Source organism: Bufo gargarizans, chromosome 1, assembly GCF_014858855.1.
Source record: "Bufo gargarizans isolate SCDJY-AF-19 chromosome 1, ASM1485885v1, whole genome shotgun sequence".
In the NCBI taxonomy this organism is placed as follows: Eukaryota; Metazoa; Chordata; class Amphibia; order Anura; family Bufonidae; genus Bufo; species Bufo gargarizans.
In genome coordinates this window covers 79746825-79891003 of record NC_058080.1, presented here as the reverse complement: position 1 = coordinate 79891003, position 144179 = coordinate 79746825, and the positions used below count along the sequence as shown (strand labels likewise).

Sequence of the window (144179 nt, the reverse complement as noted above, 5' to 3'; positions counted from 1 at the left end):
CACATATCAGGTTCATTTGCATATGGATCAAAACGGTTTTTTAACACAATAAAAGCACAGAGAGCTATGGGGACTGGGTATTGGAGATGTGCTAGCGGCCATCTAGCAGCCCATGTCCCCAGCTCTATGCACAAAATCCTGGTGACAGGTTCCCTTTAAGGGATAACTTAATTTAAGCTTTTTTGTATTTCTGTATTTTTGAATTTGAGATGTTAGAATATAAGGGGGAAAACTGTTTTCTATGTATAGCACATGGAAGCCATCAGAGCAGCTAACCTCTCCAAACAGAGAGAACATGCACTGGACCATTGATTTATGCAGAGTTTATTGAAAGTTTAGATATACTAAAGGCCTCTTGCCCACGACCGTATGCCCTCCGAGATATACAGTCCATGAGCGGGCCATATGTCCCGGAGCAGCATTGATCGTGCGCACAGCATCATAGATTACAACGATGCTGTGCACGTCAGGCCGCCCGGGGGACTATTAGCCCGCGCTCGTATGATCTTATGAGTGCAGGACAATAGCCCCGCAGGTGGCCCAACGTCCACAGCATCATTGTAACTTATGATGCTGTGCGCTCTCATGCTGCTCAGGGACATATGGCCCGCACATGGACTGTATATCTCTAAGTACATACGGTCGTGGGCAAGAGGCCTAAGAAGTACTTGTCTTAAAGAGGTTTTCTCAGCACATTGATGCACTGGCTGACAGGCAGCTTGCACTCACTCTGTCTTCTCAGGCTGTGGAAGGAGGGGGGGGGGGTCTCCAGCAGTTATTAGAATATATTAACTTACTCCGACAGAGCAGAAGATTGTGATCTCTAACACAATTACAGGTAAAGCCCTGCTTCTCGGTCCCCACGACACTTGGACCTTTTGCTTACTGCAGGTAATCTTGCTAAACCTTATAAGTTCCCTCAGAGCTCCGTCCCATCATTCCGTGGGGGTGAGGTCACCCCTGCTCTCAGCTAATCAGGTCTGCAGGTGACCATAGAAACCTGTGTGCAGTGAGACCTGCTGAACTGTCTAGACCAGGGGTGCACAACCTTTTCTGGTTGGGGGCCACATTGTCAACCTGAAACAATTCCAAGGGCCGAAAATAATCTTTAAAGGGGTATCACCAAGTGAAATCCTATATTTATGGCATATTGAACATACAGTATATATTCTAAATGTCTAGTTACACTTCCAGTACTCCCATCTAATGGGACAATACATGAAAGATTCATGTGAGCAGCCACAAGATATAGACATAGATGGCTGGGGGCCGCATAGAATGGTATTGAGGGCCGCAGGTTGTGCACCCCTGGTCTAGACTGTAGTTCATGACTAAAGAAAAAATACTGATTAATGTATTTAGAAAATGCTGTTGAAAGCCAATCTTTGTAACTAGTGAGAAAACCTCTTTAAGGCCTCCGTCCCCCGTCGCCATATTGGGTCCGCAATACACAGGACACCAGGCGTGTGCATTCCGCACCACGGATACGGACCCATTCACCTGAATGAGTCCGCAAATCCAGAGAAGCAGTGCGGAACAGAACGGAACCACGGAACAGAAGCACTACAGAGTGCTTTCGTGGTGTTCCGTTCCGCAAAAAGATAGAACTTGTCCTATCTTTTTGAGGTACGGACGGATCGCAGACCCCATTCAATTTGCGGTTCTCAGCATGGGCACGGCCATCACACGTTCGTGTGCAAGAGGCCAAATCCCGTTTTCTGTAGCAGATCTGAGATGAGTGCAGCCATTCCTTCCCAGTGCCTTTATCCTCTGATCTGTAGTGGAGGAGCTTCACTACTGAGCATCTACATAAAGGGCAGCGCACATTCATCTCAACTAAAAGCCTAGATCCTTAGATCAGGAATAGAACAGACATTTATAGGACATTTCCCCAAATTCTTATAAAAATATATTCAGCACATACTGCATTGAACTGTAGCAATTTATTATATATTTTTGGAGTCGGTCCATTTTATAACGACTCCGATTCCACAGCCCTGTTGGCAATTCGATTTAAACCCCCTAAACAATGATGGAAGTAACATTCATCCATGACACCCGAGGTTCCTTTTACATAGATATTTAATATGATAACAGATTTATTCCAGAGTCTAAAAAGTCTAAATTTTATTACATATGTACAAAACCTCGCCAAAAAACATCTCCTCAGCTGAAGCCTTGGACACGTTTCGATGCTTTTTTTTTTCCTAGCACACAGTTTCACTTCCTCGAGAACGGGTCACTCCATACTTTCAAACCTAGAGTGGGAAAAGCACAAAAGGGTTCATTATTATTTATTAAGAGTAAGCGGCTCACCTACCTCAGGCTATTGGGTATAGGTGCTCTATCCTAGGCATACCCGTCGCCTACGTATTATTAAAAAAGCAAACGGAGATAGGAAATGGATGGCACACTAATATCTGCTGTCGCATGGATTCAAGGTTAAAACATAATTTATTTGCCCACGTAATTACGTTAAAAAAAATGTTCACAGGTATATGTTAAAACCAGACAATAGGGTGAGTGCTAGTGTCAATAACAACAGGATATCTGTCCCACAATAGGGACTGTGGATCTCAGTTATAAATCCCCGTGATGGAACCACAGAATTTGGTAATGGTATTGACAATAGTAGTCTCAGTGCCCCCTGTATTAGTTCAACAGGGAGTAGTGATGTTCATAGGTGGTAATCATCACAACCGTCTCTAGGTGGCAGCAATGGAACAGTAACAATAGTGGTTTAATATATTCAGAATTTATTAAGATATATATGATATAGACCCAAAAAAACTATAGAATGCAGGATAGAAGATAAAAAATAAAATAGAAGATGGTAAATAAGATAGTAAAAGTTGTTATAAAATTGAAAAATAGTAGGTCAGAAGTCTCTCTTTATATATTTAATCCTCAAAGCTTAATCCATGTGTAAAAAGAGTCTAATGTGCAAAAATATTTGGGTATATATATGTGTGTATCCCATCCCATTAAAAAGGAGTTTGTTCAATGCTTCATGGAGTGGTGCCTTGTAATCAGGTCTTAATTCAGACCGCTCCTTTCAATGGTAGTAGCTTAATGGGTTACTTTGTTTTGGGTATCAATTTTGCATATTAGAGTGTCCCTTATAATATGACATTTGATTATGACGGTTAGTTGTTGTCATTGTCATATATATTTTACATTACAGATCGCCGATCTATGGATACTTCCTCCTTTGTGGACTTCTTCCCTCAGTCGGCGGCGCGGCTGTATCAGAAGTAGCCGACGTGGCGTCCCACGTGGTAGCTGATTCGGGGGAAAGGGGGGGGTTTCGGGCTTGTGAAGAGATGCCACGACACACACACCCCCCCCCCCCCCCCCCCGAATCAGCTACTACCACGTGGGATGCCTGCGGACAAGAATAGACATTTCTCCTGGGGTGCAGGCCCAGTGTTCTGCGGATTCGCAAACTACTACGGACGCGTAAATAGACCCTTACAACGACACCAAAAAAAAAAAAAAACTTTGAAAATAATAAAATAAAAAAATCTTTTCATCGCCATATTCAGACTTCATAAAAAAAATTTAAGTTATGTCGACGAAGCTGTGTAGTGGATTCATTTTTGCGGGATGATCTTTAGTTTTTATTGATTACATTTTAGAGTATGTGTGTCTTTTTGATCATTTTTTTTCTATTTTTTGGGTAAGTGAAACAATGAAAAAATGGCTAATCTGCCATGTCTGTCGTCATTTGGGATAAATACTTTCATATTTTAATAGTTCAGGCATTTTGGGACATGGCGATGCCTATGATCTTTATGCTTTTTTTTATTGTTTATTTTTATTATAAATATATTCCAAAATACTGGTTTAGTTTACCGGTAAATCCTTTTCCAGGAGTCCGACATGACAGCACCCATGGAGGTTGTCCTATTGGTCTCTGTAGGGACAGGAAGCGAGAGAGATTAAAAGGCCCCCACCCCTCCCACTCTCCAGTGTTTTACCAAATTACTACACCGGATAGGATCCAACACCTTTATTAATACAATGTTATATTCACACTGCATACAAGGCTGGAACCAGCATAACGGGGAGGGTAGTACAGGGTGCTGTCATGTCGGACTCCTGGAAAAGGATTTACCGGTAAACTAAACCAGTATTTCCAGGACGTCCCTCCATGACAGCACCCATGGAGAACTAACAACTGAATCTCCTAGGGGGGGACTACTGCCTGAAGGACTTTCCGCCCAAAGGCCAAGTCCTGTCCGGCCAAAACGTCTAGCCTGTAATGTTTGGCAAAAGTCAGGAAGCTAGACCAGGTTGCCGCTTTGCAAATCTGGTCAATTGTAGCGTCGGCCCTTTCGGCCCAGGAAGTTGCCATTGCTCTCGTGGAATGTGCCTTCAGATTTAAGGGGCAGGCTATTTCTTGCAGCCTGTATGTTTCTCTGATGGTGTCCTTAATCCACCGAGCCAGCGTCTGTTTTGAGGCCTTCAAGCCTCTATTCTTCCCACCGAACTGGATGAACAGATTACTTGATCTTCTCCAGGAACTGGTTCTGTCCAGATAGGCCAGGATTGCTCTTCTAACGTCCAGCCTCTGGAATCTTTCCTCCTGTATATTTTTGGGGAGGGAACAAAATGAAGGGAGTGTTAGCTCTTGTTCTCTATGGAAAGCAGAGACCACCTTAGGTAGAAAGGCTGGGTCTGGCTTCAAGATTATGCGGTCATCCAAAATCCTTAAATAAGGTTGTTTAATTGACAAGGCTTGGATTTCCCCTATCCTGCGGGCTGTGGTTATAGCCAGAAGAAACACTGCTTTGAGAGACAGAAATTTTTCGGATATCTGCCCAATCGGCTCAAACGGAGGATCGCATAATCCTTCTAGAACTACGTTCAGACTCCAGGGGGGAACCGACTGTCTTAAAGTGGGCCTCAATCTGGAAGCTGCTTTTAGAAAGCTTTTAATCCACCTATGATCTGCAAGGGGAGTATCGAGACAACAGCTGAGTGCCGAGACCTGTACTTTGAGTGTGCTGGGTTTCAGACCTGCATCAAACCCCTCCTGAAGGAACTCTAAAATGCAACCCACCGTGGGGGATCTGGCATCTGCCTGGTTCTGTGACAACCAGGATGAGAACTTTTTCCAAATCTTGTTGTATATTGCTCTTGTAATAGGTTTGCGGCAGCTCTGTAAAGTTGAAATTACCTTGTCCGAGAGTCCCTTGTTCCTTAAGGTTTGCCTCTCAGGATCCATGCTGTAAGGTTCAGTTTGTCCAGGTTGGGGTGAAACAGAGGACCTTGTGATAGTAGGTCTTGTCTTCTTGGAAGGGTTATTGGTTCCCTGATGGACATGGTCTTTAGAACCGAAAACCAGGCTCTCTTGGGCCAAGCTGGAGCTACCAAGATCAGCGTGGATGAGCACCCTCTCAATTTCTTCAGGATTAGCGGTATGAGGAGAAGTGGGGGAAAAGCGTAGGCTAGGCTCATATCCCAAGGTTGGGAAAGAGCATCCACCGCCAGTGGTCCTCCTCTTGGGTCTAGCGAGAAGAAATAGTCCAGCTGAGTATTTCTGCTGGACGCAAATAAATCCACCTGAGGTCTCCCCCACTGTTGGCAAATCATTTGGAATACCTCCTGGTTCAACTTCCATTCCCCTGGCCTGACTAATTGTCGGCTGAGAAAGTCCGCTGTGTAATTGAGAGATCCCTTCAGGTGTGTGGCTGAAATGGACAAGATCTTCTCCTCTGACCAGCTGAAGATGAGATTCGCTAGGTCCTGGAGATGAGGATTCTTCGTCCCTCCTTGTCTTTTTATGTAGCAAACTGTTGTTACGTTGTCCGATAGCACTCGGACATGATGACCTATGAGGAGATGTTCTGCCGCTCTTAGGGACTCCCAGACCGCTTTCAATTCCCTGTAGTTTGAGGATCTTAGGGCGTCTGCGTCGGACCAACTGCCCTGAAAGAACTGGTCCCCTAGGTGGGCTCCCCAACCATGGCTGCTTGCGTCCGTGGTTAATGTTTTGAGCGGTATCGTGTTCCAGGCAACTCCTCGGGACAGGTTTTCTGTTACCAACCACCAGGAGAGGGAGTTTACCGCCCCGTCTGAAAGAGATACCTTGGTGTTTAGTGATCTGTGGTCCTTGTCCCAAGAAGCGAGGACCTCCGCCTGGAGGGTTCTTGTATGGAACTGGGCCCAAGGAACAGTTGTGATGCATGAGGTCATCAGTCCTAGGACCTGCATGGCTTCCCGCAGAGTCCGTTTTTTCTTTAGTTTGAAGGCTCTTATTCTTTCCCTTATGCTGACCTGCTTGTCTTGGGGAAGAAGAGAGTACTGGGTCACGGAATTTAGGAGGGTTCCTAGGAACTTCTTTTGCGTTGCTGGTTGTAGGTCCGATTTCTCCAGGTTTATTTTCCATCCTAGACGAGTGAGTAAAGATAGAGTCCTTCCTTTGTGAAGCTCTAACTCCTCCTCTGAGTCTGCCACAAGCAGAAAGTCGTCTAGGTAGGGAACTATAGTTACCTGTCTCTGTCTTAGATAGGCAACTATCTCCGCCACTACCTTTGTGAAGATGCGTGGGGCTGATGAAATTCCAAACGGGAGACATTGGAACTGGAAATGCATAATCCTTCCGTCCTTCTTGATTGCGAACCTCAAATATTGCTGACAATGAGGGTGAATGGGGACGTGATAATATGCGTCCTTTAGATCCAGGGTGCATAGGAACGCCCCTGGGCTTATCAACGGAATTGCCGATTTTATTGATTCCATCTTGAAATGATGATGTGTTATCCATTTGTTGAGAAATTTCAGATTGATGATGGTTCTCTTGGAGCCATCTGGTTTTGTGATGAGGAAGAGTTTTGAGTAGTGACCTTTGAACTCCTCTGAAGGAGGGACTTGTACGATTGCGCCTAAAGTCAGAAGTTTTTGGATGTCCGTCAGGAGCTGGTCCTGCAGAGAGGTCGATTGAAAGACTGTGGTCTGGAATAGATGAGGAGGAGGAAGGCGAAACTCTATCTTGAACCCCGTTCGGATGGATTCCAGGATGTATTGGTTTTTGGTTATCCTGGTCCATTCTTCCCAAAAGAACTGGAGTCTGCCCCCTACTGGCCTGGCGTCATTGTTTCTCAGGCTTGGAATTGGGGTTAAAAAGGAAACCTCGACCTTTTCCCCCTTTGGGGTAGCTCCACCTTCCAGTCTTCCCTTTACCTCTGGGAGTGCCCTGGAAGCTGCCGGTTGTCTTACGAAAGGGCAAAGGTTTCTTTCCTTTTTCCTCCGGAAACCCCTTCTTTCTGTCCGCTGTCTTCTCCAGGATCTCATCCAGTACCGGACCAAAGAGGTGAGAACCTTTAAGGGGTAAGGCGCATAGTTTATTCTTGGAGGCTATATCCCCCGACCAGGGTTTTAGCCACAGGGCTCTCCTTGCCGTATTGGTTAGGGAGTCTGTTTTTGCTGCAAATCTTATGGACTCTGCTGAGGCGTCTGCTACAAAGGATGCAGCCATCTTAAATAGGGGTAATGACGCCAGGATCTCTTCCTTAGGGGTGTCTTGCCTAAGATGTTCTTCCAGCTGGTTCACCCAAAGACACAGAGATCTGGCCACGGACGTAGCAGCAATATTGGTGTTAATGCTATTGGCCGAAACTTCCCATGCTCTTTTGAGCAAACCGTCGATCTTCCGATCCATTGGCTCCTTTAACTGGGCTGAGTCCTCAAAGGGGAGGGTGGTTCTTTTTACCACCTTCGCCACCTGGATATCGACTTTAGGGACTACATCCCACAGTTTTGTGTCCTCCGGGTTGAACAAAAGCCTGTTCTTAAATTCCCGCGGTATATACATTCTCTTATCGGCGTCAGCCCATTCGTCTATGACTAGGTCCTTCAAATTCTCGTTCACCGGGAACAATTTTTTCTTCCTAGCTTTTAAGCCGCCGAACATCTCGTCCTGTATCGAGCGAGTCTGCTCCTCTTCCTCTATATCCATAGTCTGTCTTACAGCCGACAGGAGGGGATCTAGATCTTCTTGTGAGAAGAGATATCTTCTCTGATCGTCGGCCATATGGGAGGAACCCTGAGCGTCGTCGTCCCCCTTTAAGGTTTCCCCTTCTGAAAGGTATAAGCCTTCTTCTTCAGAATCCGACTCCCTGAGCACACGGGGTCTTTTGGGGGGAGGGGAGACGGCACAGGGTTTCTGCGCTACACTAGAGCTGGCCGCCTGGATCTCCTCTTTCACAATCACTCTCAGGTCTGCCAGAAGGGAGGATTGTTCGTCTCTGAGGATCTTTGCTAGGCAGTCACTACACAGGGCTTTTATATATGCCTCCCCCAGTCTCTTTGAGCATAGCGCACATCTTCTGGGTTTCTTTTTAGGTTCTCCCAGCGACTTAACCGTGGTGTCTTTCTCCCCCTGATAGGAAGAGAGAGAGACCATTAGCCCAGCGTAAGGAATAAAGGAGAGGGACCTGGATACATCTCACTTTACTTACATGACTCGGGGTAGGGATGTCTGCGCTAGTGTCCTGCATAGCTGACATCTGGACCTCCATACCACACCTGGACAGCAAACTGACATTCAATTTAAGTCCTACCTGGTCCACCCGTTGCCGCGCGGCTCCGTCTCCTTATTTCCAGGTGGGGGGGGACTCAATGCCATGCAGAGTCGACCCCCCCTGCGTGCATCCGCCGGGCTCGGCGTTCCCTGGGCGCCGCCATCTTTCTTTCGCCCATGTGACCCGCACTTCCGGTCACATGGGCTGCACGCCGAACGGGAGGAGCGCCGAGCGCAGGAGCCGCAGCCGATCCCAGAGCTCCCGAACCCGGAAGAAGCGGCCTCGGCTCCCTGATACCGCGGCCACCAAACAGCGCTCCCGACCGCTTTCAGCTCCTCGCCGATGCGGCCAGAAAAGAAGGTATCTGGGGAAGCCAGGGGACCTCTACCCAGAGAGGTGCTAGCTTTTAGGGCCCCCGAAGCCTGAAGAGGAGAGGGAGACCCCCCCGACCAGGCTCGGCCACATATAGATTCCCAGGGCAGGGAAAAGATTCTCTCGGCTCCCATCCCTGTAGGGACAGGAAGAACACTGGAGAGTGGGAGGGGTGGGGGCCTTTTAATCTCTCTCGCTTCCTGTCCCTACAGAGACCAATAGGACAACCTCCATGGGTGCTGTCATGGAGGGACGTCCTGGAAATACCTTTCTTTAGTTATAATGGCTTGTTTTGTCTATGGAGCAATCATCCCGGGAAATAAAATGGCCCCTGTCTAATAGGTCCACAAAAAACTTGTCCTAACCACACAGGACAAGTCACTTCTGAACTCTGAGCCAAAGAGCTGCCTCATCCTCCTCTCCCACTTGTCAGGGATAATGATCCTGAATATAGATAATAAGATCTTTAGCTGAATCTCTTTAGGAATGGAGTTCATGAGGAGACATGAAGAGAGGCTGGACAGGACAGACTGTGGTAATGGAGACTGCATACAAGTGCTGCTGCTCATTATCCCCACCCTCCTCTCTTCATGTCTCCTCAAACTCCATTCCCACAGAGATTCATCTGAAGATCTTATCAGCTGTATTCAGGATCATAATTAGTGTTGAGCGAACTTGTGTTTTAAGCTCGACGTCTAAAGTTCGGGTTATCGAAGAATCGCATTATGGATTCCATAATGGAATTTAGAATCCATAACTCGATTCTTCGATAACCCGACGCCAAACTTAAAAAACAAGTTCGCTCAACAGTAATCATAATCCCTGACAAGCAGAGCAGAGAGGAGGATGAGGCAGCTCTTTAGCTCAGTGTTGTGAAGTAACTTGTCCTCCTGTGTGATTAGGACAGGTTTTGTGTGTACTGATAGCACGGCGGCCTTTTTATTTCCCCTGATGATCGCCCCCTTGACAAAATGAGCCATTATACCTAATGAAAGGTAATTGGGAATATATTTACATATTTTAATTTTCTTGATTCCTGGCCCGCACACGGACCGTATGTTTCGGAGGGCATACAGTCATGTGCATGAGCCCTAAGGCCGGGTTTCGGTGCAGCACCTCACAAATCTAAAGATATTACCTCTACAAGGTTTTCTCATTTCAAAATGGCATTTATCATGTAGAGAAAGTTAATACAAAGGCACTTACTAATGTATTGTGATTGCCCATATTGCTTCCTTTGCTGACTGGATTAATTTTTCCATCACATTATACACAGCTCATATCCAGAGGTTACAACCACCCTGCAATCCAGAAGTGGTGGTCGTGGTGCACACTCCAGGAAAAAGCGCCAGCCTCTCTGGTGGCCAGGAATGTGACAGTGCACACAGGCCGGCTCTTTTTCCTATAGTGTGCAAGCACGACCACCAGATTGCATGGTGGTCGTAACCATGGAAATGAGAAGTGTATAATGTGATGGAAAAATGAATCCAGGCAGTAAAAGAAGCAATATGGACAATGAGAATACATTAGTAAGTGCTTTATATTTACTTTCTCTACATGATAAATGCCATTTGCTGAAGTGAGACAACCCCTTTAAGCTCCAAATTCACGTGGCTAATTAATCACCGTGGTTTGACGGGGTTGTGCCCACTGCATGCAAACCCAGCCTATATATTATATAAAGGGTTATTCCCATCTTGGACATTGGGGGCATATCGCTAGGATATGCCCCCAATGTCTGATAGGTACGGAGCCCGCAAAGTGCCCTCCATTCATGTATTTGGGACCGCTGAAAATAGCGCTTGGTTATTTTCGTAAGCCCCATAGAAGTGAATGAAGCAGTGGCCGCACTTGCGCGGTGCGCTTCCCATTCAGTCCAATGGGATTGGTGCACATTCCCATAGAAATGAATGGAGGACAGCTGCGCATATGCGTTGCGCCCTCCGACACTTTGTGGGCTCCGTTCTAAGTATAGGTGCTGGTCCCAGAGTCGGGTCCCACACCTATGAGACATTGGGAGCCTATCCAAACAATATGCCCCCAATGTCCAAGATGGGACTACCCCCAAGTCTCAATTAGGGTTGAGTTTTCAGTTCAGGAAAAAATTGAGACTCCACTGTGGGTGAATCTTATGGGCAACATGGTGCCATGTAAATGAGGCCCAATATTGTCCTCTACCAGTGACTACTGAGGTCTGTCCTGCATAGTAGCCATGGATGTGGATGGCAGGACGGCTTCCTCCTCTGATAGATATGTGTATACCTGGTGGCTGCACATCGTCCTGGATGACTCCTGCCCGGTTTACTACTTGTTCTTTCTCTAAAAAAAAAAAAATATAGAAACAAAATCTTAGCACATAGGGTGACATGGCGCCACCGGCATATACATTTACCACAGGCATGATCTCCCATAGACACAGAGTAGCGACCATCCAGGGCCCCAATACATTTCTATGGGACATGGCATCACATTAACGGAATTGTGTCACTTATCGTTTTTTTTACTAATTAAACCAGATAATAAAACATATAAAGGGTCACTGAATTTCAGTAAACATTTTATATGTCATAGAGACATGTCAAAAGTTTTGGTTGGTGGGGGTCTGAGTGCCGAGACCCCCATGATCCCTAGAATGAGAAAGAAGCGCTCACGTATCGCGCTGTCTCGCCTGGCTGCAGGAGAAGAAGCGAGCCTGACTCAATAGAAAGAAGTCTATGGGCCTGGCTTGACTCCATCCCCTGCATTCCACATCCAAGGGCTTTTCCCTCCTCGTTCTAAGGATTTGTGGGGGTCTCAGCACTCAGACCCCCAACAATCAAAGCTTTTGAAACGTCTCTATGACATTAAAAGTTCTATGAAAACTCAGTGACCCTTTATAATGCATTTACTGTGTTATGTTTACTGTGCAGCTTCTCTCATTAGGCCGTTTTCCCACATAGGTGTTTGGCGGCATTTTTGTGCAATGTCAGGTGTTTTTTGCAGCATTTTTTTCCCCCATAAAAACACTAGCTCCATATGTTAGCTCAAGGTCTATGGGAAATATGAAATGCAGGACACACAAGCCTTTTTGCTCATTATGTGGAATTATTTTGTCTTTCTGGCATCTTTTTTTTTTTTTTTAAACGCAGCGTACTGTAGCTGTGGTGCTTTTCAGGTGTATTAACAGTTCATCCAATAAAGCCAAAGGAAAATGCAGTTCTCACAACCATTTAGATTTTACTGGTAAAAAAAAACAAGTAAAGTTTGTATATGAAAGCACCGTAACAGCAGTTCAGAGATATCCCTTACACAAGCCGCAGACCATAGGAACCTGTAGCCTGGAGAGTACTCATGGTAGAGGATTGCTGGCATGCTGGGTGACCTTCGCAGAGGTCATTGTGCAGGGAGGAGAGTATATAAGTTGTTACTATCACCTACTATGTATGGTAGATCCAGTGTTATCTATATATTGGTGCTTTCTGTCACTGAGCGTGTGCAGATTAGGTCCGGATGCGTTCAGTGAAAACTGCGCAATTTCGCAAACAAACAAAGTCATTCAGTTTTGCCTGCAATCGCGTTCAGTTGTTATCGCGCGGGTGCAATGCAATTTATTGTGTTTTGCACGCGCGTGATAAAAAACTGAAGGTTTACAAACATCCCTTAGCAACCATCCGCGAAAAACGCATCGCATCCGCACTTGCTTGCGGATGTGATGCGATTTTCACGCAGCCCCATTCACTTCTATGGGGCCATCGTTGCGTAAAAAACAATGCACATGTACACAGCCCCATTGAAATGAATGGGTCCGGATTCCATTCGCATCACGCATTGCACACTCGCGGAATACTCGCTCGTGTGAAAGGGGCCTAATCCTGCCTGTGATGATACTACCATACCGACGCATCATGAAATATCTGATTAGCCAATCTTCGTATTTTTCAAGGTTTAGTCACTTTTTTATGGCAAAAAAATATATAATAATAAATAAAAAAAACACAAGTTATGCTACATGCCGTATCTGCCCTATAATTTTCTACTTTTCACAGTTTAGGCTACTTTGACACTTGCGTTTTGGGAGGATCCGTCATGGATCTGCAAAAACGGATCCGTTACAATAATACAACTGTCTGCATCCGTTCAGAACGGATCTGTTTGTATTATCTGTAACATAGCCAAAACGGGTCTGTCCCCATTGACTTACATTGTTTGTCAGGACGGACCTGTTTGGCTCAGTTTCATCAGACGGACACCAAAACACTGCAAGTAGTGTTTCGGTGTCAGTCTTCAGAGCGGAACGGAGGCAAACTGATGCATTCTGAACGGATACTTTTCCATTCAGAATGTATTAAGGCAAAACTGATCCGTTTTGGACCGCTTGTGACAGCCCTGAATGGATCTCACAAACGGAAAGCCAAAACGCCAGTGTGAAATACGCCAGTGCCTAACCAGGCACAGGATATCCCACAAATGTGTTATAGATGCGGACCCCACCTCAGAATAGAGAGGTTCTGGGGAAAAAAACGGCTTGTACCATGTTTAATAATATCTGATAAACTTCTAGCCCACATCGGGTAAAAATGATGCAAAAGCTCAGCAAAAATTATTGTAAAAATAAGATAGAGCTAAAAAGACTTTAAAGGTCATTTATTAAAGGGATTGTTCAGTTTCCGGAGCAAACTGGTCAACCCTTGGGATTGCTCTGCAATGAAGAACTGGCGAGTACTTACCCAACAGATCACACACCACCCCTCCGGCTCTATTTACTTGGCTGCAGCGGCAACGTCAGAAGCTTAAAGGGGTATTCCCATCTCAGACAATGGGGGCATATCGCTAGGACTAAGCGCGGAGCGCTGTGGCTGGAGGACTCCGGATTTCCCGGGGTCCGTCCACCACCAAGCGCTGCTCCCATAGAAGTAAATGGGAGTAGAGTTGTTGCGATACCAAATTTTTTATTCGGTTTCGATACCATAAAAAATATTGATATTGCGATACTCGATACCACGCGAAAAAATAAACCAAAAAAGCCACGTGCATTCCGCGATTCGCACAGTTTTTATTTATTTTTTCTGTTCCGGCGTTCACCGTATAGATTTTTTTAAATATTTTAATAGTTTGGACTTTTCTGACGTGGTGATATGTGATATGTTTATACATTTTATATGTGAAATTGGGAAAGGGGGTGATTCATACTTAATATTTTGGTGCAGTTTTTTTTTTACACTTTTTATTTAATAACTATTTTCCCCCTTAGGGGCCAGAACCTGGGATTTTTTTCATCCCTTGTCCTATTCTCCCTGATAGAGCTCTATCAGGATGAATAGGAATTCACACTCTCCCTGCTGCACTGTGCTTTGTGCACACAGCAGCAGGGATGTTACCATGGCAGCCAGGGCTTCAGTAGCGTCCTGGCTGCCATGGTAACTGATCGGAGCCCCAGGCTTACACAGCTTTACAGAAGCTGCCACTGCCACCAATGAGGGGGAGGGGAGAGGACCCTGTGACCACTGCCACCAATGATTTTAATACTGGGGGGTGGGGGCACTGTGCCAATGATTTTAATGGGGTGGGGGGTTGAGGGGGCGCACTGCGCCACCAATGATAATTACCCCTTAATACATGAGACGGGTACTGGCAGATCAGCGGCAGTTAACCCCTCAGATGCGGCACCTGAGGGGTTAACTGCCGCTGATTGCAGATCCCTGTTAGGGGCAGGGTGCCAGCAATGTGATTCCGCTCCCGTAACCCGCCTCCTGTAGGGATCGACCGATATTGATTTTTTAGGGGCGATACCGATAATTTGTGAGCTTTCAGGCCGATAGCCGATAATTTATACCGATATTCTGGGAATTTTCATTTTTGAAAAAAAAATTAAAATTCCCACAAATCTGCTGAAAATTAATGTTTATTGTTAATGTGTATTTTAATTTTTTTTGTAAACCTTTCTTTTTCATTTATATTTAATATTTTGGTGTTTTTATTTTTGTAACTTTATTTTTTTAACTAACTTTTAGCCCCCTTAGGGACTAGAACCCTTGTCCTATTCACCCTGATAGAGATCTATCAGGGTGAATAGGAGCTCACACTGTCCCTGCTGCTGTGTGCTTTGTGCACACAGCAGCATGGAGCTTACCATGGCAGCCCAGGGCTTCAATAGCATCCTGGCTGCCATGGTAACCGATCGGAGCCCCAGCATTACACTGCTGGGGCTCCGATCGGAGGAGCAGGGGATCCGGTGGGGGGCGCACTGCGACTTGGGTGGGGGGCCCTATGCGCCACCACTGCCTAATACTGGGGGGGAGGGGGGGGGGGCGCACTGCGCCACCAATGCTTAATACTGGGGGGGGGCGCACTGCGCCACCAATGTCTAATACTGGGGGGGGGGCGCACTGCGCCACCTATGAAGCTTAATCTCTAATTTATTCATATACAGGAGGCGGGAGCTGCAGGATCACATAGCCGGCTCCCGGCCTCTATGACAAGTAGCTGCGATCCGCAGCACCTGAGGAGTTAACTACCGCAGATCGCAGCTACAGCTCATAGAGGCCGGGAGCCGGCTATGTGATTGTGCAGCTCCCGCCTCCTGTATATGAATAAATGAGAGATTAAGCTTCATTGGTGGTGCAGTGGCCATAGCTCCTCCCCTCCTCTTGTCCCCTGTCCTCTCATTGGCGGCAGCACAGGGGGAGGAGACACTGCTTCCTTCTCCCCTGTGCTGCTGCTGAGGGAACACGGAGAGCGCTGTCAGCAGCGCGATCTGTGTTCCCATACACTATCGGAATATCGGCAAAATAAATGCCGATACCGATAGCGTTCAAAATCCTGAATCTCGGCCGATAATATCGGTAAATCCGATAATCGGTCGATCCCTAGCCTCCTGTATTATGTGTTAAAGACGTGAGTCCAGGCTTTAAGTATTAGGCTACACAGAGCGGCGCCCAGCGATGTTCCGCTCCGTTTGCCCGCTGTGCCCCATTACCGTCTCTTCTCCTGCTCCGTATGCTAATTACTATCGGAGCAATGCGGAGGAGACATCAGCTTCACTAGTGGGCGTTCCTTCTCTCTGGCTGTAGCGCTGTCCAATCGCAGAGCAGGGAGTAGGAACGCCCAGGAGAGAAGCTGCTGTCTCCACCCCATTGCTCTGATAGTAATTAGCATGTGGAGCAGGAGAGGAGACTGTAATGGGGCACTGCGGGCGAACGGAGCAGCGCCCAGGAATAATGGTAAGTGCTGGGATATCTCTGGGTGCCGCTCTGTGTAGGAAAAGTCCTATCATTGGTGGCACAGGGTGGCACAGGGGGGAGGGGGAGACTGCTTCCTTCTCCCCTGTGCTGCTGAGGGAACATGAGCGCGCTGAGAGCAGCGCGCTCATGTTCAGAGATACTAGACAGCGCAGCTCAGTATCGAAAAAAATGGAAATCCCGGGATCGTATCGATACCGGGACAAAAGTATCGATTGGATATTGAAATTTCGATACCCGCAACAACCCTAAATGGGAGCGCACCGCGCATGCGCGGCCCATGCTCCCATTTATTTCTATGGGGCAGACGGCAATAGCTGAGCCAGAGCTCGGCTATTTTCGGCGGCCCCATAGAAATAAATGGAGGGCGGCTGTGCATGCGCAGTGCCCGTCCGTTTGTTTTCCGGCTCCGTTCTCATTGTAGGTGATGGGGAAAACCCCTTTAAGTAGAATTCTGGAGTAACGTGCACCAGTCTTATGGCACACATGTTGTTAACCACGTCAGAACGGGCGCTGCACATATAGGGTACAAGTGCAGGGTTTAAAGATAGCATCCACTTAGAAGAAGAGCCGCCAGGTGCCTACAGTATTACACAGCAGACACGTGGTGAATGACCCCTCATACGCTGTCGTCACCACGGCATCTGAGAGGGCTTTCCCCAGTAGCGCTGCGCAGCTTTGGCGCGGTTTTAGGCACAGAATCTGCGCTGAAACTCTAGCCATAATTATCCATCAGTATTTCTTGCAAGTCACAGCCAGACTGCAGGTTTAACAGACTATAACTCCCAACATCCCTATAAACCAGGGATCAGCAACCTCCAGATATTCTGAAACTACAACTCCCAAAATCCTCCCATCACTGCTATGGGAGTTAGAAGAATAGCTGAGTAACGTATGTATTTTGCGGCCCACAAAAAAAAAAAACGATCCGCAAAAAAATACTGATGACGTCCGTGTACATACCGTATTTTGCATAACAGAACAGCCGGTCCCTAATAGAACAGTCCTATCCTTGTCCGTAATGCCGACAATAACAGGACATGTAACTGAAACAGAATGCACACGGAGTTACTAAGTGTGCATGTTGGGAGTTGTAGTTTCACAGCAGATGGAGCGCTTCTATAAACCAAGAAAAAGGAAAACCCGGACAAAATAACATTTACTAGTCTGTGAAGGATGAAAACAATGGCCCGCAGAGCTCGCACTTCACAGGCTGCAGCCATGACCCTTCTCATGCACTCGAGTCACGTGACGCCGCTCATTACACTCCGCCCCTTGAGCCAGAAAGCTGCCACTCACTGTACTGCTCTATGTGCGCCATCGGGTGGTAGTATATGGGGTACAGAGCGGCCGCCACGGCAGCCATGAAACCCCCGAATATCAGCACCACGCTGCCGCTCCTGACCATGACTGCTGCTGCTCTCCTGCAAGGACTTATACCACGTGGTCCCAGACCCGGAAGCCGAACGGAATCTAACGCCGATTTTGACTGGATGTTGCTTGAACCCTTTTTTTTTTTTTTTTTTTTTTTTTTTAAACGCGCCTTCTGATTGGCTAGTTGACGTGCGCTGTCATCCCATAATAGAAGGTCGGAGAGAGCGGCGCGCTCCGACACCTCTTGGAAGACTGGGGCAGCTGTCCATAGCAACCAATCAGATTGCTGCTGTCAGAGGCCAGCATTTTGGAAAGTGTAAGCTGGGTCCTGATTGGTTGGTATGGGCAACCGCTCCCCCTTTTCCTTGACCCTAGTTTAGCTATAGCTCCCATTGTGTTCTGTGTAGGTGGTGGATGCAGAGGGGCTCTCCTTTAAAGGGACACTCCAGTTGTCCACAGGATAGGGATAAGATCAGATCGGTGAGCCCAAGCCTTAGGCTGGGTTCACACCTGAGCGTTTTACAGCGCGTTCCTACGCGCTGTAAAACGCTCAACAAGGAGAAACCAATGATTCCCTATGGGAATGGTTCACACTTGGGCGTTTTACAGCGCGTACGATCGCGCTGTAAAACGCCCGACGCTCCAAAAAGTACATGAGCGACTTTTGGGGCGTTTGTGGCCATAGGACACTGTAGTGAATCACACAAACGCGCGTCAAACGCGCGTTTACTATTACAAAAACGCGCATAAAAATGCGCGTAAAACGCGCGTTTGCGCAACGCTCAAGTGTGAACCCAGCCTTAGAGATACCACATTTGTTGTTTTTCTGGTGTTTCGACAGTGGGAAAAAAATAAAAGCTTTGGAAAAAAATATTTACCGGTATATATTTATTTATGATTACGGTATATTCTGTTCCTCATAACTTTTTATAATTATTTCCACAGAGCTGTGTGGGGGCTAATATTTTGCGGAACAAATGTAGTTTTTATTGATACCATTTTACATCACATTTTATAAAAATTTTCCTGGGAAGTTAAGCAACGAAAAAATGGCGAATCTGCCATTTTCATATTTATTTATTTTCGTTCCAACAATCGCCGTATGGAATAAATATTTTCATATTTTAATAGTACAGATATCTTCGGACTAGCGATGCCCATGAGGTTTATTTGTTGATTGTTTATTTTTATTATGGGTAAAGGAGGGATTATTTAAATGTAAATATTTTTTTTTTTACTTTTTTTAAGACTTCAATTGCCTTACAACATGAAATCCTCAGGCCTGCATTGGAATATAGCAGTAATAGACCTGGAAGCCTTGTACAGGCTTAGGCCTATTAGGCTAGGGCTACACTGCGACTTTTTGTAGCGCGGCTGATTGATTTTAACTATTGAATGACAGCTGCAGGCCACAAGATTGCATTCAGCTGAATCCATTCATTTGGATTGCAGCTGTAGTTGAATAGTTAAAATCAATCAGTTGCGCTACAAAAAGTTGCAGTGTAGCCCTAGCCTTACTGCTAAGGAACGCCTTTCCCAATCTCGGCAAAAGGACGGCGTTTCAGCCCTGGGGGCACGCACTACTGGTGTTTTTTAGTTCTCAGATGCAGTGGCATACGCCGTTTGACCATGGCATTTGAGGGGTTAAATGTCTCCAGCGAGCATTATCACTGTTTGCAGACATTAGTCCCGGGTCTCCGATGTTTAAAACAGCAGAAACCCAGCAGCTATGGTGCCTATTGCACTTGCAAGAAGACACCATCTTTAAAGACCCAACCTCTGCCGTACTAGCATGATAGTGGTTGGGAAGAGGTTAAAACTGAATGCTATAAGGAGGTCTTCAGTCAATAATTCTGCCACTTTTGACAACAAAATCTATTCTTACTGTCAAAGCAATGCAGTATCTCCCATTCACAGAGAAACATTTGTAGTGCCACCATTTGGACTCTGTAAGTCAAAGTCTGTTTTTTTTTTTAAGAGGTACAGTAATGATAACCTTCTGGATAGGTCTTCAATATCTGATTAGTGGGGGTCTGACCCCGGGCACCCCAGAGATGCCCTTCATGGGTGATAGTCACACACCAGGTGGTGGAAATAATAGGAGTGGGCTTTCTGAGCGGCGTGGATTATTTAATAGGGCAATTTGGCGTAAACAGAATGAGAACATGTATCCATCATGCCTTGTTACCACTGTGCAGGCTGGTGGTGGTGGTGTAATGGTGTGGGGGATGTTTTCTGGGCACACTTTAGGCCCCTTAGTGCCAATTGGCCATCGTTTAAATGCCACGGGCTACCTGAGCATTGTTTCTGACCATGTCCACCCCTTCATGACCACCATGTACCCATCCTCTGATGGCTACTTCCAGCAGGATAATGCACCATGTCACAAAGCTCGAATCATTTCAAATTGGTTTCTTGAACATGACAATGATGTCACTGTACTAAAATGGCCCCACAGTCACCAGATCTCAACCCAATAGAGCATCTTTGGGATGTGGTGGAACGGGAGCTTCGTGCCCTGGATGTGCTTCCCTCAAATCTCCATCAACTGCAAGATGCTATCCTATCAATATGGGCCAACATTTCTAAAGAATGCTATCAGCACCTTGTTGAATCAATGCCACGTAGAATTAAGGCAGTTCTGAAGGCAAAAGGGGGTCCAACACCGTATTACTATGGTGTTCCTAATAATTCTTTAGGTGAGTGTATATACACTACGGAACAGAAGACCGGCACTTCACTCAGAATCTTCAAACTTTTATTTCGGCATAAAAGGAAATAGCGCAGAAGCTTTTTTTTTTTTTTTCAGAATCTTCAAACTTTTATTTCGGCATAAAAGGAAATAGCGCAGAAGCGACACGTGTTTCGGCTCAGGTATGAGCCTTTGTCAAGCATAATGAACTATTGCATGGAACACATTTAAATAGCCCGCCTACATGGGCGTCGAACGTGATGAAGTCACATCACCATGGAAACGGAGATACAAATCATAAGGTGCAACAATTCTCTACATTGTTGCAACAAAGTACTATGCTATATATGATACAATTACATTTTTAAGAGTATTACAGAAAAGAGAAATCAATAGTGGACATGGGATACAACAAATCTAGAAATTACAATAAACATATTCAATGTAATAATAATAATAATAATCATCATCTATTTGAAAACTAAATAACCCACTGGCTATCTCAAAGTAACAACATATTGTATCTTGCTGCTCTTTTATTCTTTTTGCTTCATTATTTTCATTTTTTCTGTGACTGAATGAATAAAGAATGCATATAATACATTAAAAATGTAGTTACAATAGAAATTTCTTTGGATCTTACAGGAATGCACTCAAATCATACTCTCGATTTAAACCTTTCGGTTCAATGGTCTGCAGGGTATGAATCCAATGGGCTTTTTATACCCTGGACGCGAGCACCACGACTCTGCCAGAGGAGTGCCGACTGTTTTTCCTTTTTAGTGTATATACACTGTTAGACCTCTTGCACACAAGCATTTTTTTCTTCCGTTTCCGTTCCATTTTTTGCGTTCCATATATGGAACCATTCATTTCAATGGATCCGCAAATAAAATGGAAGGTACTCCATATGCCTTCTGTTTCAGTATTTCAGTTTTTCTGTTATGTTCAAAGATAGAACATGTCCAATTATTGTCCGTATAACGGACAAGGATAGTACTGTTCTGTTAGGGACCAGGTGCCGTTCAGCAAAAAACATAATGCACACGGACATCATCCGTATTTTTTAGGGATCTGTTTTTTGCTGACTGCAAAATACTGAAAAAGCCATACGGTCGTGTGCAAGAGGCCTAAATGTCACTATCCAACCGTAAAGCGGAAGAAAGGATCTATTTGATTAATTTCTTGGATTCATATGGAATATGTTTTTATTAATTTATGTTAATCCCACTAAAAATCTAATAATTCTCATTATTCCGAGCCAAGGAGTTGGGATGGAATAGCCACCTAGTTTTGGCGCTAGGTAATTCTACAGGTCCTTCTCAAAAAATTTGCATATTGTGATAAAGGTCATTATTTTCTGTAATGTACTGATAAACATTAGACTTTCATATATTTTAGATTCATTACACACCAACTGAAGTAGTTCAAGCCTTTTATTGTTTTAATATTGATGATTTTGGCATACAGCTCATGAAAACCCAAAATTCCTATCTAAAAAAATTAGCATATCATGAAAAGGTTCTCAAAACGAGCTATTGACCTAAACATCTGAATCAACTAATTAACTCTGAACACCTGCAAAAGATTCCTGGGGCTTTTAAAAACTCCCAACCTGGTTCATTACTCAAAACCGCAATCATGGGTAAGACTGCCGACCTGACTGCTGTCCAGAAGGCCATCATTGACACCCTCAAGCAAGAGGGTAAGACACAGAAAGAAATTTCTGAACGAATAGGCTGTTCCCAGAGTGCTGTATCAAGGCACCTCAGTGGGAAGTCTGTGGGAAGGAAAAAGTGTGGCAGAAAACGCTGCACAACGAGAAGAGGTGACCGGACCCTGAGGAAGATTGTGGAGAAGGACCGATTCCAGACCTTGGGGGACCTGCGGAAGCAGTGGACTGAGTCTGGAGTAGAAACATCCAGAGCCACCGTGTACAGGCGTGTGCAGAAAATGGGCTACAGGTGCCGCATTCCCCAGGTCAAGCCACTTTTGAACCAGAAACAGCGGCAGAAGCGCCTGACCTGGGCTACAGAGAAGCAGCACTGGACTGTTGCATGTCATTCGGAAATCAAGGTGCCAGAGTCTGGAGGAAGACTGGGGAGAGGGAAATGCCAAAATGCCTGAAGTCCAGTGTCAAGTACCCACAGTTAGTGATGGTCAGTGATGGTCATGTCAGCTGCTGGTGTTGGTCCACTGTGTTTTATCAAGGGCAGGGTCAATGCAGCTAGCTATCAGGAGATTTTGGAGCACTTCATGCTTTCATCTGCTGAAAAGCTTTATGGAGATGAAGATTTCATTTTTCAGCACGACCTGGCACCTGCTCACAGTGCCAAAACCACTGGTAAATGGTTTAATGACCATGGTATTACTGTGCTCAATTGGCCTGCCAACTCTCCTGACCTGAACCCCATAGAGAATCTGTGGGATATTGGGAAGAGAAAATTGAGAGACGCAAGACCCAACACTCTGGATGAGCTTAAGGCCGCTATCGAAGCATCCTGGGCCTCCATAACACCTCAGCAGTGCCACAGGCTGATTGCCTCCATGCCACGCCGCATTGACGCAGTCATTTCTGCAAAAGGATTCCCGACCAAGTATTGAGTGCATAACTGAACATCATTATTTGAAGGTTGACTTTTTTTGTATTAAAAACACTTTTCTTTTATTGGTCGGATGAAATATGCTAATTTTTTGAGATAGGAAATTTGGGTTTTCATGAGCTGTATGCCAAAATCATCAATATTAAGACAATAAAAGGCTTGAACTACTTCAGTTGGTGTGTAATGAATCTAAAATATATGAAAGTCTAATGTTTATCAGTACATTACAGAAAATAATGAACTTTATCACAATATGCTAATTTTTTGAGAAGGACCTGTATAATAAAATCCCTGCCCTCCACCTGGACTTTACTTTCTCTTTGCCATAAATCCTGGTACCTGTATTTATTTTATTATAAAATTATAAAGCATAACAATAACACAATGTAACAATATCAATAATAAACATAATCATCATAAAAAAGTTAAACACAACCAAACAGTAATTAATAAAACTAACACTGGTCCAGCCAGTCACTCCAATATTAATACTATTATCATACATACACACATATATACCAACATGCACAATATTGTATTATGCATACACACCAATTGTACATATACACCCCATCATATGTTTATTATTATATACATACACCATCCCCACCCAGGACCCCATGATATTATATATAGACCCATCCTACACCAAATATATACAACTCTTTATATACTATACCCACCCCATCATATATACATACCCCTGCTCTACACCAAATATATAGAAATAATCACAGAAAACTAACTGGTCCAGTTGCCAAATAAACCACCTATGTATTGTTGTTCTCATCCCTCACAATAAGGCCTCCTGCACACGACAGTATTTTTTAACGTCCCGCAAAACGTGGTTCCGTTGTACCGTGATCCGTGCCCGTTTTTTCTTCTGTGGGTCTGCCGTGATTTTTGGAGGATCCACGGACATGAAAAATGAAAAAAAAATCTAAGTCAAGTTTGCCATTGAAATAATAGGAAAAAACGGACACGGATCACGGACACGGATGCCAATCTTGTGTGCATCCGTGATTTTCACGGACCCATTGACTTGAATGGGTCCGTGAACCGTTGGCCGTGAAAAAAATAGGACAGGTCATATTTTTTTTACGGCCAGGAAACACGGATCACGAACCCATTGAAAGTCAATGGGACCGCAGAAAAACACGTTAAACGGGACAACGGCCACGGGTGCACACAACGGTCGTGTGCAGGAGGCCTAAGGGCACTTTCACACTAGCGTTTTTCTTTTCCGGCGCTGAGTTCCGTCCTAGGGGCTCAAATCCGGAAAAGAACTGATCAGTTTTATCCTAATGCATTCTGAATGGAGAGCAATCCGTACAGGATGCATCAGGATGTCTTCAGTTCAGTCTTTTTGACTGATCAGGCTTTTCAGAAAACCGTAGCATGCTATATTTTTACCTCCGGCCAAAAATCCTGAACACTTTGACTGAACGCCTGATCAGGCCTTTTTCCCATTGACTTGCATTAACGCCGGATCCGGCGCCGTGTGTTCAGTCAAACCGGATCAGTTTTTTGCATGTTAAACCCCAAAAATGTGAAAAAAAAAGTTAAAGTCCATAAATGGCGGATCCGTTTTTTCCAATGCATTTTTTCATTGTGATCAAAATCCAGATCAGGATTCAAATGTAATCCATTTTCACACGTTTTTCTGGATCCGGTGGGCAGTTCCGGTGTCGGAATTGAACGCCGGATTTAAACAACGCTAGTGTGAAAGTAGCCTTACCACAACAATAATAACAATAACAACAAGCAAAACCTGGTACCTGTAATACTGGCTAGGTTTCTCTATATAATGACGTGGTAGAGGGTGACCATCAGTATTATAGATGGGTTCCTCCCATCTTTTGTGTACTGTCTTTTTGTACTTTTTCCTACACACAACTTCTTCCATGGACACTGAACCAGGGAGATAGCTCCTATTGTGTAACAGCCTAGATGGTCCTTAATCCTCAATTTAGACTTAGCCTGTAGTAGTTATATTGTTCTTCATTCCGGTTTCTCAACATGCTTTACCCTTCCTGCAGGGAAGGAAAACCTGTCGGGTAAGAGAGTGGATGATTAGGATCCGGCCTCTCCATATTAGGCTACTTTCACACTGATAAAATTATTTTTTATTAATGTAATTCACAAAACTCCCACAAAGTAGTCTCTAGCACAGGGATCAGCAACCGTCGGTACTCCCGGTGTGGTAAAACTACAACTCCCAGTATGCACACTTGCTTGAAGTGAAGTGAATGGAGCATGCTGGGAGTTGTAGTTTTACAACAGCTGGAGTGCCGTAGGTTGTTCACCCCGGCTCTAGCAGATAGGGGAAAACAAAAGGGTATCCCCCTAAAAAAAAAAGAAGCTCCATACATTGATAATTAAAATCCTAGAACTAGCTGTTTTTTATCCACATACCCAAACTATTATATTTCTGCAATTAGCGATGTACATATTCAGAAAGATTAGATGTAAGACAATTTATGCCAGAAATTATAGGCCTTCTGGGAGGTTTTTAGGTAAAAGGGGGGCACTGGGTGGATTTACCATGTCCCTAATTTGCAGTTAAAAAGTTGCAAACCCATATTTTTATATATCTTATCAATGGGAGGTCCGACACCCGGCACCCTCACCGATCAGCTGTTTAAAGAGGTCATGACGCTCTGGTAAGTGTTGAGGTCTCCTCACAGATTGCCAGGCCCAGCGCCGTATATAGTATTGGATGGGACTGGGCTGTAGCTAGGCCATATGACCACTGAACGTGATATCACCTGAGTTCAAACAACTGAGAGTGCCAGGAGTCAATCTGATATTGATGGTCTATCGTGAGGAAATCCCATGCGCACGGCACCACCCGCCAGTACAGCAATATTTGTAAGTCTATGAAATTTCCCCTGTCGAGATGGATTGCCGCCTTCTCTTCAAACAGCTGATGGATATAGGTGCCGAGAGTTGGACCCACCTCGATCTAATATTCATGGGCTATTCCAGATGTTGGTGATGGCCACCATTACTACACCATTGTCCAGTTATCCCGATATGCCCTATTATATAGCAGAGAAGCTTCTAGTGCCCCTCAGACATCAGGGCCTGGACACAACCGCAACCTTTGCACCCCCTATAGCTATACCAGTCCAGCGGTGTGATTTTCCGTACAGCCATATTGTAGGGAAAAGCTATACATAGTGGAAGTCTGTATCTAATGGTTATAGCTAATAGCCTCTCTCTTACTGCATTTCAGTGCTCTAAAAATAAATCCCCAACACAGACGTGGATGTAAGAGATTACCTGTGAGGGAGGGGGCCTGCCGGGAGGGCAGGATCAGTGCAGCACCTGCCCATGTACACAAGTCTCTTGTGCTTCCACCTGGCAGCCCCACCCCGCAGCACAGCGACAAGAAGAGGACAGGGAGGAAGAATGCTGCCAGGTGTCCCCGCTCTCCTGCTGCTCTGCATGGTGAGCATTACCAGGTTCTCCTGTTCCTCTAACCCTCTGGTCTTGTAGCTTACCAAGTGAGGCTGGCATATAATGCCCCTATACCTGCCCCTATCTCTACCAGACATACACGGTACATATTGTAAGTGCCATAGAGCTGGTAGCGATCTGCACTGTTTTATCTCTTTGACTTCAGTGTTGTTTTCTGTAGCTGTGTCTATGGGTGACTCACTTTTCCTATACATTTAACACCCTGTCCTGTGGTTGGGGGCATAGGTCACTGGGTATTCTACCAGTATGAAAACCCTTGGCCTTGATCCCTACACCTATGGAGCAAGGATATTTGTATTATACTATATTACTTTATATTTTGTTATATATGTTGTATGAATAGTTGCTGATGATCACTTTGGTGAGAATGCTAAAAGAAACATATTATGCATTATACTTCTATATTGTCTATTATTTGATTTTATTGGGCACAATTAGACTAGATGCCCATTTATAATATCACTGTTACATGAAACCCATGGCTTGTAAGCCATGATTTATAGATCACTGGTTTTCCAACTTGGGTTCTCCAGCTGCCACAAAACTACAACTCTCAGCATGTAGTTTCACAACAGCTGGAGACATACAAGTTGGAGATCTGTGCGATAGATCATGTAAGGCTTCATGCACAATACCGTCTCTGTGCATTTTGCATTTTTTTCACTCCACCAATAAAATGGACTATTATTGTCCACAATATGGACTACAATAGGATGTGTTCTATAATTTGCGGAACGGCCACACGGATCTGCAAAAAGTACGGATGTGTGCATGGCCACATAGAAAGGAATGGGTTAGTGTGCTATCCGCGAAAAGTGCAGATTTCAAAACACGCCACAGAAAACCATGTATCATTTTCTTTTCCCTTCACACATCCTTGCTACTTTGTGTTCGTCTATCTATTTGGAAAAGTTCAAGGGGTATGAATACTTTTTTTAAGGATCTGTAAGTCATGGATTATGCAGGACATGTTTTTGTTTCCCAGATCTCTGTTGCTAATCCTTCAAGCAGGGAATTCAAATCCCTGTTATTACAAGTCTTCAATTAGATCCAGCATGAGATCTCTCAAAGACATGTGTGTTTACTAGGTTCTAGAAAATTGCCCTCTGATGCACTCAGAGTATTCATTTAATTGGCAAGACATAAAAATTCCATGCAGGATATTTTGTTTAGTAACATGGTTTATAAGGCTGAAAAAAGACATCTGTCCATCCAGTTCGGCCTGTTATCCTGCAAGTTGATCCAGAGGAAGGCAAAAAATAATAATTATGCATTCAACGAACGTAAATGGTGAAGTTATTATGTGGCCGGAGATATATTAGACGGTCAATGGATATCAATTTTACAGCGGGCCAGTGGACTACAGGTATAGTTAATAGTTGAAATTAGATAGCACGTGGTCGTCACAGATGTTGAATTCCTCCGATGTCCCAAACATTAGGCAATCACCGGACAGAAAAGGCCTTTTATGCCTCTGTATTTACTGAAGACAGGGACCATTATTTGTTCTGGGTTGTGGCGGATATTTGTGCGCTATCATGAGGAAATTGAATTAAATGTGGTCATCACAGGTGTTGAATTCCTCAGAGATCCATGCCTCATTCATTTTTAGTAATGTGAGGTAGTCCACACTGCCGTGAGCTAGGTGAGTGCGCTTATCGGTCACGATCCCCCCTGCTGCGCTGAACGTTCTTTCGGACAGCACACTCGACGAGGGGCAAGCCAAGAGTTCCATGGCAAATTGTGCCAGCTCTGGCCACAGGTCAAGTCTGCACACCCAGTAGTCCAGGGGTTCCTCGCTTCTCAGATCGTCCACATCGGCCGTTAACCGGATGTAGTCGGACACCTGTTGGTCTAGGCGTTCCATGAGGCTGGATCCGGAGGGCAGCTGTCGATGGGTTGGCTGCAAGAATCATCTCAAATCCAAAGTGACCAAAACATCTTCAAACCGCCCTCTTCTTGCATGCGCTGTAGGATTGAGGCTGGTAACATACGGGGGTCCCTCTTCAAACACTGGAGCATGAAGGCCCCCATTTGCACTAAATTGGAAGCGGTGGAGCGGCCTGGCTCCTGCTCATCGCCCAGGAGAATGTCGTCCTTGGTCTCCTCCCCCTATCCACGGACAACACCAGGGATCCCAGAAAAGTTTAAAGCCTGCTCTTCTTGCTCCTCCTCCTCCTCCCCTCAGGCAACATCCTCTTCAGACTCCTGCTGACTTGTCTCAGATGGAGTAGCCCCCCCGGGAATTCATTCAGTATTAGGACTTCCTCATCTTCCTGCTCCTGCTCCTCGACAGCTTGATCAATGACAAGACGCAATGCATGCTCCAGAAAGAAGGCGTAAGGTATGATGTCACTGATGGCACCCTGGCTGCGACTGACCAGTTTGGTGATCTCATCAAATGGCCGCAAAAGTCTGCATGCGCCGCTCATGAGCAGCCACTGGCACGGTGAAAAGATACAAGCTCCCCAGAACTTGTCCTGCCGCAGAGTTCGTACAGGTAGTAGGTAACGGCACGTTTTTGCGGGAGAAGCCTATCAAGCATATACAAGGTGGAGTTCCAGCGTGTCGGGCTGTCACAAATCAGACGTCTGACCGGCAAGTGGTGTCGCCGCTGAACGCCAGCAAGGCGAGCCATGGCCGTGTAAGATTTTCTAAAATGGCCAGAGATTTTCCTGGCCTGCCAAAAGACGTCCTGGACCCCGGGGTATTTGGCAACAAATCACTGCACGACTAAGTTCAGGACGTGTGCCATGCATGGCACGTGTGTCATTTTGCCCTGTTTCAGTGCCCTCAGCAGATTGGCACCATTGTCGCACACCACTTTACCAACAGTCAAATTGAGCGGGGTTAACCACTGATTGCCCTTTTACTGCAGAGCTGAAAGGAGTGCAGGACCCGTGTGGCTCTTGGCTTCCAGGCACAACAGCCGCAGCATGGCAACGTCTCACCTGGCACGACGAATAGGTTCTGGGGAGCTGAGGGGGTGCAGTGGAAAAGAAGGAGTCAGCCGAGGAGGAGACGGAGGATGGAGTAGGAGGAGGAGAAGAAGAGGCCGGCCTGCATGCAATCCGTGGTGATAACACCAAATGCACACGGTTGCCACGGGTTACATGCTTGACGGCTGTCAGACGGTTCACCCAATGGGCAGTAAAAATTATGTACCTTCCCTGCCCATGTTTACTAGACCACGTGTCTGTGGTCAGATGTATCTTGGCACCGACATTGTGTGCCAGAGATACATTCACTTGCCGCTGAACGTGGCCATATAGCTCTGGGATGCCCTTCTGGGAGAAATATTTCCTTCCGGGGACCTTCCATTGCGGTGTGCCAATTGCCACAAATTTTCTAAAGGCCTCCGAGTCCACCAATTTATATGGCAGTAGTTGGCGGGCTAGCAGTTCCGACAAGCCAGCGGTCAGCCGTTGGGCAAGAGGATTATCTGGCGTCATCATTTTTTTTTTACTCTCGAACATTTGGGCAACGGAAGCCTGCCTTGTGCCAGATGAAATCAACGACGGCACGATGGAAGGTGGAGTGGAGGACAAATGGGAGGAGAGAGGAGAAGGAGAAGAGGCAGGACATGAAGCACCAGGAGTGTGGCTTTGTGGGTTCTGACGGCGTTGCTCCCATTGGGCTCAGTGATGGGAGGCCAGGTGCCTTCGTAAGGCGGTCGTCCCCTAGGTGAGTGTTGGGCTTACCGCAACTTATGCATTGACAGCACAGACTGCAGATGGCAACACTATTATCAGTAGCTGACAAGTTAAAAAAAGCTCACACTGCGGGGCCATATGCCGGCGTCCTGTGAGCTTAAGATGTGACCGTGCATGGTGGATGGCTTGCTCCAGATACATTTGCAGTCTCTCCCTCTGAACTCTCCTCCTCTTTCTCCCACTGACATTAGAAATCTTGGAGTAGGCAGCAACAGCGGGGACCACCCTCCTTGGGCTGATCTGGGTAATGTCGTCAAACCGCTGGGTGGCGGCCATTGCTACCTCCTCTTCCTCATCCGATGCCAATAATGGCTGCTGATTGGTAAGGTGTGGGAATGGATGGGAAAATAATTCCTCTGACTCGAGTGAAGGGGCTATGGTGGTGGTGGTGGTGTCTTTGGGGGTGCACACAGCAGAGAGTGAGGAGGGTGCAGATACAGAGGATGAGGAGGGTGCAGAAGCGGAAGGCTGAGAGAGCCACTAAACCAACTCTGGTGCATCCTTTGACGTAATCGCACGCACCTTCTCCAACTTCCCACTTAGACTCCGGCCTGGTGCACCTGCCTGACCCCTACCACCCCTGTGGAATGGCCTGCCTCTTCCTCTGCCTGTCATTTTCAAAATGACCTTGTGACAAAGTCTCTATAGAAGAGCAGTATTTTGTGGAAGCAGGTATATAGCACCCCTTAATCAGTTTGGGGGGGGGGGGGGGAACTGGTATATCACACCAGTTAATATGCTAGGTATATCACACCCCTGCCACAATCAGTTTTTTTTGGGGGGGGGGGGCAAATGGTATAGCACACCAGTTGCAATTATTTTTACCAATAGCATTTGTCCCTCTATATACCTGCAGTATCGCAGCAGAACCGCACACAACTGCTGCACAATACAAATTCACTATAATATACTTTCTATGTTAGAAAGTATATTATAAGTATATCGCACCCCTCCGTAAGTCACACCTATCGATAGCACACCTATACCAGTCCTTAAAAGGACTTTTGTGGCCCTATTAGCTAGCGTTTGGTGTCCCAAACAGTCTGTCCCTGCTCCACAAAGCAACCTCTCCCTACACTGGCAAAAGACTGAATGTAAAATGGCACCTAGATCGGGTTTATTTATAGGGTGGGGGGTGTGTCCATGTGCTGAAACATCTCAATTGGCTGTCCTGTCCCACCTGATGGATGTGTCATGGGTCAAAGTTCGGCGCTATGCAAAAAAATATGGCTCGTGCGAATATCGCCATATGTTCGCATGTTCGGCAAATCGCAAACGAGCAAATTTCACCGCGAAACAACCACCGGGCAAACCGCAAGGCCATCTCTACTCCTGTATTTACTAGATGAAGTACCGCACTCCGTGTTGGCTTGTGCCCGCAAGGACTTTGTAGTCGTAACACAATAGTAGAGAATTGCGGCACACAGCTTCTTAGATTTGCAATTAATCAAGTTTTAATGGTATCATTTTACATCATCAACATGATCCAGTTACAATCCCATATCACAATGGTAGTCACAATCGGTGAGTACAATGATCTCTACTCCTGAACTCTTTTATTGTACTCACTATCACCACCTCCTCAGGCAGAGAGTTCCATAGTCTCACTGCTCTTACCGTAAATAATCCTCTTCTATGTGTACAAACCTTCTTTCCTCCAGACGCAGAGGATGTCCCCTCGTCACAGTCACCGTCACAGTCCTGGGGATAAATAGATGATGGGATAGATCTCTGTACTGACCCCTGATATATTTATACATAGTAATTAGATCTCCTCTCAGTCGTCTTTTTTCTAAAGTGAATAAACCTAATTTTGATCATCTTTCAGGGTGCTGTAGTTGCCCCATTCCGGTTATTACTGTAGCTCTGCTATGTCTGCCTTGTTCACAGGAGCCCTGAACTGTACACAGTACTCCATGTGTGGTCTGACTAGTGATTTGTAAAGTGTCAGGGCTATGCCCCTTTTGATGCAAACCATTATCTTACTGGCCTTGGCAGCAGTTGCCTGACACTGGTTTCTGCAGTTTAGTTTGCTGTTCACAAAAATTCCTGGGTCCTTTTCCATGTCAGTGTTAGGCCTCTTTCACACGACCGTATGGCTTTTTCAGTGTTTTGTGGTCCGTTTTTTCACGGATCCATTGTTCCGTTTTTTGTTTCTATTGTGTTTCCGCTTCTGTTCCATTTTTCCGTTCCGTTTTTCCATATGGCATATACAGTATACAGTAATTACACAGAAAAAATTAGGCTGGACATAACATTTTCAATAGATGGTTCCGCAAAAACAGACCGTATATGGAAAGCAAAAAACAAAAACAAAAAACGGTCATGTGAAAGAAGCCTTACTCAGTGTTTTACAAATTAGTATGTACTGGTGACTTGCATAATTCCTTCCCATATGCATAACCTTACATTTGTTAGGCCCCTTTCACACGGGCGAGATTTCCGCGCGGGTGCAATGCGTGAGGTGAACGCATTACACCCGCACTAAATCCAGACCCATTCATTTCTATGGGGCTGTGCACATAAGCGGTGATTTTCACGCATCACTTGTGCGTTGCGTGAAAATTGCAGCATGTTCTATATTGTGCATTTTTCATGCAACGCAGGCCCCATAGAAGTGAATAGGGTTGCGTGAAAATAGCAAGCATCCGCAAGCAAGTGCGGATGCGGTGCTATTTTCACGCACGGTTGCTAGGAGACTATCGGGATGGGGACCCGATCACTATTATTTTCCCTTATAACATTGTTATAAGGGAAAATAATAGCATTCTTAATACAGAATGCATAGTACAATGGGGCTGGAGGGGTTAAAAAATATATATATTTTTTTAACTCAACTTAATCCACTTGCTCGCGCAGCTCGGCTTCTCTTCTGTCTTCATCTTTGCTGTGCACAGGAAACGGACCTGTGGTGACGTCACTACGTTCATCACATGGTCCATCACATGATCCATCACCATGGTAAAAGATCATGTGATGGCCCATGTGATGAGCGCAGTGACGTCATCAAAGGTCCTATTCCTCAAAGAAGAAGACAGAAGAGAAGTCGGGCTGCGTGAGCAAGAGGATTAAGGTGAGTTAAATTATTTTAATTTTTTTTTAAACTCCTCCAGCCCTATTGTACTATGCATTCTGTATAACCATGTTATAAGGGAAAATAATACAATCTACACAACCTTGAACCCAAACCTGAACTTCTGTGAAGAAGTTCGGGTCTGGGTACCACATTCAGTTTTTTATCACGCGTGTGCAAAACGCATTGCCCCCGCGCGATAAAAACTTAACAACGGAATGCAATCGCAGTCAAAACTGACTGCAATCGGGTACCTACTCGCGCGGGTTTGCCGCAACACATCCGGACCTTATCCGGACATGCTCGTCTGCAAGGGGCCTTAGAGTTAACCCTCATCTGCCACGTCTCTGCCCAAGCCTCTAATTTACCCAGATCCATCTGTAGCAGTATACTGTCCTCCTCCGTGTTAATTACTTTACACAGTTTAATATCTTCAACAAAAAATTGTTTACTGTGCAAGCTCTCTACAGGATCATTAAAGGGTAACTAAACCTTTATATAAACTTTTAATATGTTGACCCTAATGCCCTAATAAAACTATCTCTAATATACTTTATTAATCAATTTTCTATTTTTACTACACTTTTACCTCCCTAAAGCACACCATTCACTGTGCGCTTAAAACCCTGTTCTCTGTACATTTTATGAATGGGGCCACAGCAGAGCTGTGAGTACAGGCAGGAGCGCATATTGCTGCCCCTGCCGTGCACCCAGGAGGTTTACTAACTCTTGGCATAGCACATGGGTACCCTGTACCCATGTACTATGCCAGGATTAGTTGAGCGGAGCGGGCTCCTGTTTCTGCCTGCTCTGCTAAGCTAAGTGCTGACATGCAGTTCTCTTACCCTAGTGCAGTGCTTCTCAAATAGTGGGGCGCGCGAAATTCGGATATACGGTACTATTAGGAGTGAGGGGGGCATGTTTAATAACTTTAAACGGCGGCGGCGGGCACACGGAATCTGTGGATGGCACAGTTAAGGGGTGGGGGTCTGTGGATGGCACTGTTATGGGCTGGGGGGGGCACTGTGGATGGCACTGTTATGGGGTGGGGGGTCTGTGGATGGCACATATATAACAGTGCCAGCCACAGATCCCCCTGTAACAGTGCCAGCCACAGATCCCCCCCCATAAGTGTCCGTCATCCACAGATCCCCCCATAAGTGTCCGTCATCCACAGATCCCCCCCATAAGTGTCCGTCATCCACAGATCCCCCCCATAAGTGTCCGTCATCCACAGATCCCCCCATAAGTGTCCGTCATCCACAGATCCCCCCCATAAGTGTCCGTCATCCACAGATCCCCCCATAAGTGTCCGTCATCCACAGATGCCCCCCATATGTGTGTGTCCGTCATCCACAGATCCCCCCATATGTGTGTGTCCGTCATCCACAGATCCCCCCATAACAGTGTCCGTCATCCACAGATCCCCCCCATAACAGTGTCCGTCATCCACAGATCCCCCCATAACATTACTGGCAAAGGGGGGGCTGTTATTACTGGCGGGGGCTGTTATTACTGGCACAGAGGGGCTGTTATTACTGACACAGAGGGGCTCTTATTACTGGGGGCTGTACTTATAACAATTTTATAGACAAATTATACTATTTACAGTCGCGCGGGGGGCGCAAAATGTTTTCTTCTTCCTAGGGGGGGCATGACAGAAAATAATTGAGAAGCACTGCCATAGTGGAACAGGCAGGAGCAGGAGCCCACTCCTCTCAGCTAATCCTGGTATAGTACATGGGTAAAGGATACCCATGTGCTATGCCAAGAGTTAGTAAACCTCCGGGGCGCACAGGCAGGAGCAGCAATATGCGCTTCTGCCCGTACTCACAGCGCTGCTGTGGCCCCATTGATAAAATCTACTCCGTACATCGTACACCGTTGAGCTGTCGTAGAACAGCGTTTTAAGCCCATCAGAGAATGGTGCACTTTAGGTAAGAGAAAGTGTAGTAAAAATAGAAAATTGATTAATAAAGTATATTAGAGATAGTTTTATTAGAGCATTAGGGACAACATATTAAAAGTTTATATATTGAAGAGAATAGGGCCCAATACTGACCCCTGAGGTACTCCACTAGTGACAGTGACCCAATCTGAGTGTGTACCGTTAATAACCACCCTCTGTTTTCTATCATTGAGCCAGTTACTTACCCACTTACAGACGTTTTCTCCCAGTCCAAGCATTCTCATTTTATATACTACAGTATCAAAATATATGACATCCATTGAGTTCCCCCGGTTAAGTCTAGAACTTACCCCCTCATAGAACCTGATTAAATGAGTTTGACATGACCAATCCCTCATAAAGCTGTACTAATATGGCATTATACACTTATTTACATTGAGATACTCCAAGATAGCATAGAAAATCTCCAAATAGTTTACCCACAACAGATATTAGAGTTTCCAGGCTCTGTTTTTGACCCCTTTTTGAATATTGCCACCTTATTTGCTAAGTACCAATCCTGTGGAACAGACCCTGTCATTGTAAAGTCCTTAAATATCAGAAATACAGGTGAAACTCAAAAAATTTGAATATCGTGCAAAGTTCATTTATTTCAGTAATGCAACTTAAAAGGTGAAACTAAAGATATGAGACTCATTACATGCAAAGCGAGATATTTCAAGCCTTTATTTGTTATAATTTGGATGATTACGACTTACAGCTGATGAAACCCCAAAGTCACAATCTAAGGTACCCTTTGCTCAGGGGTATGGATTATTAGCTGACTAGAGTGCGACACTTTGAGCCTAGAATATTGAACCTTTTCACAACATTCTAACTTTAAGCTGCTTTAATGCAATTCCTTTTAATTTGCATTACTGAAATAAATTGACTTTTGCACGCTATTCTAATTTTTCAAATTTCTCCTGTAAGGGGATGTCTATTAAGTTACTTAATGCTCCGAGAATCTGGGGATGTATGCCATCTGGACCTGGTGATTTGTCTATTGCCATCTTTGCAAGACACCGCTGCACTTCTTCCTGGGTCAGACAGAGCACTTTTAATGGGGAGTTTACTCTGTCACTGGGCATTTCACCTGACATTTCATCATTGATTACAGTGGAGAAAAAATATTTTATAGATTTGGTTTCTCCTCATCGCTCTCTGCAACTCCTTCCTCATCACTCCTTAGGCTGCTTTCACACTAGCGTTCGGGTGTCCGCTCGTGAGCTCCGTTTGAAGGGGCTCACGAGCGGACCCGAACGCAGCCGTCCAGCCCTGATGCAGTCTGAATGGAGGCGGATCCGCTCAGACTGCATCAGTCTGGCGGCGTTCAGCCTCCGCTCCGCTCGCCTCCGCACGGACAGGCGGACAGCTGAACGCTGCTTGCAGCGTTCGGGTGTCCTCCTGGCCGTGCGGAGGCGTGCGGATCCGTGCGGATCCGTCCAGACTTACAATGTAAGTCAATGGGGACGGATCCGTTTGAAGATGCCACAATGTGGCTCAATCTTCAAGCGGATCCGTCCCCCATTGACTTTACATTGAAAGTCTGGACGGATCCGTCCGAGGCTATTTTCACACTTAGCTTTTTTTTGCTAATATAATGCAGACGGATCCGTTCTGAACGGAGCCTCCGTCTGCATTATTATGAGCGGATCCGTTCAGAACGGATCCGCCCGAACGCTAGTGTGAAAGTAGCCTTAAAGGGCCATCACTTTCTGGTTTAAACTTTTTAAAATTTAAATAATTGAAAAATATTTTTTTGGGTTAGTTTTACTCTTTTTGGCAATGAACCTCTCTGTCTCTCCAGCTTGAGCTTGGCTTCCTTTATCCGTTTTTACATATTCTATTTTTCCTTATAGTTTTTACTGCTTGTTCACTACCTTCCTGCTTTAGTAATTTAAATGCTTTCTTTTTATACTCAGAGACTCTGAGTATAAATAATGCAGTATATGTCACCTGCAGTCCTATGTAACACCCCAGATAACACAGTGATAACTCTCTGAGTATAGATAATCTAGTAGATGGTACCTGCAGTCCTATGTAACATCCCGGATAGCACAGTAATAACTCTGAGTACAGATTATGTAGTAGGTGGTACCTGCAGTCCTATGTAACATCCCGGATAGCACAGTAATAACTCTCTGAGTACAGATTATGTAGTAGGTGGTACCTGCAGTTCTAGGTAACACTACAGGTAAAATAAGTTTAAGGGGTTCTCTCGGATTTACATATTGATAAAATATTCTTAGGATAGGTCATCAATATGAGACTGGTTGGAGTCTGACTCCTGGCACCTCTGCCAACCAGTTGTACTATAATCACTATAATAACTATAATCCGCTCCTGGTTACATTCACAGGGGATGGGTCAGTAAAAACCTGCAACAAAAAATGAAACTCTGCAGATTTAAAATTCATACCGCAGGTCAAGTTGCATGCCTATTCCGATGTGGAAACTTTATGCAGCATATAATGAGATATTTTTTTTGTATAAACAGTTTTTATTGATTTTTAGTTTATAAATCAACGGATAAAGGATACAATAGAGTTCTGCGAGTATCTACTTTTCCCTGATGCAGCAGGGGGTATGGTGTGAAATATAGGCATTATAGTATATATAAAGAGAACAGGCGTCAAATGCAAATGGCTTATAGTAAGACAATAAGTCATTAACCGAGATTTTGGAACATGGATTCCAGCTTGCTGCTACTGTAAAATGCTGTGGATTTTCTGCCTGAAATTCTGCTGCTGAAAATCTGCCCCATATCCTTCCCACATGGACAAAGCCTAATGTGAGATATTGTGCACAGTGGATGAATGGAGTAGTAGTGCTTATTTACACGTGCACGTCCATAGGGCAGCACACAGACTTCACATGACACATAGCTTTGCTGCGGTACACTTCACTACGACAATCTGTTAGAGTCTGTGTCATTTTTTGGGCTATGGACTTCTATAAACAGTAACCCATAGACTGGTTTTGGAGAAACAGGGCAAATGTTAAAGGGGTTGTCCAACCTCAGGCTAGGCCATCACTATCTGATTGGTGGGGGTTCAATACCTCACAGCCCAGCTGATCACCTGTTTTGGATCAGCTCTGGTGCTGGAAGTTGGCACCGGGACTACACAGGTCGGCCAACCTTGTAGTGGAGAAAGCTCATTACTACAGCGCTGTTCCCATTGAAGCCAGCTGGCCACAGTGGTCATGGGCTCCACCAATTTGTGACCCAGAGGGGACCAGGAGCAGTTGGGAATGTGGCAGCGATGAATGGCAGGGCTGTGGACAGGTTAGGTTTTTTAACTAGGCTCTTGTATGATACGTTGAGGTTGTCAGCTCCCAGTCCGGAACAAGTCCTTTAAGGAGTTTGAAGGGCGTCATACTGAATAATTCCATTAAGAAACTGATGTGGTAGCTGGCGGCTCATTACAAAATGTATACGTTCTGGTTGAATAAAGGGATTTGTTAAGAATTAGAAAAACACGTTCTTCCAGAATCAGCACCACACATATCCATGGGTTGTATCTGGTATTACAGCTCATCTGTATTAAAGGCTGGCACTGTTTTTGGAAGAAAGCAACCATGTGTTTCTATTCATGTACAACCCCTGCACACATTGTGGATTACACGTGGTTTTTCAGCATGGCTTTACGTGCAGAAAAAACGCAGCGTAATACAGTACCAGCAAAATGTATGAGATCAGACAAATACCGCGTATACTTTGCCTTTATCCTCCGTTAGGAAATTGACCTGTTTAAGAAATCTGCAGCATGTCATTTGCTTGTGCGATTTTTGGTTTAGACTTCACACTTATCAATGGAAGGGTGAGATCGGCTGAAAATCCTCACCAAAAAACGCAAGTAACACATGTGGTCTTTGGTGCGGATATAGTGTGGAAATGTGCAAATATCTGCACGAAAAACCTCACAGATTTTCGGTTTTAAAATCTGCACTCATGTACATGTATCCTTAAAGGCTATGTACACCTTCGGGGGCAATTTTTTTTTAATGATTGCCTTTTACTCATTTTGGGCAAAAATTTATTTTTTCATTAATGGTTGACTGTCTCGCTGTGTGAATTTTACTGTTACTTTCACTTTGTGCCGTCATCTAATAATCCTTATCTCTAAATTGCTAAAAGGTCATGTGGCGAAACCAACCTTGCCACAGTGTTTTGGAGGGGGCTGGTTGCAAGCCTCCTGCCCCAGGATTACGGCCCTTTGAGATACTTTTGCTAACTTTTAAACCCCTGAACCTATTCAAGTGAATTTTGGATAGGTTTGTCCCCAAGTTATACTGTTTAAATTGATGTAAGTTATATGTATGGACAATGTAACCTCACAAAGTTGTAACAATTTATAATAAGTGTAACTTGTCAGCTTGGGAGGAATATGCTGGGTGTGGTTCTATTGTCCCATTGTGTGTTTAAATGGTGATGTCTGTCCTGTTGTCTCCACATGTGTATTGGCAATCTCCCCTTTGTCCTGAGAGATAATTGGATTGCCCTCGGTTGTCTCTGGGACAGAGAGGAGGAAACCATGATGCATTGTGGGGACGTGTTGTATCTGTTCTGTGTCGCAGTCTCCCTTCTGGTCCTCTAGGGGGCGTGAACGATTGGTTGCTGTACTTGCATTGTGTGTGTTGTAAGATATTGATTGGTTGGATTTTAAAACCCTGTGGGCAGTACTATGTTTGTTTTTTATGAATAAAAGAGGCTGTATCTGAAGTACAGTCAGGCCACTGCTGACCCTCAACACGGAGCCTTGTCTCGTTATTGGGGGGATTCCCTGTATGCTGTTAGAGACTGATTGCCAGGAGTGTAAGCTGATCGTATGCTTTTCCTGTTCGTCTGCTAGCAGCTATTTGCGAGGTTCCAGTTTGGAGTGCTATTTTGTATCCAGTTTGGGAGTTTGGTGTTCTGCAGTAGCTGTGCCTGTCTCTCAGAAAGGGGCATATCGCCTAAACGGATTTTAACCCCTTGTCTGCTGAAACGGTCCGTTACAGGTCAAAAAAACCCTTAAGGGCCCTTTACACGGGCCGGCAATTCAACAGATCATCACTAACCAGCGTTACTAGTAGCGCTGGTTAGAGATGATCTGGCAGTGTAAATCTACTGCCGAATACCTGATGAACGTGCAAAACGCTCGTTCATTGGGTAATTGTATGTTTTGTGCAGCACAAAAGATCATCGTTTCCCAGTGGCAGATCCTGCTGTGTAAACACGATCTGCTGCCGGGAAACAACAAGACAGTATGGGGAAGAGCGACGGAATTAGCGATCACTTCTCCCCATACTCTGCAGCAGATGCATGTGAATGCACCGGTCTCCTCCGCTAGGGATCAGCAGATTGTCGGGAAGAAATGCCTCCTTCCTGACAATGTGCTAGATCTTCGTCCTGTGTAAAGGGACTATATAGTCACATTCTAAAATAAGAATTGAGCTGTAATTAGTGTTTACGAGGTCAGAGATAAGAGATACGGAGCCCTCAGCAGAGCTGCTTGATGGAACAGAGTGAAAACAGATAGAATGCTACTAGAGAATCTCAAGGCTGCACAGAGAAAAGGGCTCAACATGTTATTAAAGACCAATTGAAAAAATTATCCTTAGCTCAAAATGAGTACAATGCAATCATTTTATTTAAATTTAATTAAGTTTTGACTGAACATTTTCCAATTGACTATGTATAATTTGCTTCCAAAGTATCACATACATATATCCTGTTTCCTAATACTGTAAATTACATGAAAATTCATCAATGGAATGTCACATAGATGGATGGTTTCTTTTTCTACAGGTTCCATTATTATGCTTCACAAAGGAGACGACATCTGTAACCAAACAATCCGAACAATACTTGAATAACAAAGACTATGTAGCTATTGAGGATTTGCCAAAAACCCTTGCCAATGCAAATATTTCGGTAGAATATCTATGCAGCGGTCCTTGCACAGTGCATCTGGATGTTGTGGCTTCCTCTGAATTTAGAACGGGGATTGTGGTCTTTAAAAAACTTTGGAAAAATGAAAAAAATCTCGATCAACTACGGAGACGGTCAGTCGAATTGAAGTTTCCAAGCAGCATGGTCTACAGGGATGACGTCTTAATGAAGAACTCTATAGATATCTACTTTGCAGTAGTTAGAGCTTGGGTTGTACACAATCTGGAGGTAGGAACAGAAGTAAGACACAATGAATCCATGTTCTATGCAGCAGCTAAAACATATGCAGTGCTGGACATTAATCCTCCGCACCAACGACCATACAAGGACCATCATATCTGCATGTCTTGGTTATATGAGCATTTGCGGAGGTTGGAAGATAAAGCAATATTTGTGTGTCCCGTGGAATCAGGTAGATCTACTGAAACTTTGAATATTATTATGTTATGTTTCCAGAACTGGAATGTCTATATTTGAAAAAAAAAAGTTCTTTCATACCTTCAATGACCTAAAAAAATGTTGCTGTTCTAGCACAGGTAGGTCTGCAGTGTCAGGCTACATGTTCACACATCATGGATGTGAGGAGAACTTCAAATCTGCTAACATTTTTCATCCATTGCATGTGAATGTGGTTTTTGAAACCCTGTTCACAGGCTCTGGCTTCATTAGGATATGTCTACACAAACAGGTTTCTGGATGCAGTTTTGGAGGCCAAAGAGAAGTAGTGTCTGTCCTTTTATACTTTCTCTCCTGTTATGATCCACCCCTGATTTTGGCTTCCAAAACTGCATTCAGAAAACTGACCGTGTGGCCACACCCTTATGGAAAAGAATAATTCACAGAAATAATGAGCATGGTCATTGCTTCTGCAGATTCCGCATGGATAAGGGAATCTTCAGAAGTAGATCCTCGGGTGGATCTGCTGTACATCTATGGCACATCTGCAGCAGAAATCCAAGTGTCATTTCTGTCAGTATCATTTCTGATACCTGTCCTTTTGTTAAATACATGTCAGATTTGTCATAGGCAAAAGTATATACAAAATAGTAAAAGATATACAAAAATAAAAAATAATGCAACTAGAAGGAGCTGAGGGAATTGAAACTTTCTATGTGTGAATGTAATGATGATATATGTAAGTGATTACAATATTAGAGCGAAAGGATAATTTATTAGGGAATAGTGATGAGCGTCAGGGGTCATATTCGAATTCGTGATAGTTCACGAATATTTTGTAGAATATTCGTTGAATATTTGCGAATTCGAATATTCGTTACATTCTACATTCTTTTTTTTGACAAAAAAATCGTCAAGGTAATGTTCGTATAATATGAGAATATTACGCGATCAATAAAGGCGTGTGTTAAAAAGTAATATATAGTGCTATACCGTATATTCGTTTTTAGAATAGTCATCATTTTTTCTATCTGAAGTGAACACTGAACACTGTTCACTTCAGATGGAAAAAAATTACGAATATTCCAAAAAACGAATATATAGCCCAATATTGAATACAGTGCTATATATTCGTATTTTTGAATATTCGTAATTTTTTTCCATCTGAAGTCATGATTCCTTCCTGCTTAAGTTTTTCGTGGGCCAATGACTCATTGGCCCACAAGCAAGAAGCAAGGAGAAATCATGTGTTCAGATGGAAAAAATTATGAATATTCAATATAATGAATATATAGCACTATATTCGTAATATTCTTGAATTCTTGAAGTGGCGATATTCAAGATAAAAATTTGCTTTTCGAATATTCATGCTCAACACTTTGGGGGAAAACTGTACAATAGAAAGGAGGCTCTGGGACCCTGTTGGGCTGTCTCTATACAAGATGAGATACGGTTGGACGTGGAGGCATACAGGTTCTGTATGGTATCCTGCGGCACATTTGCCCATAGATGTTACAGCTGGGCCTGTAGATCCTGCACACTCATAGGTTGCTGAAGCTGGCGTCCCAGCTGGTTCCATAAATGCTCCATTGGCAATAAGTCTGGTGACCGGGCATCCAAAGAAGTCCTGAAATCCGGTGGAGACATTCTTAAGAAACCTGGGTTTTATAGATGCTCACCCGTTTATTGTCATGCGAGGTGCTCTAAGTCTGACTCACCCAGCCAGTCGGAATAATGTGAGGATAGATGTGGTTGATAGACTGGCACACTGTATCTGGAAAGAAGTTAAAATCAGATTGGAATGATCAAGGTACAATTAACCCTTAATTGAAGGAGGTGGATAAAAAGAGCGCATAGTGTAACAGCGGGTTACCTTCTACCTGCCTGCTATAGGATTTAACCCATTGAAGGTGCTAAAGAAGCCGGTCCACTCACTTGTGTAAAGCTGGAGTTTTACAGGTGTAAACAGCTAATACACAGTAGCACAAGCCCATCAGAGATATTCTAAGTATTATTGCACTGTGGACAAATAAAAAGTACACCACCATAATTATACATTCAGTGGATTATCCTTGTCTGCACAGCCAAACAACAATTATATATATCCAGTGGATTATCCTTGTCTGCACAGCCAAACAACAATTATATATATCCAGAGGATTATCCTTGTCTGCACAGCCAAACAATAATTATTCCACTGATCAGCTCACAATTTCAACATCTATAGACTATAGTGGCTGACAACTAACCCAAGGACAACCATACTACTGGTGAACTGAGATTTTCAACTTTTAACTCCTGTAAATTACTGAGAAATAGTGACATTACCCTAGGAGGGACAATTTTGAACACCGCATTACCGTCAGTGATATGGCTTTTTGCCTATATTTCCATTTTACATATCCTGGCGGATCACCCACAGTTTTTTCATTTTTTCATTATTTTATTGTATATAATTTTTGATTATCCTTTTTCATTTTTTATCTATACGTCTTTTGCACATTTTATTTGTATATTTTAACCATAAGAGGAAAAATAAATTTGTCTATAGTAAATACATCCCGTCTGCTCCCTACTTGTTTGCAGATACAGTGTGCCAGTCTATCAACCACATCATTCCTAAGAAACCCTTGCTGTGTGTTGGTGAGCATTATCCTGCTGTTGGAAGCCCTGCTATGAGAGGAAGCACATGGTGCCGCAAGATGTCCTGCACATATCGCTGACCTGTTAGTGTCCCTCGTATCACTGCTAGGGGTGACCGATTTGTCATATGTGATGGCTCCTCAGATCATCACACCAGCAGCCGGGGCAGTGTGTCCTTCCACAGCAAGGTGAAGTGCTCACCATGAGGTCTCCATACTCGAAGCTGGCGTTTGTTAGATCTTAAACAGAACCTGGATTCATCACTAAAGACGATACAGAGAAACAGAATAAGAGTCTTGCTATGTAACATCATTGCTTCTATATTAGTTAGCCATTAAAAGGTATCAGACCTGCAAAACTCTTATTTTGTTTCTCTTAATGAGAGCACTAAACTAGTTTTCTATCGGCCAACACGGTACTAGAGTTTATTTTATTTTAAAGATTATATAGTTCCAGTCCATATTTCTCGTTCATGACACCAGTGCAAACAAAGGTGACGGTTGCTGGCTGTCAATGGCAGGACATATAATGGGTACTATGACACCTTATTTCTTTCTGCTAAGGGATGGTGTCACGGGGCGCCAAAGGCACACTCGGTCTCCCATCAGCCGTAGACCTGCTGCTTAGCTTCGGGAGCGAGGATCTGTTTGACCTCGTTCCCAGGGCGGCTTTGCTAGCTGGGAGGCTCCCTGCTCCTAGGTCTGCCTTGAGCGCCGAGCTGATCACTCTGTGCTCGACTTGTCTGTCTGTCGGTCATGTGACACTGGCCACGTCACATGACCCTCAGACCCCACTATAAATACAGGCAGCCTACTGGCCATAGGTTGCCTGTTAATTCAAGGTTCCTGGCTATTTGTTGGACTACTGAATACTCACCTGATCCTGTTCCCTGACGATCCTTTGCCTGCTCCTCCTATACTGCGCAACCGTCCTGGTATTGTGACCTGACCATTCTTTGCTTAACCCTTTGTACTGCGTAGCTCTCTTGGTTCTGACCTGGTCTGTTCACGTTCCGTATTTTGTCTTGTCTGTTTTCCCTGGACATATCCTAAGTAAGGGACTGTCGTCCAGTTGTCCCCTGTCATCAGGACTCGTGAGGCAAGAAGGCAGGGCCAGGGGTGAGGGTGGAGCGCAGTGGTCACTATCCTTCCCCCTGTGTGTGTGTGGACGTGACCGTTACAGATGGACAACAACACTGTGAGAGCTGCTTGTGTTTTTCGGCAGATCAAGCGATCTTCTCAACTGGTGGCCTGTCTGGGCTATCTGGAGTCTGTTCGTCATTTGTGCGTGCCCTTATGTAACCACTGCTCCCAATACCTCCTAGCAGCTAAGTCAGAACGGCCTAGAAGGCGGGCAATTCATCGAACCAACCATCCTGCTTCTCCCACTGAGATCTGCCCCCTCTTAAAGTGTGTCAGCTGGACAAAATGTCTTCAAGTGCGTCATAGAGGCATGGCTAATAGTCAACGATCTCTCACCACTACCCAAAAGTAGTCTCTGAGAGCCTTTTTACGGGGCAGCAGGGGAAGCACTTTTTCTCCCTCTTGTGGCAAGGACAAGTGTCTAATCAGACCATACCTGTAATCATTTACATAACTGCATGCTGAAATTAGCAGCAATTTGACATTTCTGTCTGGGTGCGTTATTTTGTTTGTCGATGAGTGGGCTATTGTATAAAATATAACATTAAAAGTAATGAACTAATGAAGTTTTCATGGTCAACAAAAGAAGCCAAGGGGCATAGGTTAAAAGATACGACATCTATAAAACTCTTGGAGATGATATATGAAGCTGCTAAAAAGACTGTGTTCATTCAGTGCAGCCTGGACAAGATTTGCTAATATATAGTCTTAAGGAGGTCATAAACCTTACATAGCTTGTCCAGTCAACAGATTTTTCTCTTAATACCCCCCATACACATGCATGCTTGTCTCGGCTGTGCATACTTGTGTTCTCAATAGGGAGGAAGGCGTACGCTGCTGCCCAAGCCCTCTGATGTTAGCTTATCAAAAATATCAGGCTTGTTGATATCTCAGCATCTGCCATCAGAAGAGAGGAGATACCCATACAGATTACAGGGATTTCTGCTGCCGCTGAAATTGCTGGGTTTGGCTGATTATTTATTTACGGCCACATTTATTGGGGGTTTTCAGCCCTTGACAATGCTGGCATGTCCTTGAGGTGGACCATCAGGGTTGGTGAGGATCCAAACCTAAGGACTGCGTTTTTCACGCGCGTGATAAAAAACTAAAGTTTTACAAACATCTCTTAACAACCATTAGTGAAAAATGCATTGCACCACACTTGCTTCCGAATGCAATGCGTTTTTCAGTGAAGCCTCATTTACTTCTATGGGGCCAGGGCTGCGTGAAAAACGCAGAATATAGAACATGCACTCATGTACACAGACCCATTGAAATGAAGCAGTCAGGGTTCGGTGCGGGTGTTATGCGTTCACGTCACACATTGCACCCGCGCGGAAAACTCGCTCGTGTAAAAGGGGGCTAACTGTGCTCCGTCTGAGTCTAGTGGTTATGTGATATAGTGATTGACAGCTATGGGGTGAGAGATTGTGGTTCTGAGATCTGGTTGTACAAGGATGTGTATATAGAGGTTTATCAGTTTATCAGAAATGAATTGACCTCTTACCTAGAGAGAGACATGTTCAATAATCTGGGGTAAGGCAGGAGCTTCCAGTCTGCACATTGCCGGGATCTGAGTCTTACTAGGAAGTATGTCCTAAATAGGTCTATTTTCTGAAAGTGTCACTTCAGCTAAGGCTGAGTTCACATCAGCGTTCAGCCTTTCCGTTCTCCTGCTCCGTTATAGGAGCAGGAGAACGGAAAGGACGGATTCGGCACATAACTGAGCCGAACAGAGCCTACGGACCCCATAAAGTATAATGGGGTCCGTTAGGTTTCCGATCAGAGGAAGATTTTTGAAGCGGAGACAAAAGTCCTGCGCGCACAACTTTTGTCTCCGCTCCAAAATCATCTTCTAAGCGGAAACCTAACTGATCCCATTATACTCTATGGGGTCCGTAGGCTCCGTTCGGCTCAGTTATGTGCCGAATCCGTCCTTTCCATTCTCCTGCTCCTATAACGGAGCAGGAGAACGGAAAGGCTGAACGCTGATGTGAACTCAGCCTTAGATGTTTACTTGATTTGACTTTTAAAGAGGTTGTCCCAAGTTAAAATATTACATTCTTCTAGATCAAGCACAAACTAACATCATATTAACTGTAAACTAAGTCTTAATAGCGATATACAGATAGCTGTCCTGGTTTCATGCAGGCACTTCCAAATATCATCAGACTGGTGGTAATTCAGTAGTCCACAAGATAAACGTATTCTGAGGGCCACAATTAACTGCACAGACCAACGGCGTGTTCTTTGAATTGCCTCATAAACACTGCTCTAAAATAAACCAAAGAAGGTGATAAATTCCACCAGCAAGTGATCTGCAGGTTAAGGCCCCATGCACACGGCCGTTGTTCACAGCCGTGTGCGGGCCGTGGAACCGTGGCCTGGATCCCTCCTGAGAGCAGGAGCGCACGGCGTCACTGGTTGCTATGACGCCGTGCGCTCCCTGCTGCCGGCACAGTACAGTAATACACTGGTACGATCTATACCAGTGTATTACTGTACTGTGCCGGCGGCACGAAGCGCACGGCGTCATAGCAACCAGTGACGCCGTGCGCTCCTGCTCTCAGGAGGGATCCAGGCCGCGGTTCCACGGCCCGCACACGGCTGTGAACAACGGCCGTGTGCATTGGGCCTAAGGGTGCATTCACTCGACTGTATAAATGGATCCACATCCGTTCCGAAATTTTGCAGACTGGGTGTGGACCCATTCATTTCAATGGGTCCGCAAATAATGCGGACAGCACACCGTGTGCTGTCCGCATCCGTTGTTCCATTCCGCGGCCCCACAAAAAATATGGAGCATGTCCTATTCTTGTCCGCGGTTGCAGACAAGAATAGGCATTCTCTATATAGCGCCGGCCATGTACGGTCCACAAAATGCAGAACGCACATGGCCGGTATCGTGTGAATGCACCCTTAGGCTGCTCTCATACAATCAGTGTTTGGTCAGAGTCTACTCAGTGATTTCCATCAGTCATTCTGAGCGAAAACCAGGAGTGGAACCTACACAGAGATAGGGTACAATGGAAAGATCTGCACCTCTTCTGGGTTTTTGACCCACTCCTGGTTTTGGCTCACAATAACTGTTGGAAATCACTGATCAAACACTGACTGTGTGAAAGCGGCCTAAGGATACAGCCACACGGTCAGAATTCTGCATTCTGTTTTTGAAGCCAAAATCAGGAGTAGATCATAAAAGGATAGAAAGCATAAAGGAAAGATACAACTTCTACTCTTTTATTATTTGACTTCTGGTTTTGGTTTTCAAAACTGCGTCAGTAAACCTGACTGTATAGCTGTACCCAAAGGGTCTACTCTGCAAATAGGTTTTTCATGGAGCTGAACCTTCTGCACCATATCATGGTTGGACCTTGGTGTTGTGTCAAGAAGACCTTCTGTAGGCTAGTGTGACACCACCTCCAAGGCCCGCCTGGAACTTGTATCTTTGTATACTAGTTTCGTTCACTAGAGATGAGCGAATCGAAGTTGATAAAGTGGGATTCGATCCGAATTTCAGGAAAAATTAGATTCACACAGAATCCGAATTTCCTCACGCTTCGTGGTAACGAATCGCATTTTCTTCCTTAAATGGCTACTGCACATGTTAGGACATGGAGCCAATCAGCAACCAGCCAGCCCTGTGATGTCACAGCCCTATAAATAGCCTCAGCCATTTTGGATTCAGCCATTTTCCAGTGTACTTAGTGCAGGGAGAGACATCAGCAGGCGCTAGGGACAGTGGTAGAAAAGACTTTAAAACTTTTATTTTGCTGTATAGAAGTTCAGGGAAAAGATAGGGAGGAATTATTCCACAGTATTGAAGCAGAACAGTGTTCAGTAGGGGAGGTTATAGCCTGGGTAATAGGAACAATCCTATTACACCTTGCTACACTGACTGCGGATCCAAATTGCCATTATACAGCTCTGTAATTCCAGCAAACCGTCCTTGTGATTAGGGTGCAAGTGCTGATTGATACAGCCATTAACGGGGTTCATTACAAGGAAATATTTCTATGTCTTATTTACCTTTGTGTGGTGCAGTTATATGTTCTAAAGCATTTTTTAGCTTGTATTAGTGGGAAAAAGAAGGACTTATTAGCCGTTGTGTGGTGAAGTGAGAAAATGACAGCCCTTTTTGGTGTGTATTAGTGGCACAAAAATATATATTATTTGCTGTTCAGCAGTGCAGTTATATGTTCTAAAGCCTTTTGTGGCGTGTATAAGTAGAAAAAAATAAGGGCCTATTTGCCGTTCAGTGGTGCAGTTATATGTTCTAAAGCCCTTTTTGGCATGTATTAGTAGCAAAAAAAATATGTATTATTTGCTGTTCAGCAGTGCAGTTATATGTTCTAAAGCCCTTATTGGCGTGTATAAGTGGAAAAAAATAAGGGACTATTTGCCGTTAAGTAGTGCAGTTATATGTTCTTAAGTCCTTTTTGGCATGTATAAGTGGCAAAAAATATATATTATTTGCCATTCAGCGGTGTAGTTATATATTCTAAAGTCCTTTTTGGCATATATTAGTGGCGGAAAAAAAGTATTTGCCGTTGTGTGGTCAAGTGAGAAAATTACAGCCTTTTTTGGCGTGTATTAGTGGCAAAAAAATATATATTTGCCGTTCAGCGGAGCAGTTATATGTTCTAAAGCACTTTTTTGCGTGTATTAGTGGCAAAAAATATATATTTGCCGTTCAGTGGTGCAGTTAAATGTTGTAAAGCCTGTTGTGGCATGTATAAGTGGAAAAAAATAAGGGACTATTTGCCGTTCAGTGGTGCAGTTATATGTTCTAAAGCTTTTTTGGGCGTCTATTAGTGGAAAAAAAAGGGCTTATTAGCCGTTCTATGGTGAAGTGAAAAAATTACTGACATTTTTGGGGTGTTTTAATTTCCTTTTTATTTATTTGTTTGATCTAACAGTATGTCAGACAGAGAAGTGCCAGGCTCTGCACAGGGGAGTGCCAGAGGCCTAAATGTTTCTGGCGCAGGCACAGGTCGCAGCAGAGTAATGGGGTGTGGCAGCAGAAGACGCAGCGAGAGGCCTGAGCTCTCGTTGTCATCTAGTGGTCGTGTCTTGACCAGCAACCCAGTGATTCTTGATTGGTGGACTCAGTCATCCACTTTGTCCCAAGTGACATCAGACACCCCAGCCAAGAGTCGGTGGATTCATCAAACACAAACCTTAGTTGGCATGGCCTGGAAGCAGGCCCTGTGCCCTCACCTGTCTTCAACCTGCCTCTGTCCTTTTATGTTCCCTCAGCCAGAGAAGTATTATATGCTGTGGGCTCAGCTCCACTATACAGCGAGGACGAGCTACTAGACACAGTCAGCAGCTACTGGCCAGCCAAGATGTGGAGGACACATCCGCCGCTTCTTCTGGTAGGCGGGCAAGTAGTGATGAGGAGAGTGGCGTGGGAGCTGGTGTTGCGAGCGGTCAGGCTCCTGACCCAGAGACCATTGAAAAGGACATCAGTGACGTGCAGACAGTACTCGATGATGATGATGTAGCTGATCGCACCTGGGAGACGGAATTAGGGGCTTCATCATCATCGGGAGAAGAAGATGGCAGCTTGCCCATGAGGCAGCGGTGGAGCCAGCAAGTTGCTAGAGTGGCCGGGAGTCAGCAGGGTGGCAGCAGTGGGAGGTCGGGAGCCAAACATGCCTGGGGTAGACCACCCGCTTCTCAGTAGCCTACCTCCCTGAAAAGTAGTGGTGCAGGGGTTCACCTGATGCTGCTGCCACACTGTCATTGTGCCACCCTGTGGCCTCCTCCTGATGCTGCTGCCACCTCCACACTCTGTCATTGTGCCACTCTGTCACCTCCTCAGGCGTGGATCAGCCAGGATTTACACCAACCAGTGCCTGATGCATCAGACTAGGTCATCCATGGTGCCACACCAACACTTTGACAAAAGAGACCAGTTTCTTCTGGCTACCTGCCTCAGCTACTATTCTGATGCTGCCACCCTCCTGATACCACACATCTGATGCCAAGTGCTCCTTCTTTCACCTACCATCTTCATCTGGTACTGGTATTGCCAACCACCTCCCCACTCTGTCACCAGGTCACTCTGTGGTCTCCTGATGCTGCTGCCACCTCCACACTATGTCATCTTGCCACTCTGTGGTCTCCTGATGCTGCTGCCACCTCCACACTATGTCACCTTGCCACTCTGTGGTCTCCTGATGCTGCTGCCACCTCCACACTATGTCACCTTGCCATTCTGTAGTCTCCTGATGCTGCTGCCACCTCCACACTGTCACCTTGCCACTGTGGTCTCCTGATGCTGCTGCCACCTCCACACTATGCAACCTTGCCACTGTGGTCTCCTTATGCTGCTGCCACCTCCACACTATGTCATCTTGCCACTCTGTGGTCTCCTGATGCTGCTGCCACCTCCACACTATGTCACCTTGCCACTCTTTTGGTCTCCTGATGCTGCTGCCACCTCCACACTATGTCAGCTTGCCACTCTGTGGTCTCCTGATGCTGCTGCCTCCTCCACACTATGTCACCTTGCCACTCTGTGGTGTCCTGATGCTGCTGCCACCTCCACATTATGTAACCTTGACACTCTGTGGTCTCCTGATGCTGCTGCCACCTCCACACTATGTCACCTTGACACTCTGTGGTCTCCTGATGCTGCTGCCACCTCCACACTATGTCACCTTGCCACTCTGTGGTCTCCTAATGCTGCTGCCACCTCCACACTATGTCAGCTTGCCACTCTGTGGTCTCCTGATGCTGCTGCCACCTCCACACTATGTCACCTTGACACTCTGTGGTCTCCTAATGCTGCCGCCTCCTTCACACTATGCCACCTTGCCACTCTGTGGTCTCCTGATGCTGCTGCTACATCAACACTATGTCACCTTGCAATTCTGTGGTCTTCTGATGCTGCTGCTACCCCAACACTATGTCACCTTGCAATTCTGTGGTCTTCTGATGCTGCTGCCACCTCTACACTATGTCACCTTGCCAATGTGGTCTCCTGATGCTGCTGCCACCTCCACACTCTTTCATTATGCCATTCTGTGGCCTCCTGATGATGATGCTGCCACCTCCACACTCTGTCATTGTGCCACCCTTTGGCTTCCTCCTGATGCTGCTGCTACCTCCACACTCTGTCATTGTGCCACTCTCTGGTCTCCCTGTGCTGCTGCCACCTCCACGCTCTGATTGTGCCACCCTGTGGCCTCCTCCTGATGCTGCTGCCACATCCACATTGTGAATGTGACACTGTGATGGCTGACATCATCATTTATTTGACCCTTCTTCTAATCTGTCAGAAAGAAGGAAAAATGAGACGCACAGCGGATCCTATCTATGTAACAGCTGTAAGGCCTGCATGACATAATATAGTAACAAACGCCAGCTTCTGCTCGGACCTCCGGGGCATGGATGGTGCAGGACTGCACTCCCACAGCAATAAATGTAAGCGATTTCCAGCCACCGGTATTGGTAAAATCCATTCAACTTTATTTTTTCTCCATTAAAAGCAGTTACAAAAGATAAATAAAAAACAGGCCTCACATCTCTCTGACGCGTTTTGGGTACACGCTTGTAGCACCCTTAATCATAGAGTCACTAGATGACTATACCAGTCAGGTTTTATGGTGGAAAGGGGGAAGAAGACACACCCACTGGGTGTGATTGGCATAAATGAATACTAGCCACTTCCAAATTAACTCCTTGACCACCATAGGAAACTAGACTGTGTGTGAACAGGACCCTAAAGCAATATTACCAAATGAACACAAAATACACCAAAGCATTACCTTACATAAAATGTAAACTTTGTGCGCTGTCACAACAATACACATGACAATCCTCAAACATAAATTGATAATGTAAGATTAGATCTTGTCTTCTATTCAATCCATGGGGGGGACATGATTTTTACCAATACCGGTGGCTGTAAATCGCTTACATTTATGCCTGCATGACATGGTCCTTATTTTGCATCAGAATTAGCTCATGATTTGGTAGCCAAAAGCAGGAGTGGGTACAAAACACAGAAGACATGCAAATATTCTATTCACGTGTCATCTTTGTTTTGGATCCACTCCTGTTTTTTGTGGCTTTAGCAATACTGATGGATTACTGACCAAATGCTGACCGAGTGAAGGCGGATGCTCCACAGACAGAATCAATTTTTGGGGGGTTATTGTTCTGACGGATCAGAGGAAGGGCAAAATATTCAGTGACGTCAACACAAACTTACTGCTGACACCCTCTCCACTCTATCGGGGGCTCTACTTGTATAAGCGTTTAATAGAACAGGTTCTGTAGACATCTCTGTGGACTTAGCTGACGACGGTGTAAAAGGAGTGCGCTTCTTCTTTATACTAACATCAACCTGCAAGGCTGAGTTCACGCTTATTTGTTCACAGTTATTTGGTCAGTTCACAGTTAATTGGTCAGTTTTGGCCCTGTGACTGCCCAAATAAGTGAAGTGTGCAGTGATTCTAAGAGCGACTCCTGTCATCTGCATGTCATACTGACTCACAGAAGACTCCCTATGCGTGTTACTGCAAGGCACAGTGTTCTACACCACTAGAAAGGCTCTCTACACCACTAGAAAGGCTATTCGCCACAAATAAATTTGGATCAAACCAAATTTTTCCGGAAAATTTGCCAAACCGGCCAAATCAAATTTTTGAGAAATTCACTCATCTCCAATGTTCACCCTGGTGTCTTTGTTGAAAAATATTGCAATGCTCATCTATACTCTGTATTAATATATTGTATATATAGCAACAGGTTTTTTTTATATGTGAAATATTTCTTGTTAATTCACTAATTGATATTCCTGATGTTTTCCATTTAGATGCAGTCAAGATCCTTTCATTTCCACTTGCATCTGGCAATGAACACAGTGGCCTTACCAAAATTTTCGAGCCATATACAAATGGAGATCTAGAGCTGAGGAGACGCCAGTTGGTCAAGTACTATCCGATGTGAGACCATACCGTCATCTCTAAATCCTCTTTTACATTACATATGTATGTCTCCACCGATGTACCATTGCTGGTCATACTTCATGTCTACACTTTTTTACCCATATTATAGCTACTCCAATCAGCATTAGGCTAACATACCATAGACATGGAGAGCAATCGCCAAAGATCAGCCAAAAGCTTTCGGCTGAAAACTAGCTATTAATGTGGCCTTTTGGCTTGATAGTTGGCTGATTCTGCCAAACTTGAGAGGCAGATGACCATAATGTGATCGTATGTTAGCATTTATTATTTAAGTGTTATGTGGGTCCTTTTTTAAACAGAAATATGCCTAAATTAGGCGTATTTCTGGCGCAGTTTACCTCACAAAGAGAAGTAGCCACAATCTGAAACTTCTCCCTGCTCACGCCAGGTCTAAAAAAAAGGGCGTGGTGTGGGCAGGAAAGGGGACGGGCCGGCGGGCTTGTCTCATTTACCATTTTCTACACCTGCTAGACAGCTAGGAAGCATTTAGAAGCAGTGGTGGATCTGCCAAAGTTATGAAGAGGCCGGCGCCTCTTCATAACTCCGGAGGATCCACCGCCAGGTATAGGGCTTATTAAGACTGGCGTCTAAAGTGCCCCAAAGTATTTATCCCATATTACCTACAGTATATTTCTTTTTTGGTGTCTGATTATAGTGATAATGACTAGCGAAGGTTGATAGCTTGGCATTAGTTTTCAGTCCTGATTACTCTTCTCATCAGCTCCCTATATTTCCCTCTATCTTTTGTCTCTCATCATTCTTGACACATGCCCTCCACCTTTATCATTACCTGCCATGTTCTTTCTCTTTCAGGTTTACTCTTTCTATCTGGATATATTTGTTAGATTATTGTACCGGTAAGGAATGTGGAATATTCCACCATGTGGATACTAATAAGATGTATGCATCACCACTTCTATTTCTGACTAGTAAAGGTAAGTAATCTCGAAAGAAGACTGAATAAATGACACTTATAGGGCAGATATAGTGCGGGCTGGGCTTATAAAGCATCTTCCAGGATGGTGTGAATCCAAAGCATTTGGAGATGTATCCACCATAGTATTCAATAACTTGTGGAGAGTTGGGCAGTTATATTAAGAATGCAGTACCTGCACCATTTCTAGTTTGCATCAAATTAATGATTTGGATTGTTAAATGTATCTAATTCTATGATGTTGAAGAAAGTGGTGAAAGGAAGATGCAACACAGTGCACCACAAAAATCCCTTTTTGTGTCGCAATGTAACATGGGGCTTTATACTATTAGAATTGTACACTTCTTTTAACACCTCCTTTGAGCTGGTATAGGTTTTGTCCAAAACGTGACAAAAACTCAGACTGTGTAGAGTAGGTACATACAAAAATCTGGAGCAAAATGTATTAATATATATATTGTGTTTAGCATGTTGTAACTGAAAAACTGTGGTACATTCACTTCATATACAAAAATCTAAAAAGAATGCCTTGAAAACTTAATGCGATTTGATCTTAGATTGAACAAAGTATATACTGCTAGAGGTGCTTGGTCAATGATCACACAGCCAAGGTGGTGCAACCTTTATTTTGGGTCCTGCAGCACAGTACAGGTCCTTCTCAAAAAATTAGCATATTGTGATAAAGTTCATTATTTTCTGTAATGTACTGATAAACATTAGACTTTCATATATTTTAGATTCATTACACACCAACTGAAGTAGTTCAAGCCTTTTATTGTTTTAATATTGATGATTTTGGCATACAGCTCATGAAAACCCAAATTTCCTATCTAAAAAAATTAGCATATTTCATCCGACCAATAAAAGAAAAGTGTTTTTAATACAAAAAAAGTCAACCTTCAAATAATTATGTTCAGTTATGCACTCAATACTTGGTCGGGAATCCTTTTGCAGAAATGACTGCTTCAATGCGGCGTGGCATGGAGGCAATCAGCCTGTGGCACTGCTGAGGTGTTATGGAGGCCCAGGATGCTTCGATAGCGGCCTTAAGCTCATCCAGAGTGTTGGGTCTTGCGTCTCTCAACTTTCTCTTCCCAATATCCCACAGATTCTCTATGCGGTTCAGGTCAGGAGAGTTGGCAGGCCAATTGAGCACAGTAATACCATGGTCAGTAAACCATTTACCAGTGGTTTTGGCACTGTGAGCAGGTGCCAGGTTGTGCTGAAAAATGAAATCTTCATCTCCATAAAGCTTTTCATCAGATGGAGGCATGAAGTGCTCCAAAATCTCCTGATAGATAGCTGCATTGACCCTGCCCTTGATAAAACACAGTGGACCAACACCAGCAGCTGACATGGCACCCCAGACCATCACTGACTGTGGGTACTTGACACTGGACTTCAGGCATTTTGGCATTTCCCTCTCCCCAGTCTTCCTCCAGACTCTGGCACCTTGATTTCCGAATGACATGCAACAGTCCAGTGCTGCTTCTCTGTAGCCCAGGTCAGGCGCTTCTGCCGCTGTTTCTGGTTCAAAAGTGGCTTGACCTGGGGAATGCGGCACCTGTAGCCCATTTCCTGCACACGCCTGTACACGGTGGCTCTGGATGTTTCTACTCCAGACTCAGTCCACTGCTTCCGCAGGTCCCCCAAGGTCTGGAATCGGTCCTTCTCCACAATCTTCCTCAGGGTCCGGTCACCTCTTCTCGTTGTGCAGCGTTTTCAGCCACACTTTTTCCTTCCCACAGACTTCCCACTGAGGTGCCTTGATACAGCACTCTGGGAACAGCCTATTCATTCAGAAATTTATTTCTGTGTCTTACCCTCTTGCTTGAGGGTGTCAATGATGGCCTTCTGGACAGCAGTCAGGTCGGCAGTCTTACCCATGATTGCGGTTTTGAGTAATGAACCAGGCTGGGAGTTTTTAAAAGCCTCAGGAATCTTTTGCAGGTGTTTAGAGTTATTTAGTTGATTCAGATGATTAGGTTAATAGCTCGTTTAGAGAACCTTTTCATGATATGCTAATTTTTTGAGATAGGAAATTTGGGTTTTCATGAGCTGTATACCAACATCATCAATATTAAAACAATAAAAAGCTTGAACTACTTCAGTTGGTGTGTAATGAATCTAAAATATATGAAAGTCTAATGTTTATCAGTACATTACAGAAAATAATGAACTTTATCACAATATGCTAATTTTTTTAGAAGGACCTGTATATGTTGAAGCAGCGTCACATTTATGTTGGGTGGCATCTCCCCTTGCTGCTATATAGACTGCCAAGTTCTTTCAACTTGTGCCCATAGTTCAGCCAAGGTGGTTGTTGGCTGCTGTGCATGGAAAATCTGTCACGCCATCCAATCTCATTCTAGATGGAGAGGGTTCTAGCGATCGAACTGTCCTGGGGAACTTCTGGATACCCTGAACAGCACATTGTGTAGCATGGGCAGTATGTGTAGAAGCGTTATCTTGTTGGGACACCACATCTCCTAACTAAATAAAAAAAGGCAATAGGAATGGTTCCGCATTGTCCTGGACATCTTGAAGGCTGGTCAATGTTCTCTCCACAAAAACACTGGTGTTGGTTCTGTGTGTCTCCACATTTTCCGGTAGTGTATTTAGTGCAGCAAGTGTCCGTCACAAATTCTGGCAAATCAAGACACAATCCAGATGCAGTTAATCTATAAATCTCCCCCAGTATCTTTCCTGTTACTCTCTTAGGCTACTTTCACACTGGCGTTTTGGCTTTCCGTTTGTGAGATCCGTTCAGGGCTCTCACAATCGGCCCAAAACGGATCAGTTTTGCCCTAATGCATTCTAAATGGGTAAGGATCCGCTCAGAATGCATCAGTTTGGCTCCGTTCCTCCTCCATTCTGCTCTGGAGGTGGACAGCAAAACACTGCTTGCAGTGTTTTGGTGTCCGCCTGACGATGCGGAGGCAAACGGATCCGTTTTCACTGGCACAATATGGCACAATAGAAAACGGATCCATCCCCCATTGACTTTCAATGGTGTTCAAGACAGATCCGTTTTGGCTATGTTACAGATAATACAATATCTGAACGTAAGCGTTTGTGCAGATCCATGACGGATCCGCACCAAACGCGAGTGAGAAAGTAGCCTTAGGCCTCATGCACACAACCGTTTTTTTTTTAACGTCCGCAAAAACGGGGTCCGTAGGTCCGTGATCCGTGATCGTTTTTTCGTCCGTGGGTCTTCCTTGTTTTTTGGAGGATTCACGGACATGAAAAATGAAAAAAAAATCTAAGTCAAGTTTGCCATTGAAATGATAGGAAAAAACGGACACGGATCACGGACATGGATCACGGACGCGGATGACAATCTTGTGTGCATCCGTGATTTTCACGGACCCATTGACTTGAATGGGTCCGTGAACCGTTGGCCGTGAAAAAAATAGGACAGGTCATATTTTTTTCACGGCCAGGAAACACGGATCACGGATGCGGCTGCCAAACGGTGCATTTTCCGATTTTTCCACGGACACATTGAAAGGCCTCCTGCACACGACCGTTGTGTGCACCCGTGGCCGTTGTGCCGTTTTCCGTTTTTTTTTGCGTACCCATTGACTTTCAATGGGTCCGTGGAAAAATCGGAAACTGCACCGTTTGGCAGCCGCATCCGTGATCCGTTTTTCCTGGCCGTGAAAAAAATATGACCTGTCCTATTTTTTTCACGGCCAACGGTTCACGGACCCATTCAAGTCAATGGGTCCGTGAAAATCACGGATGCACACAAGATTGTCATCCGTGTCCGTGATCAGTGTCCGTGATCCGTGTCCGTTTTTTCCTATCATTTCAATGGCAAACTTGACTTAGATTTTTTTTTCATTTTTCATGTCCGTGGATCCTCCAAAAAACAAGGAAGACCCACGGACGAAAAAACGGTCACGGATCACGGACCTACGGACCCCGTTTTTGCGGACCTTCAAAAAAAACGGTCGTGTGCATGAGGCCAAAGTCAATAGGTCCGCGAAAAAAAAACGGAAAACGGCACAACGGCCATGGATGCACACAACGGTCGTGTGCACGAGGCCTTACTTGTAGACAAATGCAAACATTTATAAAATGGAATCACATTAAGAGCCAGTCTTCAGATTTCAAGGATTGCTGGTCATCATTTCCATGAATTGATCTAAACCTCTGCTCATTTTTGGCTTAGGAGTCCATGATTGACAATAATTCATATATGAGTTGCATATAGAGAGAGATGAGCAGAGGTTTAGATCAATAACTGGTTATACAGATTCGTTTGCCACTAATCTACACATCAATCTGCTCAGCTGCTCTTGCTTTATAACATGCTGCCTACAGATCAGACTGAACTTTCAACATAATGAGTTCCCATTAGAAGTTTTGGTTAATTTGTACTTCTTTATGTTATAAGGTCAGATCCATGTTCAGCTGCAGCTCACAACAGGGGATGATATTGCGACAATGTCAAAGTTTTATCTACCTCTACGTCAATGGATCCGGCTGGACGTCACAATTTCAAGAAAAATGGTAACTTCACTGTGTAGAGCTGATTACAGAGTATCACGGTGCGGTTCGCCGTGACAGTTTTGGCCGTGTAGGCTGGCTGCATGCTCTCTTGCGTACTGGCTGCAGGCGGAAACCTGTGTATGCTGGTTGCTTGTGGCTGCGCGCTGGCTGCTGTGTCTTGTGTGAACTGTTGCCTGTGAATGTGTGTACTCCCCGTCTACACTGTTGCCGTGTAGGCTGGCTGCAGGCTCTCTCGTGTACTGGCTGCAGGCTGACACCTGTTTATGCTGGTTGCTTGGGGCTGCATCCTGGCTGCGGTGGTGTGTGTGAACTGTGGCCTGTGTTTGTGGCTTCCGTGTCTGCATCTCTGTGGCTCCTGTCTCTGGTGCTGTGTAGGCTGGCTGCATGTGCTTTGTGTACTGGCTGTGGGCGTTCCCATGTATGCTGGTTCTGCAATGCGTGCTGGCTGCGGCCTTGTGTGTGAACTGTGGCCTGTATCGTTTGTTCTATGGTTCTGGTACTCCTGGTTTTGATGGGGTTAACTTCTCCTTGTCTGTTCCTGGGTGTGTTCCTTATCAGGTGCCCTCGTTATCGCAGCTATATCTATCTGTGACCTGTGGGGCTTGTGGTCAGTCTTTCTTCTGCCTTGCTGGGTGTAGCCCCTTGCTGCTGACCCAGGGGGTTTTGCCATCTGCCCTTGTTTGTGATGTCGCCTAGTAATGCATTGATGTTATGTCCTTGTCTGATCTTCTGTACCTGTCCTGTGATGATGTTGATTGTTGTCCTTATCCATGCCTTGTCTAATCTTCTGTATATGTTCTCTGTCTGTATCCTCTCTGTTCCACGTCTAGCCTAGCAGTGCTCTAACTGCATCTGATAGCCTGGCAGTGCTAAACTGCTTCTGATCTTGTCCTATGCCCAGCCTGGCAGTGGTTACTGCTTCTGATCTTGTCCTATGCCCAGCCTGGCAGTGGTTACTGCTTCTGATCTAGTCTGTCCTGCAGTCCTTACTGCTTCTGTTCATGTTGTTGTCCTGCCTTCGTAAGAGGGTCCCTGTGTTCTCCGGAGGGAGGATCTCTAGTCTGTGTGCATCTCTGACTGAGACCGCCATGCTTCCATTCCGCTTGGGGTCCAGGCATCTGCTTCTGTGCTGGTTCCTGTTTGTCTTGTTGTCTTATCCATGTTCTGTGTTTGCTTGGGTTCCAGTTCTGTTGTCTGTTCCGCTGGTGGTTTCACCAGTGTGGTTCTCTGCAGTTAGGGGCCAAGTGTACCGGGAGCTTCCTGGAGGTGTGACCAGTGAGCCCTCGGTCCAGTTCATCCACACCACCAGGGGGTCTGTGAAGAACGGGGCTCACTGGCTCTCTGTCCTCTGGGTTTTGCCTCTGGTCTGCCAGTGCACTTGGTTCTGTGGTAGGTCTACCACTATTGCCTAACCTGCATATTTTGTACTGTCATGTCCTTTTATTACATTTGTAATAAAGTTCTCTGTTGGTCCTTGGTCTGTTTTGCTTGTGTCCTGTGTCTTCCTTGGGCCCCCGGCACATGACACAGAGTTTATGCAGCTATTATTTGGAAACATATTATCCCATGTAAAATAATCCCTGAATGAACCATGACAAAATAATATGTCGCAGTCAGGGGTTCTCAGAGGACCTTTGTCGTACTATTACATTGCTCTGATCGTGCAGGTGTGTTCAATGTGCCATCTGTAGCAGGACTACGGCTGTAATACACAGCCAATGTCCTGCCACAACTGCCGAGATTAGAGACAACTCCAATTGCAGCATCCTTAGATGCCTTAGTCAATATCAAATGCTGCATCTAAGGTGTTTGACGGTTGCCTTCTGTCAGTCCATTGGCACACAGTCAAGCTGAGTTATGCAAAGAGAAGTTCGAAGGAGAGCCACCTAGTGGACACCTCTTCCTGAACTCGGCAATTATTACAACTATTACAACAGGTTTTCTATTTCTAAGATTTAGACAATGCAAACTTAGGCCAGGCAGTCTAAAGATGTTTGGTGCCTATCAACAATAAGAATGTCTCCAATGCACCTGGATTATTTTCCCCAATTCACACAGATCAAAAATATTATACTGAGATAGTTAGCCCATTTATATGAGGATAAAAAGTTGGAATAAATAATAGCACAAGAGTACAAAGAGGTTTATCGAAAATAACCCCACTGGAAAGACGGGTGTCTCCAAGTTCTCTGCATCCTGTATAGTAATACACTCAAGGTTACTCTGCCCTGGATTTTACAGGTATAGATCTCACCCTGCAGAATGTGTTCCTTTGTGAAACCAGATAATACACATACTTATCCTATTAAGTATTATATTAATTGTAACTCTGAGTCAGTGACATACTTGATGTCTTGGACATTATGCAGTTAGAATGATGTTAGTAGCACTTCCAGACATTTAAAGATGCGTATCTTGGAACTCCTTAACGATATCCACAAATCTGATGACTGTAAATTTCTTGGGGTTCTAAACAGGGCCGTTTGAAGGAATTTGGGGGCCCCAAGCAAAATAGACATGGAGGCCCCCACAGTATAGCCATACAGTTTAAGTTCACCCACACTTTTTGCCGCCCTAGGCAAGATAAAAATTGACGCCCACTCCACCCCTTTCTCAGCTTTTAAATGAAAAGAACTGCTATGTTTCCCTTAGGGTTAATCCAGCTTCTTGTAGCTGTCTCTTTTTGTGGAACGGAATTGCGGACCCATACATTTCTATGGGGCCGCACGACGTGCGGCCCCGATCCGGAATTGCGGACCCGGATCCGCAATTCCGATCCTGAAAAAAATAGAACATGTCCTATTCTTGTCCGCAATAGCGGACAAGAATAGGCATATTCTTAGTGCTGGCAATGTGCGGTCCGCAAAATGCGGAACGCACATTGCCGCTGTCCGTGTTTTGTGGATCCGCAAAACACACACGGATGTGTGAATGGACCCTAAATGTGAGGTAAATTAGTTTCCAATGTAGTATTAATAACTAAACAATTACATAATAAACATATTGCATTGTCTACTTACCACCAGGACAATAAGATGATCTGGTCTCTGGCTGCAGTCTGGCTCTTGGTCTGGCTCTGCGGACTCCCTTGTCACTCTCATTCCCCCCCCTCCCTTGTCACTCTCATTATCCCCCCCTCCCTTGTCACTCTCATTATCCCCCCCCTCCCTTGTCACTCTCATTATCCCCCCCCTCCCTTGTCACTCTCATTATCCCCCCCCCTCCCTTGTCACTCTCATTATTCCCTCCCCTCCCTTGTCACTCTCATTATTCCCCCCCTCTCTTGTCACTCTCATTATTCCCCCCTCTCTTGTCACTCTCATTATTCCCCCCCTCTCTTGTCACTCTCATTATTCCCCCCCCTCCCTTGTCACTCTCATTATTTCCCCCCCCCTCCCTTGTCACTCTCATTATTTTCCCCCCCCCCTTGTCACTCTCATTATTCCCCCCCGTCCCTTGTCACTCTCATTATCTCCCCCCCTTGTCACTCTCATTATTCCCCCCTCCCTTGTCACTCTCATTACCCCCCGGGTACAGGAAACAAATGCTCCTGTACCACGGACCGAACAGAGCTCGGCCACGCTACATTAACAACAGCATAGAGGCAGAGCAGACACAGCAGGCAGGATTCTTTAGAGCGGCAAGCGCTCAGCCTCAGCCGCTCAGGCAAAACAAGCACCGGCTCTGCTTGGGGCCCCGGGCCAGCTCGGGGCCCCAAGCAATTGCTTGTTTTGCCTGTGTGTTAGCGACGGGCCTGCCCGCAAGGCATGAATTATCATAGAGATTTAAAAGGGTTTTTTGAGACTTACGTACTGATGACCTATCCTCAATTCCGATCCTGAAAAAAATAGAACATGTCCTATTCTTGTCTGCAATAGCGGACAAGAATAGGCATATTCTTAGTGCTGGCAATGTGCGGTCCGCAAAATGCGGAACGCACATTGCCGCTGTCCGTGTTTTGTGGATCCGCAAAACACACACGGATGTGTGAATGGACCCTAAATGTGAGGTAAATTAGTTTCCAATGTAGTATTAATAGCTAAACAATTACATAATAAACATATTGCATTGTCTACTTACCACCAGGACAATCAGATGATCTGGTCTCTGGCTGCAGTCTGGCTCTTGGTCTGGCTCTGCGGACTCCCTTGTCACTCTCATTCCCCCCCTCCCTTGTCACTCTCATTATCCCCCCCTCCCTTGTCACTCTCATTTCCCCCCCCCTCCCTTGTCACTCTCATTATTCCCCCCCTCCCTTGTCACTCTCATTATTCCCCCCCTAGCTTGTCACTCTCTTTTTATACCCCCCCCTTGTCACTCTCATTATTCCCCCCCTTATCACTCATTATTCCCCCCTCCCTTGTCACTCTCATTATTCCCCCCTCCCTTGTCACTCTCATTATTCCCCCCCTCCCTTGTCACTCTCATTATTCCCCCCCCTTGTCACTCTCATTATTCCCCCCCCCTCCCTTGTCACTCTCATTATTCCCCCCCTTGTCACTCTCATTATTCCCCCCCCTCCCTTGTCACTCTCATTATTCCCCCCCCTCCCTTGTCACTCTCATTATTCCCCCCTCCCTTGTCACTCTCATTATTCCCCCCCCCTCCCTTGTCACTCTCATTATCCCCCCCCCCTTGTCACTCTCATTATTCCCCCCCTTGTCACTCTCATTATTCCCCCCTCCCTTGTCACTCTCATTATTCCCCCCTCCCTTGTCACTCTCATTACCCCCCTCCCTTGTCACTCTCATTATTCCCCCCCTCCCTTGTCACTCTCATTATTCCCCCCCCTCCCTTGTCACTCTCATTATTCCCCCCCTTGTCACTCTCATTATTCCCCCCCTCCCTTGTCACTCTCATTATTCCCCCCCTCCCTTGTCACTCTCATTATTCCCCCCCCTCCCTTGTCACTCTCATTATCCCCCCCCCCTTGTCACTCTCATTATTCCCCCCCTTGTCACTCTCATTATTCCCCCCCTCCCTTGTCACTCTCATTACCCCCCTCCCTTGTCACTCTCATTATTCCCCCCCTCCCTTGTCACTCTCATTATTCCCCCCCCTCCCTTGTCACTCTCATTATTCCCCCCCCCTCCCTTGTCACTCTCATTATTCCCCCCCTCCCTTGTCACTCTTTTCTCCCCCTCTCTCCCTTGTTACTCTTCTCCCCCTCCCTTGTCACTCTCTTCTCCCCCTCCCTTGTCACTCTCTTCTCCCCCCTTTCTCCTTTGTCACTATCTCCCCCCCTCCCTCCTTTGTCACTCTCTCTCATTTCCTCCCCCCTCCCTTGTCACCTCTAGTGTAGCTTGGCCGAGCTCTGTTCGGTCCGCGGTACAGGAGCATTTGTTTCCTGTACCCGGCCGGACTGAAAGGAAGTGCACACTAAGTGAGCACTTCCTGTCAGTCCGGCCGGGTACAGGAAACAAAAGCTCCTGTACCGCGGACCGAACAGAGCTCGGCCTCGCTACATTAACAACAGCATAGAGCGAACACAGCAGGCAGGATTCTTTAGAGCGGCAAGCGCTCAGCCTCAGCCGCTCAGGCAAAACAAGCATCGGCTCTGCTTGGGGACAAGCAATTGCTTGTTTTGCCTGTGTGTTAGTGACGGGCCTGCCCGCAATACATGAATTATCATAGAGATTTAAAAGGGTTTTTTGAGACTTACCTCTGGATAGATCATCACTATCTGATTAGAAGGGGTCCGAAAGGGGATCAACTGTTTGAGAAGGCACTGGAGCTCGTAGCCTTCTCCAGCTTTTCTTGGGCCAGTGACAACACGTTCATCGGTCACATTGCCTAGGCCCATTGAAGTGAATGGGGCTGAGATGTGATATTAAGCACAGCCGCTATGCAATGTACGGAGCTGTGCTTGGTGATCATTGAGAAGGCAGCAGTGCTCACAGAAGCGCCGGTGCCATCTCAAACTGCTGATTGGCGGGGGTCTTCTTGGGCGTTGTACCCCCACCGATCGGATACTGAGGACCTGTCCAGAGGATAGGTCATCAGCACATAAGTCTCAGAAAACCCTTGTAATGTTTCATTATTAAAACCATTGTCCATTTCTAGGTTCTTTAAAATCTGCCTAAGTTATTCTACTGTTGCTAATTTTTTTATTTCTTATTTATATGGATACTATGTATACACATACATGCAACATCCCACCCATGGTGCCACTTATATATATATATTTTTTTTTTGTTTATTAGATTTTTCTACTCCTCCTTCTCTGTTACAATCTGAATTAGTTGTTATATTCAACAGGCTGGCATTATCAGGAAGTGGGGTTAAGAAGGATAGCATTGTGTGGTCATGTTTGACTACGGCCAGCTTCAGACATGCGCGTTCACCACACACACTATATAAGAGAGTGAATTCACGTTGCGAACTCTGCTCCTTTGACTGGACTGCACGGCATTATAATGATTTATAATACTGTGTAATGCACAAAATGCACTGTGGAGAACAGTACTCCTTGCAAACAAGTGATCCTTATTTATTCCAGATCCAGATAAGGATCACTTGTTTGTAAGGAGTACTGTCTCCATAGTGCATTTTGTGGATTATCTGTAGAGCTGTGGTTCGGTACTGATGTCTTGGAGGCATGCACCCATCCTCTATCTACCTGGAGCACCTATCTACACCTGACTTATTGTTTGTAATGCTGTGTGTCTCTGCCCCACCTCCACTGTAATGATTTGTACTCACATACTGCCATAAGAACAAATCATTACAGATAAGGTTGGGCAGAGTCACACAACATTATAAATCATTATAATGCTGTTCGGGAATTCACTTTCCCACATGGAACGTGTTTTCCTAAATGGACATACTCGTCTTAAAATGGCCTAAGACCACACTAGGCGGCTGAAACACGTAAGTGGGTGAAGCTTTTACTGAGAATATATATTTTTACTGAAATGATCTTGGATTTTATACAACATGCTCAATCCTTCCTCCCGTTCTGCCAGGTTTATCACAGAGGTCTCACAATTATTAGTTATTATTGATGGCAACTTGTTTAACCCTCAATATTCTGTTTTCTGTAGATAATAATAAACACCTTCCTTGGACGAGAGCTAGAAAGTTATAACAGCCATTCTTACAGGTAAGGATTTTCCTTCTGTATTCTAAAAACAGGGGTGGACATTAAAGGGGAAAAAGTAGGACCTATAAAGGTATGTGCACATTGCTAAGGCATTCACATCATTGTTTCATTTTCCTTTCGTCTCATCCATCAGAAGAACAAAAAAAAAAGGATCCTGTAAAAAACCGGATCCCGTGCATCCATTTGAGCTATTTCTGTCTGAGATCTGTTTTTTTAGATGGGAAAAAAAAAAGAAAAAAAAAGTACTGCATGCAGGCTGAAACGGGTCAAAAGAGCAGAAAGTGAAATGGTGATGTGAACCCAGCCTAATATCCACAGGAGAAAAAAATCTATAGTAGATCATTAGCTGAAAACAGGTCATTTTTGGTGGCAGATTTGAAAGTTGGTGGCAGTTGTAGAGGAGTTTTTACAAGAGTTTTAGAAGAACTTTTGGTTGATGTTTTACTACATCCCCATTGACTTCTATATGGAATCCACAATCAAATCTGCTTCTAGTAACGTAACTTCTCAAGCGTCTTTCAAATCAGCTACTGATAAAAACTCTACTGTTTGTGCAAGGTGTGAACATGGTGGAGTTTCTGAATGTGGATTCAGCAGCCGAATCAGTGTCAGAATTTACCAGTGTGAATATATCCTTCCCTGACTAAATAAATCATATACAAAACCTGTATTATAGCAGTGAACTGTGCCTCTAGGCAAAATGTAACCTCTAACATCGTCTTATTTTATGCTCTGCAGTCTGCTTCTAAACGCATGCATTTTTTTTCAAATTATTCAAAGTTTTTAAGCACTTAATTACTAGAGCGTTTACCCGCCTTCCTTTGAACCTTTGTCCTATTTAATGGCAAATAACTACAGTATTTCATTCCTTACATTCATATATTTTAAAAAGCTCTCACAAATTATACAAGCAGGAGACTGAAGAACAAAACTGTGAACCATAAATGTGTGTATAAATATATATATATTGTATAACATCAGGGTCCAGCAGAGCCATTATGTGCTCACACGACCTTGATGCAAATGCCATGTAAAAGTCTGCCACCAGGACATTCACTGTTACACCAGGCACAATGCCTTGTAGCTCAGCTAGTCCATGCCTTCTTCAGTCAAGAAGGAAAGTTAGGGGCTGGCAGAGCTGATTGATAGGGGTGCTGGGTGTTGGTCCCCGGCCAATCAGATATTTTCTGACCTATTCTGAGGTTTGGTTCTGGTTACTTAGATCTTCATCCAGTACTTAGCAGGACAAACATGACTGGTATTTACATTGTGCAGAGCAGGGTGTCGTTATGTGACATTATTCACTGACATTATGCCCTGGCACAGCTCTAGCTCAATTATCAGAATAATACTTGTGTGGGGTTTGCATAATATTAGCTGCAATTTTCCCTTCTTTCTATTGGAAGATGTGGCATGATTTTCCTTTGATACTCTTTGGGTTAACTGCAATCGTCATCAAATCTTTCTGTACAATGGGATACGGCTTAGGCAGGGAGCTGAATCTCTTTGAAGACACCGGTCCTGTGTGAAGACTTACTAGAAGTACTCCATGGTATGAAGACTTACTGGTAGGGATGAGCGAACTCGAACTGTATAGTTCGGGTTCGTACCGAATTTTGGGGTGTCCGTGACACAGACCCGAACCCGGACATTTTCGTAAAAGTCCGGGTTCGGGTTCGGTGTTCGTCGCTTTCTTGGCGCTTTTGTGACGCTTTCTTGGCGCTTTTTGAAAGGCTGCAAAGCAGCCAATCAACAAGCGTCATACTACTTGCCCCAAGAGGCCGTCACAGCCATGCCTACTATTGGCATGGCTGTGATTGGCCAGAGCACCATGTGACCCAGCCTCTATTTAAGCTGGAGTCACATAGCGCCGCCCGTCACTCTGCTCTGATTAGCGTAGGGAGAGGTTGCGGCTGCGACAGTAGGGCGAGATTAGGCAGATTAACTCCTCCAAAGGACTTGATTAATTGATCGATCTGCAGCTGTGGGTCATTGAGCTGCTGATACTCAATTGCTCACTGTTTTTAGGCTGCCCAGACCGTTTGTCAGTCACTTTTTTCTGGGGTGATCGGCGGCCATTTTGTGTCTTGTGGTGCGCCAGCACAAGCTGCGACCAAGTGCATTTAACCCTCAATGGTGTGGTTGTTTTTCGGCTAAAGCCTACATCAGGGTGAAGCTGTCACACCAAGTGCATTTAACCAGCAATAGTCTGTTTATTTTTTGGCCATATACTACATCAGGGGCAAGCTGCGCCTGTCACCAAGTGCATTTAACCCTCAATGGTGTGGTTGTTTTTTGGCTAAAGCCTACATCAGGGTGAAGCTGTCACACCAAGTGCATTTAACCAGCAATAATCTGTTCATTTTTTGGCCATATACTACATCAGGGGCAAGCTGCGCCCGTCACCAAGTGCATTTAACCCTCAGTAGTGTGGTTGGTCAAGCTGTCACACCAAGTGCATTTAACCAGCAATAGTGTGGTTATTTTTTGGCCATATCCCAGTCTAATTCTGTCAGTAAATCCATACCGGTCACCCAGCGCCTAAATACTAGGCCTCAAATTTATATCCCGCTAAATCTGTCGTTACAGCTGTACTGTTCTGGCTGGGCAAGTTATTTAGTGTCCGTCAAAGCACATTTTTTGTTCTGGGTTGAAATACAATTCCCAATTTAGCAATTTCATAATTTAGTGGTTTCTGCTATATCAGAGCTATTTGAAATCTATCCCTAAAAGGGTATATAATATTCAAGGTGCACATAGGGTCATTCAGAATAACTTCACACACACGCTACTGTGCATTTCCAAGTCTAATTCTGTCAGTAAATCCATACCGGTCACCCAGCGCCTAAATACTAGGCCTCAAATTTATATTCAGCTGAATTTGAATACAATACATTGGGCCAAATAATATTTTTGTTGTTGTGGTGAACGATAACAATGAGGAAAACATCTAGTAAGGGACGCGGACATGGTCGTGTTGGTGTTAGTGGACCCTCTGGTGCTGGGAGAGGACGTGGCCGTTCTGCCACATCCACACGTCCTAGTGTACCAACTACCTCAGGTCCCAGTAGCCGCCAGAATTTACAGCGATATATGGTGGGGCCCAATGCCGTTCTAAGGATGGTAAGGCCTGAGCAGGTACAGGCATTAGTCAATTGGGTGGCCGACAGTGGATCCAGCACGTTCACATTATCTCCCACCCAGTCTTCTGCAGAAAGCGCACAGATGGCGCCTGAAAACCAACCCCATCAGTCTGTCACATCACCCCCGTGCATACCAGGGAAACTGTCTGAGCCTCAAGTTAAGCAGCAGTCTCTTATGCTGTTTGAAGACTCCGCTGACAGGGTTTCCCAAGGGCATCCACCTAGCCCTTCCCCAGCGGTGAAAGACATAGAATGCACTGACACACAACCACTTATGTTTCCTGATGATGAGGACATGGGAATACCACCTCAGCATGTCTCTGATGATGACGAAACACAGGTGCCAACTGCTGCGTCTTTCTGCAGTGTGCAGACTGAACAGGAGGTCAGGGATCAAGACTGGGTGGAAGACGATGCAGGGGACGATGAGGTCCTAGACCCCACATGGAATGAAGGTCGTGCCACTGACTTTCACAGTTCGGAGGAAGAGGCAGTGGTGAGACCGAGCCAACAGCGTAGCAAAAGAGGGAGCAGTGGGCAAAAGCAGAACACCCGCCGCCAAGAGACTCCGCCTGCTACTGACCGCCGCCATCTGGGACCGAGCACCCCAAAGGCAGCTTCAAGGAGTTCCCTGGCATGGCACTTCTTCAAACAATGTGCTGACGACAAGACCCGAGTGGTTTGCACGCTGTGCCATCAGAGCCTGAAGCGAGGCATTAACGTTCTGAACCTTAGCACAACCTGCATGACCAGGCACCTGCATGCAAAGCATGAACTGCAGTGGAGTAAACACCTTAAAACCAAGGAATTCACTCAGGCTCCCCCTGCTACCTCTTCTGCTGCTGCCGCCTCGGCCTCTTCTGCTGCTGCCGCCTTGGCCTCTTCCTCCGCCTCTGGAGGAACGTTGGCACCTGCCGCCCAGCAAACAGGGGATGTACCACCAACACCACCACCACCTCCGTCACCAAGCATCTCAACCATGTCACACGGCAGCGTTCAGCTCTCCATCTCACAAACATTTGAGAGAAAGCGTAAATTCCCACCTAGCCACCCTCGATCCCTGGCCCTGAATGCCAGCATTTCTAAACTACTGGCCTATGAAATGCTGTCATTTAGGCTGGTGGACACAGACAGCTTCAAACAGCTCATGTCGCTTGCTGCCCCACAGTATGTTGTTCCCAGCCGGCACTACTTCTCCAAGAGAGCCGTGCCTTCCCTGCACAACCAAGTATCCGATAAAATCAAGTGTGCACTGCGCAACGCCATCTGTGGCAAGGTCCACCTAACCACAGATACGTGGACCAGTAAGCACGGCCAGGGACGCTATATCTCCCTAACTGCACACTGGGTAAATGTAGTGGCAGCTGGGCCCCAGGCGGAGAGCTGTTTGGCGCACGTCCTTCCGCCGCCAAGGATCACAGGGCAACATTCTTTGCCTCCTGTTGCCACCTCCTCCTACTCGACTTCCTCCTCCTCTTCTTCCACCTGCTCATCCAGTCAGCCACACACCTTCACCACCAACTTCAGCACAGCCCGGGGTAAACGTCAGCAGGCCATTCTGAAACTCATATGTTTGGGGGACAGGCCCCACACCGCACAGGAGTTGTGGCGGGGTATAGAACAACAGACCGACGAGTGGTTGCTGCCGGTGAGCCTCAAGCCCGGCCTGGTGGTGTGTGATAATGGGCGAAATCTCGTTGCAGCTCTGGGACTAGCCAGTTTGACGCACATCCCTTGCTTGGCGCATGTGCTGAATTTGGTGGTGCAGAAGTTCATTCACAACTACCCCGACATGTCAGAGCTGCTGCATAAAGTGCGGGCCGTCTGTTCGCGCTTCCGGCGTTCACATCCTGCCGCTGCTCGCCTGTCTGCGCTACAGCGTAACTTCGGCCTTCCCGCTCACCGCCTCATATGCGACGTGCCCACCAGGTGGAACTCCACCTTGCACATGCTGGACAGACTGTGCGAGCAGCAGCAGGCCATAGTGGAGTTTCAGCTGCAGCACGCACGGGTCAGTCGCACTACAGAACAGCACCACTTCACCACCAATGACTGAGCCTCCATGCGAGACCTGTGTGCCCTGTTGCGCTGTTTCGAGTACTCCACCAACATGGCCAGTGGCGATGACGCCGTTATCAGCGTTACAATACCACTTCTATGTCTCCTTGAGAAAACACTTAGGGCGATGATGGAAGAGGAGGTGGCCCAGGAGGAGGAGGAGGAGGAGGAAGAGGGGTCATTTTTAGCACTTTCAGGCCAGTCTCTTCGAAGTGACTCAGAGGGAGGTTTTGGGCAACAGCAGAGGCCAGGTACAAATGTGGCCAGCCAGGGCCCACTACTGGAGGACGAGGAGGACGAGGATGAGGAGGAGGTGGAGGAGGATGAAGATGAAGCATGGTCACAGCGGGGTGGCACCCAATGCAGCTCGGGTCCATCACTGGTGCGTGGCTGGGGGGAAAGGCAGGACGATGACGATACGCCTCCCACAGAGGACAGCTTGTCCTTACCCCTGGGCAGCCTGGCACACATGAGCGACTACATGCTGCAGTGCCTGCGCAACGACAGCAGAGTTGCCCACATTTTAACGTGTGCGGACTACTGGGTTGCCACCCTGCTGGATCCACGCTACAAAGACAATGTGCCCACCTTACTTCCTGCACTGGAGCGTGATAGGAAGATGCGCGAGTACAAGCGCACGTTGGTAGACGCGCTACTGAGAGAATTCCCAAATGTCACAGGGGAACAAGTGGAAGCCCAAGGCCAAGGCAGAGGAGGAGCAAGAGGTCGCCAAGGCAGCTGTGTCACGGCCAGCTCCTCTGAGGGCAGGGTTAGCATGGCAGAGATGTGGAAAAGTTTTGTCAAAACGCCACAGCTAACTGCACCACCACCTGATACGCAACGTGTTAGCAGGAGGCAACATTTCACTAACATGGTGGAACAGTACATGTGCACACCCCTCCACGTACTGACTGATGGTTCGGCCCCATTCAACTACTGGGTCTCTAAATTGTCCACGTGGCCAGAGCTAGCCTTTTATGCCTTGGAGGTGCTGGCCTGCCCGGCGGCCAGCGTTTTGTCTGAACGTGTATTCAGCACGGCAGGGGGTGTCATTACAGACAAACGCAGCCGCCTGTCTACAGCCAATGTGGACAAGCTGACGTTCATAAAAATGAACCAGGCATGGATCCCACAGGACCTGTCCGTCCCTTGTCCAGATTAGACATTAACTACCTCCCCTTAACCATATATTATTGTACTCCAGGGCACTTCCTCATTCAATCCTATTTTTATTTTCATTTTACCATTATATTGCGAGGCTACCCAAATTTGAATGAACCTCTCCTCTGTCTGGGTGCCGGGGCCTAAATATATGCCACTGGACTGTTCCAATGTTGGGTGACGTGAAGCCTGATTCTCTGCTATGATATGAAGACTGATTCTCTGCTGACATGAAGCCAGATTGTCTGTTACGGGACCTCTCTCCTCTGCCTGGGTGCTTGGCCTAAATTTATGACAATGGACTTTTGCAGTGGTGGCTGACGTGAAGCCTGATTCTCTGCTATGACATGCAGACTGATTCTCTGCTGACATGAAGCCAGATTGTCTGTTACGGGACCTCTCTCCTCTGCCTGGGTGCTGGGCCTAAATTTATGAAAATGGACTCTTACAGTGGTGGGTGACGTGAAGCCTGATTCTCTGCTATGACATGCAGACTGATTCTCTGCTGACATGAAGCCAGATTGTCTGTTACGGGACCTCTCTCCTCTGCCTGGGTGCTTGGCCTAAATTTATGACAATGGACTTTTGCAGTGGTGGCTGACGTGAAGCCTGATTCTCTGCTATGACATGCAGACTGATTCTCTGCTGACATGAAGCCAGATTGTCTGTTACGGGACCTCTCTCCTCTGCCTGGGTGCTGGGCCTAAATTTATGACAATGGACTGTTGCAGTGGTGGCTGACGTGAAGCCTGATTCTCTGCTATGACATGAAGACTGATTCTCTGCTGACATGAAGCCAGATTGTCTGTTACGGGACCTCTCTCCTCTGCCTGGGTGCTGGGCCTAAATTTATGAAAATGGACTCTTACAGTGGTGGGTGACGTGAAGCCTGATTCTCTGCTATGACATGCAGACTGATTCTCTGCTGACATGAAGCCAGATTCTCTGTTAAGGGACCTCTCTCCTCTGCCTGGGTGCTGGGCCTAAATATATGCCAATGGACTATTGCACTGGTGGCTGACGTGAAGCCTGATTGTCTGTTACGGGACCTCTCTCCTCTGCCTGGGTGCTGGGCCTAAATATCTGACAATGGACTGTTGCATTGGTGGCTGACGTGAAGCCTGATTCTCTGCTATGATATGAAGACTGATTCTCTGCTGACATGAAGCCAGATTGTCTGTTAAGGGACCTCTCTCCTCTGCCTGGGTGCTTGGCCTAAATTTATGACAATGGACTGTTGCATTGGTGGCTGACGTGAAGCCTGATTCTCTGCTATGACATGCAGACTGATTCTCTGCTGACATGAAGCCAGATTGTCTGTTACGGGACCTCTCTCCTATGCCTGGGTGCTGGGCCTAAATATCTGACAATGGACTGTTGCATTGGTGGCTGACGTGAAGCCTGATTCTCTGCTATGATATGAAGACTGATTCTCTGCTGACATGAAGCCAGATTGTTTGTTACGGGACCTCTCTCCTCTGCCTGGGTGCTTGGCCTAAATTTATGAAAATGGACTGTTACAGTGGTGGGTGACGTGAAGCCTGATTCTCTGCTATGACATGCAGACTGATTCTCTGCTGACATGAAGACAGATTCTCTGTTACGGGACCTCTCTCCTCTGCCTCGGTGCCGGGGCCTAAATATCTGAGAATGGACTGTTCCAGTGGTGGGTGACGTGAAGCCAGATTCTCTGCTATGGGACCTCTTTTCAATTGATTTTGGTTAATTTTTATTTATTTAATTTTTATTTTAATTCATTTCCCTATCCACATTTGTTTGCAGGGGATTTACCTACATGTTGCTGCCTTTTGCAGCCCTCTAGCCCTTTCCTGGGCTGTTTTACAGCCTTTTTAGTACCGAAAAGTTCAGGTCCCCATTGACTTCAATGGGGTTCGGGTTCGGGACGAAGTTCGGATCGGGTTCGGATCCCGAACCCGAAGATTTCCGGGAAGTTCGGCCGAACTTCTCGAACCCGAACATCCAGGTGTTCGCTCAACTCTACTTACTGGCAATATGCAAAGAGAGATCCTGACCAGTGCCACCTCTTGGAAGTGGCTCCCTATGAGTCAAAATCCAACCTTCCAACATGGAAAGTCCCATGGAGCATCGCCAAAAAGTCTTTGTACCATGGAGTACTTCCAGCCAGTCTCCATACAGGTCTGGTCTCTTTAAGGAGATTCAGGACTCTGCCTAAGACACATTTAAGGCATCGCAATGAGCCAGCCTGAACCCTGCTCCGTACTGATGAGGGGCAAGCACCCTGAAGAAGCTGTATATGGATGGATATTTGCCTTGGCTGTATTGCCTTGAAATATCCCAAGGCTTGTTGGAAAGTTGGATTTTGACTCATAAGGAGCCACTTCCAAGACGTGGTGCAAGGGAGATGGGTCTCTTCCTGGGAGATACATCTTTGTATGTATATAGGATAGAAAGAGGAGTCAACATGAGATAGACATGAGGCAAAGCCTGATCAGGATGACACACACTGTGGCATAGGTCTGATTTCTATGGACATTAAAGGAGTTTTCCATTAGTTCAATATCCATGGCCTATCTTCAGAATAGGTCATCAGTATCAGATAAGTTCCTTTCACAGACACTAGGTTTCATTCTGTCAGGATTTCCAGTGTCTGTAGCACTATTTCTGCTCTAAAAATAACTGGAGACCTGACAGTACCCCGGACTCTGAATGTATGCAAATGTACACCAAAATGGGTTACATGGCTAGGCTAATAATGGACAGGACTTCAAATTTTGTGCAAAAGTGGATTAAATGGTTGTAAAAACATGCTTTGAGCCCATAAAAAGTCATTGAAATCCACCCGGAAGGCTGGAGAGTTCTTCTTGAAAATGGATCTGTTATAACCGTAATGGCTTCTTTATGGGTCTTTTCACACTGCTTCTTCATCATTACATCAATGTTCTTTTGTCCTCCATTTGGCAGCATCCAGCAGGGTTTCAGTTTTTAGTGCAGAGGCATCCAGTAAAAATGCATAGTTTTTTAACATGGGCACTTATGGGGAATGGACGCCACTTAATGTCATCCGAGTTTCTATAGTGGATGCGTTTCCTGCGCATATGGAGAAAAAGACAAAAAGATGCAATATGAAAAGACCCTTAAAGGGGTTATCCCATGATTAATGTGTAGCCGTCAGGGGAGGAAGAAACCGCAAGGCAGGATTCAAATACGGTACAGCAGACAAGGAGACTGAAACAAAAACCAGCTTTATTAAAGAACAAGATGTAACTGCCAGAAAATCGGATAAACAGTATAAACAGGTTTACACAGAATACTTGAACAAAAGTTAGGATGAATGCACAGCAAACACATCAGAGTCCAGGCTACACTCAGCTACTATGCTCCTATCTACCCCTGCTACTCAGGGTCCGCTTCTACAGCGCACTAAAGTCCCCTGTTCTATGCCCTACCGCGGATTAGCAGCGGTGCACACTCTGAGTTCTGGAGTTATCTGAGTAGAGGTCTGTGATGTCGTCTTCTCCCACAAGGTGGATGCTTGTCTTGTCCGGAGGCGTGGTGGCCTGTGTCCTCTGGCTCCTGAATCGATCACTTGCTTCTCTCTCTCTCTCTCTCTGGGTTACAGCTGCAGCACTTCAGTTAAGAATCTATCTTGATCTGTCTCAAACACAGCCAGCTTCTCAGGACTCCATCAGTCAGGCTCCGTGTCCCATCACTAGCCTTTACGTGGCTCCTAACATGGCAGCCATCCTCACAGCTCCCCAGGACACACACCCGGCCTCTGAAACCCAGGAACTTCTGGCTCCTCCTCCTCCTGTCTCTCACAAAATCCTCAGCTTCCTCTTACTCAGAGCCACAGCGACCTCTTGTGGTGGGAATAAATCATCACAGTCTATGTAACCCTACAATTCCAGGGGCTGGCCCTTACAAATGTAAAAGATGAAAATCAGCCATCATATAGTTCCTGACAGTCTGTTTATAACAAAGCTAGAACCAGCCCTGTACCTGACATGGATCCAGAGACCTCCCCAGTCATTAATCCAATTGCTATGCTAGATTTATATCAAGCTCACAAGATCACGTGGCATGTCCTTTCTGCTGCAGCTCTCTCCATATCACAGCTCAAGGGGTGTGTTCTTTCTGCTGCAGCTCTCTCCCTATAACAGCTGAGGAGGTGTTTCCTGTCTGCTGCAGCTCTCTCCATATTACAGCTTTCGTCTGAAGCTATATCCCTATGACAGCGCAGGGAGTATGTCCTTTCTTCTCAGCTCTCTCCCTATCGCAGTTCGGGGGGTGTCATTTCTGCTGCAGCTCTCTAACATAGCTCAGGAGGCAGATAATTCTATATGGATAGATTTTATTAAATATCTCAGTGCAACATTTTTAATTCCATGCAGTCTTAAAAGTATTCAGATCCTGGTGCAGCTTTAAAAAATATAGAATATTGTTTGTGGGGCAGCCCCTTTAAATAGAAGCCTTGACAACGTGAACGGTCCTCACAATTGCACTATTACTTGACTACTAGGCTTCTGTTGCTCTTGATAACCAGAATAGTGAAACGTTCTCTGCTATTCTACCCTATAAAACAATTGGAAACCTAATGAAAGCCATATATTATTATTATTGATCAGCATCTCCATCATAGAGCCTTAAAATAAGTATGCCAGTGTGAACAGAGACATACATCTTGTGAATATTATATAGATTTTAAATAATGTACAAATAATTTATTTTCCATTGACGTCTGAGATTATTCCTATTTTTTTAAAGTTTGGATGAGGACATCTATTACGATGATACCGATGGATATATGTCCCTTGGAGGAAGCAAGTATGTGGTCGGAATTGATGGATTCTTTGGACCTGTGAAGTATTATCGACTTAAGGCTCTACAGATGGATGAGGTATATGTGAATATATTGTATGTGCTACAAGCGTATTCTACTGTGTTCTCTGAATTATGATTACACTAATGTATGCACTGCTGAAAAGATCTAGGGAAGCTAGCTGGAGGTTTTAAGAAAGGCCAGAGAGATCACATCAGTGCTGGTGAGATGTTACCAATTATGATCCAGAACTGCATTCTTAGCAATATACTTCTAATAACAGAATTGCTCCCCTCCCTGGTCATGTCCAGGTGTGAAGAGTCTTAAAAGTGTCCCTCACTGCAGTAAAGTCTTAACAGCTTTTAGTAGCAGGTTACATTTCTTACTCCAATGCTTGGCCATGCAGACTCTAGGTTCTCTACTTCTCTCCTTTTGTCTTTTGCCTTCTCTCCTTCTGTAGATAATGCAAAGATTGGTGTAGCCTTCTGGGCCTAACAAGAAGAAGCACAAGTTACAGCTTCCTTTGCCTTTCTAACTTTTCCTGTCACTGACTAGAGCGAGGGGTGAAGCCAGTACACACCTAACCTCCTGCAAGAGCTAAGGCAGGGTTGTTAACCCTGGCTATACCTTCCATAATAACAAGTTAAAGTCAAGTGCCACGGGCCCGCTGCGCCTGCTCCACAGTGTGTGAAGTGTACTACTAGTACTGGCTAAAATAAATGGAGGGGGCGGGGCCTTCCCTGCGCTCCGGGCCCCCCTGTGCTGCGGGCCCCATAGCAACGGCGTGGTCTGCCTATATTGGCGGTATGCCCCTGGCATATACATAGAAAAGAAAAAATCTGAAAAAACGTGCCAAAACAGTGGCTGCTGCTGGATGATAAATTTGGCACATATTTAGGTACTTTAGTCTAACCTTACACCACTTATTGGTCAGCTTAGTTACTCCAATATTGTTTTTGCAAAATTTTGGCACATGTTAAGCCACACCCATTTCAGATTAAACCACGCCCCTTGTCAGACGATGTGCAAAAATTGTGTAAAACACATAAGCAGTGTGGTACTGAGAATGTACAGCAGAATTCTGGCCCACTTTGATTAGTAAATCTACCCCACTGTAGATGTCATTTGCACGTCTACAAGCTGTGTTTTTGCCTAACTATAAATGAAAAATTGAAAGATCATTCACATTTTATATTTCCATTCCTCAGCTTTTTAAGAACTTGCTGCCATACGTTAGAGGAACCCGCACCCTCTGCACTTTGATTGACAGAACCAGGCAGTAAAAACATCATCACTCCTGGCCCTGTCGATCAAAGTGAAGGCGCAGCAGTTGCAGAGAGAGCTGAGCCTCTAGGTGTAACAGCAACGCCCCCATTGCTCCTAGAGGCTCATTTGCATGTATTGAAACCAAATTTTTGGGCAAATATGAACATGGGACCAACACAGATACCTTCAGCTGCCAAGCGCACATGTAATAGGTCAGCCAGTTTCCAATAATTTCCAAGAGTAAGTTAGGCCTCTTTCACACTTGCCCGGATCCGGCGTGTACTCCACTTGCCGGAATTACACGCCGGATCCGGAAAAACGCAAGTGAACTGAAAGCATTTGAAGACGCAGCATGCTGCAGTATTTTCTCCGGCCAAAAAACTTTACGGTCCTGAACTGAAGACATCCTGATGCATCCTGAACGGATTTCTCTCCATTCAGAATGCATTAGGATAAAACTGATCAGGATTCTTCCGGCATAGAGCCCCGACGATGGAACTCTATGCCGGAACAGAAGAACGCAAGTGTGAAAGAGCCCTAACAGAAGAACAGCACAATCCAGAGTTCTAAGTAAAGATGTTCCAGCATTGTTTTCTAAAACGTGAGGAAAGCTGACAGGTCTCTTTGCATGTACCGTAATGCTGGTTTTAAGCATCAAAATGTGTAGCATGAGCAGACAGAGGAAGATATGTCTATATTCATGAAGATCAATTGGGATGGTCACCAGGAAGAGGACATCTAGGGAAGTGGTGGATTCATGTCTCTCATTGCTGATGATGTCATTGCAGATATCAAACCCTCTCCCGGAGGACAGGATTTACCATCTGGTAGAAGATTATTATAGCAGGTGTATGCATGTCAGAGAGATCGTGCGATTACATACTAGTATGCTACACGAGAAGCACGACCTGGAGACTAAGTGTGAGTGCAAAGAATTAATAATCATTTATGTGTTTATTATGTATAGACCAAATAATCCCATTCAGAACCTGAAAGCTACCACCCAGTTCAAGAAATAAAATTCCCATTAGGGTTTATTCACATGACTGCGGTCTGTAAAATGCGAATCTGCAAAAAATACGTATGACGTCCGTGTTGCATCCGTTTTCTTTGCAGATCCATTGTAACAATGCCTTTTCTTGTCTGCAAAATGGACAAGAATAGGACATGTTCTATATTTTTTTCTGGACTGCGGAAACGGACATACAGATGTGGACAGCACACGGTGTGCTGTCTGCATTTTTTGCGGACCCATTGAAGTAAATGGGTCCACATCCAATCTGCAAAAAATGCAGATCGTATGTGGACCAAAAATACGGTTGTGTGAATGAGGCATTCAACTGGGGAACCAACAGAACACTTACATGGTGCCTACCTTTTCATTTTTTATCTGCAGATCTGTCAATTCCCGGGCTCTTCTTCTGCCATCCAAGATGGCCTCTTCTCAGACTGCCTCACGTATACTGTGCATTTGGTAGCCCTAGACACTTCCTGCTGCTCTTGGATTGACCAACACTGCTCACGTGAACACTGCTGGCCAATCCGAGAGCAGGGATAGTACATGCAAGTAGGAATTGTTGTGTCCTGCCCATGCACAGTGTGTGCCCTAGACGCAGTGCGGCTATCATGGATGGCAGATGACTAGCCCGAGAAATAGTAGATCTGCTACTAAAAAGATAAAAGGGAGGACACCATGTAAGTGCTCTGTTCCTGCCCAGTTAATGTGACTTTCTGTTCTTGAACTGGAGGGTCACTTGAAGATTATTTGTTTCCTTTGTAGCTCACATACAGGCCATCATAGCTTTTTAAAAAAAAATTTACTCCAACAGGCTGCATGTGGTTATTTTTTGGTGGAAGCAGTGGTAACTTTTAAAGGCCTTTCGGAGTCAATTTTTGTTTATGATTGAATTTTATAAATTTTTAGCTAAAATCATATTTTTTTATTAGCCCTTATTAAAAACATTGAGCCCTTTTGTCACAAATGGTTAACAGTTTTTCTAACTGTGTGACTGGTATTTTCACTTTCACTTTGTGCCGGTTATCTGACAAACCTTATCTCTAAACTACTAAGCGGTCATGAACACTTATTTAAAGGGGTTCTCCAGGAATTAAGAAAATGAAAATACGTAAATATTACTTTATTATAAATATATTGCCAAATACCTTTCATTATTTATAATGGGTCGCTTTCTCTGAGGAGCAATCATTAGGAGAAATAAAATGGCCACCGTCCTATTAGTGCACACAAAACCTGTCCTAATCACACAGGAGGACAAGTTACTTCAGAACACTGAGGTAAAGATCTGCCTCATCCTCTTCTCTGCTTGTCAGGGATTATGGTCCTGAATACTGTTTAATATGATCTTCAGCTGAATCTCTGTAGGAATGGAGTTCATGAAGTAGAGACATGAAGTAGAGAGAGGTGGTGGGGATGTGGTTGTGTCCTGCTCTGTGATTAGGACAGGTTTTGTGTGTAATATTAGGATGGCGGCCATTTTATTTCTCCTAATGATTGCTTCCCAGACCAATGATATTTGTGAATATATTTATGATAAAGTAATATTTAGGTATTTTCATTTTCTTAATTTCCAGAGAACCCCTTTAAGCCACATTCTTATCAGTAAGATAAGAACTGAGCTGTAAAGAGTGTTTATAATGTCATAGAGCAGAGATAAGGAGACCGTCTGCTCCCCAACTGACAGAAAAGAGATAAAATCCGCAGGCTGCTTCTAGAGCATCTCAGCTATGTACAGAAAAAGGGCTCAATATTTTTAATAAAACAAACAAACAAATAGAAAACTGATTTTACCTCAAAATGAGTACAATGCAGTAATAAAAAAAAATTGCCCCCAAGGTGTACATAACCTTTAACAAGGTTTTAAAGGTCTGTCAGAGGCTAAACAATGGATTGGAGATCATAGGCTTTTCTGATCTAGAAGATTGGCTATGATTCGCAGCTACATTCACCCTCCTGATTACAGCTTATGTGCCCAAGCAGTGCCAACATTGTAATTGTACAACTCTGTGCGGGAACTTGCACATCAGTTTTCTGCGTTGACTTTGTGCTGTAATGTTCAGGTGGTTCTTCTTAGTCATGTGAATACATAAAGCAGTAACCATAAAGCATAAACCTACATAAATATATTAAGTAATTGTAGTAGAACACACTGGATATCAGGTACTCTGTCTGGCAAAATTCAGATCCACTGCCAGACTTGACACTAGCCACCTGGTTTAGAAAGAATTACGTTATGGAGAACTTGACCTGAAACACCCCTATCACTATGTAGGGCTCTGCCTACAGCTGAATAGTCACCCCAATAAGGGCGATCCATCCATCTAAACTAGTTCAACATGAGTGGTCCCTGCTGGTAGTATGGAAACCTAGGTTGTGTATACGAGGTAGCTGCTAGCAGGTGGAGTGAACAGGTAGAGAGATTACACTAGCAGGGTTCAGAAACAGAGGTTTAAAAGGTCAAGCCAAATCATTAAGGAAAGCCAAGCATGTAACTAAAAATGTAAGGGAAACCATGCTGACAATTAGCATGTGCATGAATGTTCCTCGAAATTGTAACCTTTTACAATGAAATTCATTTTCAGGTCAACTACAGAATTATTACAAAGATCTGCAGCTAAAATATGTAGAGAGACCAACTACTGAGATGGTTCCTCGGACACGAGAAGAACAAAATAAATATAGCAATTTGATTTGGTTGCTGAGCTCTAATGATGAGATTTCTTGGGGTAAGTATCTCATTAACTAACTTAGGGCCCATTCACATGGGTAGGTTATGGAAACCATTATTGGGAATGAATTGTTCATACAAAATGTGCTGCTGATTTTAATACGGCAAAGAAAATCCTAATTTCTCGGTAGTGCAACACCCAGTATAAACAGGGATGTGCTGCTGACAAACAATGAAACTGTATGGGGATGCACGATTGTAGTAAGGATCATTCATCTCCGTACAGATGGAATGATTGATGCATCTAAATGATCGGGAAGGAACAGTTTGTTTCCCTCTGTATCTCCCAAGGTAAATGGACCCTTAGTTTGTCTCTGTTCCTCAAAAAATACTTGCTATACTACCATGCAATAGCTGTAAAGACCATGGATCTGTGAAGTAATTCTGTGGATAGTCAGTCGGCACTATGGTTCTCCACGTGGTGCTCATGTCTAGGGAAGGCGTCCCGTATTGAAGTAGAGAAGGAAGAACGGCACTCACATCAGTGAGTGCCAGTCTTCCTTCTCTACCATGGATCTGTGAAGGTCACCAATGTCTCCATAGAGGCTTATTCCTGCATTTTGCAGTATTTAATTCCTTCTTTCCCCCAGTAGATCTGTTCATATATATCATATAACATAGTATACTACAGTAGAACAGTATTTGCAAGGAAAAGGACTTGAGTTATAATTCCCGAAAACCCAGGCTTTACCAGCCCTGAGTTAATACAGTGCACACCCCATTAATAACGTCCCAGCATAGCAATACTTATTTCAGTTTTTTAATAATCACAGTATTACATGGATACATCTGGGATACATACTCGTGTATAAGATGAGCTGTTGCATTGCTGTCTATGAAAGTCTTTGCTTTGGCTAGTGCCAAAAAGTGGCACTGCAAGTAGAAAAGCAACTGTAAAATGCAAAATTATCTATATAGTAGCAATAAACAATTAAATTATGTAAATGCAAATAATACATGTTCGGTGTACTGTTTCTCTTAGATGATGATTAGCAATGTTATACTTTTTTTTTTTTATTGTATTTTATTTTTTTAGATTTTTTCAGCGACCCTGGTGTCCAGTTTGGAAAATACATATTTGAGAAAACTCTGAAGAATGTGTCACATAGTTTCTATCACCTTCAAGATTCTGTTCCCAATTTGCTAGATGCCAGCTGCAGTGGATACCATAAAGCGTCTTACCTGCTGGCTGTAATGTATGAGATTGGCCTTGGTGTACCCATTGATGCAGCTGAGGTGGGTACCGTCAAAGCTCTCTTTATCAGTTTGTAATTATTCTAAGAACGATTACTTGATGATCTTACAAGCCTCTTTGTTGACCTTCCTCTGTTCCTAGGCTCTGCTCTACAGCCTGGTTGGTGCACAAGGAGATGATAGACTTGCTCTTCTGAAGCTTGGATATAAGCATCTCCAAGGAATAGACAATCATAGTTTGGATCTAGATGTGGCCTTCTCGTACTATATGAATGTTGCAAAAAAGACTCCAAAAGATCAATTAGCAAGAAACGCAGAGCAAGTAAGTCATTTCTCTCACATAAAGGAGTTGTGCAAGAGTGTTGTTGTTTTTTTTGTTGTTGTTTTTTGCAACCCCCCCTTACCACCACCGCTTGGTTGCCTTGCACCTCTAAACCTCTCAACATCAAGGTAATCTAAGTACCAAGGTTAGGTAACCACCTAACACCAGGTAGAAATCAGGAACTGCCCTGAGGAAAACAAAATGGTGCACCCTCCTTTCACTGCACAATCCCAGTGAGCACCAACTGTGAACTGTGAGTACTACTAACACCAATATGGCTACTACCACTTGCCCTAACCTCGCACCCCTCCGGGACGCTGCACAATGTGGATTTTGCTGCAGATTTACTTCATATTTTACCCATGATTTCTCCCCTGCTCCAGTAAAAGAAACCGGTGCAAATGTAATAGGGATATACAATGCAAAAACTAAGTGTCATGTACTTTTGAATGCACTTGTGCAACTGTTCCTTACTTTTTGCACAACTTGCTGTTCTCTAACAAAGAGCTTCATGGCAAAATTCACAACAGGTGTTTGATCCTTGAATCGCCCAATAAATTTCCTGGTTCAGTTAGAATTGGTATTTGAACAGTCCTCCTCATCATGCTGTTAACATTTTGACATCATGAGACCAAGACGACACCTAATAATTGATCAACAGTACCTCGCCATTGCGAGGCATCAAGCAATATGTTCTCAGACGGAAGTGGCCACTAAGCTCAGAGTGTTACAGAGTGTCATCAGCAGGTTTAAACAGAGTTACAGAGATAAAGGAAGAGTCACAGAAAGGCATAGAAGTGGACGTTCTTTGGCCACATCCCACAGTGATGACCTCTTCATTGTGAACAATGCCCTGTGGAACCAGGTGATGAATGCCACACAACTCCAGGCACATTTAAGGGAGGCACCCAAGTGTAAAGTCAGACCATTCGAAACCGTTTACATCAGCGTGGTCTGCGTGCTAGATGACCTGTAAGGGTACCTGACTACACCACCAGGCACAGGCTTCATCATCTTGCATGGGCCAAGGAGCATTTACGCTGGACGAGGGACCAGTGGGCCTCAGTGCTGTTCACTGATGAAAGTCAATTCATCCTGCGCATAAATGATGGCCACCAACTAGTGCTATGCTACAGCCAGTGTTGTCACCAGAAGGGCCTTTGGTGGTGGTGTTACAGTGTTACAGTGTGGACTGGTGTGTCTAGTCACTACAGAACTGCCCTACACTTTGTGACAAGCCCATACTACTTGAATAATATCATTAATCCAGTCATTGTGCCTCTAGATGAACAACACAGGCCAAATTTCATTTTTATGGACGAAAATGCGCCAGTTCTACCAGTTCATCAAGGTTGCATCATTAGGGAACGGCTGCTGGAGACTGGGGTCACTCAAATGAAGTGGCCTGCATCTTCTCCAGACCTAAATCTCATGGAAAACCTGAGGGATCAGCTTAGTCGCCGTTTAGAGGCTCATAACTCTGTACCCCAGAACCTCAATGACCTGAGGGCCGTCCTTACCTGAGGGCCGTCCTTACCTGAGGGCCGTCCTTCAAAAAGAGTGGGATGCCATGCCTCAGCAGACAGGTTGACTTTTGAACAGCATGAGATGTCGTTGTCAAGCTATAATTGATGCTCAAGGCCAAATGACAAGTTTTTGAGACATTGACGTTTTTGTGGGGGTATACCCACCACTGGTGTTGGCCTTTGTTTCAATAAATTGTTTGAGATGAGGAAATCACTAGAGATAAGTGATCAGAACTCGGCTTCAGTTCCGACTAGTACCTCGGAACCGAAGCTGAGTTCGGATCCAATTTTTTAAGTGGTTTTTCACTTTATAAATCAAATACCGAAATTATTCAACGTAGTCTTGCGAGGCTTCGCGATTAACTGACTTTGCCTCATTAGAGGCCATACATTTTAATGCTGTATGGAGACGGATCTCTGTACAGCATTAATCCGAAGTTTTGAGCGAAACGACTTCAGATCTAGGATCCGAAGCTTGCTTCGCTCATCACTAGAAATCACAATTGCATGTTTCTACTTAAATGCCCTACTTTCATGATATAATATCACTGTAGCGTGATCTTTTCATGTTTTCCATAAATTTCACCCTAAAGCCAAATATCCCTAACTTTTGGTGTGTGTGTGTGTATATATATATATATTACACGTTATATACTGCTTATACATTACACACATATACAGTGTGTATTACACACATAAACACATATATTTATATGCATTAGGCCTCATGCACACGACCGTTGTGTGCATCCGTGGCCGTTGTGCCATTTTCCATTTTGGAAAAATCGGAAAATGCACCGTTTTGCAGCCGAGACCGTGATCCGTGTATCCTGTCCGTCCAAAAAATATGACCTGTGCTATTTTTTTGACGGACAACGGTTCACGGACCCATTCAAGTCAATGGGTCCGTGAAAGAACACGGATGCACACAAGATTGGCATCCGTGTCCGTGATCCGTGGCCGTAGGTTACTTTCATGCAGACGGATCCGAAGATCCGTCTGCATAAAAGTTTTTCAGAGCTGAGTTTTCACTTCGTGAAAACTCATACCCGACAGTATATTCTAACACAGAGGCGTTCCCATGGTGATGGGGACGCTTCTAGTTAGAATACACTACAAACTGTGTACAAGACTGCCCCCTGCTGCCTGGCAGCACCCGATCTCTTACAGGGGGCCGTGATCAGCACAATTAACCCCTTCAGGTGCGGCACCTGAAGGGGTTAATTGTACTATCATATCCCCCTGTAAGAGATCAGGGCTGCCAGGCAGCAGGGGGCAGACCCCCCCCTCCCCAGTTTAAATATCATTGGTGGCCAGTGCGGCCCCCCCCCTCCCTCCCTCTATTGTAATAATTTGTTGGTGGCACAGTGTGCACCTGAGGGGTTAATTGGGCTGATCACGGCCCCCTGTAAGAGATCGGGTGCTGCCAGGCAGCAGGGGGCAGTCATGTACACAGTTTGTAGTATATTCTAACTAGAAGCGTCCCCATCACCATGTGTTAGAATATACTGTCGGAAATGAGTTTTCACGATCTAACTCATATCCGACAGTATATTCTAACATAGAGGCGTTCCCATGGTGATGGGGGCGCATCAAGTTAAAATATACCATCGGATTGGAGAAAACTCAGATCCGATGGTATAAAAGGGACTCCAGACTTTACATTGAAAGTCAATGGGGACGGATCTGTTTGAAATGGCACCATATTGTGTCAACTTCAAACGGATCCGTCCCCATTGACTTGCATTGTAATTCAGGACAGATCCGTTTGGCTCCGCACGGCCAGGCGGACACCAAAACGACTTTTTTTTCATGTCCGTGGATCCTCCAAAAATCAAGGAAGACTCACGGACGAAAAAACGGTCACGGATCACGGACCTACGGACCCCGTTTTTGCGGACCGTAAAAAAATACTGTTGTGTGCATGAGGCCTTACACAAATATATACACACTACACTCATATACTGTGTGTATATATTCCACACATGTACAAATTTATACACACATTATGGGATGGGGGGGGGTTATTGGTCAGCGGGCGGTAGCCCAGATTGGGAATTTTTTATTGTGTCCATGAAAAAAAAATAGATGTGTCCATGATATTTTTGAGGCTGGTGGTACTTGACTAGATTAATTTGGTGCTAATTTTCATCATTTTACAGCTCACAGTAAATGCTGGTAATGGGCTCATTCACACGACCATGGTTTGGTTCCGCATTTTTTGTGGCTCAGGTGCGGACCCATTCACTTCAATGGGGCCACAAAAGATGTGGAGAGCACTTTGTGTGCTGTCCGCATCCGTTGCTCCGTTCCGTGGCCCAGCAAAAATCATGAGTCATGTCCTATTCTTGTCCGTTTTACGGACAAGAATGGGCATTTCTATAAAGGGCCGCCCGTTCCACGGAAGGCACACGGGCGACATCCATGTTTTGCGGATCCACAATTTGCGGACCGCAAAACACGGCAAGGTCGTGTGAACAATCCCTTAGTAGCACTAATTGCAATCAGTGAAATGAAAAGGGAAGCAGTCGCCCCAAGGTTTTTACAAGAACACTGTTCTAGATGGACTCATCATATGATGGTGAAGGCTAGTATTAATTCACTGACATTAGGAAGTCCTCCGCTATTCTCCTGGTAACTTTGCTAGTATTTTATGTTTTTGGTTGTGAATTATAATTGGCTTATCTGCTTTTCTTTCAGCCGGCATGTTTTCATTCACACCAGTTCTTTTGGCGACTTCCAAAGTTGGCCAAATCCTAGCCCAGACCTGGAGGTGTTCGTCCAGCTGTAAATTTAGGAAGACATTGTACTCACTGAGTGTACGTGCATGTCTTGGCTAATAATTTCCTACATCTTTTCTTGAAGGCATTTGTAGAAACCATAAGATTAATGGATGAAGACATACTAAAAGAACAGACTAGAGAAAATGATGACTTATTTTTATGGCTTAAACAGAATGCGGAGAGAGGAGATGTGCATGCCCAGGTGAGCAGGACTTTTAGGTCTATCTATCTCTACATTATTACTGTTCTACGAGTCCATATAATGGAGCCAGACAATGTGTCTGTTTATAGGGAAGAACAAGTTGATTCAGTGAATGCATTGTATGCTAATAAAAGGAAATGTATAATTATTTCTATTGTGTGATAATGAGTCATTTACTTTGGACAAACATGACAAAGATATGAAACATTTCTTAAAGTGGATCTCTCATGAGAATATACGGTCCTGTTTAAAGAGATCATTTTTGGACGTAGCACAGTAGTTGACTATACATCTAGTCATGACCTATATGTCACCATTAATGTTATTTATGATAAAGATGACCATGGTGTGATATCTGAGTACATGTTTATTGGCATTATATTATTTCTTATATTATTTATGAGGCTTTGTCATTATGTTAAATCTTGTGATGAGTGTGAACAGATAAGGTACAATTGTGACAATGTTTGCTTTGTCATTTAGCATAGGCTGGCACAGATGCTTTTTTGGGGTCAGCAAGGTGTAACCAAGAACACCAGAGCAGCCATAGAATGGTATGAGCGAGGAGCCCTGGAGAATGAAGAGCCGGTGGTGATGTATGACTATGCCGTCCTGTTATTTAAGGTATGTTCTGAGTTACCCAAAGGAAGAACCACCCATTTGACCTCAAGCTCCCCCTTTTCCCATGACTTTGTTTTTGTGGTTTCTGGTGGCATTGGACATTTTTGTAGTCATCAGGCAGGGTCAAACCCATACCAACAGATACAGCATCAAAGGGGAGAACTGAATCTTAGTCATAAGGCTAACTGAGGTCAAGGTAGGGGTGGGAGGTATTAAGAAGGGATACAGACTTATACCTAGTCAGAAAGCTTGATGTAGTTGATAAATGCAGTGGTAGAAATTCAGTTGATGGTCCATTTAGTGCACTTACCCTACATTCTGGATTTATCATGTGATTGGCAGGTTTTAGTGACAACTATTGAAGTCACGCGTAGAGATGAGCGAAGTTATGAAAAATTCGACTGAACTGCTTCGTCAAATTTCACAAAGAAATTCGATTTCTGACAAATAACTTTGTCACGAAGCGCATTCCTTTGTAGAAGGCGCAATGACAGGGAACGGCGATCACGCTGCCCCCGTCATTGAATCCCTCAGATTCCGCGTTCATTGCTGATCTGAGGCTACGAGTTAGGCCTTTCAGGAGTTATTCACGGTAAAAAAATATATACTCACCTTATCCATTTGCTCGTGTAGAGGCTGTGGTCATCTTGATTGAAGACAGCGTGCAAAATCTTGCGTTGTGACTTGATGACGTCATCACGCTGCCCGGGCATGGTGACGTCATCACTGATGATGTCAACTCGCCTGGGCCAGTGCGCCGGCGTTGTGATGTCATATGTCATCCTGAGTGAGACTTCGCACAATTTCTGCAATCAAGAAGGCCGGGGCGGCCTCTTCGCACACAAATGGGTGAGGTTAGTATGTATTTTCCTTTTTTTTTTTTTGCCACCATTTCAGGAAAAATAGATTAGTTACCACGAAGTGCAAGGAAATTTGGCTTTGCAGTGAATTGCATGTTTCCTGAAATTCGATTCAAAGTCACTTTGTTTGGCTTAGATTTGCTCAACACTAGCCACGTGTCTTTCAGGAAATACCGGTTCTTTTTGCGGAGATCCAGCTGGAATTCCTGAAAAGAGTATTAGCTCCTCTCCAGAAGAAAGAAAACTCTTTCTTTAGAGCCACCTATAGGTAGCTACACTGTAGAGCAGAGATCAGCAACCTCCAGCACTCCGGCTGTTGTGAAACTACAACAGGATGGACTCCCAGGATGCACTATTCACTTTGATGGGAGTTCCAAGAATGGGCAAGTAAGTGTTCATGATGGGAGTTGTCGTTTCACAACAGCTGGGGGTACCAGAGGTTGCTGACTCTTGCTGTACTGATATAACTTTCTTTCTGTATGAGTTTCATGAATGTAATAATATCACAAGTTACATGTACTATATCTGGAGATGGTTTGTTCATTCAGAGGTTTATTCTGATTGCCATATCTGATGTTGGAAATATATTTCCCCCCTAATATTGCATGCATCTCTTAAGTTTTTTTTTGTTCCTGTGGATCAATACTTTAAAGGGGTTGCTCACCCTCAGGGATTGGTAGGCTTTCGGACAGACACTCCATTCCCACCATTTCTGGACCTGCAGAGGGAAGCATACTTATCTGCTCCCCACCGCTGGGTTCTGGCGCCTTCGGTCCCCTGCAGGCGCTATCCCTCGCTAAAGTCTCCTTGTGTCAACATGTTGTTTTCACACTGCTCATGTGGCCACTGCAGCCAAAGACTGGCCACAGCGGTGATGTGTCCCCATACATCATGGGACCCAGTGACATGACCCATTGGGGACACATCACCGCTGCGGCCATTTATTGGCTGCAACGGCCACGTGAAGGATCTTGACATGCGGAGACCAGAGCAAAACAGCAGTGGCCAGGGACCAAAGGAGCCTGACCACCAACGACTGGGATAAAGAAAGTATACTTATCTCCGCAGGTCTGGCCATGAGGGGGTTGATAGAAAGGCACCCTGAAGGTGAATGACGCATGGAAAACATAATAAATTCCATATGGTTGTTTACCTTGGTTGGATTTATACCCCGGATCCCAGTTCTGTAAGGCAGGAATGCAAAGCAGTCAACGTCTTTGCTCAGCATTATGACAAATAATGGGCCTTGATTTAGACATGTACTCTAGTATGAATAGTAGTTTGAAGTTTCATATAGGTGTTAACGGCGCATGTTCTTACAGGTTTCTCTGTTGTTTTTTAGGGTGATGGTGTTCCAAAGAACAAGAAAATGGCCTTAAAGTTAATGAAAAAATCTGCTGCAAAGGTGATGATAACATATAAAAGAGGTACTCTGGTTTTAGCAATTTGGAGTTTGGAAAGAACGTTGTCCCCTGAAATTGACTTTGACCTCATGGACTGAACTGGATAAACGGATGTCTTTTTAAGCCTTAGAAAGTACATTAAAAACAGTCCGTTTCCGGCATTGGTGCTAGGATTCGGCTGGACAAAAACTGCAGCAAGCAGACCTTATGGCATTGAGACAACATCATAAAAGTTTGATTAGCTATTTCTTCACCGGGAGCAGAGCCTGGCCACCCCAAGCATTAGGATGCCCAAGGGTGCGGCGGTGTGAACAATCAGTTTCGTGGCTCATCAAGTTCGTGTTGAAATATGGTATCCCTTTAACACTTAGCAATCCCTTTAGATCTTTCATTTCCTTATCTACAATTTATTAATGCATTGTTTCAGACTTTATAAGGAAGACATTTTCTTCCTTATTGTTGGCATTCGTGAAATTCTACGTTCTGAAGAACAGGAAATCAGGTCTAGAAGATTAGGTGCATAATATTTACAGATTTTTAAACAATGGTGTGTGTTGTTCTTTTTGCACCCAGGGACAAGTTGAAGCTCTAAATGGCTTGGGTTGGTATTACCATAGTTTCCGGAAAGACTATGTCAGAGCTGTGAAATATTGGCGCAAAGCCTATGACAAAGGGAACGCAGATGCAGCATTTAACCTCGGCGTGATGCATCTACATGGTACCTACCCAGGGGAAGATAGTGTCAATGAAGTGAGTATATATATATATTTACCTTGCAACACTGTTTTGCAATTTACAAATATAATCTACATAAGTAACTATGTAATTATTTAGCTTTATTTATCCTATATGTTTCCTGATTTACAGCTTGTATGATAATCCAATGCTCAATGTCTGCATGGTGCTTGCTCCGGTGATTAGCATTCTGGGAAGTGTATACTTTATACCAGGTCCTCTACATCTGCTGTAGAAGAAGCTCACTAGAGAATGCAGTCAGTTGAAAGACTTGGCGCAAGCTTGAAACGTATCACCTGCTCACAGGATAGGCAATACATGTCTGATCAACTTTAAATCCAACATGGACACATAAACCCCTACGCATTTCAGGGATAACAATAATAACTCTTACTCATGGCATAAAAAATGGCAGGAGTAAGGGTGCATTCACATTACCGTTTAGCTTTCCGCTCTGCTGATCCGTCAGAAGAAGAGAGAGAGAAAATAAACTGGATCCTGTAAATAAAATGGATGCAATCTTATGCATAACTGATGCAAAAGGATCCGTTTTTTTTTTGTTTGTTTTTTACAGGATCCTGCTTTTTTCTCTTTTCTTCTGACGAATCAGAAGAACAGAAAGCTAAACAGTGATGTGAATGCACCCTAAGGGTCATTATTGTTAGACCTGAAACAATTAGAAGTTCCTTGTTTGATTTTAAGGGTACATGCACACGTTCAGGATTCATGTGCGGAGAATCCGCACTGAAATCCGCAGGTGTTTGCAGGCAAATCCGTGCGGTCAATCCACATTAATTGGATTTGGTGCGGATTCGGTGCGGATTTTCCGCATGCGGATTTCACTAAGTGAATGAAGAAAATGCGGTCAGGAAAAAAAAAATTAATTGACATGTCGCGGATTTTAAAATCCGCACCGCAGGTCAAAATCCGCACGGGAAAAATCTGCATGGTGTGCATTGAGAATTTCAAATTCTCATAGAATACAATGTACATGACCTACGGTGCGGATTTTCCGCACGCAAATCCGCGTGCAAAATCCGCACGCAATCCTGATCGTGTGCAGGGGGCCTAAAGGTGCACAATAAAGCCTCTACGGTCTTTTATCAGATGCTGGAGATGCAGTAGGTACATTCACTTTGAACATGTAGCCCAAGTAAAGCAGGACAAAGACAAGCTATTGACCCTCTATATATTTTTGTATTTTCTTCCAGACACGAGCCTATGAATTCATGTCAAAAGCTTCTGAGGGCGGCCATATTGAAGCTTCTATCAGCATAGCACAATATTTAATCACTGGAATATTGAGGGGTGTCCAGAGAGATCCAACCACTGCAATACTGTAAGTATAATAACCCATAGTGTAGTGATCTCTGCTTTTATTCTGTGATCCTACTGTTATAAAGGAATCCTTTTTCACCCAGTCAGCAAATCTTAAAGGATACTTGTATTTTCAAAAAAAGGAATATGTCTTTTTGGGCTTCCCTAAAGTCTCTTTGAGCTCTCTTATTATTCCCAGTTTCAGCTGCACAGTTAGATGCATTTCAATCAGAAGCAGGGGCATATCCCTTATGTGGAATTTGCCAGCACTGTACTGCCATGATGTCCTTTCCCTTACTTCCCATTATGTTTGTCTTCAGCTCCAGAGCTCACAGAACAGATAAGGAGGGGGAAATAAGACTTACAGAAAGGCAGGATGCACCTATAACTCTATTATATCTTCCAAAACTGTTTAGAAGCAGTTGTTTTATCAGGCTGAGGATCTCAGCTAGTTCTGACATGCCCCCATTTTCTGTGAGCCGTCTTCTGAGTATCTGTAACTAGGGGCAGATCTTGCCTGACAACAGGCAGTGGACTGCAAATTTGGTGGAAGTGAGACCCCTAGTGGCCAAGACTTTACAGCTTTTTTTCAGGTGAATGCAGGCATATGTTTGAAATGAAGTGATTTAGAAATGTGCTAGTTACACCATTCAATTGTGTGAAAGTACAGTGACTTTTTAAATACAACTGGATCAGAGCTTCACAGGATCGTAGTCTGTAAACCCATCCTAAGCTCTTTCCTTCAGTAGTAATTGCATTACAAAGATGATGTAAAAATCATGATTAACATATTCACAAGATGAAACCATTTGTTACAAAGTATTTTTTAATTCATATTTTTAGGTTGGCTAAATTTGTTGCAGAGCAGAATGGAAACATTGGACTTGTTATCCGGAAAGCTGTAAATGCCTACCTGGATGGCGCCTTGTACGTTGGATTTACGATCATTGCTCTGATTTAGACAATTTACAGTTATTTCTAACTGTAAAAGATTCAGTAAAACTTGTAATTTAGGCCCGTATTTTTGGTCCGCATCCGAACCGCAAAAAATGCGGACAGCACACTGTGTTTTGACTACATCCTTATGTCTGTTCCGTAGCCCTGCAAAAAGATAGAGCATGTCCTATTCGTGTCCGTTTTGCAGACAAGGATAAGCATTGTTATAATAGATCAGCAAAAAATGGATGCAACACGGACGTCATCTGTATTTTTGGCGAATCTGCTTTTCTAAGACCACAAAATACATACGATCGTGTGAATGCAACCTTATTGATCTAAATTTCTGCACATTTTACACCTAGGGGTCCAGTGGTTGGTTCTACTCAGTGACAACCCATTGACTGTTCCCTAGAGGCATTCTATGACCTCTTGGCGAACAAAAATATGTGTTTTAACCCCTAATAACCACTAAACAACATTAAAACAGCACTAGTTATAACAAAAAATGGCACTAAAATTATTTTAGTAGCCCAGAAAAATAAAAAAGGTAATTCATTAAATTGGTTGTCCAGGCCATATATATTGATGACCTATAGTGCCAGATGTTGGAACCCCCACTGATCAGCTGTCCGTCAAAGTTTTGGTGGTGCAGTGTAATTACAAGTACCCGCTCCGTTCATCTGGTTGGAGTTATCTCTTGGGCATTGCAGTGGGAGCCCAGCTCTGTATTACATCCGACTCCTGCTCCAGATGGCCGGGCACAGCTCATGTGCCTATGCCATCCCATGATTGTAACTGTACATTCATTTGTGGGAACCAACCACAGAATCCACAAAAATCATTAATAGGGGTCTGATCATTTAAAACTGAGGCACTATACATACGTTGAGGTTGGAATGCAAACTGATGATGTTACCTAGTTATACATTTTTTTTTTTTTTTTGCAGAGACGAGGCTTTTCTAAATTTTATTTTGACTGCAGAAGCTGGAGTGGAGATGTCACAGACAAATGTGGCATACCTTTGTGAAGAGCATTTAGTTAGTATATCTTTATTTTTCTGACTTTTCTGACTGAAATAATTTTACCTGTATGAAGGATCCTGGCTCTTTAAAGATGGGGCCCGCTCAGAACCTGTTTTCTATAGCAGACGTCCAGCAGCAGTGTCTGTCGTTGAAGACAACTCCGATCACCAATATGTAACCCACTCGGCTGCCGAGGTCAATTGCAACAACGGCATTTAAGTGGTCTTTTGGAGATAGGGCGCCAGTTCAATTGCGGGTGAGCCTAAACGGCTCACCTAAAATTATATCACAGGAGCCGTTCAGTTTCTATGGCAGCGGAGAGCCTTCTTAATGTTCCCAGGCCTACCATCGTAAAGCTTCTACTTTCCCAATTTTCCCATAGGTTGCTATAGTTATAGGGGTTAAAAATAAAGTTAAAAAAAAGTCAGGAAAAGTTTTCCAAAAATATAAAATAAAACAAATAAAAATAATAAAAATAATCAAATCACTCCATTTACTCATTTACATATACAAATAACTAAAAGTATCGCCATGTCCCAAAATGCAGGAACTAATAAAATCTAAAACATGATAGCAGAAAAAATATCAAAATGGCTAGATTAGCATTTTTTGGTCATTTCACCTCCCAAAATATTGATTAAAAAGAGATTAATAGTGGTACATACCCCAAAATACTATCAATATAAAGTAAAAATCACTCTTCAAAAATCACTATGACAAAGATCTAAATGTCAGAATATGGTTAAGCAAATAAAACATGTTTTCCAAGCCTTTGTCTTAAAGGAAATGTTTCTGCTAGATAAAACCAGATATCAGCACATATTGTTTTTTTCTAATCCGTTTTTATTTTCTGATTTGTAGATTTATTTATTCTATTTCCTAAACATGATTATGGGGTCGGACATCTTGCCTTAACTGTTCTTAACAGCATTTAGAAAGCATTAAGAGAATTGCTTTACGGCAGCCCCATGGTCCATAGGCACAGTGTTCAGGAGGGGACCTCTTTGACTTCTATGGGAGAGTTTTCTAGGTCTGCTCTGTGACCTGTGCAGAGGTCACTGTACAAGGAAAGAATAGATAAGCTCTGACAATCACCTACTGTGAATGGTGGATCCTGTCTTATCTGTGATTCTAATTATGCCTGTAATGATATTGCCTGTGTGTATAGATAAGCAGGTAACTGCAGTAAAGTGATCTATACAGACCAAGAAGTGACGCCAATTATTTGGCTTAGTGGCCAGTGGGAAAACACAGGATTTAATGTTTTTTGTTTAAAGGGGTTGTCTGGGTTCAGAGCTGAACCAGACATATCCCCTTCTTCACCCAGGCAGCCCCTCTGAGATGAGCATCGGAGCTGAATCGTGCAGGACAAGGGCTTGTTCATTAGATCCGGTGACGTACTGGGTCTCTGCGAAGCGGTAGCAGTGTTCCCGTTGACGTCCCCGCCACTATTGGGCGTGCTTTAGCGATGCCCTAGTCTGTAAAATGTCTAGGGCAGCGCTAAAGCCTGCCCATTTGTGCCGGTGACGTCACCAGGAACACTGCTAGGTGGGAGCCTCTGTCTAGCAGTATAAGACAAAAAAGCCCTTGTCCTGCACGATACAGCGCCAATGCTCATCTCAGGGACGCTGCCTGGGTGAAGAAAGGGATATGTCCGGGTTCAGCTCTGGACCCGGACAACCCCTTTAAGTATAGATATTGACATGGAAAATTTAAAATAACATTGCCAATAAGTCTTTAAAAATTTGATTTAAACAATAACTCATTTTCTGATGGCACATTTCCTTTAACGTAACAAATGCTACAAGCCCAAATATGCCTATGTGACAGGAAAAATTAAAAGTTATGGATTTTGGAAGGCAGGGAGTAAAAAACGAAAATGGAAAATGGCTGTGTGAGGAAGGGGTTAATACAGTATGTTAGGCTAGTCCTTTGGTGGAATGTGTGTAGTGAAAATATAGTGCTGAACAAGCAGGTCAGAGTTAAATGTAACAAAGTCTTTCTTACTAATTGCAACATGGTAAACATTTTTCTGGCACCAGCAAGCAATCTGGAGGCAGGTTGGATGACTGCAATTAAGCACTGGCTAATGGTTATACTGGTGATACTGACCTAATGGTTGTTTGGTGATGAGTGGCTTGGCTCGAATCCCTCACCTTACATCAGTGTATGTAGATGCCGATGTGGCAGTTCACTCTACTGTCTGGAATCTCAAAGGCCAATTTGGGTATTTCTCCCTGGAGTATTTGGTAACAGGAGCAGGAGCTCTGACATCTGCCTCCTCTCCACTGTCTCTGGACAGGAACTCCCCCACTTGGCAGGGAGCAGGTCAAGCCCATTCCTCCCAAGAGGGGAAGAACAGGGTGGTTTACTCTGTTTCTGCCAACCTATGCCAACCTTTCCTTGCTGGTAGCTACTACCAGAAGCAAACAGTAAAATACATCACATAGCAATAAACAATTTGTAGTACCCCCAGGTCTGGATGAGTACATTCACATCATGTTTATGGCCTCCATTTAACACATCAGAGCTTATGTTTAATAGATGCCTCTGACAGGTGCCATACAGTGGCATCTATCACCCACGAGGTCCCACTGTAAAATGTAAAAGTTTAACCCCTTAGTGACCACCCATACCCCCTTTTCCAGTTGTCACTAAGGGGCCTGAGAGCCATGCTCCTGCTCTAATGGCTTGGACCATGAAATTAAATAAATATTGTGGGGTGCCTATGTTTTGGTATTGCAAACTAGGTCTAATGGAGGCCTCAGGCCTGCCTCCAACTTGTCCTAGCAGGCCTAACTTTTCTGGCGCAGCCTGTTGGTGGATGTCAGTTTAGCACTGACAGTAAAATACACTGCACTGCCTAAACAGTGCAGTGTATTTTCGAAAAGATCAAAAGAACACCTATTATGTGGGACTATTAAATGTTTAAAAAAAGTTTTATTAAATTAATAAAAATCCATACACCTTTTTTCATAAAAAAATTGCAAAAATAAAATCTACACATATTTGGTATCACTGTGTCCCTTAACAACCCGCATTGTACAATTATGTAATTTATCCCGTATGGTGAACACTGAAAAAAAAAAAAGCCAGACTTGCTGCTTTTTGCTTATTTGGCACTAAAAAAAAACTGAATAAAAAGTGATCAAAAAGTGTTATGTATCCCAAAATGATACCAATAAAAACTACAAGTTGTCCCACAAAAATCAGGTCCTCACACAGCTCCACAGAAAGAAAAAGAAAAAAGTTATGAATCTTGGGATTTGGCAATGCAAAATTATTTTCTTCTTAAAAAAAAAAGGATTTTTTTTATTATGCAAAGGTAGTAAAAGGTAAAAAAAACTATATATATTTGGTATCACTGTAATCCTACTGACCCAGAGAGTAAAGCTATCATGTTAGTTTGTCATAAAATGAATGCCCTATAAATTTATAACATAAAAACTCAGTGACAGTATTGCTTCTTTTTCCCATTTTCCCATCCACCTCCCAGAAAGTGTTAATCAGTAAGTTATGTCTGTTAAAACTAAAACTTGTGCCTCAAAAAACAAGCCCTCATATGGCTGCATCGAAGGGAAAACATATATAAGCTCTTGGAAGGCGACAATGAAAAAATTGGCATTATAACTGACCCCGCCGATCAGCTGTTTGAGAAGGCAGCAGCGCTCCTGTGAGCTTTTCCTAGGCCGGTGACATCACGTTCATCAGTCACATGACCTAGGAGCAACTCAGCCCCATAGAAGTGACTGGGGCTGAGTGTGATACCAAGCACAGCCACTATACAATGTACGGCGCTGTGCTTGGTAAGGTGCGAGAAGGCAGCGGTGCTCACAGAAATGCCAATGCCTTCTTAGACAGGGTGTTGGACCCCCCACGATCAGATACTGACGACCTATTCTGAGGATACTGTAGGTCATCAGTTTTAAAGTCCTAGAAAACCCTTTTAAGGCCAGCTCAAAACAGGCTAGTCACTAAGGTGTTAGGTAACCTTTACGCTTTCTGTTACTGGACAATGTCTGTAATGGCATAATCTGCAATACTTTTGATACCTGTTTTGTGGTATTTTTACATATGGACACTTTTAGTGTGTATGTTGGTAGCATTTCTGAGGTACATGCTAAACCAGGGGTGCACAACTTTTTCTGGTTGGGGGCCACATTGTCAGACTGAAGGGATCTTAAGGGCTAAAAATAAAAGTTAATGTGGTATTACCAACTGAATTACTGTATTTATGGTGTATTGTACATACAGTATATGCTATAAATGTCTGGTTACACCTCCAGGATTCCCATCTAATGGGAGAATACATGAAAAATGCATGTGAGCAGCCATAGACATACATGTCTGTCACCAGATGGTTAGGGGCCACACAATGATATAAAGGGCCACATGTGGCCCCTGGGACACAGGTTGTGCACCCCTGTGCTAAACGCACATCATGCTTAACTCGGCCTAAATTATACAGGAAGTCATGCTTTGGGTACTGTCAAACCTCATTGCCTCTACAGTACCTTGTTCTCAGCCGGCTGACAAGTCAGTCGTCTGTTGATGAGTTGAGTTGCAACATATTGTTTTTTAGGGACTTAAATATATATCACAAAAATCTATTGGCTATACATACAGTTTAAGGACGTTTTAGAAAATTCGATTCGGCTGCTTTGCTGAATTACTTTGTCACAAAGCACATTTTTTTGTAAGTAGCGGCTGAAATGACAGGGAGCTGCAATAGCGCTGCCCCCATCATTGTACCACTCAGATGCTGCGTTCATACATGATCACTGCATCAGACAGTAATAATACAGTGTAAAATTAACCGCATTTTTTTTTATCATACTTACTGCCTCCATTTGCTCGCAACGGGCCATCCGCTGCCATCTTGCTTTTAAGATCTTGAGCAACCCAAGATGACGTTGTGAAGCTGGCCGGCTTGGTGACGTCATACGTCACTATGCATGGGATTTTGGCTCATATTCTTCAATCAAGATGGCAGCGGCACTCCTGTAGTGAGCAAATGGAGGAGGTAAGATATATATTTTTACACTATCCAAAGGGATTCAGAGATGTCCCCTTCTATTGCTCTAATTGTCATGCTAGATCTATTCCAAACTGGCAGCTCGGGGGGGGGGGGGGGGTGTCCTTTCTTCTGCAGTTCTTTACCTACCACAGCTCAGAAGGTGTGTCCTTTCTCAGAGGGTGCATCCTTTCTGCTGCAGCTCTTTTCCTTTTAACTGTCAAAGCTTCTAACAGTAGATCCGGCTGGTGGCAGGTGAAGGATGGAACTGAGCATGTGTGACCACCTCAGCAAGGTTAATGAGGTAAACAAATAAATAAGGAAAGAAACAAACAGTAGGTGGCGCTATACAGATACATTTTATTGAGAAACTCCATGGCTATAGTAACTGCATGCAATTCCAAAAGTATTCAGATCCAGGTGCTTGTTTGAAATATGTAAAATCTTTTTTTGTGGGACAACCCCTTCAATATACTATTTTTGTCTTTTTAGGCATTGTCCACAGCACCCTTAGGGGATATTTGTATTTGGAGATATTATAACTTGTCTGTAAATCAGCACAATCCTTCGACTTACGGTATGTCTCTGTGGTATATGTCAGTACATTCCTGTAGTATATGTTCTTTTTTTCTGGAATAGTAATAGATAAAAATTTAAAGTAGCATGTATCTAGACTATGAACCTGGACATGTGCAAGTTTTCATATTCTATAGCATTTTACAGACAAAATGCAATTTATTTACGAGCAGTAACATCTATTGGCCAGGAGATGGCGCTATATATTTATCAACACAATGCAGTCATTTCCATGTATGACAACACTCACGTATTGTTGCTTCTGATTACCTATGGATAAATTGAATATATATATAATGTGGAGAAGTAACAATATCTTTTGTAGCTTTATTGAAGATGGGTGATCTGTATTACTACGGGGGCAAAAATCATCCCAAAGACCTGGAGCTTTCAATGAAGCTGTACACGCAGGCAGCGTTACAGGGCGAATCTCAGGTAAACAAATATGTCTGCTTTTACTGGCAGCAGTACATATGGAAACTGACACAACAGAATATTTCACAATCTTTATAATCCTTCCTGATCTTGTATATTATGCACGTGGACATTTCCTTGTTGATCTAGCTCTTTATATTTTTTAGGGGTTATTCAATCTAGCCCAGCTGGCCCAAGAAGGAATTTCCATACCTGAGTATTTGCTAAGACGTCTGAAAATTGAGAAATCTCTTAACGACCATTCCTTGGTGGCAGAGCTGTATGAAAGGTGCGGTTGTGGAGCTTCATATATGTTCTGAAGGACATAATAGTCCATGGCCTCTCAGATGTTTTCTACCCAGGCCTCACAACCCAAACCATAGTGATGCTGGGGCCTCACCAATGGTGCACACCACTACAGCAGCGCCAAAGAAATACCACAGTACAGCGCAATAATCAGGATTAACTGGGGGTCGGTGTTTCATATCCCAGAGGTATTGGGATATTTCCAATTTCAGCCAAATAACCATGTGAACATTCTGCAAGAAAGTACGGAGAATAGCCCACATTTCTATCTACAATGTGGGGTAAATTGTGCCAAAATCTGGTGCAATTTGCAGCATCTAAGTTTAGAGAAATTATCTGTCTAGCCTGAAAAAGGGGTGTGGTGTAAGGGTGTGGCTTCAGTGAAAGGGGCGTGGCTAAATATGCAACATTTATAAATCAATATTCAAAGTAGACGCATCTTTATTTTCATTCCAACAGCACTATATCATTAAAAATTCTGAAAATCATCCTTCTGTAGCAGTCAGTCCAGAGAGATAAACCTACTATATACATAGGGAACCCATGTCATTTTACTGCTGCTGTGAGGGGATGATGTTATCTGTTAGTATAATATTAAATTGTAGAATTAGGAAAACATCTCAATTTTTCTCTTTATAGGCCTAGGTAAAGATACCCATAGAAGAGCATTGCACCTATCAGTGTAATGTGTGATGTTCTAATTGAGTCACTCATCCCCCTTTCTTTTCTGGTCGGAGTGAATGGTCTGACTAAGAAAGTCAAGCATGGCTGTTTGCTGTGCTAAATGTCCAAATAAGGCCTCATGCAGACGACAGTTGTTGTGTTCTGTTCTGCAAAATGGGGTTCCGTTGTTCCGTGATTCGTTTCCGTTTTTGTTTCCGTGTGTCTTCCCTTATTTTTGTAGGATCACCAGACATAAAGGAAAGTAAAAAAAAGACACCGACGCGGATGACAATCTTGTGTGCCTCCGCGTATTTTTGCTGTCCTATTGACTTGAATGGGGCCGCAAACCGTGTTCCTCGAAAATAATAGGACAGGTTATATTTTTTGGACGGACTGGAATCACGGATCACGGACGCGGATGATGAAAGTCAATGGGTCCGCAGAAAATCATGAAAAACGGAACAACGGACACAGAATAAAACAACAGTCATGTGCATTAGGCCTATGGAGGATGTTAGAGTCAGGGCAGGAAGTTGCAAATTATATCTGGGAAACCATCCACCTGTTATTTGTAAAAAAAATACATAAAAATACGCAGAATATATTGATTTTGTGTCCCTTTAATCAGCCTGGTGGATGTGCTTTCATCTATACATCTAGTAGACATACAATTAAATATTCCATGAGTATGTTCTGCTAAAATAATATATCACAGTCATTGGCTGAATCTGGGCATACATGGAGGGGCTGGATATGATGTTTCATAGTGGTTTCCCTCAGGCATTGCTCAGGCAGTGAATGTAGACGCACCCTTTCTTCCCTCTGGGCACTCTCTGTCGCTGGGGTTCCTGCCTGATGGTAGCTTAGGGTGCCCTTGATGTTGGTGGTTGTAGGGTGTATGGGTGCCTGGCAGGAGGTGTAATGGTGCAATAGCCAGCGGATGGTGTGTTAGGAGTCAGGAAACCAGGCCAGAGGTAAAAGAATAAACTTCTCTTTTTACTTGAGTGCAAAATAGGAGTTGTAGTACATCCAACAATAATCTGTAAACAGTGCAAATCCTTTTCCCAAATGGTGAGGTATGGAGGCTGGCACAGAATCTAGAATCTCCGTCTATGAACTGTAATTGAACGGCAATCACAGCTGTAGTCTCCAGTGCAGGATACAGGTCTTTAGAGGAATGTCTGGCCAGCACATGGTTAAGTGTGACAGGTGTCTTAACTGTAATCCCTCACAAGCAGCAAAGTCTGGTGAGCTGTAGTAGCAAGTTACCTTGCTGACTCCTATGCTTGGCCATGCAGCTTCTAACTTCTTCTTTCTTTCTCTCTTGCTTTCTCTCGCAAAAGTAGAACCTCACAGAGAGCGTGGAGAGGGGGATAAGGTTTATGTGCTGAGGGAACAAAGCATTGGGCATGTTACAATCCATCCCCATACACATCAGGCCTTAAACCATACTCAAGCTAGCAGTTTAGACTAGGTGAACATATACGGTAAAATGTTGGTTTTCAGTTCTGAAGCAGAAGACCAGAATCCCTAGATGTGGCTTATGTTAATTATAATGGGATCTGTAGGGTTTCTGACATGGATACTGGCATTTTGCAGGATAAAATACCTACCACTGTATGCTGCGGTATTTTGTAATTTTTTGCCAGAAGCTATGGAAGTGAAAAGCACTTATGTTAACAAAGAGAATTCCTATATTTCATTTTTTTATTTTATTCTAATTACTATATAACTATATGGAAAGTTAATGTTATATCTATTTTCTTTCTGCAGATGTCAAAACCAAAGCAGTGATGACACCATTAGTCCTTGTACATTGGTGCTGCTTTACCTGCAGCTGACTGACTCTTGGCATTTCATACTGAATTCCTCTTTGGTAATGTTTAAATCTACCATTTACAATGATCATTTGGAATTGTCAAAAATTATTATATTGTTATTATACCATTTTCTTAACTTCTTTTTCAGGTTCGTGTACTGATGTCTGTCATTCTTGCTACACTTATTTTACAGTGCTTGTACACTCTACAAGGTGAGACCACATCAAAAGAGGACGGCTGGCTTCATTCATTGCAAAGGCAGATGTTAAAGGAGTCCTTCAGGCTCCAAATATTGAAGTCTTATCCTCAGGATAAGTCAGCAATATCTGATCGGTGAGGGTCCGATATCCCCACCAACTAGATGTTCTTTGGAGCCTCCATCCCTGGAGTCACAGCTCTGTTCAAAATGTAGTAGCCGTGTGTGGATACTAATACTATACCTTAACTCTCATTTGCTTGAATATACCGACATATCAGATATTGATGGCCTCTCCTGAGAATCGGTCATCAATATTAGGAGCCCGGAAAACCCTTTTCCAGTTTCAGTGCCTGCTGGACTGGAAGTGTGATGTGCCATCTACAAGAACATTACTGATGCCAGCCAATCAGTGGTGGCAGCGGTCATATGCCATGCCTACACACTTCACCACTGAGGCCATTGGTTAACCAGCAGTGGTGACGTGTGTAGACAGAAGGTCACACTTCTGGTCCAGTGGGGGCTGTAAGCTAATAGAAGGGATCTTGGTGGTGGAACCAGAGTGTTGGTGATGGCTCTATTTTTGGTTGTTGCAGAGGTAGAGCACTGGACACCATTATTGCCAGTGCCAGCAAGGACTTGTAAGTCGTAGCCAAATAATAGAGAATTGCGGCACACGGCTTCTTTTGTCTGCAGTTTATAGCATTTGTTAGTGTTACATCACATGGAATTTATGATCCAGTTAGATTTCAGAAGAAAATTAGTGACATACACTAGATTTGGCGACCGGACGTTTCGGCCTATCAAGGCCTTCCTCAGCGGTCTATTATCTAAGATGAAACAATATGGATTCAATAAGTGACTGAATATACGTGAAATAATAAAATTAAGATAGTGCATAATCAAACAAATCAATAGAAAGTTAAATAACTGAATCAAGATATGTGCATAATCGACAGGAGAGTACACGACATCCAATGCATAAAACTGAATATAAATCAGAGGTTATGGTGTGGCAAGTTATGGCATAAACAGGTATGGTGGGAAGCTAAATGGCGCTGGATCACAGACACATGTCCGTGTGCGCGCCATTTTAAAATGTATGGGATCCCGGGAGCGCTGGTCATGTGATCCGGACATCTCGCGACGCCGGCGGCACTGACATGCATTTCACCTGATGCGGAAGCCGGAGCCAGATGACACACAGGTGGAATGCACATCAGCGTCGCCAGCGTCGTGGGACGTCCAGATCACGTGACCAGCGCTCCTGGGATCCCATACATTTTAAAATGGCGCCATTGAATACAAGCAGTCACACTAAGGTAAATTATTTTTATATTAGCCACCTGTGGATGACCTCATGTACCATTACCAATGATGTCCAGTCTACCCTACACAGCCATAAAGGTGATTATTACCATCCCTCCTATACTTTCACCATAGAAGCCCCACCAGGAACTGGGATTTAGCTTCCCACCATACCTGTCTATACCATAACTTGCCACACCATAACCTCTGATTTATATTCAGTTTTATGCATTGGATGTCGTGTACTCTCCTGTCGATTATGCACATATCTTGATTTCAGTTATTTAACTTTCTATTGATTTGTTTGATTATGCACTTTCTTAATTTTATTGTTTCATTTATATCCAGTCACTTATTGTATCCATATTGTTTCATTTTAGATAATAGACCGCTGAGGAAGGCCTTGATAGGCCGAAACGTCCGATCGCCAAATCTAGTGTATGTCACTAATGTTCTTCTGAAATGTAACTGGATCATAAATCCCATGTAATGTAACACTAACAAATGCTATAAACTGCAGACAAAAGAAGCCGTGTGCCGCAATTCTCTATTATTTGGCTCTATTTTTTTTTGACCCACCATGCAGATGTGAAAAAGGTTTGCTGGCCTCAAAGAACCTCTTTGATGTGAATTGAGTTTTTAATTTTTACATCCGTTTTGTTTTTCGAGGTCGCCATGATTTTACCTAGATGGCACTAAATGTAGACCTGCCCAGCAAAAGTAAATATTTGAAGTGGCTTCATCTATCTTCTGCTAGGATTTTAGTCTCTGCGTTATTTGCACTTTAGTCTGTGTTGACGGCTGGTAAACCTCATTCTACTAGTGTTTGGTCACTCTGCCAACACGAAAAGTAGTGGAGATGATAAAGAGAAAGCAGGAGGTCACTGCCATGCCGAATGTAGTATTCTGGTAGTCTCAGGTCAGCTCTGCTACCTGCATCTGTCCTTATAGAGAACACAAATATTATTATTATTTATTTATAATAATATAATAATGCCATACATGTACAGAAATGTGCTCCCATTCCCAGCAACCAGATGAATTGTTACATCAACCTTTTATACAGATATTTTCCGTCCTATGTGGGGCGCTACTACACATTTACAGAAACTTACTAGAATATACCAGAACACCATATACATAACAATTCGCTTCTATAATGGTATTCATAATAACATTCCCTTTTAGATGCACCATCATAATACACCTGCAGGGCAATGGGAAATTCTAGATTCCTTTTTATTGCCCTCGGAATCCTTAAAGAGAGTCTGTCACCAGGAAATTGACAGCCTTGTAGGGCTAGATCAACTGAATGCATATCATAACACAGAAATAATGCTCCCCTAGTCCGTTCCCACTAAGCCCTGCTGGATCTGTTTGAGGTCAGTCAAATCTCACATAAAATATCACAATCAAGAAAAATCTGAATCGCGCTGCTCAAGTGGTATTAGATGGTGACGGGAATCAGATGACAAGTCTCACTTACAGGAATCCACAGTTCACACGATGATATCATATTCATTATTCACAAACAACTGATTAAAACTGACACATCAAACAGATGAAAACAACACGGATGGCGGCTGGAACAAAGGCCCTACTCGAGTTACACAAACTGCTGTTTCCAGGGGCCTTGAGTTTTTCTTAAGAATTTGGATGAGCACACCTGGATTAAGAAATAAATGTAATGATACCTTTCACTTAACAATCCATCACTTCATTCTGGAGAAAAAAAACTTTTAATCCATATGCAAATGAGCAGTTAAGTGCACTGAGGGCGGGCCCAAACCACTATGTGCTCTCATGCTCCTCCTGCTTCCTCTGCTAGCCCCTCTCTTTCCTTCCTGATTGGCAGGGCAGGTTTCAGCATATTTATCTTGCCTGACTCTGAAACCCAAGATGGAGAGGAAGGGTCTGACAGAGGTAAGTTGATTGCTATTCAACAGATATATTAAAACGTTGGTATTTTGTACCCACGACGAGCCTACATGTTGGAGACCTTGCATGTTTTCTTCTTTTTGGTGAGTTGAGCTCTCCCAGCATCAACTGTACATAACCAGAGCCCAGTTCATATGTACAAAATGTATATACTAAAATTAAAATGTGAGTTATTCTATCATTTTCTTTTTTTCCAGATAATATTTTGCAGTCCAGAAGAGTACAAAATGTCCACAGTTCTCCAAGACCAGAAGGCAATCCCAATGCTACTCCAAGACCAGAGCAAACCGAAGCTTCTGTAGGCAACAGTTTTGCACCACCCCACTCAGACACTAGAAATATGGGCCTGAACAGATGATTCCCAGTGTCCAGAACTGGCCAGAAGGTGATGACATCTACCACTACCACTTAGGCTGGATTCACACTTCCGTGTTCTGGATGTATTATATGTCCGCACCACAGCCCAACCATGACTCGGTGGACTCTCGGTGGACAATGTAAAGTGCAGCACTTCTACTTCATCATTGCTGTGTGAATATGAAGGAATATTTTGGATTCATTTAGAAGGAAATTGACAAAGAAAAATTGCAGGCAATTTTCTGGATATGTATGAGAATAAAAATGTTATATCTCATGGTTTTTATTTTATTATTATTGTTATTGTTACTATTATGATGGTATAAGATGAAATAATGTTGCCTTCTGGGTTCTTAAAGGGGTCATACAGTTTTTACATATTGATGACTTATCTTCAGGGTAGGTCATCAATATCAGATCAGGAGGGGGAGGCGGTTCCAAGAGACTCTCTTGACTATGTGCTATAGGACATGGTAGGGTTTTCTTGCCTGCACCCTCATTATATTGATTGACATGGCCAGGCAGGATGTAGTGAACACTGAGTGGCCCTGTCAATCACAATGTTGAGGGCATGACCAGAGAAGGCTGGCAGAGGCTCTAGGAGTAGGGGCAATACCCCCATTGCTCCTAGAGTTTCATTTGCATAAAATAGGAGTTCTCTTTTCACAAAAACGGAGGCACATAGAAAGAAGGGACAAAGACTGCTATCTTCAGTTGACATTAGCATGTGTCTAAAGTCAACCAGTTTAATAACGATGTTCCTGATGAGAAGCCCTTTAAATTGCGACCATGTGGAAACTGAAGGTATGTAAACAGAAGACTGAAGCTCGACACTCAATTTCAACTTAACACTCAGGTAGATTGGTGCCACACCATGGGTATTGCTGTAGTAATCGCGTATATATGCTGCTTAGTTAAACTGAAAGACCCCCCCGCCCAAAAAAATTAATAATTAAATTGCGACTGTATGGAAACTGAATATACAAAAATGGACAGTTAAAGCTTGACGCTCAATTTAAACTTAAAGGGGTTGTCCGGGTTCAGAGCTGAACCCGGACATACCCTTATTTTCACCCCGGCAGCCCTCCTGAGCCTGGCATCGGAGCATATCATGCTCCGATGCGTTCCCGTGCCCTGCGCTAGATCGCGCAGGGCACAGGCTCTTGTGTTTACAATAACACACTGCCGGGCGGTAACTTCCGCCCAGCAGTGTGTTCGGTGACGTCACCGGCTCTGAGGGGCGGGCTTTAGCTCTGCCCTAGCCGTTTTACTGGCTAGGGCAGAGCCAAATCCCGCCCATCAGTGCCGGTGACGTCACCGGGGTTCCTGTCAGCCCCATAGAGAGCCCGGTACGTCACCGGAACTCAGAAAAATGCCTTTGCCCTGCGCGATTTAGCGCAGGGCAAAGGAGAGCATCGGAGCATGAACTGCTCCGATGCTCATGTCAGGGGGGCTGCCGGGGTGAAAATGGAGGGATGTCCAGGTTCAGCTCTGAACCTGGACAACCCCTTTAACACACACAGGTAGATTGCTGCCACACCATGGATATTGCTGCAGTAATCATGTATATTTGCTGCTTAATTCAATTGAAATAACCCCCCAAAAAATTAAGCTGTGACTGTGTGGACTGTGGCTTGATGCTCAATTTCAATTTAATATACTCTGGTAGATTATACAGTTGCAAGAAAAAGTATGTGAACCCTTTGGAATGATATGGATTTTTGCACAAATTGGTCATAAAATGTGATCTGATCTTCATCTAAGTCACAACAATAGACAATCACAGTCTGCTTAAACTAATAACACACAAAGAATTAAATGTTACCTTGTTTTTATTGAACCCATCATGTAAACATTCACAGTGCAGGTGGAAAAAGTATGTGAACCCTTGGATTTAATAACTGGTTGAACCTCCTTTGGCAGCAATAACTTTTACTAGACGTTTCCTGTAGTTGCAGATCAGACGTGCACAACGGTCAGGAGTAATTCTTGACCATTCCTCTTTACAGAACTGTTTCAGTTCAGCAATATTCTTGGGATGTCTGGTGTGAATCGCTTTCTTGAGGTCATGCCACAGCATCTCAATCGGGTTGAGGTCAGGACTCTGACTGGGCCACTCCAGAAGGAGTATTTTCTTCTGTTTAAGCCATTCTGTTGTTGATTTACTTCTATGCTTTGGGTCGTTGTCCTGTTACAACACCCATCTTCTGTTGAGCTTCAGCTGGTGGACATATGGCCTTAAGTTCTCCTGGAAATTTGTTGATAAGCCAGTACATGTCCAGTATAGGTCCCCCTGTGTGGTTCTGAGAGAGACAGCAGTGACATTGCTGTGCTCTGTGCTTTACTGTTTAATTACATAAGATAGTTAGTTAGTTAGCTTATACAGTGGGGCAAAAAAGTATTTAGTCAGCCACCAATTGTGCAAGTTCTCCCACCTAAAAAGATGAGAGATGCCTGTAATTTTCATCATAGGTATACCTCAACTATAAGAGACATAATGAGAAAAAAAAATCCAGAAAATCACATTGTCTGATTTTTAAAGAATTTATTTGCAAATTATGGTGGAAAATAAGTATTTGGTCAATAACAAAAGTTCATCTCAATACTTTGTTATATACCCTTTGTTGGCAATGACAGAGGTCAAACGTTTTCTGTAAGTCTTCACAAGGTTTTCACACACTGTTGCTGGTATTTTGGCCCATTCCTCCATGCAGATCTCCTCTAGAGCAGTGATGTTTTGGGGCTGTCGCTGGGCAACACGGACTTTCAACTCCCTCCAAAGGTTTTCTATGGGGTTGAGATCTGGAGACTGGCTAGGCCACTCCAGGACCTTGAAATGCTTCTTATGAAGCCACTCCTTCGTTGCCTGGGCGGTGTGTTTGGGATCATTGTCATGCTGAAAGACCCAGCCACGTTTCATCTTCAATGCCCTTGCTGATGGAAGGAGGTTTTCACTCAAAATCTCACGATACATGGCCCCATTTATTCTTTCCTTTACACGGATCAGTCGTCCTGGTCCCTTTGCAGAAAAACAGCCCCAAAGCATGATGTTTCCACCCCCATGCTTCACAGTAGGTATGGTGTTCTTTGGATGCAACTCAGCATTCTTTCTCCTCCAAACACGACGAGTTGAGTTTTTACCAAAAAGTTCTACTTTGGTTTCATCTGACCATATGACATTCTCCCAATCCTCTTCTGGATCATCCAAATGCTCTCTAGCAAACTTCAGACGGGCCCGGACATGTACTGGCTTAAGCAGGGGGACACGTCTGGCACTGCAGGATTTGAGTCCCTGGCGGCGTAGTGTGTTACTGATGGTAGCCTTTGTTACTTTGGTCCCAGCTCTCTGCAGGTCATTCACTAGGTCCCCCCGTGTGGTTCTGGGATTTTTGCTCACCGTTCTTGTGATCATTTTGACCCCACGGGTGAGATCTTGCGTGGAGCCCCAGATCGAGGGAGATTATCAGTGGTCTTGTATGTCTTCCATTTTCTAATAATTGCTCCCACAGTTGATTTCTTCACACCAAGCTGCTTGCCTATTGCAGATTCAGTCTTCCCAGCCTGGTGCAGGTCTACAATTTTGTTTCTGGTGTCCTTGGTCTTGGCCATAGTGTAATTTGGAGTGTGGCTGTTTGAGGTTGTGGACAGGTGTCTTTTATACCAATAACAAGTTCAAACAGGTGCCATTAATACAGGTAACGAGTGGAGGACAGAGGAGCCTCTTAAAGAAGAAGTTACAGGTCTGTGAGAGACAGAAATCTTGCTTCCTTGTAGGTGACCAAATACTTATTTTACAGAGGAATTTACCAATTAATTCATTAGAAATCCTACAATGTGATTTCCTGTATTCTTTCCCCCTATTCTGTCTCTCATAGTTGAAGTGTACCTATGATAAAAATTACAGGCCTCTCTCATCTTTTTAAGTGGGAGAACTTGCACAATTGGTGGCTGACTAAATACTTTTTGCCCCATTGTATATATAATACAGATAGTTATTGGGAGATAGTCAGTGTAGGTTATATCCTGACATAGTGTAGCTGATAGGTTCCAGTGCAGGGTGTTAGGCAGTGTGATGGGTTCTGCTGTCCATACATACATGCTACAGACATAGTGCTGTGATGTCACAAGTTCACAACAATACTTAGTGCATCTGTAAAGAATAAATCAAGGCAACTGGACTTACTGTAGATTTCTTGCAAACGTTTCACTCGTTCTTCCAACAAGCTTTCTCAATTCTGAATTCAGAATTGAGAAAGCTCGTTGGAAGAACTAGTGAAACGTTTTCAAGAAATCTACAGTAAGTCCAATTGCCTTGATTTATTCTTTACAGATATACCATGACCTGGATAAATGAGAACCTTCACAGACAATACTTAGTGCACCAATCAGTAATATGTAGTCAGACCTGCTAAAATGTGAAGTTGCACGTATTGTGCCAAAATATCTGCATCATTAATTGCTGATTTGCGCAATCACCAATATATTGGAGCACTCTATAGGCATATAAAGCTATTGTAATGTTCTGCTCTGACAACCATTTTCTCCAGTCTTAGGAAACTTCTAGCAGCTTGAAAAATGTAGCTATAGTGACCCACGTCTGTATTGTGCACGCAATACGCGCATATTACATTGCCGATTTTTGCAATCAAGAAAATAATCGAGAATTCAAGAATGGTGAATATTCGCCCGAATATTTGCGAAATATTGAGAATTCGAATATATTGCCCCTGCCGCTCATCACTACTGGTGACGCACACCTTCTGTTACTTCACAGAATATCTGCAAGTTTAGGTCTTGCAGTTCTATGCTTCCTTCTAGAATTACAAATACACACGATATTTCACTACAAAGAGATTATCGGAGAGTCTGTCCTCCCTGTTTGCTCCCATTGTATGGACCAACTTCATGGACAAAGGCTCAGGAAGGGATAAAAGGATTGCTAAGCCATGGAAAAGGCATTTGTTAATTAGCATACAGAAGATAAGGTCACTGGATGCAAGTTTATGTTTGGGGGCAAACATGGATTAAAAGGGGAAATGTTTACTAATAATATGAGATTGTAAATGGAGGTAACAGGGAAAAAGGATATGGGAACCTGCCCTGGTCAGGACATAAACCTCTTGCCTTTGGTTGCGTCCATCTGCTATGTATCTTTTATATGGGAGATTGCAATATACAGCATCACCGCTATGCTGGTCACCCCCTCTATTTATTAGCTTATGGTGCTGTTTGATGCTTACTAGTTTCAAACCTAAGCTCAGCTATTAATTAGAACCCAGCATAGGGTTAAAAACGCGAATGTGATTTATCCCAGGATGTACGTTTTATGGGTTTTAAAGGGAATGTGTCACAGAATTTTCTTTCTGCCAATTAAAACTGGATCCTTTGTATTTCTAATCCGTTTTTATTTTCTGATTGCAGATTTCTTTCTTGAACATAATTATGGGGACAGCCATCTTGTCTGAGCTGTTCTTAGCCCTCCTGCATATGACCGTATTTTGGGTCCTTGTTCAATCCACATTGCTGTATGACACCACCATAAATTTAGCACATGAACTGCTACTTTTTAACACATGGACATATTTTTTTATATTTTTCCCCTTAAAGGAAATTTGTCTCCTCCCTACCAAACTGTTTTGCATAAACACATAGCTTTGCCACTGCTTTGTCCTTGTCCAAGCAGCCAGAAAGGAGCAGAACTTGGGTGATAGAAGAGCAATGGTGAGGACCTCATTGCACCAAAGGCCTAATTTGCACATTAAGAAAAAGTATCAAAACTCGGGAACGGAGCTTCAGATCGTGAAAAGAAAAATGGAGTCTTAATCAGGTGAATCTCAGCTATGTTTCTATGAGAACAGTTGGATAGGGAGGTCGCTGGTGAGGGATTCCCGATAAGTTTTCCCCTTTTCATAAATCAGCGCCTAAGTGACTAATCACACTACAACATGCAGTCAACGCAAAGGAGAAACTTAGATTAGTGCAATGCCTAAATAGTCTCCTGCTGTTCTAGATTCATCAATGAATGTCTTCAGCATGATGTAGATATACGAGACCAAAAGGATGTACAAGTGCATATATAATAGAGGAACTGGCCCAGTGGGAACACAGGGAAATGGCTACAAGGTCAGCCTGGGTGAAATTTAGGAATTTTATAAATTAACTTCCCCAATCCCTTCCCTCTCCGCCACCTCTCTTCCCTTCTCTGTTTTCATCTACAGGAAGACTAAAATACAAATAGACAATTGGCGCAAGCTCAATTCCATTTACCCCGACCCCACACATACTCTTTCCCCTGTTTGGATTCCTTCCTTTGTCTGATTTGAATAGTTGAGAATTTATGATGAGGTGCACGCCTTGTCATAGAAACATAGAAACATAGAATGTGTCCACAGATAAGAACCATTTGGCCCATCTAGTCTGCCCAATATACTGAATACTATGGATAGCCCCTGGCCCTATCTTATATGAAGGCAGGCCTTATGCCTATCCCATGCATGCTTAAACTCCTCCACTGTATTTGCAGCTACCACTTCTGCAGGAAGGCTATTCCATGCATCCACTACTCTCTCAGTAAAGTAATACTTCCTGATATTACTTTTAAACCTTTGCCCCTCTAATTTAAAACTATGTCCTCTTGTAGCAGTTTTTCTTCTTTTAAATATTCTTTCCTTTTTTACCTTGTTGATTCCCTTTATGTATTTAAAAGTTTCTATCATATCCCCTCTGTCTCGTCTTTCTTCCAAGCTATACATGTCATGATTTTGGAGCATCCCCCAGCAGACCGTGCGCCTAAACACATTGGTGACATATCGCTAGGATATACCCCCAAGGCCAGACAGGTACAGGTCTCATCTCTGGGACCCGCCCATACCTGTCTCTAGAACAGGGCTCTCAGAGCGAAAGAGAGCAGCCTGCGCATGCGCAAAGAGCTCTCCATTCACTTCTATGGGAGTTCTGAAAGGAGCCAAGGGAGCGTGTTTTGCTATTTCCTGAACTGCCTTAGAAGTGAATGAAGAGCAGACAGTGCAAGTGTGGCCATCTCTCCATTTACCTTTATGGGAGTTCAGGCCAGCGCTATATTCGGCACTCCCATAGAATTAAAAGGATGGTGGCTGCGCTTGCACGTGAGCCGTGTCAGGAGTTAGGTGTGGGTCCTATCTGAGATTGGCGGCATATCCAAGCGATAGGCCACCAATGTGTGAGATGGGCCAAACCCTTTAAGTAGCAGAGGATTTCTGAAGAAGTAGATACACCATAAATGTGCCAGATTGTACCAAATTGTACCAATTTTACTGAATGTTGGCACAGTTTACAGCAGTGTCTACAGGCACTGAGATTAGTAAATGTGGACATTTATGTTTCTACTGGGTACAATCCCATTTTAATGGGATACACCCATCAATTTTTTTTTGTCATATATTAACCTATACCTGAATTCTATGTAATTTTTTAAAATAAAAAATGGGTAGATGGTTTCTGGACATAATTATTTTACAGCATTAAGTGGCATCAATCAAATTTATACTTAATAGGACAATCCTTTAACCTATATATTCATTACTGTAATGAAAACAACAAGGGTGTTCACTGGGAAATGGAAATTATTTATGTAATAAGATTGTCAGTGATTCATAATTGCTCATTAATTAATCATACCACCATTATCATTATTAGGATCAAGCCAAACCTGTAGCAACATAGCATGTCTTCCTGTGAAGAAAATTCTTAGTTAATTTTGCATATCAGAAATTGTTGAATGGTTGAATAGTGAATGGACTTCTGCTGGCACGGTGGTCTAGCACTAGCATGAATCCGGCAGGCTGCTCCCCCGCCCGAACAGCCTGCCGGAAAAGGCTACCGCTAGTGTGAAAGTAGTCTAACAAGATACAGGTTCCATGTCCAGCAAACTGTGCATCCACTGCCAGACTTGGAGCTAGCTACCCGCTTCAGCAAGAGCTGGCAAACTCGAGCTGCAACAACCCTATAATTGGTGCCCTGCCTACAGCAAAATAACCACCCCAATAAGGGCGCTCACACTTAGGAACCTAACTAGTTAACCTTGAGTAGTCCCTGTGAGTGATGTGGAATCTTTACAGTTGAACCCAGCACTCAGAAAATAAAATGGCATTTCCTTTTCACTTTCTTTTTTTATCATGTCCCTCTTGGATCATGAAGATCCAGTCAGGGCTGATGGCTGTACTATACTTTGCAATGCTCTTGTATTGCAAAGTATAATACTATTAGATGCCCTGTAGGTGGCAACAGCGGACGCTTTTGCAAAGCGTCCGGTTGCCATGGTAACCATCGGGCGCTGCCATCACGGGGTATCTATGGGGTTACAGCAGAGTGTCAGCATAGAGCGGACACTCGCTGCTGATGGCGGCGGATCAGGAATGGAGCCGCCGCCATCACACACAGCAGGGGAACCGGGGGTAGCGCTGGAAAGGTGGGGGGGCACGGCCGCCAACATTGAGGGAGGCTGGGGCAGGAGGGGCGGGGAGAATGCATGGGGCGGGGAGGGGGCGTATATTGGACAAGGATAGTACAGTTCTATTAGAGGCCAGCTGTTCTGTTCCGCAAAACTCTGAATGCACACGGACAGACATTATCAGTAATTTTTGTGAATCAGTTTTTTGCGGACCGCAAAATACATACGGTCATGTGCATGAGCCCTAAAATGGAAGTGATAATTAAGTCCTTCCATTCACCTGACAGGTGCTGGCAGGTAAAGCATACAGTCGAGTAATCGTACTAGCCAGAGTTTAAAAACAGTCAAAGCCAATGTCCAAGCCAAAACAGTATCTAATAGCAATAAAAGAAACAAGCCAAGTTGGAACCAAGAGAGTCAAAGGTACAGAGATGCAAGGAGAACCGTGACTAAACAGTTTGAGGTCAAACAGCAGCAAGCAAGAATACTCATAAAATACAGTAACTCAGCACAGATAAGAACCAGGATAAAACTTCAGGCACAGTCCCACATTAGGATTTAAGTAGAACACAAATCTGATTGATTCGTTCTCAAACCAAGCTGCTTCTCTTCTCCAGAACAGGTGATCTTGTCAGTTTACACCCTCTCCTATCTCTTTGCCTGTCTTCTGGAGCAGAGACTGTTGCTGTGACATTTTTTGTTGGTGGAATTTTGGAGCAGAAACAGAGGTTTATGCCTCTCATTAATTTCAACGGGAGGCATCACTGAAGATCTCGGAGTCGCAGTTTAACCACCTCCGGACCGCCTAACACACATGTGCGTTCCGGAGGTGGCAGGCTGGCGCACAGTCACGCATATATGCGTCATCTCGCGAGACGCGAGATTTCCTGTGAACGCGCGCACACAGGCGCGCGCGCTCACAGGAACGGAAGGTAAGCGAGTGGATCTCCAGCATGCCAGCGGCGATCGTTCGCTGGCAGGCTGGAGATCCGAATTTTTTAACCCCTAACAGGTATATTAGACGCTGTTTTCATAACAGCGTCTAATATACTTCCTACCTGGTCCTCTGGTGGTCCCTTTTGTTAGGATCGACCACCAGAGGACTCAGGTAGGTCAGTACAGTCGCACCAAACACCACACTACACTACACTACACTACACCCCCCCCCCGTCACTTATTAACCCCTTATAAACCCCTGATCACCCATGATCACCCCATATAAACTCCCTGATCACCCCCCTGTCATTGATCACCGCCCTGTCATTGATCACCCCCCTGTCAGGCTCCGTTCAGACGTCCGTATGATTTTTACGGATCCACGGATACATGGATCGGATCCGCAAAACGCATACGGACGTCTAAATGGAGCCTTACAGGGGGGTGATCAATGACAGGCGGGTGATCACCCATATACACTCCCTGATCACCCCCTGTCATTGATCACCCCCCTGTCATTGATCACCCCCCTGTAAGGCTCCATTCAGACGTCCGCATGATTTTTACGGATCCATGGATACATGGATCGGATCCGCAAAACGCATACGGACGTCTAAATGGAGCCTTACAGGGGGGTGATCAATGACAGGCGGGTGATCACCCATATACACTCCCTGATCACCCCCTGTCATTGATCACCCCCCTGTCATTGATCACCCCCCTGTAAGGCTCCATTCAGACATCCGCATGATTTTTTACGGATCCATGGATACATGGATCGGATCCACAAAACACATGCGGACGTCTGAATGGAGCCTTACAGGGGGTGATCAATGACAGGCGGGTGATCACCCATATACACTCCCTGATCACCCCCCTGTAAGGCTCCATTCAGACGTCCGCATGTGTTTTGTGGATCCGATCCATGTATCCATGGATCCGTAAAAAATCATGCGGATGTCTGAATGGAGCCTTACAGGGGGAGTGATCAGTGACAGGGGGGTGATCACCCTGATCACCCTGATCACCCCCTGTCATTGATAACCCCCCTGTAAGGCTCCATTCAGACGTCCGCATGTGTTTTGTGGATCCGATCCATGTATCCATGGATCCGTAAAAAATCATGCGGATGTCTGAATGGAGCCTTACAGGGGGGGTGATCAGTGACAGGGGGGTGATCACCCTGATCACCCCCTGTCATTGATAACCCCCCTGTAAGGCTCCATTCAGACGTCCGCATGTGTTTTGTGGATCCGATCCATGTATCCATGGATCCGTAAAAAATCATGCGGATGTCTGAATGGAGCCTTATAGGGGGGGTGATCAGTGACAGGGGGGTGATCACCCTGATCACCCCCTGTCATTGATAACCCCCCTGTAAGGCTCCATTCAGACGTCCGCATGTGTTTTGTGGATCCGATCCATGTATCCATGGATCCGTAAAAAATCATGCGGATGTCTGAATGGAGCCTTAAAGGGGGGGTGATCAGTGACAGGGGGGTGATCACCCTGATCACCCCCTGTCATTGATAACCCCCCTGTAAGGCTCCATTCAGACGTCCGCATGTGTTTTGTGGATCCGATCCATGTATCCATGGATCCGTAAAAAATCATGCGGATGTCTGAATGGAGCCTTACAGGGGGGGGTGATCAGTGACAGGGGGGTGATCACCCTGATCACCCTGATCACCCCCTGTCATTGATAACCCCCCTGTAAGGCTCCATTCAGACGTCCGCATGTGTTTTGTGGATCCGATCCATGTATCCATGGATCCGTAAAAAATCATGCGGATGTCTGAATGGAGCCTTACAGGGGGGGTGATCAGTGACAGGGGGGTGATCACCCTGATCACCCCCTGTCATTGATAACCCCCCTGTAAGGCTCCATTCAGACGTCCGCATGTGTTTTGTGGATCCGATCCATGTATCCATGGATCCGTAAAAAATCATGCGGATGTCTGAATGGAGCCTTACAGGGGGGGTGATCAGTGACAGGAGGGTGATCACCCTGATCACCCCCTGTCATTGATAACCCCCCTGTAAGGCTCCATTCAGACGTCCGCATGTGTTTTGTGGATCCGATCCATGTATCCATGTATCCGTAAAAAATCATGCGGATGTCTGAATGGAGCCTTACAGGGGGGGTGATCAGTGACAGGGGGGTGATCACCCTGATCACCCTGATCACCCCCTGTCATTGATAACCCCCCTGTAAGGCTCCATTCAGACGTCCGCATGTGTTTTGCGGATCCGATCCATGGATCCGTAAAAATTATACGGACGTCTGAATGGAGCCTTACCAGGGGCGTGATCAATGACAGGGGGGTGATCCGGGAGTCTATATGGGTGATTACCCCCCTGTCATTGATCACCCCTCTGTCATTGATCACCCCCCTGTCATTGATCACCCCCCCTGTCATTGATCACCCCCCCCTGTAAGGCTCCATTCAGACATTTTTTTTGGCACAAGTTAGCGGAAATTTTTTGTTTGTTTTTGTTTTTGTTTTTTCTTACTAAGTCTCATATTCTACTAACTTGTGTCAAAAAATAAAATCTCCCATGAACTCACCATACCCCTCACGGAATCCAAATGCGTAAACATTTTTAGACATTTATATTCCAGACTTCTTCTCACGCTTTAGGGCCCCTAAAAAGCCAGGGCAGTATAAATACCCCACATGTGACCCCATTTCGGAAAGAAGACACCCCAAGGTATTCCGTGAGGGGCATATTGAGTCCATGAAAGATTGAAATTTTTGTCCTAAGTTAGCGGAAAGTGAGACTTTGTGAGAAAAAAACCAAAAAAATCAATTTCCGCTAACTTATGCAAAAAATAAAAAATTTCTAGGAACTCGCCAGGCCCCTCATTGAATACCTTGGGGTGTCTTCTTTCCAAAGTGGGGTCACATGTGGGGTATTTATACTGCCCTGGCTTTTTAGGGGCCCGAAAGTGTGAGAAGAAGTCTGGGATCCAAATGTCTAAAAATGCCCTCCTAAAAGGAATTTGGGCCCCTTTGCGCATCTAGGCTGCAAAAAAGTGTCACACATCTGGTATCGCCGTACTCAGGAGAAGTTGGGGAATGTGTTTTGGGGTGTCATTTTACATATACCCATGCTGGGTGAGAAAAATATCTTGGTCAAATGCCAACTTTGTATAAAAAAATAGGAAAAGTTGTCTTTTGCCAAGATATTTCTCTCACCCAGCATGGTTATATGTAAAATGGCACCCCAAAACACATTCCCCAACTTCTCCTGAGTACGGCGATACCAGATGTGTGACACTTTTTTGCAGCCAAGGTGGGCAAAGGGGCACATATTCCAAAGTGCACCTTTCGGATTTCACCGGCCATTTTTTACAGATTTTGATTGCAAGGTACTTCTTACACATTTGGGCCCCTAAATTGCCAGGGCAGTATAACTACGCCACAAGTGACCCCATTTTGGAAAGAAGACACCCCAAGGTATTCCGTGAGGGGCACGGCGAGTTCCTAGAATTTTTTATTTTTTGTCACAAGTTAGCGGAAAATGATGATATTTCTTTTTTTTTCTTTTTTCCTTACAAAGTCTCATATTCCACTAACTTGCGACAAAAAAAAAAAATTCTAGGAACTCGCCATGCCCCTCACAGAATACCTTGGGGTGTCTTCTTTCCAAAATGGGGTCACTTGTGGCGTAGTTATACTGCCCTGGCAATTTAGGGGCCCAAATGTGTGAGAAGAACTTTGCAATCAAAATGTGTAAAAAATGACCGGTGAAATCCAAAAGGTGCACTTTGGAATATGTGCCCCTTTGCCCACCTTGGCAGCAAAAAAGTGTCACACATCTGGTATCGCCGTACTCAGGAGAAGTTGGGGAATGTGTTTTGGGGTGTCATTTTACATATACCCATGCTGGGTGAGAAAAATATTTTGGTCAAATGCCAACTTTGTATAAAAAAATGGGAAAAGTTGTCTTTTGCCAAGATATTTCTCTCATCCAGCATGGGTATATGTAAAATGACACCGCAAAACACATTCCCCAACTTCTCCTGAGTACGGCGATACCAGATGTGTTACACTTTTTTGCTGCCAAGGTGGGCAAAGGGGCACATATTCCAAAGTGCACCTTTCAGATTTTGCAGGCCATTTTTTACAGATTTTGATTGCAAAGTACTTCTCACACATTTGGGCCCCTAAATTGCCAGGGCAGTATAACTACGCCACAAGTGACCCCATTTTGGAAAGAAGACACCCCAAGGTATTCCGTGAGGGGCATGGCGAGTTCCTAGAATTTTTTATTTTTTGTCGCAAGTTAGTGGAATATGAGACTTTGTAAGAAAAAAATAAAAATAAAAAATCATCATAATTTTCCGCTAACTTGTGACAAAAAATAAAAAATTCTAGGAACTCGCCATGCCCCTCACGGAATACCTTGGGGTGTCTTCTTTCCAAAATGGGGTCAGTTGTGGCGTAGTTATACTGCCCTGGCAATTTAGGGGCCCAAATGTGTGAGAAGTACCTTGCAATCAAACTCACTATGCCCATCAGCGAATACCTTAGGGTGTCTACTTTCCGAAATGGGGTCATTTGTGGGGGTTTTCTACTGTTTGGGCATTGTAGAACCTCAGGAATCATGACAGGTGCTCAGAAAGTCAGAGCTGTTTCAAAAAGCGGAAATTCACATTTTTGTACCATAGTTTGTAAATGCTATAACTTTTACCCAAACCATTTTTTTTTTTGCCCAAACATTTTTTTTTATCAAAGACATGTAGAACAATAAATTTGGCGAAAAATTTATATATGGATGTCGTTTTTTTTGCAAAATTTTACAGCTGAAAGTGAAAAATGTCATTTTTTGGCAAAAAAATAGTTACATTTTGATTAATAACAAAAAAAGTAAAAATGTCAGCAGCAATAAAATACCACCAAATGAAAGCTCCATTAGTGAGAAGAAAAGGAGGTAAAATTCATTTGGGTGGTAAGTTGCATGACCGAGCGATAAACGGTGAAAGGAGTGTAGTGCCGAAGTGTAAAAAGTGCTCTGGTCATGAAGGGGGTTTCACCTAGCGGGGCTGAAGTGGTTAAAGCTGAGGCCGCACCGAGAATGAACATGATGCAGTCGCCAAAAAACACCATGTGAAAAGACCTATACAGTTATGTATTTTAAAGTGATGCATTGTTAAAAGTAAGATACAATGACAGTGTGTCAGAAAAACTTAAATAGACTCACCTGGTTGACCTGCCTTTTTTCGCGAACAATTAAACAGATCCTGTGTATAATTTTGCAGTAATGTCCAGGGCATATAGGACGACTTATCCAGGGTCAAGTTAATGGGCAATGTTAAAATTCCCATGCAATAGTTTGAGTCCCAGATTGAGGCTTTTATTAAAAGCCAATCATAAAGAATAGAGGGAATCCAGCATGAAGGTACATAGCGGGCAGAGTATAAGGAAAATCCAAGGAGAATCCAGGTGAACCAGGGTAACTACTGAAGGATTTTTACTTTATTGAAATTTATTAGATACAGTATCTGTATAGTACGTTGCATCCAAGGGATTTAGGCTCGTGATACTAATGGGTATTTTCCAATGCATGCAGAGAAGGCCTCAATCTATAAATTTTTTCCAGTGCCAAGTTAAAGATGCCAATTCTGAGTTTGGAACTTTTACATCTTCAGGGCAAGTAGTGCATCCTGGAAATTGTAAGATACTCATCAGAAATCCTGCTTTTGAAGAACAAGAGAAGATAGTCCATTACTTTAGCTCGTTTTAGGGCAAACAACGCAAATATGAGAACTTATGTACTATGTTATATTTAACATGTTGATCATTATTGAGCAGTGCTCACCATTGACAATAAGACACATTACAATTCTAACTAAATGAATAGCTATACGGAAAGGACATGAGGGTCAACATCTAGGTCAAAATGGCACATACAGCAGGGCTGATGGATTAGTCTTGTGGTAGATGAAACCTTGGATGTAAGCATGGTGGAAACATTAACAAGGCGGTTAAGGCACCGAAATGATCATACAAACATCTGCACCTATATATATAGTATATTTATACCACATGTCATAAATGTGATAGAATGTTATTGCATCCGATGCATCGTGGATATGCTGAATGTGCTTTGTTGAAACATTGAAGTTGGCCCTAAGATGTAAACTTTACCGCCATATGGATCAGTGATGTAGGAGATAATTTTTTGTGAGGCTCCTCAACATGGATAGGAAACTGCACAATTTATACAGAGCACATGAAAAATACTGATGCCTATGAACCTTGCTGTTGGCAAAGTCTTGACAAATATAGTGAGTGGAAGGGAGAACAAATGAGCTTAATGTTCAACCTTAAGTGCAACTAACTAGCCTGAAGTTATAAGTTTATAAGCATGCTATAAGATTACCAAGGTCATTAGAGAAAACAGTCATGTCTGAAAGAGTTGAAGAAAACATATGAAGGTTATTCAACGAGATATTTTGTCAATCAACTGGTAGAACATTTTTACTAATATTACGTATTGTACTAATTTTCTTCTTCTGTGAGTGAAAAAAATGCTGTTTAAATGCTGCCCAACTTTCTTCTGAAGGTGTCTGAAATTGGAGGTGCTGGTATCTTAGTCATGTACAATGGGACATGCTCACTTGCAGTCTACTATACTCATAGCTGCCAAAGTGTAAGACAGCTAAAAGGAAAAACGGTCACAAACATCTGTAAAGTGCAATACAAGTATTGGTAGCCTTGCCATATTATATACACCAGAGGCCAAATTGTAGAGCCCACTTAAAGAGGTTCAGCTCTGAGCCCTTACATATCCCCATTTTCACTGAGGCAGCCCCCCTGATATGAACATCGGAGCATTTCATGCTCCAATGCATTCCCTTGCCCTGCTCCGTATTGTGCAGGGCAAGGGCGGATTGTTTATATTTTTTATACTGCTAGGCGGAGGCTTCCACCTAGCAGTGTCCCCGGTGACGTCACTGATGGGCAGGCTTTAGGCCTCTTTCACACGGGCGTCATGTTTTTGGCCCGGATAAGATGCGGGTGCGTTGCGGGAAAATGCGCAATTTTTCTGCGCGAGCGCAAAACATTGTAGTGCGTTTTGCACGCGCGTGAGAAAAATCGCCATGTTTGGTACCCAAACCCGAACTTCTTCACAGAAGTTCGGGTTTGGGATCGGGGTTGTGTAGATTGTATTATTTTCCCTTATAACATGTTTATAAGGGAAAATAATAGCATTCTTAATACAGAATGCAAAGTACAATAGGGCTGGAGGGGTTAAAAAAATAAATAAAATGTAACACCTTAATCTACTTGTTTGCGCAGCCGGGCTTCTCTTTTGTCTTCTTCTTTGAGAATAGGACCTTTGATGACGTAACTGCGCTCTTCACATGATCCATCACATGAGCCCTTTTTACAATGTTGATGGATCATGTGATGGACCATGTGATGAGCGTAGTGACGTCATCACAGGTCCTTTTCCTGTGCACAGCAAAGATGAAGACAGAAGAGAAGCCGGGCTGCGCGAACAAGTGGATTAAGGTGAGTTAATTATTTTTTTTATTTTTTTTTAACCCCTCCAGCCCCTATTGTATTAAGTATTCTGTATTAGGAATGCTATTATTTTGCCTTATAACCATGCTATAAGGGAAAATAATAATGATCGGGTCTCCATCCTGATCGTCTTCTAGCAACCGTGCGTGAAAATGGCACCGCATCCGCACTTGCTTGCGGATGCTTGCGATTTTCAGGCAGCCCCAATAACTTCTATGGGGCCTGCGTTGCGTGGAAAACGCACAAAGAGGAGTATGCTGCGATTTTCACGCAACGCACAAGTGATGCGTGAAAATCACCGCTCATCTGCACAGACCCATTGAAATGAATGGGTCTGGATTCAGTGCGGGTGCAATGCGTTCACCTCACGCATCGCATCCGCGCGGAAATCTCACCCGTGTCAAAGGGGCCTTAGTGTTGCCCTAGCTGTTTTACAGGCTAATGCAGCGCTAAGGCCCCCCCCCCATTATTACCAGTGACATCACCGGGCTCAGTGCTAGGTGGAAGCAGCCGCCTAGTTTCCCCACGGAGAGCCTAGTACGTCACCAGATCTCCAGAAAAAGTATTTTCATGTTTCAGCGCAGGGCAAAGGAAAGCATCAGAGCATGAAATGAGAGAGTAATGGAGATATAGGGATATGTCTACATTCAGCTCTGAACCCGGACAAGCCCTTTACAAAAGGTCCAGACATACAGTTTAACATAAAATCCTAATGTGTTAATACAGAATTTAAAAACTCCTATGAGGCAAAAGTTACCCCATAAAAAAATGCTTACAGACTCCAAATTTGGCAATCAGCATACCGTAAATCCCCATCACCAGCGATTAACAAAAGCTGAAACAATTCAGTAATTAACTCCGAATCTCAATATTTATTACATATTAGAACATATGGCAACTGTACATGGGTTCTGGCTTGGCCTCAATAGCCAAATCTATAAGAAATATGAATATATGGTAAAAATATTACATCTATAATACAGTAGAATATTCGTTTTCTTTATATACAAGGGTTGAGTGATTTCACACATTTGTATTAATATGTACACAGTACATAGCACAGTCTGATTTAGGTTTTTACCATTGAAAATATGTCTTTCCTTGTTTATATGGATTGATATAATTAGGTTTATTGAGTCATACATTTATGGGGTCATTTATCAAACTGGTGTAAAGTAGAACTGGCTCAGTTGCCCATAACAACCAATCAGATTCCACCTTTCATTTTCCAAAGGAGCTGTCCAAAATGAAAGGTGGAATCTGATTGGTCGCTATGGGCAACTAAGGCAGTTCTACTTTACACCAGTTTGATAATTAACCCTATTAGTTTTTTCTCCAGTTCTCTCCATTCTATCCACCAAATATTCACTAGTCCATAGCAGATCTTTACAGCATAACCTAGTTACAATACTGCCAGTGATTAGAAATGGACAAAGACATAATTACTACCACAAAAATGTGTTCTTTTTTTATCTTAACCACTCTGGTCACAAAATAAATAGTGATTTGATCAGAACTCCAGTGAGTAGGAGGTTTTAGTCCATTTGGTGTAGTCCCTAGAAGAGATCTTGTCTTACAAGGTGGTGAGGTCCACAGTCCTTCCTTGATCTTTAGATGGGAGCTCATCAGTCAGATCTACAGCGTTTTCATGACATTCCATAGCCTGGGGTTTTTCTGCTGACGCTTCTTCATCTTCTTTATCCTGGCAACACTTACAACGCTTACATTTCTTGCAACAACAACAACAGTATCGACCACAAAACAGAGTGACGGTAGACATCCAGCTATCCCAAGGCTTCATAGAGTGCATCCATTTGGGGAGGAAGTCCCAGGTTTTTAGAAAATCTGGTAACACTCTGGGACATTTGGATTGCAAAACATTGAGGATGATTACAGCGATAATTACAACCACAATCGGGATGGCGACTCCTGCCAGTGCCTGCCATCCGGCCATGGACAAGCCAAAGACAGCCAGGGGCAACAAGAAGAAGCACAGGATCAAGTAAACAACAGCAAACCATCTGTATTTAGCTGTCTTGTTCCCCAAGGCTTTGGCCATGCGAATTGGTAGCCTCATGAAGGGGATAGGATACCAAATAATTATTCCGGATATGTTGAAGAAAAAGTGGCATAATGCAATCTGCAAAATATGATAAAATATATTATTTAGAAACATATTTAAACTATGAGAAAACACTTTGAAGGGAATTTATCATACTGTTTTTCCCCAGAATTCTGACTTCAAAGAGTTGCAAAACAGGAGCACAAAAATGTTGTGACCTTTTATGTTTTTACACCACTCACTCCAGTTTGTAAAAGTGTGAGGGGTGTTGGGGGGGAGGAGTGGGCATGGTTAGCTTTGTTAAGGAGTTTAATTTCAGATTTGTCTCTGAGACTTTAAAAAAGGCTTGATAGGTTGTGTATCCAGTATGTACAGTTAATGGTTTGACTCATTGCAAGAATAAGGTCCAAACTTCCTGGTAAGGAGATCTTGCCAGCCCAACGCCTTCCCATAACCCCTTATAGAATGTAAAGATGCAACATCTTACTATCTTACTAGTCATTACAAGGTCTTGCGGTTCTATTATTTTTTAGGGTGCTAATTATTTTTCAATGAGCACAGATAAGGTAATACAAGTGATCACTCCTCTTTAAAGGTACAGATGGCCTACTTCATCCTTGTTGGCACTCCTTAGTGCTAAATAGGATATTCTGGTGAGAAGTTCTCCAGAGAACATTTAGGGTTATATTTAAGGTTACCATTAGGGATGAGCGAATCTACTTTGAATGTTTCATCCGAAGTCAATTCACTCATCCATAGTTACCTTCTAAAGAAAGTAACATCTAGACCAGAGGTCCACAACCCTTTGTAGGTTGTCAGCCACTTTCAATTACAACAGATGAGGTTGAATCACAATGAAAATCAATAGAAAAAAACGAAAAAAAAAACTATAAGGGATATGTCCCCAAAGGATGTAATCTTCTCTGCTACAAAATCCACATAAGTTACATGCAGATTTGTCTCTGAGATAATTTTTTGATACCTTGCAAATCCACAGCATCATTTGACATGAAGGGAATTTAAAATCTACATCTCAGGTCAATTTCCACTGCAGATTATTTCTGCATTGTGGGTGAGATTTGGTGAAATCTAATCCAGTTTACTGGTACTGGAATGCTGCTTATTTTCCTGCTTGAATTGAGTGGCAAACTCCACTGCAAATCTGCTTCGTGTTAATATACCCGAAAAATATGATCAGTTGATATGGCTGTTACTCTTGTGTTAGCTGCCAATGATCTGGTAGAAACATTTACTAAGGCTCTGACTTCCCTGTTGGTGTTGGTTGACAATAGTATCTTTAGATGTCAACATCTGGGCAGTCATAGGTAGCCTTGAGCCAAATGTTGTTCCTCAGTCTGTAATTGCATATATTCTTTCAAATCCTTACCTATTTTATTTTATTTTTTGTAAGAGGATAGTTCTAAAATCTCAAAATGATTTGTCATTGAAGTGCTATAAAACACACCTGCACAGAATACTGCAAAGTTTCCCCTGGACTGGCCAGTGCCGCTAACAAGGCAGTGGTTGTTGTTCCAATGTTAGACCCGAGTGTCAGAGGATAGGCCCGCTCTATGCTAATCACTCCAATACCTACAAGAAACAAGAGCCAAGATATAACAGGAAGCAGGAATACTCTAACCATGTAGTACGGTATGTTCTCTCAAATCAAAAAAATGCTCCTTACCAATAAGTGGAGTAATAGCGGATGTGAAGACGGAACTGCTCTGCACAATGAATGTCATTCCTGCACCGACAAGCATTGCCAAGTATCCAGTCAACCATGAGAATGGGAAGGGAAAGTCTTGATGGAAAAAACAAGAGAGGAAATGTCAACAATGCAAGACAACTTCCACACCATAGAAGACATCTACATGAACATTGTGTCACTGATAGCTACCAGTATTGATGATCTTCTTGATGACAACAGAGACTTGTCCTTTTAGCATAGAATTTAGAAGCTTGACAATCAAAATCAGACACAAACAAAGCACTAACAATGACAAGGCCAACAGGATGAGTCCCACTGCTAGATCAGGGAGGTCACTGCCAGCAAAGATGTGAGAGCCTGGAAGAGAACACATATAGGAACAGTTACTACAATGATCAGTCATCCCTCCAACAGTTTATTGAATAAATAATCAAGGATAAATGGATCCTTCTAATCCATATTATCTGGTTATTAAATTGTTTTAAAATGTCCTAGGCTCATGCCTTTTTTCAATGCCAAAATCATCTAGTTCATCTATTTTCCCAATACTGAATTAAGATAAAAATTTGTGAATTTCTCAAAATTAGATTTTTATCCAATTTGTCCAAAGCTACAAAGAAATTTGATTCGGGTATGAATAAGTTCTAACCGAATGAGATACAGAGAGGGAGATGTGTTAGGAGTCTTATACAGCCCTGGCAATCTTCCTCTGGTTATGAAAATTTGCTTTCCTTCCAAAAGGAACAGAAGGCTAAGCCTCCAACACCACCAGATGTTAGGTATGAATTTACATTAATAGAATAACTTACATCTGATTTTCACAGCTTCAGAAACCTCTGTCCATGTCACATTATTCTCATCTGTCCAGCATGTTCTGTTGGCAGTACAGTCCTCTATACCAGGCACACTAGCATTTATCCATTCCTGTATAAAAGAATGGACGTACATTATTATACAGGTTGTTGTAATACTTTTACTACACTGCCACATGGCTTTTTTTCTTGCAGTTCATTAATTATATTCCATAAAGTAGATGAGCCATGCAGATTTACAGGAGTAATGCATTATGACACACAAAACAGAATTAATTTGATTTGTGAATGGTACGTTACTATGATAAGACTAGTAGATGGTACATCATATCATTAGTAGATGGTACATCATGGTATGACTAGTAGATGGTACATCATATCATTAATAGATGGTACATCATGGTATGACTAGTAGATGGTACATCATATCTTATTACTAGTAGATGGTACATCATATGATTAGTAGATGGTGCAATATATTATATGACTAGTTGATGGCACAACCTATAATATGATTTGTAGATGGTACACCATATGATGAAACTAGTAGTTGGTACATCATATGATATGGCTAGTAGATGGTACATTGTATGATATGACTAGTAGATGGTACATTGTATGACTAATAGATAGTACATTGTATGATATGACTAGTAGATTGTGCATCATATAGTATGGTCGGTAGATGACCTATAATATGATTTGTAGATGGCACATCGTATGATTAGTAGCTGGTACAATATATGATATGATTAGTAGCAGGTATATAATATGATATAACTAGTGGATGGTACATTTTATAGTATGACTTGTAGATTGTACGTGGCTTGCAGGTGGTACATCAATACCACATGATATAATTTGCAGATGGTAGATTATATAAATGATGTGGATGAGGACTTTGAGGCACTGCATCTGCAGTGGTTAAGGTCTCAGGCACACAAAGTACTATAAACTCCATGGACCATCATATGGTGATTTTGTTAGACACTATATACTCCCCTAGAAGAAATTATTTTAGGGTAAATATCTCCCTAATATAATGTAATGAAGTATGCCATGTTTTTTCATAAGAAAAAAACTCTGCCTGTTTATAACATCAAAGGCAATAGGCTTATAACAGGCTATAGGTTGCCCAGTTTCAGCCCCATACAGCTATCTAATACAGCAATATACAAGGGCCCATAGCTCTTTTATTTTGTAATATATGAAAACGTAGTGGTTGTCAGGTGTAGTGCTCCATTGTATATTACAATCTGACAATATCTTCTTACCTTGTATCCACATTCTCTCTTGACCAGGCTCATATTTTGAGCAGCTGGATTCCCACTGGCGATCTCCTGAATGACTTTCTTATCAAGCTGCAATAGAAAAGAACACATTAAGTGCGATGTCTTTAGGTAATCCAATGCAAGTATGTGTAAGCTATAAGTAAAGCTGGCCACATCATTAAGATCAAGCCCCATACAACCGATCAGTTACACACCCGATTGTTCATGTATCCATCAACATGCCAGACTGAACTCTGAACTAGTAGATTATGGACATAGTTTAAAATAAAAGGGTAGAATATGAAATGCTGAATGTGGTGAACGATCAATGATTGCTTGCTTAAGTTTTAAAAAGACGATGGCAAAGATGGTCAAAATTTGCCTGTTTGGCTAACTTTTAAATAATGTGTTCGAACGGCCTCAGTGATGAAGATATATGTTTAATGCAATGAAATTAACTTGACTTTTTGCTAATTTGCTCCATTGGGGCCGGTGGTTCATGGTTGGCCTTCTCCATACAACAAAGGAGGAAATATAAAAATACGTATATTTTTATTTTATTTCGCTACTCTGAAATTTAAAGGTGTTTTGCAGGATTCTGTCCCTTTTAATTAGCCCTTGGAGCATGTGGTACCTAATGAAAAAACTCATGCTTTCCTGCTCCCTGCCATTAAGATCTGGCACTCTGGTCCCGGCTGCAACCAATAACTAGCCTAAGCTGGTGACGTCCCCAAGTGGCACATTACTGCCGGGTCAGATGCCACTTGGTGACACATCCACACTGAGGCCAGTGATTGGCTGCGGTGTCGCACTTGACAACATCCATACCCCAGCCAGAAGTAAACAGACTGGGGAGTAGAAGATCGCCAAACAAAGCCAAGGTACCATAATGGAGTGAAAAATAGCAGGTAAGTATGATTCTTTTTTTTTATATGTCACAAGCCTTCGAGGGCTAGTTAAAAAGTGTCACAATTCTAGAAAAATCCTTCTAAGAGCAGTTTTACCCAATAAATATAATTCCATGCTTTCTTGTGGCACCATTTTCATTTTGATTCATTATTAATCAGATCCAAACATTTCTAACCCTCATTTTCTTATGATGAATGACAGGTAGACATACTGTAGGGCCACCCCTTTAATATAGCTAATTGTATCAAATTTATATACAGGTGAAACTCGAAAAATTAGAATATCGTGCAAAGTATATTTATTTCAGTAATGCAACTTAAAAGGTGAAACTAACATATGAGACAGACTCATTACATGCAAAGCGAGATATTTCAAGCCTTTATTTGTTATAATTTGGATGATTATGGCTTACAGCTTATGAAACCCCAAAGTCACAATTTTGAGGTACCCTTTGCTCAGGGGGACTAATTAGCTGACTAGAGTGTGACACTTTGAGCCTAGAATATTGAGCCTTTTCACAAAATTCGAATTTTAAGCTGCATTAATGCAATTTCTTTTAATTTGCATTACTGAAATAAATGGACTTTTGCACGATGTTCACATTTTTCGAGTTTTACCTGTATATCATAAACACAAGAAAATAAGACAAATGGAGATTTCAGGATAAAGCAGATGAAGTCAATGACACTTTTTGGTATTTACTATAGCAGTCTGTCTACAGCTATATTGAATATCATCGTTAACTGAATTACATTTGCATCAACAATTACGTTTTATGCCCATACCTGAATAATTCCCTTAGTGAGGGGTTCTGTGATAACTTTTAACATATCTGGGGCATCTTCTCCACTCTGTATGTTGAAAGATTTGACGATGACATTGGTGAGGTGGAACAAATATCCTGATGCTACTTCAATAGGCAGTAGAACCAGCACTGAGAGCCAGTTGAAGAAATCATGCACCGTGGCTCCTGCGAATGCCCTGTAAGGAAGAACCAGTTATAAAATAGTTTAGTACTTACAGCCATTACACTGGAGTCCCTGAAGCTCCGACTATGGAGCTGTAGGCACCTCATGTGCAGTTTCATCGTACTCCGTACAGCACCATATTACAGAGCTATTCTCTTCTCAAAGAAGCGCTATATAATATGGCACCCAAAGGAAAAAGGCACATTTCTTTCTGCAGTACTCGTAGTTAATCGGTTGTGCATCTCTCATTATGAAATTGAAGGTGCAATAGGGCCACTCAGAAACCTATAACCCTACTAAGTATGACTTGGAGATTATATAGAGTAGTAAAACGTTTATGTGTATGAGGTCTTAAAGCAAATATTTGAACAAGGTCCAATATAATCTGCAGCAAGCTTATCTGGCTACCTGATCCGGCACATATGCTAGTTGACGGCCGGAACAAAAACCATTGCGTGCACCTCACTACAGTCAATGGGGATCCAGCAGTGAACTTTAGAATCCGGCAATGCTGGATCTAGCGAAATCTGGCAGGCTGCCCTGTGCCGTAATCTGCTGCTATAGATGTGAACACGTAGCTTTATCTACATAGTGTACTTTGCAGGTTACATACAATCCGTCCAGACTCCAGACTCTTTTAGGTTTTCACTCTATTATAGTTTGGATATTTTTCGCTTTATATTTTTTTGCTTTCCTTCTAGAGCATAATAATAAATTATAATACATTGTAAATGTTCCCCTCTATAAATGCTTGCACCAAGTTCTAATTCCTTATAGTTCTGAATTTACAGCTTTCGTAAGAGATAATATCATTTTATAGCATTAGGCTCTAATCTGAAAGCCACCGCTATATAACAATGTGACTACACTTAGTTTCATTCTTGGGGCATGTCCCAAGATCTGGTTTCCCAAGTACTGAATGTACAAAAATGGGTAATACGCAAAGCAAATGCTGCATGGACCACCACTGGTATGTAAACTGTTATCTAAAGGAAATGTATTTATTTAATGAGATGCTCACATACTGAAATAGCGAGGAACATAATGGGTAAAACTATCTCAAGTATTTTTTTTAAGTCCATTTCATGGACGATAATGAAGTACCCTGGTAGTATGTCATCTAACTACAGCAGGAAAGAACTTTATGTGCTTCACTGGTTCCTCATTTGACATAATAAGTGCAGGCATTGTACCTTCTGAATTCATTCCGGTCACCAGACTGCATCAAAGCCACAATGGTGTTTGTGACAGATGTACCAATGTTGGCTCCCATGATGATTGGAATGGCTGTCCTAACTGTAAGAACTGTCAAAACACAAGCAATTGTACAAAAAACATTCATTTTATGTTGTAATCTTCAGAACAACTTAAGTGCTATTCTCAAACTTTGTTACATTAATTATAAACTCCTGCATCAACCCAAGCTGATGCCATTGCAACGTCACCAACCTCAGACGCAACAGAATCTGAGCAAACATCATGGATGGAATTCATAATTGAAAAGATTTTAGGTTGCATCGTCATCCAACCTGATACTGCCCAGATGTCACATAAGTTTGCTCATTTTGCAAGACAGCACCCCAAGAACAGCATATCGTATAAGATACTTACGACCAGATGACACCATGCTGACCACAATAGATGACGATGTACTTGAGCTCTGTACAAGGACAGTCACCAGAACCCCAATCACTAGTCCAGCAACAGGATTGGTCAGTATAGAGTGGTTCTTGAAAATATCTCCAGCAGCCTTTCCTATAATTAATTAATGTCAAATTAGTTTAGAAGTGTAGATCCCAAAAAATCTGCATCATAGGTGATGTAATGGGGCTGCAATGAGTATGGCTGCCTTACGTTTTAAACAGGATTAGTAAATCTGCCTCACTATTGCTTGGTGTCATAATAGGAAATCAATAACTGTAAGTGGACAGTGGTATTCTCTTACCTCCTACCAGTTGGAAGGCAGAGCTCAATACATCCAAGGAACAAACAAAGAAATATAATAAAGCCAACAAGAGGACAAATTTTGTGATGGACTTCAGAACTGTTAGGATACGCTGTTTTGTATTCATTTCTGTAAAACAAAAATGTCTTTCAATAAAAATGTACATGAAGAATGAGAAATATCAGATACACACACACACACACACACATACTAGACCCACCTGACCACTTTGGTCCAGTACTCTTAAGTTCTGGCATCTCCCATGGGTCAAACTCTTGTTCCTCTTCAGATGTGTCTTTGCATAATGCCACAGTAGAGTAAGCTGGAGGTAGTGACTCTGGGTCATGTGTACTAACATTGTCTAGGAAATACAGAAATACAATGAATACACGTCTTAAAGATTGATGCATTAAAAATAAATTCCGGTCATTGTGTGTTATATTGATGTCCATCCTGTAGGATGGGAAATCAGTGCCAATAGGGTTTGAAAAATGTTAAATTAAAAGCTGTGAGCTCCTTTAAGGAAATTTGTTATGACTGCATTTTACTCATTTTGGGCTACATTTTTTTAATTTTTTAATTTTTCATATGATCTTTATTAAAAATGTTCAACAGTTTATGTTCTACATAGTTAGGTTTCAATCTATGTACACAGTTTATTGCTTTTAGGTTGCTGCTCTGACAACCCGTATATCTGAATTCCTGACAGCTCATGAACACTCATCTAAGCCAGATTCTTACAAGCTTGATAATGAGTGTTTATGAGCCATAAGGAATTCAGAGGTAAGGACTGAAAGAAAGATACTCTGCTAATAGATTAAAACTTAACCCTGTATAATAAAAACTGTTGGAAATTGTTAATAAAGACCAATTGAAAAATTATTTTAAGGCCCAAAATGAGTAAATGCAATCATGAAACATAGCCTTTAAACATGTATAAACCTCTTATTTTCTAATTTACATTGGTTCTATAAGGAACTCAGCTTTAATTTTTAAATGTTACTACTGTGGGAGAAGCTTATTTGTCACATCCCTTTGCACACCAGCCAACTGACACTGGTGTAGGGAGCAGTATTCTGCATATAGGTGACACAATGTTTCACGTGGCAAACATGCCATAACAGCAATGCTAGGGCTGAAAAGGTTATATCTGTAAAAGTCAGGAACACATATTATTAAATTAGTCAGTTTATTTTTATTCTTTTTATTACAAATTTCCTTTAATAAATAAGTTAATAACGTAGTTAATAATAATAATGATGTTTACCATTTGGAGGGTCTGCATTACTAATAGGAGGAAGATCAGGGTACTTGGGAAGATTGCCCTTGTCCTCTGAGATATGGTTCTGAAATTCCGGGAACGGAGCCATTGTCTGAGAGCAAAGAAAAAAGTGAATGTTAATAGGAGAAAGATACCTGCAATTATACACCACTGTCACAGATAAATGCCAGCACTCCACCTTCCTGTACAAAAGAACCCATTCACCATCCAGAAACCTTAAGCAATAACGTGGGAGATGACCCATCACCTTTAGGGCAGGAAAGCACCCCTGCTGCAAGCTAGGACTGTTCTGAGACGTGAATAAGCAGTACATAAGCATCTACATATGTACATTATATGGACTTCCACATGTACATTATATCATACATCCACAAAGTGGTGGAGGGAACTAAAGGGAACCCGTCTCCATAAAAATGCAGACAAGTTATAGAGCAGAAGGAGCTGAGCAGATTTATATATAGATTTATGGGATGAGTGTAAACTGTAATTTATAGTGTAGGGATGGGAATGTTCAACATTTTTGTAATATACTTTTTTAAGGAAAGATGCTTTAACTGAGCACTTCTAAGGCTACTTTCACACTCGCGTTGTGGGCGGATCTGTCATGGATCTGCAAAACCGGATCAGTTACAATAATACAACCGTCTGCATCCGTAATGAACAGATCCATTTGTATTATCTGTAACACAGCCAAGAAGGATCCGTCATGAACTCCATTGAAAGTCAATAGGAGACAGATCTGTTTTCTATTGTGCCAGATTGTGTCAGAGAAAACGGATCCGTCCCCATTGACTTACATTGTGTGCCAGGACGGATCCATTTGGATCAGTTTCGTCAAGCGGACAGCAAAACGCAGCAGGCAGCGTTTTGATTTCCGCCTCCAGAGCGGAATGGAGACTGATCAGAGGCAAACGGATCCTTTTCCATTCAGAATGCATTAGGGCAAAACTGATCAGTTTTGGACCGCTTGTGAGAGCCCATTACGGAAAGCCAAAACGCGAGTGTGAACGTAGCCTTAGGAAAGTCTGTCTTCGGTCTTGAGTTCTACTGAGCACTGGAGACGCCTGTGTCTGAGGCTTCCAGCCTGCCTCCTGTCACTACCCCAGTCCCTGACTATGTACATGTGCCCTATCACTGCCCACCACGCTGCCTATCTGACTTGTTACACACAGGAGTCTTCAGCGCTTAGTAGATGTTGAAGACTGAGGAAGGACTCTTCCTTTGCTAAGTTCAGTTAGAGCTTTGCTAGGAAGACCTTTTACGTTATTGTATGTTACCAACATGTTTAACATCCCTGCCAATACTCTATATTAAAAATAAACAGGTACACTTTAAAGAGACAGCTGTCAGTCACTATTAAGACAGCCCACATGATTCCTAAGCCCAGAATAAGTAGAAGTTAAAAGTCTAACTGAATCTTTTCCAACAAAACTATATATCAATCTGCTCAGCTTCTCCTGGCTTTATAACATAATTCTTAGAGATTGCACAGCATTTTTATGCTAACAAGAAATAAGAAAATTGGGGGTTGTGACACTAAATAATTTAACTCATTAGAAATTTTCTTCTTATGTAATTTCATGACCATAAGAGGGACCAAAAATGTCAATGCTGGGATCAAAAATGGTGCTTCTTCTTGTTGAACTAATAGATTGGCAACTTGTACAAGTGGTATAGGACAGGGATGGGAAAACTGCAGCTCTCCAGCTGTTGTAAAACTACAACTCACAGTATGCCCAGTCTGCCTACAGCTATCAGCCTACAGCAGGGCATGATGGGATTTGTAGTTTTACAACAGCTGGAGAGCCGCAGTTTGCCCATCCCCGAGGTTGGTCACTCAAAAAGGTACAGCCACCACCTGGGGACACAGATTTGTAAAGGGAAGTTGTTCTCCAGTGATTATATGAGAACAATATTTGCCTGTGGCAAGTAGTTAGCTTCCAGGAGGTATTTTGAAGAAGAACGTTGGCAAATGATAGCCAATGGCTAGTTGATTGTCTTAAGGAAAACTATTATTGATTCTCTGTCCTCCATAATGTATGTACGTGAACCCATCTCAATTTTATAAGCAATATAACTTAATAGGCTAAACCAATGTGACTTTTTAAGAATGTACTGTTACTGGGAAAATATTCCATCGAGGGTGGAAACCATTGTGACAACAATGCTGAGATGGATGAATGCAAGCATACATTCTCCTCATTGTTTTCATTATAGCCTGTGCCATCTCCACCTAGACTATCTCCCTTAACCTGCTGGGCAAGTTATTAATTAACTGCATGATACATTTTTGCACAATCATGGCACCTTGTATTGAAAATGAGACAATAGAAAGTTTTCAGGTGGATGGGACTTTGTAGAGAAAATAAGGACATCCTCTCTCTTGATATGGACAATAGCAAAAAGTGAATAACTTTGAAATAATCTAGAACCTTAATCATGCCAAGACCCTACCTGATGCTAGTCATAGACCCATCATTTGTATAACAATTTTCCCTGATTCCTAAATTAATATGACCATTTGGCTTGGCCATTTGGATATTTTTATAGAAAGATAAGCATTGACCAGTCATATTTTCGCCACTCCAGCAACATACTAGGATTGATTAGGTTTTACTTGTCCGCCTAGACATGAGATTCATTGGCCAACAAAAATGTAACTTCTGTGCCCACCTGTGTAGTTGGATCAGGACAACATGAAAGTTTTATCTACTCAGAATAGAGTCTGATGTTTGCTTATTTAGCCAAAAAATGAAGCCAAAGAAGTTAAAGGGGTTGTCCGGGTTCAGAGCTGAACCCGGACATACCCTTATTTTCACCCCGGCAGCCCTCCTGAGCCTGGCATCGGAGCATCTCATGCTCCGATGCGCTCCCGTGCCCTGCGATAGATCGCGCAAGGCACAGGCTCTTGTGTTTTCAATAACACACTGCCGGGCGGTAACTTCCGCCCAGCAGTGTGTTCGGTGACGTCACCGGCTCTGAGGGGCGGGCTTTAGCTCTGCCCTAGCCGTTTTACTGGCTAGGGCAGAGCCAAATCCCGCCCATCAGTGCCGGTGACGTCACCGGGCTGCCTGTCAGCCCCATAGAGAGCCCGGTATGTCACCGGAACTCAGAAAAATGCCTTTGCCCTGCGCGATTTAGCGCAGGGCAAAGGAGAGCATCAGAGCATGAACTGCTCCGATGCTCATGTCAGGGGGGCTGCCGGGGTGAAAATGGAGGGATGTCCAGGTTCAGCTCTGAACCTGGACAACCCCTTTAAATAAAGCTGTCCACACATATCCAATAGTTGTCTGCCGACCACTGATTTGGTAGACAGCCAGTTCACCTGAGTCCATCAACAAGTATGCTCAGCTGAGCAGAGTGTACATGAATATTTTAATGTGGAGATAGGAATAAAGGTGCATTTACACTGGGCAGAGCAGCGGGAACGAATGTTCCTACAAGCACTTGTTCTCTATAATCTGCCCATATAAAGGTGCCGCAGATGAGCCAATGAACAACCAGAATGCTTGTTCATCAGGTGAAATGATCTTTGGTGCGGACACCCCAATCATCATTTTTGGACAGCAGATCCTGCTGTGTAAACAGCACTTTGCTGCCTAGAAACAATGAATTTGTATGAGGACAATTAGGTGAGTCCCTAATTTCATTCTGCTGAGCTGAAAGCATATACAACTGCTATGTATTTCCATTCTTAATGGGAGATTCCTGCTTTTAAATGTTCATGATCTTTTCTTCAGATAGGTCATAGATGTCAGATCAGTGAAGATCCAACACCTGGCATTCCCACCAATCAGATGTTTTCGGCAGCCTCCATGTCTGGAAACTAAAGGGTGGCTAAAGGTGGAAGCAGAAGGCTCCATGCACCATGTAGTGGCCTTGGTACTGAAGTTCAGCTCCCACTCAAGTGAATGCTGGGTTGGACTCCCACTTATCTGATATTGATGATCTATTAGCCCTAAATTTACCAACAATTTTCTTAGTTATACAATAATAAATATTCATAAAATATATAATAAAATAATTGCAGCAATATCATGAAGCCCCTTCTCCCAGCAGAAAGCCAAGAACTCTAAAAAGCATAACCCTGTCCGAATGTCCTCCACCATAAGTTACCAAGTACCTTTTTGTCCATGTTTCTAGCTGTAGACAATGACTGGAAAGCAATTATTAAATTATTACAATTAATACTATGCCATCCTATACCCAGTGCATAACCCACAAATACATTCTTAATTATTCTGGAATTCTGGAAATTTAATTAAGTGATAATTATACAGTAGATCATATTAGTAGGACTATGTTCATCCGGTCAACAGAGTGTTAGGGTTGTATTATACCAGCAGATTATCTGACCAATATCTGTCCAATCAGACCAATAGTTGGTGTGTATAACAAAAGCTCTGTGTTTGTAATAGGACATCTGACCAATGATTGGTCAGAAATGTGTCAGATATCTGTCAGCTAATGTTTTGGTGTAATACAACCCTAACACTCTGTTGACGGATGAACGTAGTCCTACTAATGATAAGCGCTAATATTTATGTACATGGGCTTGTAGATTCATAAAATAAGGGCCATCAGGGTGTTGTTGAGAGTTCCAGTATTTGCAAGTGGCGCTATACTTGCCATTGAAAATACTAAAATGGCCACAACACAATTGGAAGATTTATCAAAACTAGTGCAGGGAAAAAGGGGAGGCAGTCTCCCATAGCAACCAGTTGGGTTCCAGATTTTGTACTTGAAAATAAAAGCAGCAACCGGATTGGTTGTTATGTGCACCGGGGGGGATTCATCAAAACTGTTGGAAAAGAAAACTGGCTTAGTTGCCCATAGCAACCAATCAGATTCCACCTTTCATTCTTCAGAGCTCCTTTGGAAAATGAAAGGTGGAAGCTGATTGGTTGCTATGGACAACTAAGCCAGCTTTCCTTTCCTCTCATGTGGTTATATATATATATATATATATATATATATATATATAAAAAGAGAGAATACATTTCACAACTGCACACTAACCAGCATGGCTTACATTATTTTTGGCCGAAATCTCAGAAAAATCTAAAACATAGTCTCACAAAACATCTTTTATTCATATAGGGCATTTTTTCCTATTTTACAAAATTCATTTCAGGAAATTTTCTGTAAGAAGCATTTTCTTATATATCACATGTCAATCAAAACTATAGAGACTCCACTATGTGGCAGTAGGAAAACAATTAAAAAAAGGACTATGATGTAAGCAAACAGGACACATAGCAAGTAACCTAAGTCCCCTTTGTTCCTGTAAAGTGCTCTAATGAGCAGCCGGAATGTGGAATAGGCGAGCGCCGTCCCGGCTTCGCTGGATCCACACGTGATGAAAGAAATTGTAATATAATCAGATAAAGGCTCATCTCAATAGAGAATGTATCCCTTATGCCTACAGAGATGTAGCCGGAGCACGTTTGTCATGTGGCACACCCTACGATACTACTCTGTCTTACAAGCGGTTTTACTTGGCACAGTAAGTAAACCAGCTCATTCCCTGTAAAACTGAATTCTGTGAATGTTTATTAGATAAAGGCTTAGCAGGGTTAACTCCTCTCTTTCGCATCCACTCCTGTGTTTGGCTAATAAATAAAAAAAAATGCAAGAAAAATACAAATAAAAAATGCACTTGCGGATCCAGCCTAAAAAAGTTGACTTCTGCTACATGTGCTCATACAGAAAAAAAAATGGAGCTGGACTCCTTTTTTTCCTTGCAGTTTTAGGTGATGTTTTTACACTGGAGAAGTATTAATCCTTTATTCTTTTTCTTCCTTTGATCTGCTTATGTCTTTGGCTTTCAAAACTGCATCAAAAACTATATGTGTGATTCCAGCCCAACCGTACAATAAATCTGTCAAGGGACAATATAAATAATGCTACCACTACTGTTATTACTACTAGTACCACTATTACTACTACTTACAGGTACTACCACTATTACTACTACTTACAGCACTACTACCACTTTTACTACTACTTACAGTACTACTACCACTATTACTACCACTTACAATACTATTACCACTATTACTACTACCACCTACAGTACTACTACCACTATTACTACTACCACCTACAGTACTACTACCACAATTACTACTACTTACAGTACTACTACCACTATTACTACTACTTATAGTACTACTACCACTATTACTTTCTACTACTACTTACTACTACCACTACTACCACAACTATTACTTACTACTACTGTCACCACTACTGCTAATTTTTGTATTATTTTAATCATAACTTTTCAGTATAAAAAAACTAAACAAAACTTTACATGAGGCCTCATTTGCACGTGGTCATCTAAAGTACATAATATTTGCGAAACCGAATAGCATAATTTTTTGGTGTAATGTGCAGCATCACCTGCATCTCGAACTGCAACTCCCAGCATACCTCTACAAAGGAAGGAGACAGCCACAGGCTCCCGACCCCGATATAACATAGCAAACGTAAGAAGTCTACAAATACTGTACACTGTTTTACCGCAAGTATGGACTGATTTCATTCCAGCAAGTCAATGACGACGGTAATGACCGTATTAGACAATGGATAATTCAGAGCATCTAGTAATTATGTGACTCCACATACAAGAGTTAAAATGTGACTCACCTTCTGATGGAAGAGGTTGCAGGCAGGGGAAGGTAGAGAGGAAGGATGCTGTGAGCACTTATATCTGTGCCCACACACCCAGGTGACACTGTGCCATCCCTCCCCTGGTGGATTAGCACTGCCTTCTTACCTAACTCCCTAACCCCAGTCTGTGCAATCAGCACTTTCCAATCAGGAAACTGATAAGGGAGAGAAGCCTCTTGCACAGTCTTATCAGTGCATGCTCCATGCTGATGACAGAGGCCTGTCATGTAATAGCTGCTCTGCGCTGGACGGGAGGTGTGTCTGGCTTCCCATGTGGAGGAGAGGGTGGAATTGTCCTCTGCAACCCCAGACGCCTGTTCTCACTGCTCAGTCTCATTACAAGGTTTTGATAAAGAAAATCAATGTACACTCAGATCATAGAGTGAAATGCATCTTTTTATCTGCACGGCGTCCTTGGATCTGGAATACGCTGGCCAGGGTAATGCATATGTAGGTAAAGGTCACTAAGGGCTGTATTACACTTACAGATGAGCCTTACAATTGTCGGGATGGAATCTCCTGCTCGTCAGTAAGTAAATCTCCTCCACAGTATCGCTATTGCCATCGCTCGTCCCTATACATAATCATAATTTCACGGCAGCAGAGCGTAAATAGACGGCACGATCTGCTGTCGGCAAACAATGATTTTTTTTGCCGTGATTTTCCAATGAGTGTTTCGCTCGTTCATCGGGTAATCGGCAGCACATTTACTGTATATAGGCAGATCATCGCTAACGAGCATTCCTAGGAGGGTCGACCCTCAGCCTTTGTAATACAGGCTATAGTTAGGACAAAGGAACACAGTATCAACAGGGCAAGGAGGGCAAGATGGGAAGTTGTCCAGGGGACTCTAAGGCTGGGTTCACACCTGAGCGTTTTACAGCGCGTTCCTACGCGCTGTAAAACGCTCAACAAGGAGAAACCAATGATTCCCTATGGGAATGGTTCACACCTGGGCGTTTTACAGCGCGTACGATCGCGCTGTAAAACGCCCTACGCTCAAAAAAGTACATGAGCTTCTTTGGGGCGTTTTGTCGCGCGTTCCCGTACATAGACATTCGGGAACGCGCGACAATGAGCGTTCGCTTGTCTCTGTATGCGCGATTGTAAACGCCGGTACAATCGCGCATACAGAGCACTCCTGTCGGAACGCTCAGGTGTGAACCCAGTGTTAAACTGTCCTTGAGACCTCAAAGCAAGACACAAGATGGTAATACTTTATCTTCATTTGGATTCACAAGCCCCATTTGCCAACACTACTAAGGCCGCTTTCACATGTCAGTGAATCAC

The 144179-nt window shown here is 43.6% G+C and overlaps 3 protein-coding genes across 4 annotated transcripts; 1 reads left to right on the top strand and 2 right to left on the bottom strand.

Annotated features, from left to right (window-relative positions):
* Nucleotides 1-2110: 2110 nt before the first annotated feature.
* LOC122940174 (small integral membrane protein 20-like) lies at nucleotides 2111-17566 on the bottom strand. The gene is made up of 3 exons (XM_044296606.1): nucleotides 17417-17566; nucleotides 11163-11219; nucleotides 2111-2258 (listed from the first exon to the last, which is right to left on the bottom strand). Exons 1-3 carry the CDS (start codon nucleotides 17523-17525, stop codon nucleotides 2221-2223), a joined length of 204 nt encoding a protein of 67 aa, XP_044152541.1. The 5' UTR covers nucleotides 17526-17566; the 3' UTR covers nucleotides 2111-2220.
* An 8618-nt stretch (nucleotides 17567-26184) lies between these two features.
* LOC122930765 (protein sel-1 homolog 3-like) lies at nucleotides 26185-108388 on the top strand. Its single transcript, XM_044284384.1, has 24 exons — nucleotides 26185-26239; nucleotides 40798-41353; nucleotides 53953-54082; nucleotides 54920-55041; nucleotides 59446-59561; nucleotides 66605-66663; nucleotides 77772-77904; nucleotides 79881-80013; nucleotides 82693-82836; nucleotides 83875-84074; nucleotides 84175-84354; nucleotides 88746-88865; nucleotides 89349-89489; nucleotides 91689-91751; nucleotides 92323-92499; nucleotides 93696-93823; nucleotides 94645-94728; nucleotides 95688-95778; nucleotides 101270-101354; nucleotides 101679-101788; nucleotides 101935-102056; nucleotides 104510-104612; nucleotides 104705-104768; nucleotides 108196-108388. The coding sequence occupies exons 1-24, from the start codon at nucleotides 26201-26203 to the stop codon at nucleotides 108354-108356; spliced, it is 3261 nt and encodes a 1086-aa protein (XP_044140319.1). The 5' UTR covers nucleotides 26185-26200; the 3' UTR covers nucleotides 108357-108388.
* Nucleotides 108389-126572: 18184 nt separating this feature from the next.
* Nucleotides 126573-143101, bottom strand: LOC122930642 (sodium-dependent phosphate transport protein 2B-like). 2 transcript variants are annotated; one of them, XM_044284192.1, is made up of 14 exons: nucleotides 142866-143101; nucleotides 140338-140370; nucleotides 136200-136305; nucleotides 135153-135293; nucleotides 134933-135061; nucleotides 134599-134742; nucleotides 134181-134292; nucleotides 132805-133000; nucleotides 131114-131200; nucleotides 129837-129951; nucleotides 129217-129384; nucleotides 129004-129120; nucleotides 128785-128909; nucleotides 126573-127397 (listed from the first exon to the last, which is right to left on the bottom strand). In XM_044284192.1, the coding sequence occupies exons 2-14, from the start codon at nucleotides 140347-140349 to the stop codon at nucleotides 126831-126833; spliced, it is 2019 nt and encodes a 672-aa protein (XP_044140127.1). In that variant the 5' UTR covers nucleotides 140350-140370; nucleotides 142866-143101; the 3' UTR covers nucleotides 126573-126830. The 2 variants fall into 2 exon arrangements, with proteins under 2 accessions (XP_044140127.1, XP_044140207.1); XM_044284272.1 differs by lacking the exon at nucleotides 140338-140370.
* Nucleotides 143102-144179: the final 1078 nt, after the last annotated feature.

Coding starts and splice junctions, on each gene's coding strand:
- LOC122940174 (XM_044296606.1), bottom strand. CDS start 17,525: ATGGTCAGGAGCGGCAGCGTGGTGCTGATATTCGGGGGTTTCATGGCT. Junction 11,220..17,416: donor GGCGCACATAGAGCAGTACA/GTGAGTGGCAGC, acceptor TTTTTTTTTTAG/AGAAAGAACAAGTAGTAAAC. Junction 2,259..11,162: donor GGACGATGTGCAGCCACCAG/GTATACACATAT, acceptor TTCCCACTCTAG/GTTTGAAAGTATGGAGTGAC.
- LOC122930765 (XM_044284384.1), top strand. CDS start 26,201: ATGCTGCCAGGTGTCCCCGCTCTCCTGCTGCTCTGCATG. Junction 84,355..88,745: donor TAGCAAGAAACGCAGAGCAA/GTAAGTCATTTC, acceptor CTTTTCTTGAAG/GCATTTGTAGAAACCATAAG. Junction 89,490..91,688: donor ATGCCGTCCTGTTATTTAAG/GTATGTTCTGAG, acceptor GTTGTTTTTTAG/GGTGATGGTGTTCCAAAGAA.
- LOC122930642 (XM_044284192.1), bottom strand. Junction 135,062..135,152: donor TACTGGACCAAAGTGGTCAG/GTGGGTCTAGTA, acceptor TTTGTTTTACAG/AAATGAATACAAAACAGCGT. Junction 128,910..129,003: donor CGCTATTACTCCACTTATTG/GTAAGGAGCATT, acceptor TGTTTCTTGTAG/GTATTGGAGTGATTAGCATA.